Below are 144,179 nucleotides of genomic sequence, written 5' to 3'. Positions count from 1 at the left end.
CGCTAGCACCTCCACACCTCAGGCACTGACAGCATCAGTGGATGCACACTCCACTTCACCAAGCCAGTCAGGAACCTGGGCATCTTGTTCAACCCTTAACTGTCCTTTCTGCTCCATATCCATCCCATGACCCGTTCTGCCTTCCCCCACCTCCACAACATTGTCTGACTCTTCCACTGCCTCACCCCTCAGGCCGACGAAACCCTTATATGCAATCATCATCTCAAGGCTCGACTATGGAAACTCCCTCCTCGTCGGCCTCCCCAACTCTTCCCTCCACAAGCTGCAGATCAGCCAGAACTCTGCAGCTTATGTCCTCTCATGCACCAGGCTGAGATCTCATCACCCCCACCCCCCTCGCCCGGCTCCACTGGCTATCCATCACTCAAAGGATAGAATTCAAAATCCTTGTCCTCACTTTCAAGGTGCTCCACAGCCTTGTCCCCTCCTACCTCACTGACCTGCTGATCCCGTCAACCTGTCTGTTCCCTCCATTCAGCAGGCACCGGCCTGCTCCGTGTCTCCTGTCTGACGCCCTACCATCAGCAACCAGGCTTTCAGCCTGTCTGCCCCCACCCTTTTGAACGCTATCCCATAATCCCCGTCTTGCTCCCTCCCTTGCCTACTTCAAGGCATAACTCAAGACCCTCCTTTCCAACCGTGCCTTCAGCCACCCTCCTACCTCTCTGCCCTCCCTCATTCCCAAACCTGCCTGACACTCGGGTCCTGATCCCCCCACTGTTCAGTGCCTTGAGACATCCTCCTGATGTAATAGGCACTTTATAAATATAATTTTGTTGTTGTTAAAGGTGAGAGCAACAGAGCCTGAGGATACTGCCTGTTCATACTGAAATCACAGCAACTCACTGCCTAACATGCAATATAGATCAGTTTCCAGTAGAAAATGTTCCTCCTACACTACTGTGTATAAAAACCCTCTAGTGGTCATCTTAAGTTTTTTTTCCTTAATATTGTAATAGTCTTACTTGCTTATCTCAAAACCATTTGTCAGCAACCCGCTTATATCTACTAAAAAGTGAAGTCTCAGTCCCTTCTCCACACATTAAAACTAAAAACCTACTGTCTCCAGCACACCTCCATCAACAAATTGTTTTATTACCATTTACACCAATAGTGTATTCTTAAATTACTATTTTTTTACATGAATATGGCTTTATGTAAATAAGTTAATGAATTTTTAGTTAATAAGTAACAAAAAGTGTAAATAAATGTTTCAGGAATTTTAATTAAATGTATGTTTTTTTAAAAGAAATCAAAGTAAATACATTGTACAGAAATTGTAATCAAAGAATATCTATTTTCTGCTTGCGATCCCCTAGGTGAACAAACTGCATATGGCAAACATACGTGGGGACGACTTTACCAGTTCCAACCGAATATAGATTTGAGGAGCATCCATTTTCTTGGCAACCATTCAGTCATCAGGCATTCAATATCAATTTTAATCTTCAAAGGTCAGCTCGCTCCTCTACTTGCTTATTCCATACACATTTATATATACATATATATACACATACATACACACACACATTTATATATATATATATATTTCTCCCATCACTTTTTGGTCTGAATGGCCGGTTTCCATGCTGTAAAATTCTATGGAATATTCATGGTCAACTTCAATGAAATGTGCTTGGCAGTACATATGACCATCATCACCTGCTATGCTTCTGACTTACCTCAGTTGCTCTGTTGAAATCGGCTCAATAGAAAATAAAAAGTTTCTTCGTTGCATAATCACAATGACACATAACTGATAAACCTTACATTCTTACAATTCCAATTGTAACAGCATTTGTCATTGCCCAGATTGTAGTTCAATGTGTTGTCATTCCTGGAATAAATTATTATTAGGGTTTGATAAAATGGATCATTTATTGCTTTTACGATATTTCCAAATTGGTCTGTACAAAGTATAACCAATTTGGAGAATAAGTACGGAAGTACAGAGATAAGTGTTGCTGAAAATTCTACCTACAAAATGAACAGCAAATCAATGCGGGACAACTCCTAGCACAGGAGAAAGATCATGAATTGTCCAATAACAGATGTTTTGGCAGTTATCAATTGTGAAATACATTCAACTATTTATATTGTGCTATTAGAATCTTAACATGTAATTCACACCATTTACATCATCAAATGTTAGCGAAGCTGTGCATTATAAGATGGGCCAATAGAAAAGTGCTGACATATCTGCCCAAAACTGCGGAGCACTTGTGAAAATTGTGGGGGTTGCTAAATTTTGCGGGGGAATTGTGGGGGTTGATTGGTGCTATTGCGATACATTTTACTGCTACATTTTTCCTTATTGATAAAAACTAAACTTAAGGAAATAACAAACATTAAATTGTCGCAAGAACAATTATTAATTGCTTCTTTAAAAACTGGGTAGCTATTTTGTTTTTGGTGGGGGGTTGCGGGGGAACACCAGGGAGGCTACAGGAGCTCCTACCTCCTGCCTCTCAGGGCCGGCATTACACAGACCCAGGGAGACAGGCAGGAACACTCACAGACCCAGAGATGGACACGCACACTTAGACATAGAGCGAGGCACGCACTCACAGAGACACACACACATTCACAAACACAGAGACACTCAAGAGACACAGAGACCCACACCCATTGAGACAGAGACGCACCCAATGAGACACACCCACTGAGACAGAGACACACCCACTGAGACACACCCAATGAGACAGAACACATCCACTGAGAGACAGAGACATACCCACTGAGAGACAGAGACACACCCACTGAGACACACCCAATAAGACAGAACACATCCACTGAGAGACAGAGACATACCCACTGAGAGACATACCCACTGAGAGACACACCCACTGAGACAGAGACACACCCACTGAGACAGAGACACACCCACTGAGATAGAGACATACCCACTGAGTGACAGAGATACACACATTCACACAGAGACCCTCATAACACACACACACACATATATATATATATACATATATACACAGAAGACACAGACATTCAGACAATCATAGCAGCAGGGCAACCAAGTATAGCCCATTTGCTGCTTGCACTGCACCACGCATGCACGTCCGGAGCCGCTCCGCCCATAGTGACACCGGGTAAACAGCGCAAGCGGCCCGTGGGCCACAGGCTACATTTATGGCGAGTTTGTACCCGGCAGGGGTCATTGTGGCAGGAAAGGTGTGGCCGAACCTTTCTATTGGCCCATGTTATCAGCAAAGTTTAGAAAGACGTGACTAATTTTCACACATAGTGTGTATTTTTGACACTGGAAAATGAGCCCCAAAACCCACAGGTAGATTATATGAAAAAAATTACGTGTTGATTTCAAGTTACTTAAGAATACTACATTCAATGTTACCTGTACAGTAAGCACCTTTAATTTAAATCAGCACAATTCAAACAGGTGGATATGAATTATGACAATAGTGCAAGTACATAGCAAAGAAAAATAAGTTGTATTGTTCCCTTTTCTAAACCTGAACAGTGATGTACCTTATTCCAGAGAATGGCAGAAAGTTACTTTACACTTAACCCTGGTTTAAAGAATTCATTTGACAAACTGACCAGAATAAGACAATTTTCACTGAAATACACAATTTCACTCCAAGTACACCTCAAGCCATGTTAAGGTGCTTGAAACAAGCATGCAGTATGAAAATAAAGCTGTTTGATTAAGAGCAAGACACAAATCCAAGTTGATTCTGTTGGTGTCCAAAGGGCACAATATGATACTCAATGGGCTATATTACATATGCTTTCAAATTTTATAATGCAGTATCCAACGTATTTTTGTGTACATTGTATGACTGGTACATATACTAAACTTCGTATCATTACAGTATGCTTTAGGATTCCTGTGCAATTTGTATTCTGCGCTGCAATGCCACTCTTGGATATTACAATTCTATTGAACTGAATCGGTAACTACTCTTGGTAAATCCAACAGAAACAATAAAATGACACGTTAATGCTTAAATTATTATAATCTGACAAATTGACAGACTGAATATGTACAAGCCCAATGTAGTAATTCTCTGGCATTTATTTGTTTTGCTCATAAACATTGTAAGAATATACAGCACAAACCTATTTTAAGAAATTCATTGATTTCATTAGTAATATTTCAGTGTCTAGTAACAAAACAGAACTGGTGGCTAATTAGTAAAGCCACAAGCCAGTCAACCAACACTCCCCCTTTACCGTGAAACACACACTTTTATGCTGAGAATTCCAAATGAAAGATATTTTTACACGCAGCAGATAAATTATGTCCATCCAGCTACGCATATTCTTATACATAGCTGGGGAATCTGAATCATTCCATAGAATAATCTGGTTTGATGTTCAGGAATTTGTGCAGTAAGGAATCGCACTTGACAATGCACTGATGTGGAGGCTGAGAACAAAAAAAAATGTATATATACACTGTAAAAATCTTGTATTTTATCCCAGTGATTTCCAGTAATCCACGAAGATTCCCAAGCATCAAATGGAGACTCGAGTTAAAATACATGCTCAGTGGTGCAATGCACATCAGTAGTAACTACTTAGGAAAACATTGTTCACCAAAAGCAAGCTGATAACAGGCGACATTGCAGAACCGGATCTTGTTCACCTGCTTACAGCTGCAAGTCCAAACACTGAAGGTTATGAAAGTTTCACAGCAATTTTACTCTGTTCCTTTCTCAATAACCTTTGTGCATCCTTCTCCACCTTCTTCCTTTGCTGTTCAGCAGATCGCTTCTCCCGCTCTGCAAGCTTCTGCTGTCTGTGGGCAGGCAAAGAAAAGAAGAGGTAGATTCGTAAAAATTATAGCGTACCGGGACTCTGGGCCCATCAAACATCAGCCTCTGTGAATTCACCTAACGCCACCTCCCCGTACGTTGATCCCTTTGGGTTTAAAAAAAAATCTGACAGTCAAATATTACAATCTTGATATTATTTATTGCCTCTCTGATGAGCTCAGAATGAGAGATTCAGGTCTTTGTGTGCGTGCAAGTGCGAGGCTTCAAGTGGCTGAGCATTCCTTTCACAGGCTTCACCTCCAGTGTTGAATTTGCAACGGTTATCTCACCACTGCCCTGGTTCACAGTTTCAACACAAAACTCTATTTACTGGTATTTTCACCAACCATGGTAATAAACCATTTCCACCATATATAGACACAATTAGCGTTTATTTTCCAGCCTTCCTCATTTCTTGCACCGGTGTACAGACTATGGAGCTTCAACTCAAATAAAGGGAATAAGCAGCAAGGTTAATTAAATAAATACTTAGAATAAATGCTTTCATTTGCTCTGTCACGGCTCTGTCCTTGACTGGATCAGATCGTACCTCTCACACCGCCTCCACTGCATCTCCACAAAGTTTCTCTTCTAGCCCCTGCACCGTTTCGTGCGATGTTCCTCAGGACTCTGTCCTTGGTCTCCTCCTCTTCAATATCTATATACTCCCTCTTGGTGACATCATCTGCAGACATGAGGTCAACTTCCACATGTATGCGGATGACATTCAACTGTACCTCTCTGCCTCCACTCTTGACTCCAGGACCACTGCTGTCCTGACAGAATGTCTGTCAGATATCAAGTCCTGGATGAGAGATAACTTTCTTCAGTTGAACGTCAACAAGACCGAGGCTCTCCTGATTGGCTCCTGTCAGCGCCTCCTCACCTCAGGCACTGATAGCATCACCATCCATGGTTGCACACTCCACCTCACTGAGCCAGTCCAGAACCTTGGCGTCTTGTTTGACCCTCAACTATCCTTTCTACCCGACATCTGTGCCATGACCTGCTCTGCCTTTCCCCACCTCTTGCAACATCGCCCGGCTCCGCCACTATGTCACACCACAGGCCACCAAAATCCTCATACACGCTTTTATTACATCGAGACTTGACTATGCAAACTCCTTGATTGTCGGCCTCCCCAACTCCTCCCTCCATAGGCTGGAGATCATCCAGAACTTTGCAGCCTGTGTCCTCTCCAGCACCAGGCTCTGTGACCCTATCAACCCCATCCTCGCCCGACTCCACTGGCTTCTCATCACACAGAGGATACAATTCAAGATCCTGGTTCTCACCTTCAAAGCCCACCATGCTCTTGTTCAACAACAATTTGCATTTATATCACGTTCTTCACATAGTGTCTGAGTGTTTAGTTCATTGCAAAGTATAGTGACTGCATTTGTAAGTGAACACAGCAACAAGAAGGTGACCGAAAGAGTAGTCGAAAGCCCAGATCTTAAGGCGGTCTTGAAGGTGGGGAGGAAATAGACAAGACAGAGGGATGTAGTTCCAGCAAGTAAGGGTAGAATGACTGAAAGCTGGCCCACTGGGCTTTCTATTTTATCTATTTGTAGGGCTGCAGGTATACAAAGACTGAAGAGGAGCAGGGATATATCATTGTTGAAATCAAGTCAATTTTTCATACAAAAAGTAGGATAAAACAGAAAGTGGATATGAAGTAAATGAACAAACACAACAAACATTTTTACAAACTTTGCACAGTACCCTCCCTTCCTCCATCTCCATTAAGTAAACTCATCCAGTGCTGTAAGAGTTGGTAACGTCAGGTTATTGATCTAAATAATGTGAATCGTATGATAATTTTTTGCCTACTAAATTATACTGTTGATGGTTGTAGTGTGTTGAAGTAGATTTTGAACACAGCTTTATTTAATTGCAGCAATACTCAGTTTGCTGAATCCAAAGATTAATAACTGGATAGGCTCTTTGGCACTCTTAAATTAACATAAGATCAGCTGAATCCCAAAGAACATCAAAATAAAATCAAAGTCCCAAAAGTATCTGCTGGGCCCAAGTCAAATGAACCAATATGAAAAACCTGCATTTATAAAGCACCCTTATTTAATCAGACATCAGAAGTTTAAAAAAATCTGAATACAATGAAGACATGACTTATGACAAAGCAATCTTTGATTCTTAAGAGGGCAGTTATTAAAAAATGCTTTCCTTTACATGAGAGTACAATAGATAATGCTCAGATAAAAGATCTCACAGAAAAATTACATGGCAAGTCACCACACCTAAAATAGGGTTCCCGTTTTTCAAAATGCTCAGCATCCTTGAACAATTGTCCTTTGTCCTCTCACACCGCCTGCACTTCATCTCCATAAACGGCTTCTCCTCCAGCCCCCGGACCGTCTTGTGTGGCGTTCCTCAGGGCTCTATCCTTGGTTCCCTCCTCTTCATTATCTATATGCTCCCTCTTGGTGACATCATCCGAAGACATGGAGTCAACTTCCACATGTATGCGGATGACACCCAACTCTACCTCTCTGCCCCCACCCCTTGACTCCAGGACCACTGCTGTCCTGACCGAATATCTGTCAGACACCAAGTCCTGGATGAGAGATAACTTTCTTCAGTTGAACGTCAACAAAACCGAGGCTCTCCTGATTGGCTCCTGTCAGCGCCTTCTTACCTCAGGCACTGATAGCATCACCATCCATGGATGCACACTCCACCTCACTGAGCCAGTCCGGAACCTTGGCGTCTTGTTTGACCCTCAACTATCCTTTCTACCCCACATCTGTGCCATGACCCGCTCTGCCTTCCCCACCTCCGCAACATCGCCCGGATCGGCCACTGTCTCACACAGCAGGCTGCCGAAACCCTCATACATGCTTTCATTATATCGAGGCTCGACTATGCAAACTCACTGTTTGTCGGCCTCCCCAACTCCTCCCTCCACAGACTACAGATCATCCAGAACTCTGCAGCCCATGTCCTCTCCCGCACCAGGCTCTGTAACCCAATCACACCCATCCTTGCTCAACTCCACTGGCTTCCCATCACACAGAGGATCCTGGTCCTGTTTCAAGATCCTGGTCCTCACTTTCAAAGCCCTCCATGGTCTTGCTCCCCTCTACCTCTGCAAACTCCAAAGCCCCTATCATCCTGTTCGCTTCCTCCGCTTAACAGGCTCCAGTCTGCTTCACGTCCCCTGCCTTGCTCGCCCCACTATTGACAGGCGAGCTTTCTGCCACTCTGCCCCCACACTCTGGAATTCCATTCCGCAGAACCTCTGCCTCACCCCCTCCCTCGCCACCTTCAAGACCCATCTCAAGGACCCTCGTCTTTGACCATGCTTTCGATCTCCCTGCTTTTCCCCCTTGCCCTCCACCCTCCCCCATCCCCAGCTCAGGTCCGTAACTCTGTCCGTCCAGCGCCTTGGGGCGTTCTCCTGACATGAAAGGCGCTATACAAATGTAATTTTGTTGTTGCTGTTGTGATGCAAGGAATTTCTGATGATGTGGAAACTGAACAGATGAATGTGGTTTATGCATTTTGGTTGAGGCAATATTAAAAACAACAATAAAGATTAAATTACATTGTAAAATCAAAAAATCTACTCAAATCCTTGCAGTTATGCAAAATACTATGAATTCTGTCTCTGAAGGCAAGCCTGTCTCCAGTTACAATGAGCACAGTAAAATTCTATGTTTCTTTTATTTCAGTAGGTAGGAGCTTTGGCATGCTAATGAAAAGTTAAGACCCAGTGTGATTTGACCCAACAACATTTGATACATGTTGTGAACACACCTCAAACATCAACACTGCATTCACATCAAAATGTTTGTGAGTACACAAACCACAACTACAATGTTGTGATATTTCCACTAGCCAAATAAATGGCAAATAGAATTTTTTTTAAAAAGACACGAGCCAAATCAGGTACATCTCTCAACCTCCTATACCATTAATTGAGTAGCAAGAGATGGACCAAAAAAATGTTAAAGGTGGTTCACAAATGCGCAAACATCATTTGTTGCAATACTAGTTGCCTCTCCAAAGGTCATGTCAAATCACCAGCTCAGGTTTTGTGCCAGATTTTATAACTCTAGCACCTCAAGGCAAAAATGGTTATTAGTCTCCACATAAAATTAGTGACTGAGACTGCAATTTACAACTTGTTTCGTGAACAAAAATTAAATACCTAAGTACTTCCTCCGCCTCCCAGGTAGCATCTCCTTCTTCTTCCCATGCATTAGTATTTTCCTGCCAAGTATCCAGATCCCCCAGTTCTACCTGCAAGCAAACCATCAAAAGCAATTATCGTAAAACCAAGCCCTGTAATAAAACATACAACAAAACATACATCTTTCTATCATGGAATATCAAGTCGGCAGAATAAACTTTCCAACAATATTTAAACTCTGGCAATTTAGAGATTGAAACATGCAGCAATGGCGATGGAAAATTAGTTCTAAATCTCAGAATGACTTATGTCCATTGTCTTGCTCAAAATTGCTACTGATCTTAATTCTGCATTACAAGCTCAGTTGTGAGCAAATGCAAAGGACGGCCTATTGCTTGCCAGTTATTGTTTAGGGTGTCTTTGTTAGCATCAGTGGAAACAAAACTAAATGAAACAGGTAAAGGAATTGCTTACCGTTGGCTGATTGAAGGCAATGTCCTGCGTAGCTGCTAGCCTGCTGGAGTATCCCAAACTGCCATCTTGTATCCCAAAATTTATTGGTTCTTTCTTCTTAATAATAATCTGAGAAACACCACAACACTTAAGGTTAAATTATAAATGGGAACATTTTAAAAGCAAACTGACTGAAGTCAAATTAAGTCCTAAAATTCTTAAACATTGCACTGTTCTATTGAAAACTTACCCAAATCCTATCAACACTGAAATGCAAATTTATTTTTTAAACAAGTCCTCAGAGTGGAGAAGAAAAACCTCAATCTATGAAATTACAGGAATTAAAAGCATAATATTGATCCGAAGAAAAACAAATTTCATATAATTTAAACAACTATAAAACTACTTCTCCTTTAGATGAGACACTCAACCATTGGCTAAAATTTTAATAATATAATAATCCTTGTATTTGTTATTGCATTTCTCACATCTTCTAGACGTCGCAAAGCACTTCACAGAACAGACTGTAAAGTGAATTGATTGTATATTTGTGGGCGAAATGTGGCAGCCAATTGCGCACAGCAGTGTCCCACAAACAGTCTCTCGCTTACAAAGCGAGTGCTCTAACCACTGAGCTACAGGAATCCTTAACCCAAGGCCTCACCTATGTGTCCCCATGAACGTTAAGGATCCCCATGATACAATATGAAAATCAGAATGGAGTTTCTCTCAAACAACCCTCCAGATAACTTGGTAATTTGTCTGTGAAGCCCTTAAAATATTTCAATCAGAGGTCCTACATCATATGTAAGGATTATTATTTACAAACAAGTTTATTAAAAAAAAGCCATTTTTATTCAAGTAGTTCAGCATATATATTTTGCTGCCTGATTTTTGTCAAATTGCTCTATACATTTTTTGAAATGTAATTATTAGCTTTGGGCTATAAAAGTCTAATATCAAAACAGAACTCTCGCCCCATTTTAGGCATTGACTGAATGTTTATATTGTATTTGGAGAGTTAAAAAATAAATTAAAGTAAAAAGCACAATAGAAATTCCACTTTAAACAACAGTACACACCTTGTGAGGTTTTCTTATGGTTGGTGCCATGTCTTTAAAGTAGTCAGGCTCGTCAGATTCTCCAGTACCATTCTGCAGATTACCACTGCCTCCTTCAATCTTAATACTGGTTGGACCATCCTCATCCCAGGAACTCCATTCTTCTACCTCAACCTTGAAGAAAACAAAAAGTCTTGTTTGGATTTCATTTTAATTCACATAATATACCACTATAAATGCTGCATGTTTTGTACAAATTAAATATCTGTCTTAAGTCTTCTGAGAAAGCAGCACCTCTATTCCATTTACTGTCCTCACCACACAAATTGAAACAGTCATATTTTGCACAATTTCAGTACAATGTATGACCCACCAGTGTTAACACTACTGAATACCAGTAAAGCTATCAATCTAAATCTTGGCTCACCAAGTACATTGGTTAAAATCTTATGCCAATACTGTGCTCTTTACCCAATAGCTAATGAAAACACATCATGAATTGTCCAAAACTGTTCAAAATAGTGATACTGTACTATCTACAGTAACCGATAATGGCAGTAAAATTGGAAAACTATTTCTCACTATTCCTTTTTTTGAATAGAACAATCCAGCATAAAAGCAACACAGACCAAAGAGAGAAATGGTAATACAAAAATATACTTGCATCCCTCCACATCCAATACATTAGTTTTTCAATTCATACGATGAAAATACAACAAAAACAAGATTACATTTGTATAGCACCTTCCATGTCAGGAGGACGTCCCAAGGGGCTGGGAAATGGTTGATATATTACTTGTACTGAACAACTTCACTCGTCTGCCCATGTAAAACTGCTGTTTGAGTCTCCTTTTCCTTTTCCCTGCAGTCATCCTGGAGAAGCTAGTTATCCGTTGAAGCTGTATGACTGTATATATCACTAATGCTTCAGTTTCATCCATACAGGCAGGGGTGGGGAAAGTGTGAGGGGGAAGAGGGTTTAAGTGCTGCAGCTAATTTTGTCTACAAAAATAGTCACTACACAGTGAATAATGTGAATCACACTGTGAATTTTCCTGACATGAAAGGCTTTATATCAAATGAAGATTAATATTCTATAAGGATTATTATTGTGCTTCCTGGGTCTGAAATATCAATCTTCACTGAAATGAATGGAGACATTCTGGGCTGCAACTTCAGTAATGCACTGCAGTTTCTTTTACTTTGAATTAAGAAAAATCTTCCCAGTAAGTCAACATCGAATCCATTGGCTCACATCCTGAGATTGTGAAATAAATAAACCTCAAATGGAAAATAATTGCTCGTATTATGATCAGGATAGTGTTTTCAATACCTGTTTAGGAACGGACGTATAATCGACAGTTGTTGGCAAGGTTATTTGATCTCCACTCAACTTCCTACCTCTTCCAGACCTTCAGGAAAAACAACACAGGATTAATATACCAAAATGTTCAGTATTTATATAGTTAAGACATTTAAATTAACTCCTATTTAAAAATACACTATGCTTCTCCCAGAGGATTTTTCTTCAACCTTCAGGAACAATTAAACCACTGAAGAAAGGGAAGAGGGGAGAAGAAAAATTTTATTTGAGCATAAATTAGTCCAGTAACAAGTTGTTCACTCAGGTCTGGGTTACAGAATTCTGGGTTCACATTGGGACCTGAGCTCATAGACTCTAGTGCAGTGCTAAAAGAGCAGAGTATTAAATCACCTAATGGTTGTTTGTGGGTGTTGCATACAATTGCTGGCGTGTTCCCTCCAAACAAAAAAAGGCATTGATAGTAAATATATGAAGCACTTTAGAAAGCTTAATGTTACGTGTGCTATACAATTGCTAGCGTGTTCCCTTCAAACAAAAAAAGGCACTACATTGATAGTAAATATGTGAAGCACTTTAGAAAGCTTAATGTTACTTGTTCCTTCTTTTTCCTGATTAATTTGTTTAACCTGCTTTCAATTTCTTTAAGTGTTCAGCCTGACAACACATGCCTCGGGTTGGTAGTGTATTATGCATGTTGTACTGTCTCTGGCTAAGTAGCTCTTCCTTTCAGTGACAAGAGAAACTTGGATGTGTTCTGCATCCAATTTTCCTGAAGGTGAGCAACAGTTCATTACATTAATATCTGAGATGAAGGGCATAACCTCAGTAAGAGATGGGTAGACTTGGGTTATGTATATTCCTTAGAATTGAATTGAGAAGATTAAGGGGTTAACTGAAAGAGGTGTTTAAAATAATTAACGGAATTCTAAAGCTAGAGAACGAAGAGTAAAGGGGACATATGTAATCTCAAAATGAGTGCTAAACCGATCAGAAGTGAGAACAGGAACCATTTCTTCACACCAAGGATTGTGCATATGTGATATGTACCGCCTACTCCACAACCACATACAGGGCAAAGTAGACTGGAATACTGTAAGGGCATTAAGGGCATTGAGAAAAGTCAGGAAAATGAGATTCAAGGATTTGACATAACCAACAGGAAGAGCAATGTCAATGATCTGAATGATCTGTTTCTCATGGCGGCTGAGGAAGGAGATTCACTAACGAGAATGTCTTCAAACACTAAAATTTCTACATACTAATGTCATTATTGTTATGGGAAATCCCCCCCCCCCACACACACACTTCAGATAATATTTAATCCATATCTGCTAGCTGGTAAATGATCTCAAACGCCTGGAAGAGGATTATCAGAAGTGTGGAATAAAACACACATCTAACCTTTATCAAGATTAAATGAATTCTAGAGTTCTTCCAAAGACAAATTGAATAGGATTTTATTATTTATTGATATAAAAAAAATCGCTGTTTAGTCAGGAAAACATTACGGAGTTATACTGAAAGCAAATTTAATGACTTGGTTTGTGTGCACTTTCCTGTTAGAAGACAATACCAAAGTCGGTAAATGTACCACCAAATGAACAATATCCTTCCTCAATGTTGCACTCAACGGATCACACATTTTGTTTATTACCACAGAAAAATCCATGTTCATTATACAGTGGTCACAAAATGTCAACTATCAAATCTATTAACTTCAAAACAAAATATTTTCCATCATTTAGCTCTCCCCTGGCACCTCCACTCAATCCTTCTTTCTATATTGACACTAACCCTGGCCTTACTTGATTTCAAATGGAATATTCACATTTTCTCCATTGCTAAATAAACTCACCTTCCAATTTCATCCACATTAATATCCTACATTGCTGAAAGCTCTTCCAACACCACTCTTGCACACCAATTTCCTATACGCCTATGCCCAAGTCCAAATAAGTGGACTGATATTTACTGTTTGCACACCAATAATGAATCAAAAGAGAAATATTTTAGCAGTTACCAATTGTCATTAATTGAGCACACATTCACCAGGTACCACAAATTCAATTCCCATCAATACTATAGGACACATGTCATGCAAAGGCAGTGGCTCAATAGAGGCAATTGAAAAATGTGCAGACATGGAATTCTAGGGTTTCTATCTATAAAGGAATATATATTTACCCATTTACACCTATCAATGTGGTGAATAATGTTTTGTAGTCCCTAGTATAGCATCTACAGTAAACAATGAATAGTGGAGGATCAAGGTAGGGAGTTACGCAACCCCAAAATTCATTTCATCCCATCACACAATTACAGTTTCTTTGTATTTTGTAACTACCTGGTTGTATTATGAGTACAGATAACCCAGGGATTAAGCAAGGTGGCATAGATTCAAAATTACAAATGGGCACACATTATAATTTTATGCTATAAAATCAAAAATACAGCAAAAAACATATTGAGGAGCGGGGATTTTTCTCAATCTGCTCCTGTTAACACTGCTCCAATGGGTGGGTGATCCTAGCTGGACAAGTAGCAGATAGCTTGCCAGATCGGGCTCTCAATGGCAAGCTAAGCAAACTCTGGGGCCCCAGATTTTGGCTCTCACCAACCTGCAATTAATACCTCTGGAATTAGGTAAGCAGGGAGTTCCTCCAGGGAGAGAGTGCCCATTCCAACAAGGTGGAACATGAGTGGTAGAAGGGAGATGAATGAAGGCATGGCCAGAGATAAATCAGAACAAGTTATTCAAGATCTTCAAACGAGTGACACGTATTATTATTGTTCCCATCCAGGAAACAAGTACAACTATGAGCTTCTGTATTTAAACTGACACAAAACATCCTATACTTGCAGTAAAATACTTGCTCGTAATCTCTCATGGGCAAGTTTTATTCTATGTGTTCATGCCTCCATTGATTTGTTGCAAGCAATGACTATTAATGCGTTGACCCAATCTGTGTTGCTCTCCCTACATCTACGACCTCCTGACCCCCTACCAATCTGCCCTCTCACTCCGCTCAGCGGGCTCCAGCCAGTTTCACGCCCCCTGACTTGCCTACCCCACCATCGGTGGCCGAGCCTTCAGTTACTCTGCCCCCACCCTCTGGAACTCCATCCCGCAGTCCCTCCGCCTCGCCCCCTCCCTTGCCTCCTTCAAGACCCACCTCAGGATTCTCTTCGACCGTGCCTTCGGTCACCCTCCTTCCTCCTCTGCCCTCCACCCTTCCCGATCCCGATGCCCAGCTCAGCTTCAAAACACTGATTTCCAGCGCCTTGAGACATCCTCTCAACATGAAAGGTGCTATACAAATGTAATTTTTGCTCCTGTTTATGAAGCGCTCCAAGATGCTTAATTGCAGTTAAACTGCATATTGTATAGCCAGTATATTCACAAAGCGTGATAAACAATTGTAACTTGCTTTTACTTTAATAATGCTAAAGTAATACCTCCCAGTTGGATAACCACCTTCAATATTGCTGGAGCTCCAAAAAATAAGAGCTATTGTTCCTGTCTCATTTATTCTAGGATGCTATCAGCTATCCAATCTGATCTAGATATCTTGGGAATGTTCTGTTCTTAAATTTATTCAATCTTTGTACTGATCTCTCAAACACGTTAGATTTCTGAATTGATACGACTTCGTCTGCAATTCATTTAGCCATCTAGTACAACATGATTTCAGTTAGAAGTCCGACATGCCACTTCAGAAGTTGATTGGATCAACATGTTATTGGGTGAAACTGGAGTTAATAATCCCTACACTTGATATAGCTATCACCTTCCATATCTCATCGTGTCCCACTGAATTTATTTGAAGTGTAATGACTGTATATTTTGTAATCAACACAACAGCCAATTTGTGCAAAATCCCACAAACAGCCATGAAGGGAATGGCCAATTTTACCTGGTTTATTTTCAAAATGAAATAATGGCATGCTCATGACAGAAGTCATTTCCTACTCCTTCAGAAACTAATAGATCATTGCAATAAACTTACAGGTATGAGAAGCATTTGAATTTCTTAGAAAGGATTCTTGTTAAGAAATGCCTCAATTTTAATATAAAGAATTTTCATCTTTATAGGACCTCATTACAATTTCTCAAAATGGCTATATTTGTAGGCAAACCCAGTTGCCATCCTCACACAACAGCCTAAAGTAAAATCTGCCTCAATAATCATAACAGCCATGAGAGAAATGCCTAGTTAATCTGGAGGATTGAACTGAATCAATCTGGATGACTCTTCTGAATTAACCAGGATGTCACTGGAAATAAGTCTTTCTGAACAGGATCATGGGATCTTTGGCATCCACCGGAGGAAAAGGGTAGACTGGATTTGGATTTAAAATTTCATCTGAGGAACAATGTGGCATTCACCCATCAGTGTAGGCCAGACAACCAGCGCGAGTCCCAATGTAAACCTTGAACCCACAATATTTGAGGCAAGTATCCTACTGACTGAATCAAGATGACAGCTGCCCAACTTATGAAAGGAACCTATAGGTAATAATAATCCTACAATCCTTGTATTTAATATAGTGCCTATCATGTTAAAACAACAAGATTACATTTGTATGGCTCCTTTCACGTCGGGAGGACGTCCCAAAGCGCTGGACAGAGTACAGCATTTCAGACTCAAGCTGGGATTGGGGGTGTAAGGGAGAGGAGTGGAAGGGGGGTGACCGATGGCATGGTCAAAGAGGAGGGTCTTGAGATCGGACTTGAAGGAGGCTAAGGAGGGCGCGACGTGGAGTGACTGGGGGATGGAATTCCAGAGGTTGGGGGCAAAGTGGCTGAAGGCTCTCCCGCCAATGGTGGGGTGGGTGGGTCGGGGGACGTGGAGCAGGTCAGAGCCGGCTGAGTGGAGGGAACGGGCGGGTTGGTAGGGGGTTAGGAGGTCGCAGAGGTAGGGTAGGGCGAGACCATTGAGGGCTTTGTATATGAGGACCAGGATCTTGAACTGGATCCTCTGAAGGATAGGGAGCCAATGGAGTCGGGCAGAGTGGGGGAGATGGGGTCACGGAGTTTGGTGCGGGAGAAAACACGGGCTGCAGAGTTCTGGATTATCTGCAGACTGTGGAGGAAGGAGTTGGGAAGGCCGACAAGCAGGGCATTTGCATAGTCGAGCCTGGAGGCGATGAAGGCATGAACAACAGTTTCAGCACCTGAGGGGTGAGGTAATGGCGGAGTCAAGCGAAGTTACGGAGGTGAAGGAAGGCAAAGTGGGTCATGGCTTGAATGTGGGGGAGAAGACAGTTGAGGGTCGAACAAGACACCTAGGTTCCTGACTGGCTGGTGAGTTGTAGTGAGCAACCATGGAGGTTTATGCTGCCAAAGCCTGAGGTGCTGAGGCGCTCGCGCGAGCCAATCAGGAGGGCCTCAGTCTTGTTCACATTCAACTGTAGGAAATTTGCCCTCATCCAGGACTTGATGTCCGACAGGCAGTCTGTCAGGACAGCAGTGGTCCTGGAGTTGAGAAGAGGGCACCAGGAGAAAATCCCTTCTCTTAATTAATAATGTCATGTGGTATTTAACATCCACCTCATCACAGGACCTCAGCTTAAGGTCTCGTTCAAAGTCTAACTATGTAGTGTTCATAGCACTGTATTGCCAGCCTAAACTATGAACTCAAAGTTGCAATGTGGGTTTTAAACCCATAACTTTCTGACTCACCGAGTGAAAGTGTGATCAACTGAGCCAGGCAAACACCTAGTCCTCTAAATTACGAGGTCTGTCTGGATCTGGTGCAGGCGAAACACATTCTGCTTTAACTTTTCTAAAACTTACTTCAATTAAATTTAATTTCCTTACATTTTTAAAATATTTATGATCAGACTTTCACTTTTTTCGATTGCCTTATTCATCTATTATCGTTTGGTATCTTTCTTCTTTGTTGATGCATCCATCTCTTAAATGCTCTTAAAGCGATATGAAGTGTGAATTTTTTGTTTCCATTCTCAACTTAATTTTCCTGAATAATCACCTTAAAATTAATTTGTTCATTGAGACAAATTATGACTATTGAGGCAGATTTATTTTAGGCACCATAAGTTGTCATCAACTAATCTAAAGTGCAAACGGCTACCTCTACCCTGCTCAACAATGTGCCTTAAAAGGGATTCTTCTCACTTGACTCCTGGTAACCCTGAGGCCTGAATGATTAGGTTGGTCCGAGCTGGACAAGCAGCGGGAAGCTTGCCAGGCAGCGCTCAGGATGAATTCCTACCGGGAGAGAATGGCCATCCATTCCAGATACGCAGCAATTTCCATGTATAGGTATGGAACTCTCGGTTTTGTTTGGATATGCATAACAACAGATTTCTACACGTGTCAGAGACTCAGCTAACAAAATAAAACAAGATCAGTCCACATCACTTGGAAAATGTGATTTTTTTTTCATTTGCAGCACTGATCACCCTTAACAGTATCTCTCTGAGCAAGATTGCCAATTCGTGTCGAATCATACTGATTTCTGTAGCTGAGGAAACATTTTCCGTCAGGTAGATTTAAACCTAGTGCATCTGTTCTGGATCTTGGAAAATCCAACAACGGGAGGCGTTCAGTCAAAATTATCTGCCAAATATTTGCCAGTGCCGGAGCCAAGAGAGGGCAATCTCAAATTAAGGAAACCACTGAAATCGATCTTGCATCTCAGTATAGCCCACAAATAGAAAAAAGATGTCTGAGATGTCACTATATTCTTCCGCCTGGGTACCAAACACTCAACCCGGAGACCAAAAAAAAACTTTAAATGTTTTTCCCCCCCCCCCCCACCCCCCCTTGAGAGGTAAGCGAGGTGGCGGGGCCGGCTGAACGCTCGCTCGGCACGCGGTCGCGGTCGCGACCGTTTGAAATAAAAAAAGGGCACCGTGACATTGCTTTGGCGAGAGAGGTGGCGGCGGCAGCGCGCAAGGCTCGCTTTCGACAGCAGCTGTCTTGGGGAGAGCCGGGAGACATTTCAGGAGCAGGAGGGAGGAAGGAAGACCCATTCACTTACTCGCGGTTAAAACAAATAATGGAGGTGGGGTGAGGGGGTGGGGGACGACGACAACAACTTGCACTTATAAATAGCGCCCTCCGCACCGGGGTAGCGTCTCAGAGCGTCCGAACATGAGAGAGGGGGGAAAAATTTTTTTTTAAAAAAAACGGTAAGATCGTTGCAAGGCTCGCGGTTTTACACGGCGCGTCAATAACGGTAATGGGGCGGCGGGGAGGGGGGGGGGCTCGCCGCGACCACTTGCCTGCAGACGAGTCTCTTGATGAAGGAGAGCAGCCAGGCCAGGCAGGAGCACAGCTTGAACACTCGGAACTGGCTGATCGCCATGGTGACGGGCGCGAGGTGAGGAGAGGAGAGGGCAGGGGGGGGAGTGAGTGAGTGAGAGACACACACACACACACACACACACACACAGCGGCCTCCCTCCCTCCCTCCCTCCCTCCCTGACCTCCACAAACAGCCTCGGCCGCCGGCTACGCGGCCCGTTCCCTCTCGCGCTCCCCCCCGCAACGGGCGTCTCTCATGAGGCCGCGCGGCAGCGAACGGCCCAACCGCCGGCCGACATGATCTCCCAGCGCGCCTGCGCCTGAGTCCTGCCCCCACCCCCACCCCGCGCGAGAGAGCGAGTGACCCGGAAGCGGTCATTGTGACACGTGGCCCCGCCCACAACAGCACGACAGGTGGCGCATGCGCGAGATGACTCTTGCCGTGGCTGGTTCTGTTTATGTAATTACTAACATAACACTAACCATCACCAACACTAACAATAACGCCATCACTAACCATCACCAACACTAACAAAAACACCATCACACTAACAACAATAACCATTAATAATAATACTCATTGCTAACAATAAGAACAATAATAATCTTTGCATTTGATATAGCGCTTTTCACGCTTCAAGATGTCTGAAAGCGCTTCGCAGAATAGACTGTAAAGTGAATTGACTGCATATTTGTGTGTGAAACGTGGCAGCAGTTTGTCCACAAACAGTCGTCTTGGGACGTCCTCCCGACGTGAAAGGCGCTCAATAAATGGAATCTTGTTGTTGTTGTTGTCGTGGTTTGAAGTGACCAATTTATTGCTTTTTTTCATGAGGGAACAACAATAATAACAACAATAATAATAACAACTTGCGTTTATATTGCGGCCCTCACACAGGGCAGCGTCCCGGAGCGCTTGACACTGCGCCGAGGGAAAGGAGGAGGTGACCGAAGGCACGGTCTAAAAGTAAGGTCTTCAGGCGTGACCTGAAGATGGGGATGGAAGTGGCAATAATAACAGTAGTAATAATACTAACAATTAAAAATTAAGATTAAATCAAAAATTATGTAAAACAGTTAAATGACAGAAATAAAATATTTGCTATTATTGCAATTTCAATACTGGTAATAACCTACAGCTTTGGTATATTCTGTTAGATAATAATAATCCGGCGGCCATTCCCACTGCCATAGAGTGCGCCCACATTCCCCATCGCCGTGATTGGCTGCTTGCCAGATAGTGAGCTACGAGTCATTTCAAATGGGATTTGCCGTCTTCCCTGATCTCATGAGATCATCCACCTGCTAAATATTGAGAACCAGGACAGGATTTGGGGCCCTTCCCCTTTCAGCTCAGGATGAGGCATGTGATCGCTCACCTGCGGCACCTGCTCTGAGCAAACCCGAGCTGAAGCCCATTGAGAGCAGCAGATTCCTCACAGCAAAATTCCCTCTTACCCCAGTGAGAAACTCCTCTATGGCCTTCCCCTCCCCACCTACCTTTTCGATCTCCCGCCCTGGCCATTACCTTTATTCCAACAAAATAAGTAACTGGAGATCAACAAATCTACAAATTAAAGGCAGACAAATGTGGCAGTGTAAAACATGCATGGTATATTATCATCCATGCAACTCGGTCTGTGAATATCAGAAATTATCAGAAATGGATTGACAAGATACCTTGTGAACAAAATATCCGCCACCTACAATAAAGTGGCTATTTTCGGAAGTTCATACTAAGAAAAGTAACATCCATTATATGTAACATTGCCATGTTATTGGTCTGGCTGACCCATCACTAAAAAAACACTAAAGAAACTACCTTTCCTGAGTAATGTAAACTATGATAACATAGTAATAATAATTTCTCATATCAGGAGCACACGACTCAAAGAGCTTCACAGGGTTTTCTGTAAAGTATGGTGACTGTATTTTGTAGGTGAATACGGCAGATAATTAGCGCACAGCAATGTCTCAACAAACTTCTATGAAGTGAATGATCAATTTTATTTGGTGGATTGTTAGTTATGACACTCGGAGAAACTCCCTTCTCTTTTCGAATAGTGACATGGGATCCATCCACCTGAACAGTCAGACGGGAGCTTGATTAATGTCACATCTGACAAATACACCGTTTCACAGTACTGCAACAGAACGTCAGTCCACGCTATGTGTAAGCTGACTGACCCACAACCTTTTCTCCAGCTCGCAAGTAGCTGTTATCCACCTTATGATGGCTGAAGTCAGAGCTTGTCATATGTTAAATGACTAACTCATGACTCCTGCTTGCAGGAAGGTCTCCTGGTCCTCGGGGCTGAACTTGTTCAAATGTGTTATAGAGGTTCAGAATATATGCTCTACATTTGTTTATATAACATTTATGACACTTAATTTTAGGTGATTTTAGCTACAGTATTATAAATTTAGCTACAGTGGTGTCTAACACATGCAGAAACCCATCACCATGCTTAAGAGTATCCAAACCAAGCTGATATTTCCATGCAGCCCACCTACACATGGAAATCACAGAGATGGATTATTGGAATGGAATGTGTGCTGTCTCCCTGGAGGGATTCATCCAGCTAACCTAATTCCAGAAAGTATTAGGACCAGGTTGGCAAAAGCAAGGCTTGGGGACCCCAGAGTTCGTGTTGGGGTACTACTGGATTCTAACCACCTAAAACCACATAGTTTGCCATTGATATTGCAGCCCGACAAGCTTTCCCATCTGTTTTTTTTCCAGCTTTGACCACCCTATCCATTAGGGCTTTGGCTTGAAGGGTTAACGGGAGTTGGATGAGACGCCCCAGTGACTGGTCAGCCCTTCCAGATCCTGCTGATGAGCCAAATGAGAATGTCAGTCAAAGGTTGAGAATATTGATGCAGAATTTTTATTTACCACCTGGGGGCGATATTGCAAAATTGAAATTGTGGGCTCAGCAAGGCCACCAGGTGTTTACAAATCAGATATAAGGGAAAACCATTGGGTTCCAGGCTGTGGTGACATAAAAAAAACAGACAGTGCTATCAAAACCTAATGAATGCAGGGTAAAACATTCACCTTTCTGTGTAAGATTTCCATGAACTCAGGACACTTTATTTATAACAACTTGCATTTGTACATCGACCTTCCTGTAGGATAATGTCTCTGAGTGTTTCAAGGAGATGGTGTTGGGAACGCAGCAAGAGGGAAGGTGGATGTCGGTGCAGTTGACTAGGTTTTAGAACAGGACAAGACCAAGGAGTGGAGGGAGGAATTGAGGTGAAACAAACTGAAGACTTGAAGGCTTAGAAGCTAAAGTGGGGGTAGAGTTGGACATACAATTATTTAATGTGCGTGCCTTATTCCAAGATTAAAAAAATCATTGGTCAATTAAAACAGTATGGGTCAGAATGTAGTTTTTTAATGGTGTTTTTAATGCAGCATCAAATAGTTAACATAAATGCAGCTCAAGCTTAATATGTTTTATAACCCGGAATACATATTGAGGATTCTATTTTTATTATCAGAAGTAATAAGCATTCCATTTGATATAGTGCCTTGTCACGTCTTTGAGAGGCTTCAAAGCACTTCACAGCTGAGAATAGTCTCAGTAGTCTTATCATTGGCCAGGACCATGAGTACAAGGCCCTTCCCAATGACAATACAGCTGAGACTATTCTGAAGCGTGTTGTTCTCACTCGCAGGACATCATTCTGTCTGCAGCGTGATGACAATTATCCCTCAATACATAATCTCCCATTATTCTTCCATTCACTGGTGTATCTCCCACTACCTGGATGTGTGAACATTATAATCTTATTCCTGATTTTCACTTTGATATCATCTTGACCGCACTCTCGGCATTGTTTCACCCCTCACCCCCACTCCCTCAGCCCACATCCAGCTCGAATGCTAACCCTGGACTGTCAGGCGCCCTGGCAGGTCCTCCCAACATGAAAGGCACTGTAAAAATGTAAATTTGTTTAGTATTGATTTGATTGTTACATACTCTCTGTCGATCTGACATGTGATTGGCATCAGCAACTACAGTCTGAGATGAGCAGCCATAGCCATCCCCTATGTGAATCAGCCAAGATGATCCAACAACTGATGTTACTCTGAATGAGAATAATAATCAATAATAATACTTGCATTTGATATAGTGCCTTTCATGTCAGGAACTTGAGATGATTTACTGTGAAGCATTTCAAAAGATTTTTACTGTAGCTTTACTGTATTAGTTGTGAGTGAAAAACTCACACTAAACAGATATACTTAGGGAAAGCCTCCTCCGTATGCTATTTGTCTGGATTATCTTTTTTTCTTGCTTTCATTGGGGTGACAGTCCTTTGGGTGTGCTTCTTGAAATGCTCACCAAAAAAACTGCCCCACAAAGGAAATGTCTCAAAGCACTTTAACAAGAAGTAATGGAAGCAAAGCCTGGGTGGGAGATTGGGAAGAGGTGTAGGTATGTGCATTGGGGGGTGGGGTGCCTACAAATGCTGACAAAGAGAGAGGTTTTTAGATGGGGTTTGAAAGCAGAAAGTGAGGCAGCAAAGAAGAGTGGGTTAAGCCATTAATAATAATAATAATAATCCTTGCATTTGATATAGCGCTTTCCATGTCTTCCAGACGTTTCAAAGCACTTCACAGAATAGACTGTAAAGTGAATTACCGTATATTTGTGGGCAAAACACAGCAGCCAATTGCGCACAGCAGTGTCGTACAAACAGTCGTGGATTGAAAATGACCAATCTATTATTGTTTTGTTTTGAAGGGATAATTATTATTAGGTGTGTAGAGTAAGGAAACTTGTCCAAGGTTTCGCCCTGTGCCTGGAATTGAACTCAGATGTCTCGCTTGCAAAGCGAGTGGTCTAACCACTGAGCTACAGGACTTCACAGGTAATTGAGGACAAGGACAAGGATCTTAAAAGTTATTTCACTGGAAGATAGAGAACCAGGAGCCAGATGAGAATGAGGGTGATGTGCTCCTGGAGCATTGTGTGGGAAAGAATATGTGTCTAAATGGTCTAAATGTCTAAATGGAATGGAGCTTGAGGAAAGCAGAGCTGGGGAGGAAAGTCATCAAAGCAATGTAGGATAGAAAGGTATATCCAGATTTTTCACTTTGGTTATTCATTAGCATAGTTTGTCCAGAACCTTTGAATTGTGAGATATTCACATATCATATACAAATCTCCATTTTGTTATCTGCAAAACATTTAGTGGTTTTGTCTACATGGGACAATCTCAGAGCATAATTAAGCTTGACATTATTAATGCAGAATATGTAACATTATTGAATTTATCAATGCTGAATAGATTACCTTATTCCTGAATGACTTAAAGGCCCAGGTGTTGAAGGTAAATAATCCATAGATCTTACCACAGGCTTATTGAACAGTCTGATGAATCCAGATTGTCTCCTGCCTATAAAATGTACAGTGTAATTTAAAATTACAAATTGTTCTCATCGATGGAAAACTCGCTTGACCACAATGTTTAACGATGTGATCACATCACAGCTCACAATTTGCACTTTACAATTATTAATTTTCAGAACAAAACTTGCTTGGAAAGTGAGCATGTGACAATTTAATAATTACTTTAGTAATACATTTCGTAGTTGTAGTAGATTGAAGCAAACTTGGAAATATTTAAATATTCACCATTAGCAGCAACAAAGCACAGCACGAAAAGCAATATCAGCTGCATGGTCCTTTCACAGTAAGTGCCTGATGAGCAGGAAATAGCAACAACAAAATTACATTTATATAGTGTCTTTCATGTCGGGAGGACGTCCCAAGGCGCTGGAAACATAAACCAAATCTACCCAAATCTAACTTGACCCTTGATTCCAGTTCCACTGATGTTCTGAACACCTGCTGTCAAGTTCTGAATGGGCCTCAATTGTCTTCAGTTAAAGATAAACGAGGTGGAAGCCATCCTCCTTGGTGCCCTACAATGCTTCCTTGCTCTGACTTCCTCAACCTGCCTTGCTTTCTCTCCAACTCACTGAACCAGGTTGCGACCTTAGCATTCCATTTCACCCTCAGCTCTCTTTCCTCCTTTACATCTGGTCCCTAAACTAGACTGCTTTTCTTCACCACATTGTTAATGTCCATAACTATCTATTACTCAATGCTGCAGAAACCCTCATTAATTTTTCTTTGTCTCCTCCAGACTTGATTTTTCAAATGCGTTTCTCAACACAGACATTATTGGAGGGGTTGTCCTTCAAATGGTAAATCCAATGTGCTAGATACATTGGTTCTGACAAATGTTCCTGTGAAATAAACTAGATTTTCTGCAGGAAAGCTTTTTCTGATTTTAGCTCTGATCCAGGTTCTGCTCAGAGCAGAGGAGATGTAAGGCATAATGACTGATTTTTCTGACATGAGGTGCTAGTTTTACACATTTTTCACATTTACATTTTAAACTCAATATCTTGTAGTAACTAACACAAAGTCTCAAAAAAAGGTCAGGCAAGTGGACTTGAATATCAAACTTCATACCATTGTTATATTATTTATATTTTGAAATCTTCAATTAATAAATCGAACATCAAATAACAGCTTTGTATTTGAGAGATAGATTTGTACAAATTTCTTTATGGTCATTTTATGACTGAGTAAGTCTGCTGTAAGTGAAAACTGATAGGAATGAGTATTGGATCAAATCCCGAAAGTTAATTTGAAAGGATGACAATGGAAGAGGCCGAGGGGTTTAGGAGCGGTGAAGGTTTATTTGGATTACAAATAGCATTACGGATGAGCTGAGCCAAATGGGTGTTTCCTTCTACAAGTTATAGAATATTCAAAATTCTGCTGCTCATGTCCTCTTCTGTGCCAGGTTTGTGAGCCAATCAACCACCTTCACGCTCAACTACATTGGCTCCCCATACCCCAAAGGATCAAGTTCAATATCCTTGTCCTCACTTTTAAAGCTCATCACAGTCTTGCCCCAGCCTACCTCTGCAACCTATTATAACCTACCAACCTGCCCTTTCCCTCTGGGCTGCATGCTCTGCCCTTCACATCCCCCGTCCTGCCTGCCCTGTTATCGATGGTCGTGCTTTTAGCCTTTTAGCACCCACTCTTGACGCAAAAGTCAGAACAGTGTCAAAACAGCAGAGAGATCAAAGAGAACAAGAAGGCAAAAGGAGCTGTGGTCGCAGATATACAAGTTACATTTCTTCACAACTTTGTATCTTCTGCAAACCTCAGACAAGAAATTCTTCACAGAGCGGTAAGTTTGTTGGTGCCACCAGCAAGACTAAATGCCCTCAGCAGATTAAAACCTCAGCCGTTCTGGATACTTTATGCCTGGTCCTTCTGTCATATGATCATTCAAATGGTCACTTACATCTCTTATTTGACATATTTTAAAAACCTCAAAATTTTATCTTATTAAATAACTATTTTATTACCAATCTACATTTTATCCATATGATATCTCCACCTCCAGCTGCATAGGATTAGATATTGCAGTTTGAAGAGAGACCCATATGTCAGGAATAGTAAAGTGTCTTAACTAGACTTTTGAGAGCAGCAGGAATATTTTTGTATAACTGAACAGTGTACGTGTTATTGTTGAATCATTGCCATCACAGTGATGGTACATACAATTACATTGTGTGTGAGTGTGTGTGTTATTCCAAGCTTAATGAATTGGGTTTAAAACAATTTTGATCAATTAAAACAGTCGGATACTGTATGTGGCAGAGTGCAGTTTTAATGGTGTTTTTAAATTGGGAGCATACAGCAGTAAATAATCATTCAACAATATGCAGCTCAAGCATTAACATGCTTTATAGTCCAGAATATTTATTTTCAGACATATGCAGAGAATTTGGCAGTGGTGATGTCATGACCAGTAAAACCTGTAAACTCGATTGAATACTCATTTGAATGGAGACTCAGTGTCTGTTAGAATGTTGCCTTCATGTTTGCATAGTATTGTTTCGGTCATTTATACCCCACAGGTAACAGGAACTGTCTCACTGTCTCAGTTAAAGGATGTTGTCGTCTGAAGGGGGCCTGATTTGCATGAAAACTCATTGTCTGCAACAATGTGTATTTTGTGAGTGGTGGAGTACAAGGGGACAAGCGGATAACAACACTAGGTGTTTGAGCAGACAGGAGAGTTGTACTTTGGAGGGGCTTCTAACCAGAAGTGGATTAGCTCGCTCCCCTGCTTGAACTGTTAAGTGCTAGCATTTTGTGTATTACGACTTAATTTAAGGCTTTGGGGTGTCGTCAAATTATATGCTTGTGCCCATTAAATATTTTACATTTATTTTGAGAAATGCGTATCTTACATTTATCAATATAAACAGGATACTGGTTTTGTCCTCCCAACTCAAATCACTGAAGCATTGGGTGTAACATACCAAGCTCTATGACAGAATAGTCTCAGAGTCTTATCATTAGCTAGGACCATGAGTACAAGGTCCTTTCCAATGACAAGACTGTTGAGACTATTCTGAAGTCGGAGGTCACACTTTCAGCCACTACGCCCCAAAACTCTGGAACACTCTCCCTCCATCTCTCCACTTTTCCCCCTCTCTCCCTTCTTTCAAGTCCCACCTGAAAACTTTCCTCTTGAACCGTGCTTACGGCCACCTCCCACCTGCCCCCGGCTCGGAGTCAGGCTGTTAAACCCTCTGAGACTCAACCCTGCGTGGAGGGTGCTATATAAGTGTAAGTTGTTGTTGAAGCATGTTGCTCTTAATCGCAAGATATCATTCTGCCTGCAGCATGATGACAGTTGTCCGTCAATTCAGAATATCTTGAACCACCAACTCATGCAAAAAACTTCCACTGTTCTTCCATTCACTCCACCACCTGGAGAATAAAGAAAATTGTGAATATTATAATCTTATTCTTGATATTCACTTTGATTTGTTCTTAACTGCATTTTCAACATTGTTTCACCCATCCCACTCGCCCCCACACCCCAGCTCACGCCCAGCTCGGGTCCAAATTCTGGATTATCCAGCTCTTTGGCAGGTCCTTCTGACACGAAAGGTGCTATAAAATGTAAATTTGTTTTGTATTGATTTGATTGTCACATACCCTCCATCAATCTGACATGTGATCAGCATCAACAACTACAGTCTGAGATGAGTGACCATAGCCACATCCTTTGTGAATCAGCCAAGATGGTCCATCATCTGTTGTAACTCTGAAAGAAAATATTAATTAATAATAATATTGATGCATTTGATGCAGGGCCTTTCATGTTAGGAGGACGTCTCACTTGAGATAATTTACTGTAAAGCATTTCAAAATATTTTTATTGTAGCTTTACTAAATTAGTTGTGAGTGAAAATCTCACACTAAACAGATGTGCTTAGTTAAGGAAAGCCTCCTCTGTATGTTATTTGTCTGGATTATCTTTGCTTTCATTGGGCTGACAGCCCTACAGATTGTTCTTCTTGAAGTGATCACTAATGAAATTGCCCCACAGAAGAGTGAGAATATGAACTAAGTTACACTTACACAGCACTTTTACAAGGGCAACATCTCAAATACTTTACAAAGTCAGAACGTGACCAAAGATGGGAAGGCGATTGGGAAGAGTGGGGGATTGATGCCTATAAGCGTGGACAAGGAGAGAGGTTTTTAGATGGGGTTTGAAAGCAGAGAATGAGGCAGCAAAGTTGAGAGATTTCAACAGCATCTGTGCATTATGGGGCTGCACGTCTGTAGCTAAAAAATCTGTAACTATGTTACATTTTAAGTCAATGGTCTCAATAATAATAATAATAACAATAATAATCTGTTCACTTGATGTAGCGCCTTTCAAGTCAGTAGGACGTCCCAAAGCACTTCACAGGATTTACTGAAAAGTGGAGTGACTGTGTTTTGGAGGCAAACGTGGCAGACCCATAATTGACTACCTCGTTTCGCCCACAAATATATAGTCAATTCACTTTACAGTATATTCTGTGAAGCGCTTTGAGATGTCTAGAAGACATGAAAGAAAATATGGCATTAATGAGTAGGGGAAATAGTAAAAAGTCAAAATTAAAGGCGCTGTATCTGAATCCATGAAGCATTCGTAACAAGATTAATTGCATAAATAGAGATAAACAAGTACGATCTAGTAGCCATTACAGAGACGTGGTTACAGGGAGACCAAGCTTGGGAGCTAAACATTCCAGGTACCTGACATATAAGAAACATAGGCAATATGGAAAACGAGGGAGGTGTAGCCCTGTAAATAAAGGATGAGATAAAAACAGTAGAGAGGAAGGATCTTTAGTCAAAAAATCAGGATGTAGAATCAGTAAGGGTGGAGCTAAGAAACAACAAGGGTCAGAAAACACAAGTGGGAGTAGTTTATAGACCCCCAAACAGCAGTTATAGTATTGCACAGATTATTAATCAGGAAATTAGAGGAGCATGTAACAAGGGTAATACATTACGAGTGGGTGATTTTAATCTTCATATAAGGTGGGAAAACCAAATTGGCAAAAGTAAATTAGAGGAGGAGTTTATGGAATGCATTAGAGATTGTTTTCTAGTACAGTACGCTGAGGAACCAACCAGGGAACAGGCGATCCTAGATCTTGTGTAATGAAGCAGGTCTAATCAGTAATCTTGAAGTTAAGACAGAGTGACCATAATATGATGGAATTTAATATTAAGTTTGAGAGTGATGTAGTTAGGTCCGAAACAAGATCCTTAAACTTAAATAAAGCCAGCTTTGCAAGTATGAGGGACAATTCAACTAAAATAGACTGGGAAAGTAAATCAACAGATATGATGGTAGACAAGCAATGGAAAACGTTCAGAGATCTATTAGATAATTTCCAGCGAATGCCTATTCCCTTGAGAAATAAAAATTCCCCAGAAAAGTGGTTCAACCATGGCTAACTAGAGAAGTTAAGGAAAGTATAATATTAAAAGAATAGGCCTATAATATTGTCAAAAAGAGCTGTAAACCTGAGGATTGGGAGGGCTTTAGAGATCAGCAAAGGTTAACCCAAGAAACTGATTAAGAGGGAGAAAATGGAATATGAGAGTAAACTAGCTGGAGTTATAAAGACAGATAGTAAGAGCTTTTACAAGTATATAAAGAGGAAGAGATTAACAAAAGTAAACGTGGGTCCCTTACAGGCAGAGATAGGAGAAATTATAATGGGGAATAAAGAAACGGCAGAGTCATTAAACAAATACTTTGCTTCTGTCTTCACGTTGGAAGATACTAAAAGCTTACCAAAAATAGTGGGGAACCAAGAGATTAATGTTAGTGAGGAACTTAAAGAAATTAATACCAGAAAAGTAATAGTACCAGAGAAATTGATGGGACTAAAAACTGATAAATCCCCTGGACCTGATGGCCTGCATCCAAGGGTTTTAAAAGAGGTGGCTGCAGAGATAGTGGATGCATTGTTTTTGATTCTCCGGATTCTGAAACGGTTCCCATTGATTGGAAGATCGCAAACGTAACATCGTTATTTAAGAAGGGTGGGAGAGAAGAAATGGAGAACTATAGACCAATTAGCCTGACATCGGTGGTGGGGAAAATTCTAGAGACTATAATTAGGGACATTGTCACTTAGAAAGTCATAATATGATTAGGCAGAGTCAACACGGTTTTATGAAAAGGAAATTGTGTTTAACAAATCTTTTAGAGTTTTTTGAAGATGTAACGAGCAGGTTAGATGGGGGAAGCAGTGGATATAGTGTACTTGAATTTTCAGAAGGCATTCGACAAGGTGCCACATAAAAGGTTGTTACATAAGATTAGGGCTCATGGAATAAAGGGTAATATATTAGCATGGATTGAAGAGTGGTTAACAGGCAGAAAACAGAGAGTACGGATAAACGGGTCCTTCTCAGATTGGCAGGTTGTGACTAGTGGAGTGCCACAAGGATCAGAGCTTGGGCCTCAACTGTTTACAGTCTACATCAATGATTTAGATGAGGAAATAGAGCTTAATGTATCTAAATTCGTGGACAATACAAAGCTAGGTGGGAAAGTAAGCTGTGCGGAGGACACATGGAGGATGCAAAGGGATATAAGCAGGTTAAATGAGTGGGCAAGAAGGTGGCAGATGGAGTATAATGTGGGGAAGTGTGAAGTTATTCACTTAGGTAGAAAGAATAGAAAAGCAGATTATTTTCCAGAGAGGGAGAGACTAGATAGTGTTAGTGTTCAGAGGGATTTAGGTGTCCTTGTACACTAATCACAGAAAGTTAGTATATAGGTATAGCAAGCAATTAGGAAGGCTAATACCGTTTATTGCAAAGAGGTTAGAGTACAACAGTAGGGAAGTCTTGCTGCAATTGTATAGGGCCTTGGTTAGACAGCACCTGGAATATTGTGTGCAGTTTTGTTCTCTTATCTAAGAAAGGACATACTCGCCTTAGAGGGGGTGCAACGTAAGTTCACTAGGTTGGTTCCTGGAATGAGGGGGTTGACCTACGAGAAAAGGTTGCGTAAACTAGGCCTATATTCTCTAGAATGTAGAAGAATTAAAGGTGATCTTATAGAAACGTATAAGACTCTTAAGGGTCTTGATAGGGTAGATAGTGTGAGACAGTTTCCCCTGGTTGGAGAATCTAAAACTAGGGGTCATAGCCTCAGGATTAAACGTCAGCCCTTTAGAACTGAGTTGAGAAAACATTTCTTCACTCAGAGGGTAGTGAATTTATGGAATTCTCTACCCCAGAAGGCAGTGGCTGCTCAGTCATTGAACATATTCAAGAGTGAGATTGATAGATTTTTAAAAACTAAAGAGTTTAAGGGATATGGGGATAGGGCTGGTAAATGGAATTAGGTTAGTAGATCAGCCATGATCTTGTTAAATGGTGGGGCAGGCTCGAGGGGCTGAATGGCCTACTCCTGCCCCTATTTCTTATGTTCTTATGAAACGCTCTATATCAAATGCAAGATTTATTATTATTAATATTATTCATATTCATATTATTGTTATACAAAGCCATGTCCCACAAAGAACCATGAAATGAACAACCAGGTGGATCTGGGGGACTGTTGTCAAGGACATTACGAGAAACTCCTTTCTCTGCTCGGGAGAAACTTAAAACAAAGGCCGAAGCTCTGCCTTCTTCAAGTTCAAAATAAAGGGATTCTTTCACTGATATTATTTCATTTTTTGATCTCATCTTTTTAGAACACACACCATACCAACCCTCCGATCACATCACAGCATCAAGCTGTTTTTTAAATGTGTCAAGCAACCTGGCTTTAACCACTCTTTCTGGTAACATGTTGCAGTAGTTAATTATTGTCAGGGTTATGAAATACATCCTGGTGTCTGTCCTGAAATTGCACTTGGCAACTCAAAACCTGTGTCCTCTTGTTCTGTTTACTTATCTAGATGTTCAAGTCAGGTGTTCTTTTCTGATCTCTAATACCTGACTGACCTTATCTAAGATATTCATCTGTTGAAACATTATTTGATGTTAATTTCCTGTAAATAAAACTGGCATTTACCAAAAAGTCAGAAGGTTCAGCTTTGTAAGGCAATACTCAAGAGGGATGAAGGACAACGCATCAGGTTTGGGAATTAACAGATTTACTGAAAGCCTTTTACTCAACTTTTATTATGGTAAAATCCAGCATATTTGAACAAGGAACTTGACCTGAACCCCGATGTGACCAATGCAACAATGGTTAACCTTCAGAGGACAGCTGTCATGTGTTTACATTTGGTGCAGTAGCTATACCTGTATGTATATTCCTGTATATGGCCTAACCTATTATAATTTCTGTATCCCAGCTGGACCTATAACACAACAAGTTTTGAGACTTGTCTTGAAAGAGATGAGGAAGGGAATCAGTCAGAAGGTCGCTGGGATGAAGTTCCAAAAGAAGTGCCAGAATGGCTGAAAGCCCGATCATTGATGATGCAATGGATATGGCAGGGATATGAAGCAAGCGTGTGAATAGGTGGCCGGGATAGTTTGGTTAAGACATTTGGTGAGGTAGTGTACAGCGAGACCGTGGAGGGATTGAAAAGTGTGAATGAGAATCTTGAACTCAATCTGATAGGGGATAGGGAGCCAGTGAAGCCGGGTGAGGATGGGGGTGACAAATATGGATGTGATAAAAGCGTGGATTCAGATCATGGCTGCTCGATGGGAGAGGTAGTTGCAGAGACAGGCAATGTTTCAGTGAGACGGACACCTCTTCCCCAGCTTTGAGTCTTTTATCAATACTTGGTGAAGCCCAGCTGTGTAAAAAAAAAAAAAAAAAATTTAGAAGGGGAGAGACTAGATAGTGTTAGCGTTCAGAGGGACTTGTGTGTCCTTGTACACCAGTCACAAAAAGTTAGTTTGCAGGTACAGCAAGCAATTAGGAAGGCTAACGGTATGTTGGCATTTGTTACAAAAGGGTTAGAATATAAGAGTAGGGAAATCTTGCTGCAACTGTATAGGGCCCTGGTGAGACCGTACCGAGAGTATTGTGTGCAGTTTTGGTCTCCTTATTTAAGAAAGAATGTACTCGCCTTGGAGGGTGTACAACGTAGATTCACTGGGTTGGTACCTGTGATGAGGAGGATGAGTTATGAGGATAGGTTGAGCAATTTAGGCCTATATTCTCTGCAATATAGAAGAATTAGAGGTGATCTTATAGAAACCTATAGGATTATAAAGGGGCACGACAGAATAGATAGTGGGAGACTTTTTCCCCTGGTTGGAGAAACTATAACCAGAGGTCACAGTCTTAAAATTAGGGGTAAGCCCTTTTGCACTGAGCTGAGGAAAATCTTCTTCACTCAGAGAGAATTTATGGAATTCTCTACCCCAAAGGGCTGTAGATGCTCAGTCCTTGAACATATTCAAGACTGAGATTGATAGATTTCTTGTGGATAAAGGGATTAAGGGATATGGGGCTAAGGCGGGTAGGTGGAGTTAGAATAGATCAGCCATGATCTTATTGAATGGCGGGGCAGGCTCGAGGGGCCGAATCTCCTGTTCCTAATTCTTGTGTTCTTATGAATGAGTGTTGGATCAAATCCCAAAAGTTAATTTGAAAGCGAGCTTCAGATTTCAGATGAATGCAAATAAAAGTGCAATAACTTTCACATGCACCTTACTTCCATATGTCATTAGTTTGCTACATTCTAGTTAATATCAATGAAAGAAGCCCTTTGTTTTGGATTTGAAGAAGGCAGAGCTTCAGTCATGATTTAAGTTTCTCCCAAGCAGAGAAAGGAGGTTCTCGTAGTGTTCTGGCCAATAGTCCTCCAAATACATTGGTCATTTGTTTCATCGTTCTTTGTGAGACATTACTATGAATTATGGAGCTGCTACAATTGCCTACAAATACACAGTCACTCCACTTCACAATAAACCCTGTGAAGTGCTTTGGGACATCCTCCTGACTTCAAAGGTGATATATCAAATTAAAAGTTTATGAAAAATAAGACCACTGAATTAAAATCTAACACGATTCAGAATTTTGGAAAAGCCTCAAATTCACACTTAATTTAGAAACCAGTTTTTCTCTTATCCTCTTAATAACCACAGGCTACATTTAAGACTAAATGTATCTGCCAATATTCTGCATGATCTTACTTTTTAAGGCAATTGTCTTCAAACCAAGACCAGGTGGTGTTTCAGGCCCTCGGATCACCACAAGTGATTCAGCTGAATTTACTGACACAACCATAGTGGAACATACTTCAATTGAGAAAATCCAAGAAGATCTTATCATCCTTGGACTTGATATAATTCTTCATCATGTCAACAAGATATCTCAAAGGACTTCACAGGATTTATTGTAAAGTACAGTGACTGCAGGAGAACAGGGCATCCAATTTGCACAAAGCAATGTACCACAAACAGGCATAGAGTGAGTGAACAATTTTATTTGGGGATTGTTGTCCAGAATACAGGGAGAAACTTCCTTTTCTTTTCAAATAGTGCCATGGGATCTTTAAAGTCTACCTGAACTGTCAGACAGGACCTTGGTTGAATGCCTCTCCCACAGCAATGCATTGGAGTTATAGATTTTATAAAGTTTTCATAGAAGGTTGAAAGGAGTAATAGATTTTTTTTCCTATAAACTTGTAGATTTTTTTTATGTCCAAAGCAGGTCTGAGGAAAAGAAAAATGAAGTAGGTTTGGGATAATGTTACAAAATTATATGAATTTCTCCTGCTTCCAATTAGGTTATGACACACTTTTGGTGAAGTTTTCATTTAACTTTTTCTCACAACTCTCGTAAACAGAGCAGTCTCGATATGTTTACTGTGCATTATCTCTTGGGTAACACAAATTTTATTATTCATAAATTTACTTTAGGATTATCAATTCAGCATGGACTAACTACTAAAATACAGTGTCCATCTTCTCCATAGAACGATAAACAATACTTCAGTGACTTGAGTCTAAAACAATTGAACCAGGTATTTTCTTAATTAGCCAAGACAGAATCAAATAATTTTCATCAAGAATATACATGAGCTACAGCAGTAAATTACCAACAGTGACAGTAAAACAGATTACATCTTCAATTCTAAATATATCTAAACGCTATAAGGGCTGACCTAAAGGGATTACAAAACAGATTTTTTTATATAACAGGAACAAGGTCAATGCTTGCAATGCTATGGAGCAAGTTTTGAAAGGTTTTGTCAACACAGCACTACTTACCAGAAACTTTTTTGTGTTTATTCACAATGTTGTACTTCTCGGTCTTTACATAAATCATCATAGTTACACCCATTAGTCATGATGTAAGTGAAGCTCTAAAAGCTCTATAAATCCAGGCATATAGAGCAACAGTGAGAACCAGGAGGTTGGCAAGAGAGTAAGAGAGAAAACAGAGAAAAAAGTGACAGGAAAACAAGCTGCTTCTTTTCTTTTCATTATCCTCAGGTAAGCCATTGGCTTGCTGCTCCATTGCAAGGCACTGAGCCTCGGTAATGCTTCTTATCATAAAGCTGATGATGCTTCAAAATTTGCTCTTTTACTCCTGTTTTAATCTTTGATATTGATTGTTCTGTAACTTGCTAACTGTTAGAACTTGAGCAGAAAGCCCAGCAACATGAGGAAGGAACTGAGTGAAGGGGAACAGAGTGAGAAATCTGTTAAGGAATTTGGTGAGAGTGGGAATTCTTCACTAAGAGAGATGCCAGAGACCAAGAGAGAACTCTTTCATTCAGCAGATGAGTGGGAAATCTTTCTCAACGTAGAGGCAACCATATATGTAAGCAGGCAAACAAGTCGATTAGCAGTTAACCACAGATCAGGTGTTGGGATTAATAAATTTGCTGACTAGTCAAAACTGGGTGTTTTTGTTTGAGTCCTATATAAAGCAGAGGACTTGCAAGAGCCTCACTTGAGCAAAGAGCCCAGCAGTACAGTAAAGGGAACTGATTGAGGTAGAGCAGAGTGATAATTCTGTTAAGGAATTTGGTTAGAGTGGGAAAGAGTGCATATTTATAAAATATGTAAAAGTTATATTAAAATAATATAAAACATATCTGGAAATATGGCAGGGCAGCTGAGATTGGCTGCATGCACAATGTGTGCCATGTGGAACTCCAGGACGCTTTGTGTGCCCTGGATAAACATGTGTAGGAAGTGCCTCTGGCTGCTTGAGCTCAGGGTTTCTGAGCTTGAAGAGAGGCTGGTACGAGTGGGAAAGAGGTGCATAATTATAAAATATGTAAGTCTCTCCTCAAGCTCAAGAACCCTGAGCTGCATAGCATACGGTAGGCAGAAGAGTTCATGGATTGAATGTTTCAGGAGGTGGTCACCCCACAGTCATAGAAGGTTCAGAAGGAGAGTGGGTGGGTGACCACCTGGCTTGGTAGGAAATGCAGAAATCCCCTGAGTGTGTGGCATTCACAAACAGGTTCTCTGTACTGAATATCAGTGAGGGTGATGACACTGTTGGGGAAAGGAGTCAAAAGCAAATGGATGCACAGGGGGACACAGGGAAGAGTATCAATGCAATTGTCATTGGGAACACAATGGTGAAAGGAGTAGACAGATGTTTCTGCAACCAAAGACGTGACACTCGCATGGTATGTTGCCTCCTTGGTACCAGGGTTGAAGACATCATGGAATAGGTACTAAACATCCCACAGGGGGAAGAGAAACATCCAGAAGTTGTTGTCCATGTTGAGATCCATGATGTCAGGGAAAAAAGGGCTGAGATCCTACAGGGAGAATATCAGAAGCAATGGAAAAAGATAAAGAATAGGACCTCAAAGGTGGTGATCTCTGAATTGCTCCCATTGTTTCGTGCAAGTGATTATCAAAACAGCAGGATCAAGCACATGAATACACGGCTGGATAAATGGTGCAGAAAGGAGGGCTTCAGGTTCCTGGAACATTGGGACCAGTTCTGGGGCAGGTGGAACCTGAACATGGTGAAGGGGTTACACCAAAACAGGACTGGGATCAATGTCCTCACAGGAAGGTTAACTAGCGCTATGGGCAAAGTTTTAAACTAATTTCGAGGGGGGAAGGGAATCAGGATATAGCATCAAGGAGGGGAAGCAAGTTACATAGAGGACTGGGAGAGATGAATAATAATAATAATAATCCTTGCATTTGATATAGCGCTTTTCACGTCAGGAGGACCTCCCAAAGCGCTTCACAGAACACACTGTAAAGTGAATTGACTGTATATTTGTGGGTGAACGCGGCAGCCAATTGCGCACAGCAATGTCCCACAAACAGGCGTAGATTGAAAATGACCAATTTATTATTGTTTTGGGTTTTGGAGGGATTATTATTCGACGTGTGGAGTAAGGAAACTTGCCCAAGGTTTCGCCCTGCCTGGAATTGAACTCAGGTCTCTCACTTGCAAAATGAGAGCTCTAACCACTGAGCTACAGGACTCCACGAATAGCAATGTAATAAGGACTAGTCCAATAAAGGAGGGATTAGACAGGGGAAAAATGCAGAGAAGACTCAATCGGTCTTGTAGTGCAAGTGTGTAAATGCACGGAGTGTGACAAATAAGATTGATGAGCAGCAGGCTCAAGTTGCCACATGGGCTTATGATGCAGTAGCAATAATGGAGATCTGGCTCAAACAAGGGCAGGAATGGGAATATTTGTGGCTACAATATATTCAGGAGGGATAGGGAGGTAAAAAATGGAGTGGGGTGTGACAATATTGTTTAAAGACATGGATACGGCCCAGGAAAGGGACCAAAAACAGAGGCAATGGTCTGAAACAGAACCTATTTGGTTAAGGTTAAGGAGCAGAAAAGGAGCTGCACTCTGTTAAGTATATATTACAGACCACCAAATAGTGGGAAGGAGATAGATCAGCAAATCTGCAAGCAGATTTCAGAAAGATGCAAAACCAATAGAGTAGTGGTAATGGGGGACTTCAGTTATCCTAACACAGACTGACAAAATAACAGTGTAAAGGGCAAGGAGGGGGAAGGATTCCTGAAATGTGTGCAGGATAACTTTCTGGATCAGTATGTTTCCAGCCCAATGAGGAAGGAAGCTGTGCTGGATCTAGTTCTGGGGAATGAAGTGGAGCAGGTTTCAGTAGGAGAGCATCTGGACAACAGTGATCACAACATCAATAGGTTTAGAGTACTTATGGAAAGGAACAAGGAACAATCAAAGGTGAAGATACTCAACTGGAAGAGGGCCAATTTCAGTGAGTTAAAAAACGACCTAGTCAAGGTGGACTGGAAAGAAAGATTGTCAGGTAAAACAGCTAATGAGCAATGGAAACCTTCAAGCAGGAAATAGTTCAGGGACAGAACAAATACATTCCCACAAAGGGGAAAGGCAGGACATCCAAAACTCCCTGGATGACTAAGGAAATTGGGATTAAAGTAAAACATAAAAAGGAGGCTTATGATAAATGGCAGGTGCAAAATACAGAAGATAATCAAATAGAATATAGAAAGTACAGAGGAGAACTGAAAAAGAAAATAAGAGGGGCAAAGAGATTGTATGAGAAAAGATTAGCAGATAACATAAAAGGGAACCCTATGGTATTTTATAAGCATATAAAGAATAAAGGGTTAGTCAAAGGTAGGGTGGGTCCAATTAGTGACCAAAGAGGAAATCTTCTTGTGGAGGCAGAGGGCATGGCTGACATACTGAATGAATACTTTGTATCTGTCTTCACAGAAGAAGAAAATGTAATCAATACCACAGTATCAGAGGAGAGGGTAGAGATATTGGATAAGATAAGAAAAAACCGAGAGGAGGCACTAAAATGGTTGTCGGTGTTTAAGGTAGATAAGTCACCCGGTCCGGAAGGGATGCATCCTAGGTTACTGAGGGAAGTAAAGATGGAAATAACGGAGGCTCTGACCACAATCTTTCAATCCTCCTTGGACACTGGGGTGGTGTCAGAGGACTGGAGGGTTACAAATGTTACTCCCCTGTACAAAAAGGGGCAGAAGGATAAATCGGAGAACTACAGGCCAGTCATCCTAACATCAGTAGTGGGAAAACTTCTAGCGACTATAATCCAGGACAAAATAATTTTTTCCTGAGAAAAATATGGGTTAATAAAGAACAGCCAACCCAGATTTGTTAAAGGCAAATCATGTCTAACAAACCTGATAGAGTTTTTTTGATGAAGTAACAGAGAGGGTGGATGAAGGTAGTGCAGTTGATGTAGTTTATATGGATTTTCAAAAGGCGTTTGATAAAGTGCCACATAAGAGACTTGTAAGCAAAATAAAAGCCACGGTATTAAAGGGACAGTGGCAGCATGGATATAGAACTGGCTGGGAGACAGAAAGCAGAGAATGGTGGTGAATGCAAAAGGGGCCTAGAATGCAAAAGTCAGGAAGTTATGATGAACCTTTATATAACACTGGTTAGACCTTAGCTAGAATATTATGCTTAGTGCTGGGCACTTTAGGAAAGATGTCAAGGCATTGGAGAGGGTAAAAAGGAGATTTACCAGGATGGTACCAGGGTTGAGGAACTTCAGTTATCAGGAGAGGCTAGAGAAGCTACGATTATTCTCCTTGGAGCAGAGAAAGTTAAGAGGAGACTTAATCGAAGTTTTCAAAATTATGAGGGGATTTGATAGGGTGAACAAGGAGAAATTATTTCCACTGGCAGTGGGTCGGTAACCTGAGGACACTGTTTTAAAATAGTTGTTGAAAGAAACAGAGTGGAGGTGAGAAGAAATTTTTTCACACAGCGAGTTGTTCAGATCTGGAATGCATTGCCTGAAAGGGCGGTGGAAGCCGATTCGATAACAGCTTTTAATAGAGAAGTAGATAATTATTTGGGAAGGACAAGTTTACAGGGTTATGGGAAGAGAGCGGGGGAATGGGTTTGATTTGGTAACTCTTTTCAAACAGCTGGCACGACACGATGGTCCAAATGGCCTCCTTTTGTGCTGTATAATTCTATGATTCTAATGCAATACACATCCAGTGTTTCAGCAAATAGAGGATTTTCTATGATGTATATGGAGAAAGAATTTGCATTTGTTAATATTGCCTCATTGAGTAGAAACATCTTAAATCTATTACAGACACAGTATTATTGCCAGGTTACAGAGATTTATTTGTAGGCAAACATGGCAGGTATATTTCACACAGCAAAGTCTCACAAACAACGATGAGATGTTTGATTCATTAATTTACCTGGAGGACTGTTGACCAGCACAGCAGGACAGACTGCCATTTTTAAAATCCTGTCATGAGTTCTTTAATGTCCACCTGAAGAACAGACCGACAGTTTGTTGGCTTCATGTCTCACCTGAAGGACAGCACCTTCAATAATATCTGTGTTGAGAAAGGCATTCAAAAAATCAAGTCTTGAGGAGACAAAGTCATGAATGAGTGTTTCCGCAGCATTGAATATGGGATAAAAACAGACACGAACCATTTGGTGGAGATACAGAAAAGCAGTCTAGTTTAGGGACCAGATGTAAGGGAGGAAAGGAGCTGAGCTTCAAATGAAATACCAATGTTGCAACCTGGTTCAGTGAGTTGGAGAGAAAGGCAAGGCAGGTTGAGGAAGTTAGAGCAAGGAACCATTGGAAGGCCCCAAGGTGGATGGCTTCCATCTCATTCATCTTTGGATAAAGACATTTGAGGCTCATTCAGAACTTGATAGTAGGTGGTCAGAACATCAGTGGAATCAAGGGTCAAATTAGATTTGGGTAGATTTGGTTGTGTTTGTTTAACTATGTTTCCTGCTCATTAGGCACTTACTGTGAGAGGACCATGCAGCTGATATTGCTTTTCGTGCTGTGCTTTGTTGCTGCTAATGCATCTTCTAGTGAGTATTTCAATATTTCCAATTTGCTTCAATCTACTACAACAACAAAATTTATTACTGACATGATTGTTAAATTGCCACATGCTCACTTTTCAAGCAAGCTTTGTTCTGAAAATAAATAATTGTAAAGTGAAAATTGCAAGCTGTGATGTGATCCCATTGTCAAACATTATGGTTGAGCGAGTTTTGCATTAATGAGAACAATTCATAATTCTGAATTAAACTCTATATTTTATAGGCCAAAGACAAACAGAGGCATTTCCCCATGACATAACACGCCAATCTGAACTCACCAGGCTGTATAATACACCTGTGGTGAGAGCTGAGAGTCTCAGGAGACCTTTGGGTTCTTTATCTTGGATGCTTGGACCTTTTAGTCATTCAGGAGTAAGGTAAGCTAATTCAAGTAGATATTCTGCATTGATAATGTTAGCTCAATTATGCTCTGAGATTATCCCACACAAGCAAAACCACTATATGTTTTGCAGATAACAGAATGGAGATTTGTATATAATATGTGAATGTCCCACAATTAAGATTCTGGATAAACTATGCCAATGAATAACCTAAGTGAAAAATCTGGATATACCTTCCTGTCCTACACTGCTCTGATCACTGGCCTCCCCAGCTCTGCCTTCCTCAAGCTCCATTTCATCTAGACTTCCTCTGCCCATGTTCTCTCCCACACAAAGCCCATTACACCCTTTCTCACCTGCCTCCACTGTTTCTCTATCTCCCCTTGAAATCAATTTAAGATCCTTGTCCCTACCTGCAAATGCCTAATGGCTTAACCCCACTCTTCCTCTACAATCTTCTGTGGTCTTATTCCCCAACCACTACTCTCCACTGTGCCATGCCTGTTTCATGCCACTCTCCAACCCGACTATCATCAGTGAACAAACACACTTCTTGGCCCTGCTCTTGAACTCTTTCGAAATCTTTCAACTTTGCTACCTCACTCTCTGCTTTCAAAGCCCAACTAAAAACCTCTCTCTTTGTCCGCACATATAGACATCAAACCCCAGCCCCACCCACATCACCACACACACATACACTTTGCTACCCTGCTTTGCTTCCATTATATTTTTGTAAAGTGCTTTGAGACATTTTTGTTGTCAAAGTTGCTGTGTAAGTGTAACTTATTTCATATTCTCACTCTTTTGTGGGACAATTTTATTGGTGAGCATTTCAAGATAAACCAGTAGAGCTGTCACCCCAATTAAAGAAAAAAAGGAGATAGTCCAGACAAATAACATACAGAAGAGGCTTTCACTAAGTACAGGTGTTTGGTGTGAGTTTTTTTTACTCACAACTGCAGTAAAGCTACAGTAAAAATTTTTTTGAAATGGTTCTAAGGCCTAATTTTGCTTAGGATTGGCAGCAAGCATTTATATGATTTGATCCAAATTCACAGTCACTACACTTTAAAGTAAATCATCTCAAACACTGTGAGTCGTCCTCCTAAAGTGAAAGGTGCTACATCAAATGCAATGATTAATATTACTATTAATTATTTTTCTCTTTCAGAGTAACAACAGATACTGGAGAATCTTGGCTGATTCACAAAGGAGATGGCTTTGGCCGCACATCTCAGACTGTAGTTACTGATGCCAATCACATGTCAGATCGATGGAGGGTATGTGACAATTAAATCAATACCAAACAAATTTACATTTTTACAGTGCCTTTCATGTTGGCAGGACCTGCCAGGGTGCTTGACAGTCCAGGGATAGCACTCGAGCTGGATGTGGGCTGAGGGAGTAAGGGCAAGGGGGTGAAACAATGCCGAGAGCGCGGTCAAGATTGTATCAAAGTGAAAATCAGGATAAAGATTATAATATTCACACTTACCTTAATTTTTCAGGTAGTGGAAGATACACCAGTGCATGGAAGAACAGTGGGAGATTTTGTACGAGCTGGTGGTTCAACATATTCTCTATTGAGGGACAATTGTCATCACGCTGCAGACAGAATGATGTCCTGCGAGTGAGAACAACATGCTCCAGAATAGTCTCAGCTGTATTGTCATTGGAAAGGGCCTTGTACTCATGGTCCTGGCCAATGACAAGACTACTGAGACTATTCTCAGCTGTTTATGTCTGATAATAAAAATACCAAAATCTACCATATATATTCTGGGCTATAAAGTATGTTAATGCTTGAGCTGCATTTTGTTGATTAATTGTTGCTCCATTAAAAACACCATTAAAACTACATTATCACACATACAATATCTGACTGTTTTAATTGACCAAAATAGTTTTAAACCCAATTCATTAAGCTTGGAATAACACATGCACACACGCACGCTTCCTTATTCCACATGCCTCTGTTTACCTAGCAGTAAGTAAGAACCCAGTTGTTAGTAGATTGGCAGATCGCTTTTCCGGGGATAAAAATCCCTAAATAAAAATAATAATAATTTGCTCACTCAATGCCCAACTGTTTATGGGACAATGCTGTGTCCAATCGGCTGCAATGTTTCGCCCACAAAATATTCAGTCAAGCTACTTTACAGTATATTCTGTGAAATGCTTTGAGATGTCTCAAAGACATGATAAATCACTATATCAAATGCAAGGATTATTATTATTATTACTCTCATATGTCTAGGTAAGGCATTTTACTATTCCTGACATATGGGTCTCTTCAAACTGAAATATCTAGTCCTATGCAGCTGGAGATACCACATGAATAAAAATGTGGATCGGTTATAAAATAGTTTTTTAATAAGTTGTGGATTGAGTGCCCAATTTTTTTTAATGAAACAAAGGTATAAGGAAGGGATGAGCTTTTAATCTGCTGAGGGTATTTAGTCTTGCTGGTGGCACTGACAAATTTATTGCTCTGTGAGGAACTTCTTGTCTGAGGTTTGCAGAAGATACAAAGTTGTGATGAAACGTAACTTGTGCATCTGCGACCACAGCTCTCTATGCCTTCTTGTTCTCTTTGATCTCTCTGCTGTTTTGACACTGTTCTGACTTCTGAGTTTGACTTCTGAAACTCACTCCTCTCTGGTCTCCCTTGTTTCACCAGCCATAAGCTCCAGCTCATACAAAACTCCAGCTCCTGCTTCCTCACCTGCACCAAACTCCAATCTCCCGAGTTCTTGTCAGGCTCCACTGACATCCCAGCAATCTAGAAATGACCTGGACTTGGGCATAGGGAGTACAATTTCCAATTGTACAAGTTTGCAGATGATACTAAGCGAGCAAAAGTAGTAAACAGTGAGGAGGATAGTAGCGACTGCAAATGGACATAGATAGACTGGTAAAATGGGCGGACACGCGGCAGATGAAGTTTAATGTGAAGAAATGCGAAGTGATGCATTTTGGGATGAAGAATGAGGAGAGGCAATATAAGCTGATGGTACAATCTTAAGGAGGTGAAGGAACAGAGAGACCGGGGGGTTCATATAAGTAAATCTTTGAAGGTGGCGGGACAGGTAGATAAAGCTGTTAAAAAAGCAGACTAGAGAAGCTAGGATTATTCTCCTTGGAGCAGAGGAGGTTAAGAGGAGACTTAATAGAAGTTTTCAAAATTATGAGTGGATTCGAAAGGGTGAACAAGGAGAAACTATTTCTACTTGGGGGGGGGGGGGTGCGGTAACCCGAGGGCACCGATTTAAAATAGTTGTTACAAACAGAGGGGAAGTAAGGAGACATTTTTTCACCCCGCGCTCTGAGACGCCGTCCAGTATGGAGGGCGCTATATAAATCCAAGTTGTTGTTGTTGGATCCAATGCATTGCCTGAAAGGGTCATTCTATAACCACTTTTAAGAGAGAAGTAGATAATTATTTGGGGACGACACGTTTGTAGGGCTATGGGGAGAGGGTGGGGGAGTGAGATTGAATTGGATAGCTCTTTTCAAAGAGCCAGCACAGACACGATGGGCCGAAGGCCACCTTCTGTGCTGTAAAATTCTATGGTTCTCTGACAAGGATGTCAAACTTACCTATAAATCCCTCCATGGCTGAGCACCTCCTTACCTGTGTGATCTTCTATTCTAATCTGCTCGCTTGCTATGGGCATGTTGTGTGTGTCCCATCTGCTTCAGTGCCCACACCCACCCACCCACATCCCCCAACATCTGTAGCCAATCTTCAGCTTCTATTATCCCCCCAATTATCCTTCTATTATCCCCCCAACCCCCAATTATCCTTCCTCCCCCACATCTGATCCCTCAACCTCACTGCTTTCTTCCACCTCTGACACATCGCCCGTCTCCCCCAACACTTCTCCCCAAAAGCCACTGAAACCCTGGTCCATGCCTTTGTCACCTCTTGGCTGGACTATTCAAACACTCTCCTCGTCGGTCTCCTCTCCACTACCATCCAAAAAATCCAAATCATTCAAAACTCTGCTGCCAGCATTCTCACCCACACGAAACTCCGCTCCCCGATCACCCCAGTCCTTGCCAGACTGCACTGGCTGCCTATCCCAGAGAGAATCGATTTCAAGATCCTCACCCTCGTATTCAAGTCCCTGCACTCCTCTGCACCCCCCTACCTTCAGACCTCTCTCCTCAAAACAGTGCCTGTTGCCTTTGTTCCTCCGGGTCTGGGCTCCTCCTCGTCCCCCAAGTCCTCCGCTCCACCCTCGGCAGTCGTGCCTTCAGCCACTATGCCCCGAGGCTCTGGAACTGCCTTCCTCACTCCCTTCATCTCACTCTCTCCCTTTTTTCAGGTTTCTGCTGAAGACCTTTCTTTTTGACTGTGCCTTTGGTCACCTTCCCCTTCCTCCCCCTGGCTCGGTCCCATGATCCGTTACTGTGAAGCGCTCTGAGACGTCGTCTGGCGTGGAGGGCGCTATATAATTCCAAGTTGTTGTTGTTCTAACTTTCAAGAACTCCCTCCCTCCATTCCTTTGTCTCGCCCCACACTAAAACCTATGTAGGTATCTTGGCAAAAGCTGCAATACAAATTCATGAGACCATAAGTACAAAAATGTTAATGAACCTGCTCCTGTCTTACTAATACAATACAAAACATAATTGCATTTGTAAAGTTCCTTTCACATCGGGAGGATGTCCCAAGGCTCTGAGTAGTCAGGGATTAGGTCCTGAACGGCAGGGTGGGATCAGGAAGGGTGGAGGGCAAAGAGGATAGGAGGGTGCCGAAGGCACGGTTGAAGAGGAGGATCTTGAGGCATGCCATGAAGGAGGAGGGAGTGGGGCTAAGGGAATGTGGGATGGTGTTCCAGAGGGTGGGAGCAGTGAGGCTGAAGGTTTCACTGCCGATGGTGGGGCGGGCCGATTGGGAGAAATGGAGCAGGCCGGAACATGCTGAGCAGAGGGAGCAAACAGATTGATTAGGGGTTGGTAGGTAATAATAATTAAGAGAGGTAGGAGGGGTCAAGGCCATGGAGGGCCTGGAAGGTGAGGATGAGATAAAGGACATTACGAGAAACTCCTTTCTCTGCTCGGGAGAAACTTAAAACAAAGGCCGAAGCTCTGCCTTCTTCAAGTTCAAAATAAAGGGATTCTTTCACTGATATTATTTCATTTTTTGATCTCATCTTTTTAGAACACACACCATACCAACCCTCCGATCACATCACAGCATCAAGCTGTTTTTTAAATGTGTCAAGCAACCTGGCTTTAACCACTCTTTCTGGTAACATGTTGCAGTAGTTAATTATTGTCAGGGTTATGAAATACATCCTGGTGTCTGTCCTGAAATTGCACTTGGCAACTCAAAACCTGTGTCCTCTTGTTCTGTTTACTTATCTAGATGTTCAAGTCAGGTGTTCTTTTCTGATCTCTAATACCTGACTGACCTTATCTAAGATATTCATCTGTTGAAACATTATTTGATGTTAATTTCCTGTAAATAAAACTGGCATTTACCAAAAAGTCAGAAGGTTCAGCTTTGTAAGGCAATACTCAAGAGGGATAAAGGACAACGCATCAGGTTTGGGAATTAACAGATTTACTGAAAGCCTTTTACTCAACTTTTATTATGGTAAAATCCAGCATATTTGAACAAGGAACTTGACCTGAACCCCGATGTGACCAATGCAACAATGGTTAACCTTCAGAGGACCGCTGTCATGTGTTTACATTTGGTGCAGTAGCTATACCTGTATGTATATTCCTGTATATGGCTTAACCTATTATAATTTCTGTATCCCAGCTGGACCTATAACACTACAAGTTTTGAGACTTGTCTTGAAAGAGATGAGGAAGGGAATCAGTCAGAAGGTCTCTGGGATGAAGTTCCAAAAGAAGTGCCAGAATGGCTGAAAGCCCGATCATTGATGATGCAATGGATATGGCAGGGATATGAAGCAAGCGTGTGAATAGGTGGCCGGGATAGTTTGGTTAAGACATTTGGTGAGGTAGTGTACAGCGAGACCGTGGAGGGATTGAAAAGTGTGAATGAGAATCTTGAACTCAATCTGATAGGGGATAGGGAGCCAGTGAAGCCGGGTGAGGATGGGGGTGACAAATATGGATGTGATAAAAGCGTGGATTCAGATCATGGCTGCTCGATGGGAGAGGTAGTTGCAGAGACAGGCAATGTTTCAGTGAGACGGACACCTCTTCCCCAGCTTTGAGTCTTTTATCAATAATTGGTGAAGCACAGCTGTGTAAAAAAAAAAAAAAAATGTTTTAGAAGGGGAGAGACTAGATAGTGTTAGCGTTCAGAGGGACTTGTGTGTCCTTGTACACCAGTCACAAAAAGTTAGTTTGCAGGTACAGCAACCAATTAGGAAGGCTAACGGTATGTTGGCATTTATTACAAAAGGGTTAGAATATAAGAGTAGGGAAATCTTGCTGCAACTGTATAGGGCCCTGGTGAGACCGTACCTAGAGTATTGTATGCAGTTTTGGTCTCCTTATTTAAGAAAGGATGTACTCGCCTTGGAGGGTGTACAACGTAGATTCACTGGGTTGGTACCTGTGATGAGGGGGATGAGTTATGAGGATAGGTTGAGCAATTTAGGCCTATATTCTCGACAATATAGAAGAATTAGAGGTGATCTTATAGAAACCTATAGGATTATAAAGGGGCACGACAGAATAGATAGTGGGAGACTTTTTCCCCTGGTTGGAGAAACTATAACCAGAGGTCACAGTCTTAGAATTACGGGTAAGCCCTTTCGCACTGAGCTGAGGAAAAACTTCTTCACTCAGAGAAAATTTATGGAATTCTCTACCTCAAAGGGCTGTAGATGCTCAGTCCTTGAACATATTCAAGACTGAGATTGATAGATTTCTTGTGGATAAAGGGATTAAGGGATATGGGGCTAAGGCGGGTAGGTGGAGTTAGAATAGATCAGCCATGATCTTATTGAATGGCGGGGCAGGCTCGAGGGGCCGAATCTCCTGTTCCTAATTCTTGTGTTCTTATGAATGAGTTTTGGATCAAATCCCAAAAGTTAATTTGAAAGCGAGCTTCAGATTTCAGATGAATGCAAATAAAAGTGCAATAACTTTCACATGCACCTTACTTCCATATGTCATTAGTTTTCTACATTCTAGTTAATATCAATGAAAGAAGCCCTTAGTTTTGGATTTGAAGAAGGCAGAGCTTCAGTCATTGATTTAAGTTTCTCCCAAGCAGAGAAAGGAGGTTCTCGTAGTGTTCTGGCCAATAGTCCTCCAAATACATTGGTCATTTGTTTCATCGTTCTTTGTGAGACATTAATATGAATTATGGAGCTGCTACATTTGCCTACAAATACACAGTCACTCCACTTCACAATAAACCCTGTGAAGTGCTTTGGGACATCCTCCTGACTTCAAAGGTGATATATCAAATTAAAATTTTATGAAAAATAAGACCACTGAATTAAAATCTAACACGATTCAGAATTTTGGAAAAGCCTCAAATTCACACTTAATTTAGAAACCAGTTTTTCTCTTATCCTCTTAATAACCACAGACTACATTTAAGACTAAATGTATCTGCCAATATTCTGCATGATCTTACTTTTTAAGGCAATTGTCTTCAAACCAAGACCAGGTGGTGTTTCAGGCCCTCAGATCACCACAAGTGATTCAGCTGAATTTACTGACACAACCATAGCGGAACATACTTCAATTGAGAAAATCCAAGAAGATCTTATCATCCTTGGACTTGATATAATTCTTCATCATGTCAACAAGATATCTCAAAGGACTTCACAGGATTTATTGTAAAGTACAGTGACTGCAGGAGAACAGGGCATCCAATTTGCACAAAGCAATGTACCACAAACAGGCATAGAGTGAGTGAACAATTTTATTTGGGGATTGTTGTCCAGAATACAGGGAGAAACTTCCTTTTCTTTTCAAATAGTGCCATGGGATCTTTAAAGTCTACCTGAACTGTCAGACAGGACCTTGGTTGAATGCCTCTCCCACAGCAATGCATTGGAGTTATAGATTTTATAAAGTTTTCATAGAAGGTTGAAAGGAGTTATAGATTTTTTTGCTATAAACTTGTAGATTTTTTTTATGTCCAAAGCAGGTCTGAGGAAAAGAAAAATGAAGTAGGTTTGGGATAATGTTACAAAATTATATGAATTTCTCCTGCTTCCAATTAAGTTATGACACACTTTTGGTGAAGTTTTCATTTAACTTTTTCTCACAACTCTCGTAAACAGAGCAGTCTCGATATGTTTACTGTGCATTATCTCTTGGGTAACACAAATTTTATTATTCATAAATTTACTTTAGGATTATCAATTCAGCATGGACTAACGACGAAAATACAGTGTCCATCTTCTCCATAGAACGATAAACAATACTTCAGTGACTTGAGTCTAAAACAATTGAACCGGGTATTTTCTTAATTAGCCAAGACAGAATCAAATAATTTTCATCAAGAATATACATGAGCTACAGCAGTAAATTACCAACAGTGACAGTAAAACAGATTACATTTTCAATTCTAAATATATCTAAACACTGTAAGGGCTGACCTAAAGGGATTACAAAACAGATTTTTTTATATAACAGGAACAAGGTCAATGCTTGCAATGCTATGGAGCAAGTTTTGAAAGGTTTTGTCAACACAGCACTACTTGCCAGAAACTTTTTGTGTTTATTCACAATGTTGTACTTCTTGGTCTTTACATAAATCAACATAGTTACACCCATTAGTCATGATGTAAGTGAAGCTCAAAAAGCTCTATAAATCCAGGCATATAGAGCAACAGTGAGAACCAGGAGGTTGGCAAGAGAGTAAGAGAGAAAACAGAGAAAAAGGAAGTGACAGCAAAACAAGCTGCTTCTTTTCTTTTCATTATCCTCAGGTAAGCCATTGGCTTGCTGCTCCATTGCAAGGCACTGAGCCTCGGTAATTCTTCTTATCATAAAGCTGATGATGCTTCAAAAATTTGCTCTTCTCTTACTCCTGTTTTAATCTTTGATATTGATTGTTCTGTAACTTCCTAACTGTTAGAACTTCAGCAGAAAGCCCAGCAACATGAGGAGGGAACTGAGTGAAGGGGAACAGAGTGAGAAATCTGTTAAGGAATTTGGTGAGAGTGGGAATTCTTCACTAAGAGAGATGCCAGAGACCAAGAGAGAACTCTTTCATTCAGCAGATGAGTGGGAAATCTTTCTCAACGTAGAGGCAACCATATATGTAAGCAGGCAAACAAGTCAATTAGCAGTTAACCACAGATCAGGTGTTGGGATTAATAAATTTGCTGACCAGTCAAAACTGGGTGTTTTTGTTTGAGTCCTATATAAAGCAGAGGACTTGCAAGAGCCTCACTTGAGCAAAGAGCCCAGTAGCATGGTAAAGGGAACTGATTGAGGTAGAGCAGAGTGATAATTCTGTTAAGGAATTTGGTTAGAGTGGGAAAGAGTGCATATTTATAAAATATGTAAAAGTTATATTAAAATAATATAAAACATATCTGGAAATATGGCAGGGCAGCTGAGATTGGCTGCATGCACAATGTGTGCCATGTGGAACTCCAGGACGCTTTGTGTGCCCTGGATAAACATGTGTAGGAAGTGCCTCTGGCTGCTTGAGCTCAGGGTTTCTGAGCTTGAAGAGAGGCTGGTATGAGTGGGAAAGAGGTGCATAATTATAAAATATGTAAGTCTCTCCTCAAGCTCAAAAACCCTGAGCTACATAGCATACGGTAGGCAGAAGAGTTCATGGATTGAATGTTTCAGGAGGTGGTCACCCCACAGTCATAGAAGGTTCAGAAGGAGAGTGGGTGGGTGACCACCTGGCTTGGTAGGAAATGCAGAAATCCCCTGAGTGTGTGGCATTCACAAACAGGTTCTCTGTACTGAATATCAGTGAGGGTGATGACACTGTTGGGGAAAGGAGTCAAAAGCAAATGGATGCACAGGGGGACACAGGGAAGAGTATCAATGCAATTGTCATTGGGAACACAATGGTGAAAGGAGTAGACAGATGTTTCTGCAACCAAAGACGTGACACTCGCATGGTATGTTGCCTCCTTGGTGCCAGGGTTGAAGACATCATGGAATAGGTACTAAACATCACACAGGGGGAAGAGAAACATCCAGAAGTTGTTGTCCATGTTGAGATCCATGATGTCAGGGAAAAAAGGGCTGAGATCCTACAGGGAGAATATCAGAAGCAATGGAAAAAGATAAAGAATAGGACCTCAAAGGTGGTGATCTCTGAATTGCTCCCATTGTTTCGTGCAAGTGATTATCAAAACAGCAGGATCAAGCACACGAATACATGGCTGGATAAATGGTGCAGAAAGGAGGGCTTCAGGTTCCTGGAACATTGGGACCAGTTCTGGGGCAGGTGGAACCGCAACATGGTGAAGGGGTTACACCTAAACAGGACTGGGATCAATGTCCTCACAGGAAGGTTAACTAGCGCTGTGGGCAAAGTTTTAAACTAATTTCGAGGGGGGAAGGGAATCAGGATACAGCATCAAGGAGGGGAAGCAAGTTACATAGAGGACTGGGAGAGATGAATAATAATAATAATAATCCTTGCATTTGATATAGCGCTTTTCACATCAGGAGGACCTCCCAAAGCGCTTCACAGAACACACTGTAAAGTGAATTGACTGTATATTTGTAGGTGAACGTGGCAGCCAATTGCGTACAGCAATGTCCCACAAACAGGCGTAGATTGAAAATGACCAATTTATTATTGTTTTGGGTTTTGGAGGGATTATTATTCGGTGTGTGGAGTAAGGAAACTTGCCCAAGGTTTTGCCCTGCCTGGAATTGAACTCAGGTCTCTCACTTGCAAAATGAGTGCTCTAACCATTGAGCTACAGGACTCCACGAAAAGCAATGTAATAAGGACTAGTCCAATAAAGGAGGGATTAGACAGGGGAAAAATGCAGAGAAGACACAATCAGTCTTGGAGTGCATGTGTGTAAATGCACGGAGTGTGACAAATAAGATTGATGAGCCGCAGGCTCAAGTTGCCACATGGGCTTATGATGCAGTAGCAATAATGGAGATCTGGCTCAAACAAGGGCAGGAATGGGAATATTTGTGGCTACAATATATTCAGGAGGGATAGGGAGGTAAAAAATGGAGTGGGGTGTGACAATATTGTTTAAAGACATGGATACGGCCCAGGAAAGGGACCAAAAACAGAGGCAATGGTCTGAAACAGAACCTATTTGGTTAAGGTTAAGGAGCAGAAAAGGAGCTGCACTCTGTTAAGTATATATTACAGACCACCAAATAGTGGGAAGGAGATAGATCAGCAAATCTGCAAGCAGATTTCAGAAAGATGCAAAACCAATAGAGTAGTGGTAATGGGGGACTTCAGTTATCCTAACACAGACTGACAAAATAACAGTGTAAAGGGCAAGGAGGGGGAAGGATTCCTGAAATGTGTGCAGGATAACTTTCTGGATCAGTATGTTTCCAGCCCAATGAGGAAGGAAGCTGTGCTGGATCTAGTTCTGGGGAATGAAGTGGAGCAGGTTTCAGTAGGAGAGCATCTGGACAACAGTGATCACAACATCAATAGGTTTAGAGTACTTATGGAAAGGAACAAGGAACAATCAAAGGTGAAGATACTCAACTGGAAGAGGGCCAATTTCAGTGAGTTAAAAAGCGACCTAGTCAAGGTGGACTGGAAAGAAAGATTGGCAGGTAAAACAGCTAATGAGCAATGGGAACCTTCACGCAGGAAATAGTTCAGGGACAGAACAAATACATTCCCACAAAGGGGAAAGGCAGGACATCCAAAACTCCCTGGATGACTAAGGAAATTGGGATTAAAGTAAAACATAAAAAGGAGGCTTATGATAAATGGCAGGTGCAAAATACAGAAGATAATCAAATAGAATATAGAAAGTACAGAGGAGAACTGAAAAAGAAAATAAGAGGGGCAAAGAGATTGTATGAGAAAAGATTAGCAGATAACATAAAAGGGAACCCTATGGTATTTTATAAGCATATAAAGAATAAAGGGTTAGTCAAAGGTAGGGTGGGTCCAATTAGTGACCAAAGAGGAAATCTTCTTGTGGAGGCAGAGGGCATGGCTGACATACGGAATGAATACTTTGCATCTGTCTTCACAGAAGAAGAAAATGTAACCAATACCACAGTATCAGAGGAGAAGGTAGAGATATTGGATAAGATAAGAAAAAACCGAGAGGAGGCACTAAAATGGTTGTCGGTGTTTAAGGTAGATAAGTCACCCGGTCCGGAAGGGATGCATCCTAGGTTACTGAGGGAAGTAAAGATGGAAATAACGGAGGCTCTGACCACAATCTTTCAATCCTCCTTGGACACTGGGGTGGTGTCAGAGGACTGGAGGGTTACAAATGTTACTCCCCTGTACAAAAAGGGGCAGAAGGATAAATCGGAGAACTACAGGCCAGTCATCCTAACATCAGTAGTGGGAAAACTTCTAGCGACTATAATCCTGGACAAAATAATTTTTTCCTGAGAAAAATATGGGTTAATAAAGGACAGCCAACCCAGATTTGTTAAAGGCAAATCATGTCTAACAAACCTGATAGAGTTTTTTTGATGAAGTAACAGAGAGGGTGGATGAAGGTAGTGCAGTTGATGTAGTTTATATGGATTTTCAAAAGGCGTTTGATAAAGTGCCACATAAGAGACTTGTAAGCAAAATAAAAGCCACGGTATTAAAGGGACAGTGGCAGCATGGATATAGAACTGGCTGGGAGACAGAAAGCAGAGAATGGTGGTGAATGCAAAAGGGGCCTAGAATGCAAAAGTCAGGAAGTTATGATGAACCTTTATATAACACTGGTTAGACCTCAGCTAGAATATTATGCTTAGTGCTGGGCACTTTAGGAAAGATGTCAAAGCATTGGAGAGGGTAAAAAGGAGATTTACCAGGATGGTACCAGGGTTGAGGAACTTCAGTTATCAGGAGAGGCAAGAGAAGCTACGATTATTCTCCTTGGAGCAGAGAAGGTTAAGAGGAGACTTAATCAAAGTTTTCAAAATTATGAGGGGATTTGATAGGGTGAACAAGGAGAAATTATTTCCACTGGCAGTGGGTCGGTAACCTGAGGACACTGTTTTAAAATAATTGTTAAAAGAAACAGAGTGGAGGTGAGAAGAAATTTTTTCACACAGCGAGTTGTTCAGATCTGGAATGCATTGCCTGAAAGGGCGGTGGAAGCCGATTCGATAACAGCTTTTAATAGAGAAGTAGATAATTATTTGGGAAGGACAAGTTTACAGGGTTATGGGAAGAGAGCGGGGGAATGGGTTTGATTTGGTAACTCTTTTCAAACAGCTGTCACGACACGATGGTCCAAATGGCCTCCTTTTGTGCTGTATAATTCTATGATTCTATTGCAATACACATTCAGTGTTTCAGCAAATAGAGGATTTTCTATGATGTATATGGAGAAAGAATTTGCATTTGTTAATATTGCCTCATTGAGTAGAAACATCTTAAATCTATTACAGATACAGTATTATTGCCAGGTTACAGAGATTTATTTGTAGGCAAACATGGCAGGTATATTTCACACAGCAAAGTCTCACAAACAACGATGAGATGTTTGATTCATTCATTTACCTGGAGGACTGTTGACCAGCACAGCAGGACAGACTGCCATTTTTAAAATCCTGTCATGAGTTCTTTAATGTCCACCTGAAGAACAGACCGACAGTTTGTTGGCTTCATGTCTCACCTGAAGGACAGCACCTTCAATAATATCTGTGTTGAGAAAGGCATTCAAAAAATCAAGTCTTGAGGAGACAAAGTCATGAATGAGTGTTTCCGCAGCATTGAATATGGGATAAAAACAGACACGAACCATTTGGTGGAGATACAGAAAAGCAGTCTAGTTTAGGGACCAGATGTAAGGGAGGAAAGGAGCTGAGCTTCAAATGAAATACCAATGTTGCAACCTGGTTCAGTGAGTTGGAGAGAAAGGCAAGGCAGGTTGAGGAAGTTAGAGCAAGGAACCATTGGAAGGCCCCAAGGTGGATGGCTTCCATCTCATTCATCTTTGGATAAAGACATTTGAGGCTCATTCAGAACTTGATAGTAGGTGGTCAGAACATCAGTGGAATCAAGGGTCAAATTAGATTTGGGTAGATTTGGTTGTGTTTGTTTAACTATGTTTCCTGCTCATTAGGCACTTACTGTGAGAGGACCATGCAGCTGATATTGCTTTTCGTGCTGTGCTTTGTTGCTGCTAATGCATCTTCTAGTGAGTATTTCAATATTTCCAATTTGCTTCAATCTACTACAACAACAAAATTTATTACTGACATGATTGTTAAATTGCCACATGCTCACTTTTCAAGCAAGCTTTGTTCTGAAAATAAATAATTGTAAAGTGAAAATTGCAAGCTGTGATGTGATCCCATTGTCAAACATTATGGTTGAGCGAGTTTTGCATTAATGAGAACAATTCATAATTCTGAATTAAACTATATATTTTATAGGCCAAAGACAAACAGAGGCATTTCCCCATGACATAACACGCCAATCTGAACTCACCAGGCTGTATAATACACCTGTGGTGAAAATTGAGAAGGTCGTGAGACCTTACGGTTCTTTTCGTTTGAAGATTGGACGTATTAGTCATTCAGGAGTAAGGTAAACCAATTCAAGTAGATATTCTGCATTGATAATGTTAGCTCAATTATGCTCTGAGATTATCCCACACAAGCAAAACCACTATATGTTTTGCAGATAACAGAATGGAGATTTGTATATAATATGTGAATGTCCCACAATTAAGATTCTGGATAAACTATGCCAATGAATAACCTAAGTGAAAAATCTGGATATACCTTCCTGTCCTACACTGCTCTGATCACTGGCCTCCCCAGCTCTGCCTTCCTCAAGCTCCATTTCATCTAGACTTCCTCTGCCCATGTTCTCTCCCACACAAAGCCCATTACACCCTTTCTCACCTGCCTCCACTGTTTCTCTATCTCCCCTTGAAATCAATTTAAGATCCTTGTCCCTACCTGCAAATGCCTAATGGCTTAACCCCACTCTTCCTCTACAATCTTCTGTGGTCTTATTCCCCAACCACTACTCTCCACTGTGCCATGCCTGTTTCATGCCACTCTCCAACCCGACTATCATCAGTGAACAAACACACTTCTTGGCCCTGCTCTTGAACTCTTTCGAAATCTTTCAACTTTGCTACCTCACTCTCTGCTTTCAAAGCCCAACTAAAAACCTCTCTCTTTGTCCGCACATATAGACATCAAACCCCAGCCCCACCCACATCACCACACACACATACACTTTGCTACCCTGCTTTGCTTCCATTATATTTTTGTAAAGTGCTTTGAGACATTTTCGTTGTCAAAGTTGCTGTGTAAGTGTAACTTATTTCATATTCTCACTCTTTTGTGGGACAATTTTATTGGTGAGCATTTCAAGATAAACCAGTAGAGCTGTCACCCCAATTAAAGAAAAAAAGGAGATAGTCCAGACAAATAACATACAGAAGAGGCTTTCACTAAGTACAGGTGTTTGGTGTGAGTTTTTTTTACTCACAACTGCAGTAAAGCTACAGTAAAAAATTTTTTGAAATGGTTCTAAGGCCTAATTTTGCTTAGGATTGGCAGCAAGCATTTATATGATTTGATCCAAATTCACAGTCACTACACTTTAAAGTAAATCATCTCAAACACTGTGAGTCGTCCTCCTAAAGTGAAAGGTGCTACATCAAATGCAATGATTAATATTACTATTAATTATTTTTCTCTTTCAGAGTAACAACAGATACTGGAGAATCTTGGCTGATTCACAAAGGAGATGGCTTTGGCCGCACATCTCAGACTGTAGTTACTGATGCCAATCACATGTCAGATCGATGGAGGGTATGTGACAATTAAATCAATACCAAACAAATTTACATTTTTACAGTGCCTTTCATGTTGGCAAGACCTGCCAGGGTGCTTGACAGTCCAGGGATAGCACTCGAGCTGGATGTGGGCTGAGGGAGTAAGGGCAAGGGGGTGAAACAATGCCGAGAGCGCGGTCAAGATTGTATCAAAGTGAAAATCAGGATAAAGATTATAATATTCACACTTACCTTAATTTTTCAGGTAGTGGAAGATACACCAGTGCATGGAAGAACAGTGGGAGATTTTGTACGAGCTGGTGGTTCAACATATTCTCTATTGAGGGACAATTGTCATCACGCTGCAGACAGAATGATGTCCTGCGAGTGAGAACAACATGCTCCAGAATAGTCTCAGCTGTATTGTCATTGGAAAGGGCCTTGTACTCATGGTCCTGGCCAATGACAAGACTACTGAGACTATTCTCAGCTGTTTATGTCTGATAATAAAAATACCAAAATCTACCATATATATTCTGGGCTATAAAGTATGTTAATGCTTGAGCTGCATTTTGTTGATTAATTGTTGCTCCATTAAAAACACCATTAAAACTACATTATCACACATACAATATCTGACTGTTTTAATTGACCAAAATAGTTTTAAACCCAATTCATTAAGCTTGGAATAACACATGCACACACGCATGTTTCCTTATTCCACATGCCTCTGTTTACCTAGCAGTAAGTAAGAACCCAGTTGTTAGTAGATTGGCAGATCGCTTTTCCGGGGATAAAAATCCCTAAATAAAAATAATAATAATTTGCTCACTCAATGCCCAACTGTTTATGGGACAATGCTGTGTCCAATCGGCTGCAATGTTTCGCCCACAAAATATTCAGTCAAGCTACTTTACAGTATATTCTGTGAAATGCTTTGAGATGTCTCAAAGACATGATAAATCACTATATCAAATGCAAGGATTATTATTATTATTACTCTCATATGTCTAGGTAAGGCATTTTACTATTCCTGACATATGGGTCTCTTCAAACTGAAATATCTAGTCCTATGCAGCTGGAGATACCACATGAATAAAAATGTGGATCGGTTATAAAATAGTTTTTTAATAAGTTGTGGATTGAGTGCCCAATTTTTTTTAATGAAACAAAGGTAGAAGGAAGGGATGAGCTTTTAATCTGCTGAGGGTATTTAGTCTTGCTGGTGGCACTGACAAATTTATTGCTCTGTGAGGAACTTCTTGTCTGAGGTTTGCAGAAGATACAAAGTTGTGATGAAATGTAACTTGTGCATCTGCGACCACAGCTCTCTATGCCTTCTTGTTCTCTTTGATCTCTCTGCTGTTTTGACACTGTTCTGACTTCTGAGTTTGACTTCTGAAACTCACTCCTCTCTGGTCTCCCTTGTTTCACCAGCCATAAGCTCCAGCTCATACAAAACTCCAGCTCCTGCTTCCTCACCTGCACCAAACTCCAATCTCCCGAGTTCTTGTCAGGCTCCACTGACATCCCAGCAATCTAGAAATGACCTGGACTTGGGCATAGGGAGTACAATTTCCAATTGTACAAGTTTGCAGATGATACTAAGCGAGCAAAAGTAGTAAACAGTGAGGAGGATAGTAGCGACTGCAAATGGACATAGATAGACTGGTAAAATGGGCGGACACGCGGCAGATGAAGTTTAATGTGAAGAAATGCGAAGTGATGCATTTTGGGATGAAGAATGAGGAGAGGCAATATAAGCTGATGGTACAATCTTAAAGAGGGTGAAGGAACAGAGAGACCGGGGGGTTCATATAAGTAAATCTTTGAAGGTGGCGGGACAGGTAGATAAAGCTGTTAAAAAAGCATACGAAATACTAGGCTTTATAAATAGGGGCATAGAATACAAAAGTCAGGAAGTTATGATGAACCTTTATAAAACGCTGGTTTGACCTCCGCGAGAGTCCTGTGTTCAGTTCTGGGCACCACACTTTAGGAAGGAAGTCAAAGCATTGGAGAGAGTGGGCAAAGGAGATTTACCAGGATGGTACCAAGGTTGAGGGAATTCAGTTATCAGGAGAGACTAGAGAAGCTAGGATAATTCTCCTTGGAGCAGAGAAGGTTAAGAGGAGACTTAATAGAAGTTTTCAAAATTATGAGTGGATTCGAAAGGGTGAACAAGGAGAAACTATTTCTACTTGGGGGGGGGGGGGTCGGTAACCCGAGGGCACCGATTTAAAATAGTTGTTACAAACAGAGGGGAAGTAAGGAGACATTTTTTCACCCCGCGCTCTGAGACGCCGTCCAGTATGGAGGGCGCTATATAAATCCAAGTTGTTGTTGTTGGATCCAATGCATTGCCTGAAAGGGTCATTCTATAACCATTTTTAAGAGAGAAGTAGATAATTATTTGGGGACGACACGTTTGTAGGGCTATGGGGAGAGGGTGGGGGGAGTGAGATTGAATTGGATAGCTCTTTTCAAAGAGCCAGCACAGACACGATGGGCCGAAGGCCACCTTCTGTGCTGTAAAATTCTATGGTTCTATGACAAGGATGTCAAACTCACCTATAAATCCCTTCATGGCTGAACACCTCCTTACCTGTGTGATCTTCTATTCTAATCTGCTCGCTTGCTATGGGCATGTTGTGTGTGTCCCATCTGCTTCAATGCCCACACCCACCCACCCACATCCCACAACATCTGTAGCCAAGTCTTCAGCTTCTATTATCCCACCAATTATCCTTCTATTATCCCCCCAACCACCAATTATCCTTCCTCCCCCACATCAGATTCCTCACCCTCACTGCTTTCTTCCACCTCTGACACATCGCCCGTCTCCCCCAACACTTCTCTCCAAAGCCGCTGAAACCCTGGTCCATGCCTTTGTCACCTCTTGGCTGGACTATTCAAACACTCTCCTCGTCGGTCTCCTCTCCACTACCATCCAAAAAATCCAAATTATTCAAAACTCTGCTGCCAGCATTCTCACCCACACGAAACTCCGCTCCCCGATCACCCCAGTCCTTGCCAGACTGCACTGGCTGCCTATCCCAGAGAGAATCGATTTCAAGATCCTCACCTTCGTATTCAAGTCCCTGCACTCCTCTGCACCCCCCTACCTTCAGACCTCTCTCCTCAAAACAGTGCCTGTTGCCTTTGTTCCTCCGGGTCTGGGCTCCTCCTCGTCCCCCAAGTCCTCCGCTCCACCCTCGGCAGTCGTGCCTTCAGCCACTATGCCCCGAGGCTCTGGAACTGCCTTCCTCACTCCCTTCGTCTCACTCTCTCCCTTCCCATTTTCAGGTCTCTGCTGAAGACCTTTCTTTTTGACTGTGCCTTTGGTCACCTTCCCCTTCCTCCCCCTGGCTCGGTCCCAGGATCCGTTACTGTGAAGCGCTCTGAGACGTCGTCTGGCATGGAGGGCACTATATAAATCCAAGTTGTTGTTGTTCTAACTTTCAAGAACTCCCTCCCTCCATTCCTTTGTCTCGCCCTACACTAAAACCTATATAGATATCTTGGCAAAAGCTGCAATACAAATTCATTAGACCATAAGTACAATAATGTTAATGAACCTGCTCCTGTCTTACTAATACAATACAAAACATAATTGCATTTGTAAAGTTCCTTTCACGTCGGGAGGATGTCCCAAGACTCTGAGTAGTCAAGGATTAGGTCCTGAACGGCGGGGTGGGATCAGGAAGGGTGGAGGGCAAAGAGGATAGGAGGGTGCCGAAGGCACGGTTGAAGAGGAGGATATTGAGGCATGCCATGAAGGAGGCAAGGGGAGGGAGTGGGACTAAGGGAATGTGGAATGGTGTTCCAGAGGGTGGGAGCAGAGAGGCTGAAGGTTTGACTGCCGATGGTGGGGCGGGCCGATTGGGAGAAATGGAGCAGGCCGGAACATGCTGAGCAGAGGGAGCAAACAGATTGATTAGGGGTTGGTAGGTAATAATAATAATTAAGAGAGGTAGGAGGGGTCAAGGCCATGGAGGGCCTTGAAGGTGAGGATGAGAATTTTTAACTTGATCCTCTGAGCAATGGGGAGCCAGTGGAGCTGGGCGAGAGTGGGTGTGATGGGGTCACAGAGCCTGGGGCGGGAGAGGACACAAGCTGCAGAGTTCTGAATGATCTGCAGCTTATGGACGGAAGATTTGGGAAGGCCGACAAAGATATACAGGGAGTTGGCATGGTCGAGCCTGGTAGTAATGAAGGCATGTATGAGGGTTTCAGCGGCCTGAGGGGTGAGGCAGTGGCGGAGGTGGGAAATGTTCCAATGGTGGGGAAAGGGAAAGCGGGTTAAGGCACGGATGTGGGGGAGAAAGGACAGTTGAGGGTCGAACAAGATGCCTAGCTTCCTGACTGGCTTGGTGAGGTGAAGTGTGCATCCATGGATGCTGATGCTGCCAGTGCCTGAGGTGCGGAGGCACTGGCGCGAGTTAATCAGGAGAGCCCTGACGTTCAACTGTAGAAATTTAACTCACATCCAGGACTTGATGCCTGACAGGCAATCTGTCAGGACATCAGTGGTTGAGGGTGGAGGCAGAGAGATAGAGTTGGGTGTCATCTGAGTATATGTGGATGATGCCCCCATGTCTGCGGATGATGTCACCATGTGCAGGTTGAAGAGGAGGGGACCGATGACACAGCCCTGAGGAACACCACATGAGATGGTGCGGGAGCTGGAGGAGAAGCGATTTGTGGAGACAAAGTGGAGCCGGTATGGGAGATAGGATCTGAACCATTCAAAGACAGAACCCTGAAGGTTAAGGTGAGAGGAGAGGCAGTGGAGGAGGATAGAGTGGTCCACAGTATTAAAGGCAGCAGTGAGGAAGAGGAGCCAGAGGGAGGCTTGGTCATAGATGGACAGGATGTCTTGACCAGGGCTGTTTCCGTGCTGCCCACAGCACTTCCTAATTGGAAGGGTTCATAAAGGTAGGAGAGGAAGGAGAGAAGCTGGGAAGCAACAACTTTTTCAAGGACCTTGGAAATGAAAGGAAGATTGGAGACAGGGTAGTAGTTAGTGAGCAGGGATGGGTTTGAAGGAAGGTTTTTTTAGGATAGGGGTGATGACAGCTGTTTTAACTGAGGTGGGGAACAGTGCCAGTTGACAGGGAGATGTTAATAAGGTCTGAGAATAAATGGGCGAGAAGGTGGAGCTGGGAGGTAAGGAGAAGGGTACGGATGAGGTTGAGGGAGCAGATGGTGAGCTTCATGTGGGCTCTAGTGGTGGTGAGAGAGGAGGGAGAGTCAGATTTGAATGTGTGGAGGGATGGATGAATAGGATCTGGAGTGTGAGGGAGAGATGGGGAGGTGGTGGCGGTTGGGAGGGCAGAGGCGGCTGAACGGATCCCCATGATTTTGGTCTCCAGGAAATCCAGCATCACCTCGTAGCTAGAGTTGGAGGAGAGGATGGGCGAGGCGTGAGACGGAGGAGCCATTTGGTAATGGAGAAGAGAAGCCTGGGGTTGTCCTTGGCCTCCAAGATTACCTTGGAATAGAGGGACAATTTAGCGGTGGCGAGGGCGGACCAGTAAGTTTTTATGTGGTCCAGCCAGGTCTGCCAGTGGACCGTTAAATCAGATTTGAGCAAGGTGTATTCGGCAGCACGCACCTGACCTTTGAGTGAGCGGAGGTGGCTGGTGTACCAGGGTGAGTTGCATGAGTAGGAGGTGGTTTGGGAGGTGAGGGGAGCCAGGTCATCGAGAATGGTGGAGAGGGAGTTGTGGAGGAGAGTGACCGAGGAGGAAAACTCTGTGCAGGAAGTAGGCCGGAGTGGGAGAAGTTCAGATGACTCCAGGGCAGCGGAGAGGGAGTGCGGGGATATTCTTTTCCAGGAGCGGTAGGAGATGGGTGGCAGTGGGGAGAGGGATTCAGGAGTTATGAGAGATGAAATGGTGATCCGAGATGGCTCTTGTTGGTGATTGTGACACTGAGACCCCGCCCGGGTAATCAACAGGTCGAGTGGGTGGCCATGAATGTGGGTGGCAGAGTGGATGTGGAAGGAAAGTTTGTAAGTTGAAAGGAGAAGTAGGTGGAGGTAGAGCAAGGAAAAGTGCATGTTAAAGTTGCCTGGGATAGGGAGGCGTTCAGAACAGCGGGAAGGTAGAAGGGCGGAGATGTCAGCTAAAGGTGGGGGAGGGTTTGTGGGGACAATAAATCAGGAGAATTTTGAGGGAAAGATTGAAGAAATGGTAGAGGGTAAGGTGCTCGAAGGAAGGGAATGAGCTGGAGGAGTAGGGGGATAGAGTAAGTGAGCATCTGGAGATGAAAGCCACACCAGGACGTGGTTAGGACATGGTGTATAGTGGGAGGTATAGCCGGGTGGTGTGACCTCAATCTGGGAGAAGGTGTCACCTGGGGTGATCCAGGTTTCAATGAGGGCCAGGATATCAATGTTTTCATCAACGATGATGTCGTTGATGGCGAGAGCCTTGTTAGAAAGAGAGTGGACATATTTGTAGGTCGGTGCGGAGGGGATAATTGGCAGAGGAATGTGTGAGACGGAAGGAGTAGTGGGAGGATTGGCAGGGAGTGTGGGAATGTGGATGAGGGAGGAGAGGTTAGCCCCCGAAGTCTAGATCTGGCGGGCTTGCAGTGATAATGGTGAGAGGGGAATGGGGCAGTCAGTGTGGCTGCTGCCGGACAGCCAAAGCCAAGTTGAAAAGAAAGTCTTCAGCAGAGACCTGAAAATAGGAAGAGAGGGAGCGAGGCGAAGGGAATGAGGAAGGGAGTTCCAGGGCCTCAGGGCATAGTGGCTGAAGGCACGGCCACCGAGGGTGGAGCGGAGGATTCGGGAGACAAGGAGGCCAGATCCAGAGGAACGAAGGCAACAGGCACTGTTTTGAGGAGAGAGGAGGTCAGAGAGGTAGGGGGGTGCAAGGAGTGGAGGGATTTGTAGACGAGGGTGAGGATCTTGAAGTTAATCCTCTCTGGGACAGGCAGCCAGTGCAGTCTGGCAAGGACTGGGGTGATCGGGGAGTTTCGTGCGGGTGAGAATGCGGGCGGCAGAGTTTTCAATAATCTGGATTTTATGGATGGTAGTGGAGGCGATACCGGCAAGGAGGGCGTTAGAGTAGTCCAGCCGAGAGGTGACAAACGCATGGACCAGGGTTTCAGTGGCTCTCAGAGAGAGGTATTGGTGGAGACGGGCGATGCGTTGGAGGTGGAAGAAAGCGGTGCTGGTGAGGGACTGGATGTGGGGGAGGAAGGAAAATTGGGGGTCGAATCTGACGCCTAGGTTGCGTACGGGTTTGGAGAGTTTTAGGGGGAGTTCGGGTAGGTGGAGGAGGTGAGAACCATGAGATTTTAGACATTGACGAGAGCCAAAGAGTATGGCTTTGTCTTGTCAACCTTCAGCTGAAGGAAATTTGCGCTCATCCAGCCCCTGAGGTGGTCACTCTGTATTTTCTCATTGGTAATCATCACCCACTCCAGTGTTTTCTCTAACAGTGCATCTTGATAAAATTCTCTCAACATTTACAACACCATTGACATTTATAAGCGGCTTCAAGTCGGGAGAATGTCTCAAAGTGTATTCACAGTGTTGGATGGGCAACCGAGCCGAATGATTGAGGAGGGAAAGATAACCACAAGCGTACTCATAGAGGTGAATTGAAAGAGTAAAAGGAAGGAGTAAGCCAGAGGGACTCTCTGATGGAGCTCCTAGTCATGGCTGAAACACACCCTCCAACGATGTCTAACCAAGCAGGAGGAAGCGGCTGGGACAACGTGTTTGAAGGAGGACACAGAGGTATTGCGAGGTGAGACCTTGGAGGGATTTTAACGTGAGAATGAGGATCTTGAACTTGGTCCACTGGAGGATACAACAACAACAAAATTACATTTATAGAGCGCCTTTCACATCGGGAGGATGTCCCAAAGCACTGAACAGTCAGGTGTCGGGGCCCGAGCGTGGGGGAGGGGTGGTGTAGGGGTGAGGGAAGACAGAGAGGTGGGAGGGAGACCAAAGGCACGATCAAAGAAAAGGGTCTTGAGACCGGCCTTGAAGGAGGCAAGGGAGGAAGTGAGGCGAAGGGACCGTGGGATGGAATTCCTGTGTGTGTGGGGGCAGAGAGGCTGAAAGCCCGGCCACCGATGATAGGGCGGGTTGGGCGTGAGACATGGAGCAGACCGGAGCCCGCTGAACGGAGGGAGCGGGCAGGTTGGTAGGGAGTCAACAGGTCAGAGAGATAGGAGGGGGCGAGGCCATGGATGGCCTTAAAGGTGAGGACGAGGATCTTGAACTCGATCCTCTGGGGGATGGGGAGCCAGTGGAGTCGGGCGAGGGTGGGAGTGATGGGGTCCCGGAGCCTGGTGCTTGAGAGTACACGAGCTGCAGAGTTTTGGATGATCTGCAGCTTGTGAAGGAAAGAGTTGGTAAGGCCGATGAGGAGGGAGTTTCCGTAATCGAGCCTTGATATGACAAATGCGTGGGTGAGGGTTTCAGCAGCCTGAGGGTGAGGCAGTGGCGGAGTATGGCAATGTTGCAGAGGTGGTGGTAGGCAGTGCCGGTGATGGCACAGATGTGGGGGAAAAAGAACAGTTCAAGGTCAAACAAGACACCCACGATGGGAGCAAGTAGATCCGAGTAAGGATTTAAGGTGATTTGCTCATGGAACCCATAACCTACTGACTCAGAGGCGAGAGTTCTACCAGTTGAACCAGGCTCAACTCAAATACAGTATATATTTGATACCATAATTTACAATGTTCAAAAGCTTTTTTTTTTGTAAATCTATCTTGCTGTGGAGTCCATAACCAGGGGACTCAAGAATATATTATCAACTGGGAGGGGAGGGGGGTCAAAAAGATAATTCAGGGGCAACTTCTTCATGCAGAGATTATTGAGAATGTGAAACTTGCATGCAAGAGGAATTTGGATGTACTCATGAAGAAGGGAGTAGAAGGGTATGGGAGGGAATAAGGAGTGTGTGTGACTCATGCAGACTTTCATCACTAATTGGGGCAAAGAGCTTGTTTCCATGCTGTGCTGTCTATGGAAATCTAAATAATAATAATAATAATCCTTGCATTTGATATAGCGCTTTTCACGTCGGGAGGACGTCCCAAAGAATGTCTGATGACTGCTCTATGTTTGAAAATTATGGCATCCTTAAAGTAAATTCTTGCAGTTGTGTAGATGCTGCGCTATCACTCATATCTCCAATGAAAACTATTGATGTGCAATAGATAACAAGAGACTGAATACTCCATATAGCTGTTAGTTATTCTCACTAATATTACCCCTTTTCCTAAAATGCTCCCTGTTTCAAGAGACTGAACTACTCAGGGACATTTGGATTTTGGATTTCCCAATGCCTCATAACTTGGGATTGAGAAGATGATGGCGCCAGGTACGCCTTTTTGTAGCTGAATCCAGTTTGTTCTAATACATATGATATTACCTTCACCTGGTTTAATGTATTAGCCTATTGTAAAACATTATCTATTTGGGTAATCCTCACTGAGCTGGATTCTGTTGATAGCAACAATATAATAATTGCGTTTGATATAGCACCTTGTCACATCTCAAAGCGCTTCACAGAATATACTGTAAATTGACTGTATAGTTTGTGGGCGACAACAACAACGTGCATTTACATAGCGCCACCAAGAGGGACAGTTATATAAATGCATGTACTGTGGATTGCTGTTTTATCAGAGATACTGTCCTTTGGATAAGACTTTAAACCAAGGACCTGTCTGCCTGTTCTTCAAGAAGGTATTTTCTCCCAGTATCCTAGCTAACAATTTTCCAGATGAATCAGTCTTTTTCTTCAAGTGTTTCTGGGACCGTTCTACTTGTAAAATGTTTTCTAGGTGTGCTACATGTTGTTACTTTGAACTTTAGATATGAAAACAATCAAAACTGAAGTTCTTACTGTCACTTTAATTTTCCTCCACTGGTACAGGTTTAATTCTTTTGTAACGTTTGTATTTAATCTATTCTCAGTATGATGCTGTTGGAATTAATTTGGTATTTGGGGTTTGACAGAGTTGTCTCTGAGTAATTCACTGCTTGCATATTGTGTGCCTTGACCAAACATTAGTCAGCACCTGAGCTTTTAGAAGAAAGACATTTCCTTTATTAATCTAGTACAAATTTATCAAACAATAAGCACTAACATCTTATTCAATCGATAACAATGAAACTTTCAAGCTATATTAAACATTTCAATTGTAGAAAGGTTTACATATTTAATTGCATTATTATCCAGTGCAACAAAGAACACCATACCTTAAGTAGGGTGTGCAAATTTTCAAAGTTTTAACAATAATATGCAGATGAAAGACAAAATACATATAATTTAAATAACAATCAAAGAAATCTTAGAACTAACAAACTGCTATAAAAGTCAGGTCAGAGTCTCTTACATTCTGCAAAACATCAGGCAAATTGTGATTTTCAGAATGTGCATCTGCATGGACCTCTCTCATTGCTGCTGTCTGTTATGCAAGTGACTAGCTGGCATTTGGTTCTTTGCTTTTTGGTGAAAATGTGGGATTGTACGGACGTCTGCGTCTTGGGCGCTGGCATGGTGTGTTCTCTTCTTTAATATAACCTGAGAAAGCAACAGATCCTTGTTCAGCAATCAAAAAGCCCACAGCAGTTTGTACACTTTAGAATGCGATTTTCAAGCTGTTATTTAATTACCAGGCCACTAGAGGGTGCAGTTTTGGTCCTCAAGGAACAAATGAGCGCAACAGAGCCTCTGATCAGAGAAGATTTTGTTTAGGACCAATGTAATCCATCCAAACAGTCCTTAAATGTGTTTTTAATATAATAAATGTACGCTAAATTAATAGTCTATCACCGCTTTCTCTCTCAAACTCCCCAATCCTCAAACTTCATCAAATAGCCAACGGGCAGTTGAAGAGGTTTAATCACTGCGCATTAGGAAAACCAGTCAAAAAGCTTGTTTGGTTTTAACCTGCCATCTTTGGCTGATGCCAAACAGCACACTACCTCTAGAACGCTTGTCGGTCACTAGCTCTACATTGCTTGATGGTTCAAGCATTCATATGATTTACTATATAGTCTAGTTACCCTTTATTTCATAGGCTAACGTGGCAGCCCATTTGAGCACATCAACAACAACAAGATTCCATTTATTGAGCGCCTTTCACGTCGGGAGGACGTCCCAAGGCGCTGTACAGTTGGGTCAGGACCCGAGCAGGGGGGAAATGGTCAGGGTGAGGGGAGGGAAGGGAGGGAGCGAGGAGGGGGTAGAGAGTCGAGAGGGGAGCTGAAGGCACGGTCAAAGAGAAAGGTCTTGAGACCGGCCTTGAAGGAGGAAAGGGAGGAGGCGGCGAAGGCACTGGGGGATAGAGTTCCAGAGCCTCGGGGCTGAGAGGCTGTATTCCACATCAATATTCCACAAAGAGCAATGTCCCACAAATTGAGTGAATGATCAATTTGTTAGCTACTACACCGGAAGAAAATGACAGCATGTTCAGTCTAACATCAATCCCCTTGTTGATGAAAGCAAAATGGATTTTACGTAACCTTTCACCAACAAAAATAAGAGAATAAACAGTTCGCTCTTTCTCACCTCGATCAACACATGTCTGTGTGGAGGGGAAACCCACCTCCCAGAAGTTCTCGGGCGTATCTGGGGGAATATACCGGAACCTGTGCCTCGAGCAATTCGCCAGCTTTTTCAGTCTCTCCTCTTCTGGGAGGTCTGCATAATACTTAGATAACAGTACATCAATGTTAATGTGTACAAGCATCTTAATTCATCAACATATTTCTTAATAGACCTGTAAAATAACCTTCCAGATCGCCAATAATATTCTGATATGATCTCAATAACAACTTGCATTTATACACGGCCCTTCACGCATGTTGGCGTCTTGGGTGGGCTTAGGCATCTCAGGGATCTTTTGAGCTCTTCATGTTCACCTTTGGGAGGAGGAAGAGGAGAGAAAAATGTCCTGTCGATGGATTTCCCAGGGGTCTGTTCTGGTTCTCCTGCTATTCACTCGACACTACGGATTGTAGTTTGAATCTCAGCAACTAACCTCCGGAACTCCCTGCATCTCTCTCCATCATTGAGTCTCATTTTAAAACCTATTTGTTTTACAGCGCCTACGGTAAACTCCTCCTCCCCTCAGAACTCGGAGCTCGCCCCCGTGTTTGGAAAGCATTCATACTACTATGTGAAGGGCGCTGTTGCAGTAGTACCTTATTAACTTTACACCATCTAACTTTACAGGAGAGTAAACTTTAGGATTAATCCATGAATTTCAAATATAACTGGCAGTGCAAACACAGATTTGGAGAGCTTGGGTTCAGAATTAACAAGCATTAAGCAAAGCTAGATATTGGAGAAAGGGGAGTGGGGGCAGAATCTCTACATGATTGCACATGTGAAACAAACTACAGGCAAATACTGGTAATGCTGCATCCATTAACTGATAATAATAATGCTCGCATTTGATATAAGGCCTTATTACCTCTTCAAGACATCTCAAAGTGCTTCACAGAATATATTGTAAAGTGAATCAAACCCAGGTCTTCTCACTTGTGAGGCTCTAACCACTATGCTACATGACTCGTGTCCTTATAATGAAGTTTATAAGGACAAGTCATAACATGGTTAAATACTCCATGTAATACTATGGTTCCTTTGCCAAGTTTTATTGTGCTTTTTTGGGGTCAGGGACAAACCACCTGCTCTTGCTAGCCTGAATGGAGCCACAAACCATAATATGCTGCTTCCTCTAACATAAATTATCAGAATAGCCTGTGATCTGAGGACAAGTCGCTTGGCTGTGCAAAAAGCAAGGATTCCTTAATAATAATCCTTGCATTTGATATAGCACCTTATCACGTCTTTGAGACGTCTCAAAGCGCTTAACAGTAAAGTAAATTGACTGTACATTTTGTGGGTAAAATGCGGCGGCCAATTGCTACAGCAGTGTCTCACAAACAGTCATGGATTAAGCAACCAAAGTATTATTTTTTTTGAAGGTATTATTACCCCCTGAAAAGCGATCTGTCAATCAACTAATAACCAGATTCCTACTTACTGCTAGGTAAACAGGGGTAGGAGGAGTAAGGAAACTTGCCTAAGGTTTCGCCCTGCCCAGGTATCAAACCATGTCCTCTCGCCTGCGAGGCAAGTGCTCTAACCAATATGCTACAGGAATCCACAATGTAAAATGAATGTAAAAGATATTTTCAAATTATATTTTCTCCCTCTACATCTAGTACTTTGTTCTATTCCTTAAGCGTTTTGAGATGTTCTCCCAATGCAGAAGGCGCTCTATAAATGCATGCTGTTTGTGCAAAAAGAATTCCTGTCTTTTCCTTTCACATGTATCAGTGACTTACTTTCTTTAAACCCAAACCATATTTTAACAAATAATTCTTTCTTGTATTCGAAGAAGCTCCTGTTGTGTTTCAACACATTTAATTCTTGAACTGATCTTGCAGACTAATTTCCTTATCCTGTGATGACTGGTATGTGGTTTGAACCAAACAGTCCAACACTGCTTCAATTAGGTGATGAGATTAAATCTACGACTTCGCCCAGGAACAGCTGCACTTCCAACACTATTCAGCATTCTTTTCAAAGAAGGAAACTAAGGGGCTCACCTCTGTGATTGAATTTACTGGCCGTGGAAAATAAGATCTTCTATTCCAGAAGATGTGAATTTGCAATAATAAGTTTCACACTTACTCACATCTTACATATTCAGTTTCTTTCAGCACAAACAAGATTATTTTACTGATAGTTTAATTGAACAGGAAACGCTCTCTTTTGGGAAGGGCAATTATCCTACAATATTCTCGCCATATTCTCTCTGCTCGAGATAGTTTCTGGCCTCATCATTATCTGCAGCTGAGAGTGGGCAGATGTTGTCATGCTTCAAGCCTTAAACCAGCCCCGGGAGATGTGAACTCGTTCTGAGGACAACTCTCGATTCAAACTGACAAAACAAAACAGTGAACAAGAATTTCTGCACATGAAAATGAATGACCTTTTTAAGCCTGAGGGTAAAGGTGTTGAAAGTGAAGAAAAATGGGGTAATGTTGGAACAGGTCTGAGAATATGCTCAGTTCATACTTACCACTTCACATTCCTTGCATGTATGCCCATGCATTTTTCTTCGCTCCTCTTTGTTGCGGACTACCTCAACATGAGGGAAGTTTAAACCAGCATTTTTCCTAATACAAAAACATTTGTGAAATGGCGTTCTTGACCAGCTATTCTGACCAATATACAATCATCACACAACATAGCCCTGAGTGCAATCATACATAGTTGATCAATTCACTCCTCTGCTACAGAAGAGTTTGAGGTATAACCAGGGCCACTTTAAGCATCGGAAACAAAATAAAAGCTTCGGTAATTGCACAGGTTCAATCAATAAAATATAAAGGTCTTATAAAGTGCGCCCCAAAATCATCTCAAAGCTCTTCATAGGTAATCATGGACAATTGTAATTTCTGAAAGCTGATGCTGCAGCCATTATGCGCACAGCAAAATCTCATCAACAATCCCTCTTCTGACCCAAAGTGTTACTAGCTAAGCCAAATGGAAACCTAACATGAATACAGCTTGAACAGGACTACATCCCAAGCATGGGTTGGAAGATAGGAAATATGTTCTCTGCAAAACTTCTACACAGTTTTATGCTCTATAAAAATAAAACTTCAGACCATAGTCGTCCAGACTAGCAGGCAGCATTTTCATTGCTCTAATAAGAGTCTGTCTCATTTAGGGAATTGGAACTCAGAGTCGATGCTGACACTGCGATGCAGTGCTGGGATTTGCTTTATTATTGGCGGAGCTGTTCTTCAGATGAGACATTAAATTGCAGTCCCAACAGCCTGTTAAAGATCCTATGGCACTATTTGAAAAGAGAGGGAGTTTCCCCTGGTGTCCTGGGCCAACAATACCACAAACAAAATTGGTTAATCACTTCATGGCTGCATGTGGGACACTGCTTTGTGCAAATCGGCTGCCACATTTGCCTACAAAGTAGTCAGTACATTTCACAACAACAACAACAAGATTCCATTTATAGAGCGCCTTTCACGTCGGGAGGACGTTCCAAGGCGCTGTACAGTTGGGTCAGGACCCGAGTAGGGGGGAAATGGTCAGGGTGAGCGGAGGGAAGGGAGGGAGCGAGGAGGGGGTTGAGAGTCGAGAGGGGAGCTGAAGGCACGGTCAAAGTAAATTTTTTACAGTAAACCACAGTAGTACACTACATCCTGTAAAGCACTTTTGAGATGTACTGCCGACAGGAAAGATGCTATATCAAATGCTATAAGAATTATTACTATTAATAAGATCAGATTTTTTCAAAAGAAAAAAAAATCAAGTGATACCATGAATTGAAAAAATTCTGGGGGCTTCCCTAACTCCACAGTATTAACTTGACCTTCTATGCATTTCCAGGATTTTCTGTCCAACACTTTTCCGCCCTCATTTATCAAGCCTTGTAAACAATGTTACCTTTGTTCACAGTTGAAATAAGGCTGTGCAATCGCTTCAGTTTGTGTCTTTTCTGGCCCTTCTTCAAACTCTAAAAAAACACAATGTCAAGTGCTTTTAAAAAAATGTCAACAAAGATATTGATATCATTAAATCATTTATATCAGTAGTGATGTGATCAAAAGAACATTTTGTTATTTTAATAGTAGTTGGTGAAAGTGAAATCACCTGGGCATAGACCCAATAGCACAGACTAGAATGAGTTCATGCTTAAACTAACTTATGTACATCCACACATTAAAAACGTGAATCTAAACTGAAGCCTACGTATAGACTGAAATGATGATCTGGCACCTGTGAGGTTACTACTGTACTAGATAAGGCTTACCACTGTCATATACTTTAGGAGGACTCTTTTCTTGGGGACACGACTCATATTCACCATATGCTGTGCGGTCAAATATCTCAGCAAGGGTCTCATCTTGCTCAGATCTGTCTCCTGCACCAAAAAAAGATGAATAACAATAATACTTGCATTTCATTTAGTGCTTTATCACATCGTCGAACCATCTCAAAACACTTTATAAATTTATTGTGCATCTTATAGGCAAATACGGCAGTCAATTTTGCGCTCAGCAATGTCCCACAAACAGCCATGAATTGAATGACCAATTTTATCTGGGGGATTATATGACAGGACACCAGGAGAAATTCCCATCTCTTTCTAAACAGTACCACGCAATCATTAATATCCACCTGAACAGGAGACAGGTTGAGCGACTCATCCAGAGGACAATATAACCAATCCCTCAGCACTGTATGGGGGTCAGCCTCGACTGAGTTGAAAGCCTAGACTGAGTTTAAATCTGCAATGTTTTGACTCAGGGATGAGAGCGCTACCATCTTAGCCAGGCTGAAATGTCTTGAATTACTTAATCCATAGATATAGATTAGTATGAGGTAAACAATTGGTTCAAATTCATTACTTACCACAATTTAACTTGTCTAGCCTTTTTCTCTTGGATTTCAACAGCATACTTTGGCTCACATAAGTGCAGTCCATGTCTGGAGTATCTATTTCATGCTGCTCAATGGGCTGCTAGAAGGAAAATGGAAGCAATCAAATTTCTACAGGAAAATCAAAAAAAACTTGTTCAAAATGCATTCCAATGGTGTTATCATGCTACATTGAAATTCTAGTTTCACTGCATTAATAGACACATGATAATGTCTCCCCGGCTCAGACTAATTTGGGCTCAATTCCTTAGAGCTGAGTAGGTTAAGGGGTGAGCTAATTGAAACATTTAAAAGAATGAGGAATCATCAAGCAAGATAGGGGAGGAATCTTTACTCTCGTAGGGTTGTATAATTCTTAAAATTAGAGCTAAGACATAACAACAACTTGCATTTATATTGTGCCCTTCGCGCAGGGCAGCATCTTGGAGGGCATCAACGGATGTGGAGAGATTACATATTGGAGATGGGCCCTTAAATTTGTTCTTCTGCAATTGTGGGACTGTCCTATTGTAAGTCGCTCTGAAATTGCTCCAGACTGAAACTTGACATGTCTGATAGTTACCTTGGAGGCCACTTGCACAGGGTCAGTCTTATACTTGGAGAGGTCTGCTTCTGGATCTATGCTCCACTGAAGATTTTCCGATTTTCTCCCTGAAATTATCAACATTTCTGAGCAGAATCAGAATAACTGCTAGAGAATCGATTGTTTTCCTGTGTTCCTGAGGTTATGACTTGGAGAGTAAAGGAACGGTTCGGAAGATACACACTAGAATTAATTTGTCTGGAGTTTAGTATCTGCATGACTGACATGAACTGAAAGAAACATTATTTGAACAAATGGGGGTTCATTCAAAATAATGAATTACTTTCCTGAAAGTACATCAACCAGAAACTGTTCCTCATTTTGTAACACACCATATAGCAATTTGAAATAACATCTTTTCAAGTTAACTGAACACTTTACCCACAAACCAATCATTCAGAGAAGAAATATGTTGCTTCACAGAATTTCAACTTTGATATTTTTAATAAGTAAATCGATTTCTTTACCATCTTCCTCATGGATGTGCCTTTTTGCAGTGGTTGCACAAGGATTTAGTTGAAGTACTGAGGTGGGTTCAGACTCTTTGGGTGTTGTTCTCGTGTTTTTCTCAGCTGGGTCTTGAGTTTCAAGCTCCTGGGACTAAAAATATAGTATGTTGTTAACAAAGTGAATGAAACGAACGAACGCTGCAAAAGGAAATGTGAATGTAGTTCACGATGTAGGGAGTGTTCATTTGTCTATCATTGGGTATTTGTATTTAGTTTGGAAGAATATGTTCACCTGATGAATAAAAACATAGAATTTTATAGTACAGAAGAAGTACTACCTTGTCTGTGCTGGCTCTTTTAACAGCAATCCTCTTAGTCCCATTAATTGACAGCTAATGTGCAAAATCAAAAATGAATGTTGAAAATTCCTATCAATTTTAATCCTGATTACCTATACAGATCTTGTGCATAAAACAGCTATAAATTTAACCCTTGGAATAAGCAAACAAAAACACAATTTACTCCATGCAACATAATGTAAGTAGTCATGTGTCTATTAATTACACCAATGCAAGGATTATCAATATGTACATGCAATGCAGTAAGTTGTTACCCCTTATTCTCTACACATTTATTCTCAATTTCCATTCTAAACATTCCACTTTCAACCTTTTTTTTCCCCTTTGAATGATTATTGAATGCAATACACAGCAAACTATGGTGCCCACGCTCGTGACACGTGCATCTTAGTTTGTTCTTCTGCAATTGTGGGGACTGTCCCACCGAGAGTCACTCTGAAACTGCTCCAGACTGAAACTTGATTAAGTCATGGTAATTCTGCTTTCCGAAGCAAAATACTATACCTTGGTCTCATTTGAGGGCTGCTCCGTCTCTTGAAAGTTGCTGCGTTGTGGACTGAGATATCTGCAACTAGATGAAAGATCATTCTCTCCCTTTCCCTCAGATTTCACATCAACACCCGGAAAGATTTCCCCACGTGATCTGCTTACAGCCTCTTGAAGATAAGGGTCATCCTGGGAGTCCTTAGCAATGAGGCAGCCACCATTATAGATTCTTCTCAAATTTACAGAAGTCTTCATACTTGGCTTCAGGGTTTCTAACAGGGTGGCTTGAATTAGTTTATTGTTCCCTGTATTTTTTCCTTGGCTTCTGTCTCCTGACCGAGAATTAGAAACATGATCAGATAAGTCCAAAGGTTTGTCAGGACTGCCATCATCTAAAGAAGCAGCTTTCCCCAATATTGACCAGAGATTTTCTTTGTTAGTTGAAGGTTTGCCGCAACCAGTGATAGAATCCTGGGCATCTTCAGTTTTCTTTCTTTTTGCCAATCTGTTTGATGAAGGTAGGCAGTCGCCACTTACAGCTGCGTCACTTTTGTCTTCCACGTGCTTTTTTGAAACCCTTCGTTCTCCCAATTTGGACTGCTCAAGGAAATGGTTCATTCGGATTTGCTGGTCTACTGGTAAAAGAGCAACCTCCTCGCCATCTGTCTTCAACTTGTGAGCTTTCCCATGCACGTCCAACCCCTGAATGCAAATCCTATGACCGAATAAAGATGGCGATGCACATATGTCTGAATTAGGGGAACCTTTGGCAGTGTGTGCAGAGACTCCAAATACAGGAGAAGTGCACTGAGGAACCCATGTTCCATTTTTTTCATTGGTTTGCAATACACAAGGAAATCTAAAAAGAAATTATTAGTTATTTATAAATCAATGAATGTAAAACGTGCAAACTTAAAAAAGTAATGCACAACAGTTCACTCAGTGCCAGAAAGAAAAGGAAAAGGTGAATATTTTGGGTGTAACTACCCTCTTGACATGCATTTCTGATGATTTTAGATGTTTTGCATCTAAAACATTAATGTAACCTGAACCCTGTGTGACCAATTTTATCGAGGGGATTGTCAGTCAGAACATTGGGAGAAATTTTGTTTCCAAATAGTGCCATGAGATCTAGAAAGTCCACCTGGCCAGGCAGATGGGACCTTGGTTCAACGTCTCATCCAAAGACTGAACCAATGACAATACGGTGCTTTCCAAGCACTAAACTGGAGCGTCACTCTACACCACGAGCACAAACTGAGCCAGGAAGGTTGTGGATTCAAGCCGCAATTCAATACACAATCTAGATGGTCACTCCAGTGCTTTAATGGGGAAGAGCTGCATTATCCAATGTTGAGATATTAAAACCAATACTCGATATGCTGGTTCAGATAGACATAGAAGATCCCAAACACTAGTTGGAAAAACAAGGGAGTTTTTTTCCTGTGTCCTGACCAACAATCCCTCAAATAAAATTGCTCATTTACTTCATGGATGCTTGTGAGACATTCCTGTGCATAAATTGACAGCTGTGCTTTTCTAGAGAAACTACCGTGAAGCACTTTCAGACATTTTGATATGATGTAAAACTATATAAAAAATTTAACATACCTGCAGCCATTTTCCTTTAACTCTTCAGCTTTTACTGGCAGTTTGGCATCTTTTTCCAAAATATTATGCCTTGTATGTGTTGGCACAGTGCTGTCTCTGTAGGAATTTAGGCGACTTTGGAAATCCTGTGGGAGACAAAGAACTTTATTCAAAACAAAACAATGTAAACATGGTTAGAAGGGAAAACTGAATCAAAAAACAATTTAAAGAAAATACAGTACAGCTCTTTTAACAACAATAACAAATTGCATTTATATAGTGCCTTTCACATCGGGAGGATGTCCCAAGCCACCGGACTGTCCAGGACTTGCAACCGAGCTGGGGTTTGGACAGGTGGGGGGGTGGTAGATGAACAAAGGCACAGTCAAACAGGAAGGTCTTAAGAAGGACCTTGAAGGAGGAGAGGGAAGGAGTGGGCGAAGTGACTCGGAAGGAGTTCCAGAGAATGGGAGCAGAAATGCTGAAAGCCCACCACTGATGGAAGGGTGCGGAGGACGGGGGATGTGAAGCAGGCCAGGAAGCTGGCAATTTTATGGACCCAATTGCCAAGTAACAAGGCTTCCCCTCATTATTTTAGCTGACCTTAGGGATGGCTGACAAATGTTTTCGCCTTCTCCCCTGATTCTTTTGCTGGGATACAGTTCCACAAGCTGCCCCTCCAACATCTCACCCATATGGCCATTCTACATTAAAGGTATCTTGACAGTAAATATCAATTGGCTGTTCAACTGTGGGGGTATGAGTGGCAAGCTTAATGTCCTGCTTGCCTGACGTCTAAACAAATGGATGTTCAAGCATCAGGTTCAGGAAAGTTTTCAAATATATATATATATTAAAAAGATGAAAATATCTTTTTTTCTTTTACTGTCCAATTATTTTTCTAATTTCTCCCCTGATTCCTCCACTCCTGGCCCTCAATCTGCAATACCACAGACGTTGGTCACTTGAACACCCAAGTGTTCAAGTGAGAGCTGCAGAGAGTGTCAGCAGGCTGTAGAAAGCGTAGCTGCCAAGCCTGACCATTCCCCACCCGGCTGCTACACATGTGCTTAGGATCAGTAAACATGGGTTGATTTTATCATCCAGAACTCCCGTTGAAGGCCAGAGCCAGTTTAGCCTCCATAATGCAGCCCCGGCTGAGACCAGTTAACTCCCACTCCATAAACTGCAGCATCATCCACTAGACTATCAGGGCTGCCGTTCTCTGGAAAGCTACCAAAAACAGGAATCTCTAGCCTTGGGATATTCAGGTCAATTGTAGCACCAGCTGAAAATAGCACAGATCAGGATTCAAGACAACAACTTCATGGTCTGCAAGGTTAGTGCGACAGTGCAATGTCAATACCCACCCAAAAACCAACAGGCTATCAGGAGTGCCTGGCCATTTGCTTTTTAGCAGCAAATGCAATATGAAAGTACTTACATGTTCTTCAATAATTCCAAGTCCCAACGTTTCTGCTACAACAGCAGCTAGATTAAAACTGGAGTTCGCTGCCTGAAGATTTCCTGTTACTGGCCGTTTGTCTGAAGATGAAAAGAAAAAAAAAGTACAAACGAGGCTTGTGGACACTGATTCTTGACAGACGTACAAATAAAGGCACCTGACAAAATTTTTTGCCTTGCTTACCATCTTGCAGATTTTACAAGCACCACAACCAGCTAAGGATATTTATGTCAGGTTCAAAGCACCTCATTTAGTGCAACATGCTGTGGAAGTCTAGAATTTAATGTTTAATTCCCAAAATGGGCCCCCATCAAAGAGAGAATAGAACTTAGGAAAATTTGCAAAGAAATAAGCCCCTATGAGAATATACGTATTATACCCAATTGCAGAAACATAGCAGAGCTGTCAGGCCCAAGAGTAAGTGAGGAGGAGAGCATCAAGAATTATCCCTACTGTTAAGAGGAATGAGCGACAATAAGATAAGGCAAAAACTAGGGCTTTTCAGTCTTGAAAAGAGAAGTCTCAGAGGGAACCTTGTAGAGGTGTAATAATAGTAACATAATAATCCTTGCATTTAATACAGCGCCTCATCATGTCTTTGAGATGTCTCAAAGCGCTTCACAGAATATACTGTAAAGTTGTAGTGATGGTATATTTTGTGAGCGAACCATGGCAGCCAATTGTGCACAGCAGTGTCCCACAAACAGTCTTGGATTGAGTAACCAAATTATTATTATCCTTATTGGACAAACTCCAGAAAAATGATTATCTAAATGATATTTGTTTGAAACAAAGTTTTGTTACGTTCTATATTTGAAGCTTCACCACCTTGTTTAATCTCTACACCATTATGTTGCGGGCAACAATTCAAAACAACAGAGATTCAAGCCTGGCAAACCTGCAGTGGTACCACTAATACAAATTGTTTCCACCCCAGAGGAATTCAGGTAAAAGAGAGCTCTATGCTCAGTAACATGCAAACGAAAAAGTGTTGGAAGTTATAATTTTGCAACAAATTCACTTCAAATGGACAATTATTTGGGAAGGACAAGTTTGCAGGGCTATGGGAAGAGCTTGGGAGTGGGATTGATTTGGACAGCTCTTTTCAAAGAGTCAGTACAGACGCAATGGGCTGAATGGCTTCCTTCTGTGCTGTATAATTCTATATTAATTCTATGATTAATTTCACAGTCACTCCACTTTACAGAAAAACCACGTGAAATGTTTTGAGACAGTTCAAACTTGATAAGGGTCCATTTAAAATGCAAGGATTACTTTATTTATCATCATTTACTTCACAGAAAGTCAAACTTACTTTTCACTGGGGACAGTCCAGGATCATAGGTGTCTGCTGCAAGGGTTTCCTCTCTCTGAGAAGGCTGGGTTACTGCAGTGAAGCAGGTTGAAGCCATTTTATAGGTCTCTATGTAAAATAAAAAGGCAGTTACAACACACACATTTTCAGCCTCATTGTACACAATAGATATAAGAAAACAATACAAGACATTACAATTATTTAGTTATTGAAGTGTGTTTTCTTTGAATATGCTTGAGGTTAGCAAAGATGCAACTTTAGTCAGATGTTAAAGATAAAGATTCTCAAATGCTAAATACCAATCCCTAATGTTTAACATCTAAAAGGGCTTCCGAAATGTTCCATTCATGGTATTGTGGTGATTATGATATTATGAGTATAGAGATGAAAGAAAAGATAAAAGTTATTAAAAAAATGTGACAAACTTTTGACACAGATATCAAACACATTTATTTTTAAAAATAACTTGAAATATAAATGTATCTGTTTCAATGCAATTGTGCTTTATCACTGCAAATTATTGCCACTGGTTCTGTAGGCCAACAAGCAGCCAATTGAACCAGCAAGATCTTAAAACAGCCATGACGTGAATCACCAATTCATCTGGAGGCCTGTTGCCAGATACCAGTAAAGACCTCCTACTCACTGAATAGTGTCATGGAATCTTTCTTTCATGCTTACCTGAAGAGGATTTTGGTACACCGTCTCATCTGGAAAAATACACCCCTCTAACACTCCCCTAATATTGAATTGGAATGTCAACCTAGACGACAAGCTCTGAAGTCTCGACACGTGGCTTGAATCACATCATGTATTAATACCTCTTCAACCTGCTCACATCCCAATCCTCTACTCACCCCATTCGTTAAGCTACCTTGGGCCTTCTGTGTATTTTATGACCCCTCCACTCCACTCGTGGCAATTGCATTTTCAGCCAATATGCCTCGAACCTCTGGAACTCTTTGCCTCAATCCTTCTGCTTTGCCCCCTCTTTTCCAATTTTCAGATCACATTGCAAGACTTTTCTATGTGACCATGCCTCCAGTCACCACCCCTTCCTCCCTGGCTCAACATTAAGGTCGCTACTGTTCAGAGTTTGAGACCCTACCCTGCTTGAATGGCTATAGAAATGCAAGTTGTTACTGTTGTACCTACAATCATCTGACCCAGGAATGAGAGTCCTACCAACTGAAACAGGCCAGTTCTTCCATTAAGCTAAAACTTAACAAACCTTAGGCTAGCAGTAATTTATTATTGAAGGTTTAACTATCTCAGGAATAAATCTGGAATAGTGTTACTGAGCAATGCATCACAAAACCAGTCTTCCGAGTGCCAAGTATTTACCATCATTAGACTGAGGCAGAGTGAGTTCTCCCCGAGAATGCTCTGAATAGCGGATATGGCGGTTTTCCTTTCTTCTTCGCATTCTGCTCAGCATAGAGATAGACACCGGAGAATCGGGTATTACTCCTTCATCCGCGTCAATTGCTTCTCCTCCATCAGCCTGTTGCTCTCTGACACCACGAGTAGAAAAAAAACAGATAAGTGATTCCCAAATAGGTCCGTAAGTACAGGTGGCAGAGCAGCAGTGGATGAGCAAGACTTACTTCAGATGATGTTGCTGCGATTCTAGCTTTTCATTGAGCTTTTTATTTTCGTCCTGAAGGCTGTTCTTTTCATTGACTATCAATTAAAGACAAGAGTGGGGAAATGTTAGAAAAAAAACGTGTTCTTACTATATTAGAAAAATGACCAAAAGGTAAGTATTGTGCTTAATGTCCCAATTACTCACTGAGCTCAGTAATCAGTTTCAGATTCTGCTGCCGAATATTTTCAAACTCAAGTTGCTTCTTCCTCATGTGCTCCTCAGTTACTGCACACCTGTCACATAAACCTGCCCTCAACCTGAAAGAAACATTTATCAAGACATTTGCATGACTGTTTCTCTAAAATGAAAGCATACTTTTACTTTGTTTGATATTTTTTATGGTCAGCCAGCTGCCTGCCACGTGCAAAGCCTGCGGAATGCGTTTTCAAGAGAATTTAAACATTTTGTTAATTTACTTGCTTACTGTATATTGTACATACACAATCTTTTGGGGGGGAAGCAAAATCTGTTCACTCCAGGAGTTTGGTGCCATGTAATGAGATGAAATTTAGCTAAGATCAACAAGTTTCATTTCAATGTCAATAATTGCACTCCGAGATGCTATTTTGTTTGAGGAGCACTATATAAATGCAAATTGTTGTTGTTCAAATTTGGGAGGAATGAATTCTTGAATCCTTTATTGAAAGCACAAATAAAATGCAGATTTAGTACATGAAAGGTGCTATAAAAATGTAGTTTTGTTGTTGTTATGAATTCTAATAGGGAGAAATTCCACTTAAGTCTAGATTTACTCTTATTGACTTTTATTTAAGCGTGTTGGGACAAAATGAAAGGTGTTATGTAAATGTAAATTTGCATTCTAACATAGAATTCGAAAGCATCCAGAATTTGGTAATATGTTGAATTCGGTCTTAACTTTGAAGCTGATTAGTCATCTGTATTCTTAATTGAAACTTACAGAAAAAAACTTCAAAATTAATACTCCATTTAAGAATTTGCCAAATTCTGAAATGTTACATAAACAGAGTAAATCTAGGCCCAGGTGGCATTTCCCCCCCAAAATATTCAGGAGAAAAAAATAGTATAGTATATTCACCTACAAATACACAATAAAATCCCCAAAAGCATTCAAGAGACATTGACAATGTCATGAAGTGCTGCAAGGATTATTATTACTACAGTGTAGCGGTATTGCTTCCCTGTAGTAAGTAATCTTTACTTTATCATAGTACCTAGAAACCACCTCTTCCTACCTTAGCCTATATATCGTAAGCTACGGAAAGGACCAAGAATCATCTCGCTAAACTTAATGTAAAATTGTGCAAATGAACACAAGATGTTGTGACTTGAAACTCACACAAGGCTCCTTCTCTTCTTACTCTAGCAGTAGAGGAAAGAATGATTACTTCAAAATACTTTTACAGGAATAAGTGCGCAACCTCTGAACATTAGCAACACAATGCTGAGTCAAGAAACATTGTGCTTGGGAAACAAGTTAGTAAAGTTGATTCTAGGGCTCTTAACGTTTCTTTCATTTAAATTTACATAATTTACTATTAAAACACATTAAATGTATAGTGCCACGGTTAACTATATAAAGCCTTGGACAGACCCCATCTGAAGTATTGCGTTCAGTTTTGGGCACTGCACCTCAGGAAGGCTATACTGGCTCTGGAGGGGATGCAACGCAGATTCACCAGAATGATACCAGGCCTTAAAAGGTTAAATTATGAGGACAGGTTGCATAAACTTGGTCTGTATTCCCTCTAGTTTAGAAGGTTGGGGTGAACTAGTTTGGCTTTTTAAAATAATAAAGGGATTCGATACAGGGTAGATACAGAGAAACTATTTCCTCCGGTGGGGGACTACGAAACAAGGGGGCATAATCTTAAACTTAGAGCTAGGCTATTTAGGAGTGAAATTAGCAGGCAATATTTCATCCAAAGGGTAGTGGAAATCTGGAATTCTCCCCAAATGGCTGTGGATCCTGGATCTATTCAAATTTTCAAGACTGAGGTTTCAGATAGTTGCTAAGTAAGGGTATCAAGGGATATGGGGCAAGGGGGATAATTAGAGTTGAGGTACAGAGCCGCCATGATCTTATAATAATAATCCTTGCATTTGATATAATGCTTTATCACGTCTTTGATACGTCTCAAAGAGCTCCACAGAGTACACTTTAAAGTGGAGTGTCTGTGTATTTTGTGGGCGAAACGCAACAATCAATTGCGAACAGCAGTGTCCATAAACAGTCGTAGATTGCATGACCACATTATTAATTTTTTTTAAGGGATTATTATCCCCGGAAAAGTGATCCAACAATCGACTAACAACCGGGTTCCTACTTACTGATAGGTAAACAGAGGTATGTGGAGTAAGGAAACTTGCTCAACGTTTCGCCCTTATATAATATCACATAATGGCAGAACAGGCTTGAGGGGATGTATGTCCTGTTCCTATGTTCCTATAAATGCAGAAATTAGGTTAAGGATGTTCTGCAAAAAAATCTCAAGTTTCCTAACACAAGAGCATAGATTTCAGTGGCAAATGGAAAAGGCTAACTTTCTGGGTGATCAAAATCTAGATGGCATTCAGTGGAATAGAAACTTTGTACAAAGCAGAGGGAAGCGAAAATTAAGAGGATTGTGTTAAGAGCTGAAGTCAATATAGTTTCCATCGCCCCACACACATACGCACAAACACTTTATACGAGTTGTTGAAATACACCCACAAAATGTTACAATGAAACAGTAAGATCACTAGATGGTGCACTCTGGTTTTTAAGTCTAAAATTACCCTCAGGTAATAAAAGGTCCAACAAAAAAGCCAATCTGTGAAATGGGAAACTTCCAGTCTACAAAACCATTGCAGGATTGATTACATGGATAATGGGGAATTTTAATTGAAAGTGCTGGCAGGAGATTGAAGTTAATTGCGACAAGTGACTTGCGGTCACTGTCATTTATTCACATGCACAAACATTTCGTAAAACCTGCTGATCCAGCATTTACCGCCTACAAAATAAAACCAATGCTGTAACTTCAAAACTAAAATTGCATTCTCCTCGTCTGTATGCTGGTCGGCTCAGCCCTGTCAACATCTCTCTCCTCGTTGAGACAAGCAGATCCAAAGGATGTTGCAGAACAGAAACATTGTAAATTGCAGCCAGTTTTCTGCCCTCCTCTGTTGAAATGAATGCTCTTGGTAAATGTATCACTCAGCCCACCCAAATCTGCATTGATGTATCTCTCCATATACGATCCAATGTAATTCACTCTCTTGCTCGCTCTCCACACCTTGTAATACTCCTCCTCCTCCTCCAGGTTCCATCCAATTCCGCTTTAAAGGAATCTATCGACTGTCTCAACTGCTTCAGTTTGTGGTAGAGAATTTCACACTGCTAACAGGCAAACGATCCAGTCCCTTTTTCCAACTATAGTTGAGAATGTCTCAAATATTTTATTCTTGTGTAACTGTACTCTGTGATATGTCGGTTGTGCCAACAATTTAATTAATAGCAGTATAGAATAGAAAACAAAAATCTCACCTGTCTTCTAAGATTTTAATGTTATCGTGGAGTCCTTTCTGTTGTTCCCTTAGCTGCTGGTTCTTGTTGTAGTATTCATCAACTCTTCGAGCATCTCTGAGAAAATAAACATTTACATAGGATATGATCAAAAAACACAACTTATTCAGGAATTATTTAAACCCCTAATACATTCTGCATATCAGATTGATGCAATATATGTATTATATAGCAAACCCATAAATTTGCAGCACTCAATCAGCTTGCTGAATGTCAGATACAATATATGAAACATGTCACTTCAGCACTGAGGTCCAGTCTTGCATTCTGATATTGTGGAGTAGAAACGAAAATGTTTTCCTGTCAGATCGCTCCTCTGACATTGTAAATTATCACCAGTTTCTTTTGCCCTCATATGTTCTTTGTGAATGGACATAAAAATACTGAATTTTTAAGAAATTTGTCTGAAAATCTGAGGTTTATTGTAAAGTGTGCTAATAATAATAGAATGTGGCAGCCCAGGAATGTCCCACAAAACAGCCACAAAGTGAATGACCAATTTCATCTGGAACATTGTTAGCCAGATCACTGGGAGAAATTCCCTTCTCGTTTTTGAATAGTGCCACAGGATCTTTAACATCCAAGTAGACGTGACCTTGGGTTTAACTACTCATCCGAAGGACAATCCAGTATTTTAAGAGAAGCGTGCCATTGAGTTGCAAGATATTCTATGGCTAAAGCAGACAACCCTAGAAATTTTCAAGCTGGAACTTGTGTAACCCTTTCAGTTAGCAAAACCTTGACAAGCATGTTTAAACCAATTCCTTCATTGTTTAAGCAGTGACTTCCGTCTCTCCCGATCACACTATTCAGAAACCCTCCAAAGTTTTAATAATAAAACATTTCTGTGCAATTATGATAAAGAACTTAATCATTACTGAGAAACAAATTGATATCAAGTCTAGTTTTGAAAGCTACAAGTGGAGAAAAAGAGGGGGGGGGGGCAATTGTAGTTGGTGGTCATGGTAGTGGGGGTTGATGAGCTAACAAGTCCAGACGTTTGAATGGCCTTTGACCCAGTATCCAGAGAATTGTTAGCTGTAATGTTCAGCCAAGTCCTTTAATAAGAGCCCTATTGTCCTGGTGGTTATCTGCACTGAAATATAAAACGTAAGGTATTTGGGGAGGAGGAAGGGGTCAGTGAGAAACAGTGACTCTTGTTAAAGTCTATTGTACCTACAATGAGATACTTGTGTAATGACTCCAGCAAAAGATAATTAAACCATTTTGGAAGGTATGTGGACAGTCACAGACCATTGGATTCTTCCAGTTGTGAGCCATGTTGAAAAGGGTTAAGGAAGTGCACCCTCAATTTGCTTTGAGTTTGTAAAAAAAAGTATGCAAATGTCACCTTTTTATGTATGCATAATATGCAATAAATATTCATAATGATTCATCATTATTAAGTATAACATTCCCTTAATGGACTTTTATTATCCAGCCATGTAATATAAGGTGCCAGCCTTGTTCAGGTGATAGCACTCTTGCCTCTGAGTCATAAGGATGTGAGTTCAAGCCCACAATCCAGGGAGAGAAGCCTGCAATTTCAGATTAAACCAAATAACATCTTGAAAGAGAGGCTCCATCTGCCTGTTCAGGTGGACATCAAACGACACTATTCAAAAAGAGAAAGGAGTTTTTTTCCTGTATCTTTGCCAACAATCCTCTAATTAAACTGGGCATTCACCTTAGGGTTGTTTACAAGTCTGCTGCCATAAATGGCAGTCGTGCTTGCCTACAAAATACAGTCACTACATTTGGCAGTATTATTCTTGCAAAGCACTTTGAGATGTAATGATGTGATAAGGCACTATTAAAAATGTAAGTACTCTTCCTCCCACGCCACTTGTAATCAGGTCACATGGAGTGAGATGCAATTGTGAATCACTGTTCCAACTACAATGCACAGCAAAAAGTAATAAATATGAGAATTTTTTTTAGTAAAGTTGAAATACTTACAAACATCTGTCATTCTTTAACTTGCTTATTTTCAGCTGCAACACTGAATTTAAAAATAAAAGGTGTGTTTAAGCAGTGCACAGCATCAAATTTGCAATCCTGGTCAAATACCGAGGAATGTAATAAGAAGCAAAATTCTTCTAATCACCGACTATGAACTGAATTTCTTATGAAAATATACAGTTAATTCACTTTATAGTATATTCTGTGAAGCACTTTGAGATGTCTCGAAGACATGATAAGGCGCTATATCAAATGCAAGGATTATTATTTCTATACATAAGGGTATCCATTGAAGCAATTCCACAGCATTGCAATTTAACACCAAGCTCCCTACTTATGTCTTCTTTTACACCAAATAATCCCTCCCCTTCTTACTACCCCTTGTGTGATGGGGCACTTTACTAGTATATAGGCGTTCTATTTTATATATGTGATGCACACTCTTAAGGCCATCGGGTTAGTAAATTGGGTCAGTGCATTTGAGAATTATTGCTGCAAATGTACTTTGTGAGTCGGACGTGCCTCTGCCCCCACAGAATTTCAAGTGAGAGAAAGAATTCTGACTCCTGCACATCCGGTATATTCAATCTGATAGATATTGAATGCTCCACCAAACTAACCTCAACAGCTTTTACTTTTGGCAAACTGCAGCAAGGTTGAGGTACCGAGCAATCTGTGCCAGAATCTGTATTCAGCACCCACCGCAATAAAGAGGAACATCCATTATCAGGCTGATCCTATTTCAATAAGAAGCTATTGTTGGTCAACACTTGGAGATCAACTTAGTCATATTTGCTCCGTCATAGCTGGGCTCCTTTTCCTGGCTGAACAAGACCCAACCCTTTACTGAAAGCTAATGTGATTACTGAAGGCCAGTACCAGCAGGAAAGTAATCAAATTTCAGACTTTAGAATTGCAGCGTTTTCCATGACTAAATACAGAACTTAATTTCCTCCCCCACCCCACTACACGCAAGGTATCAATGCATCTTACGTACACTTTATTATATGAAGCAAGCGATTGTCTAGTTTAGATCACATATTTGCAGTGTGCTGCCTGCCCATCAAGTGCCAAGTGGATGTTTTGCATCAGTGACATGTTCAGGCCATCGTCTCATCCACCTGTGGCTGACAGCAGACTTCCTCTTCCAGATGTAACTAGGCCTCCATACAAAAGCCTGACTTAGTTAATGCACATCACAGGAGTTGGAGTTCAGCCCCCCTCGCTCTCCTCCTCGTACTGTCCAGTGAATAAAAATAAGGAATTGCTACCAGAAAACAGGACCCGCAGATTCTCCTCTTCCTCCAAAGTGGGAGTCTTTGAACTTCACCTGTCAATTGTCTTGTCGAGTCGAATTCCTTTGCCCAGGACTCACTTGCTGACTATGTACTATATGTCAAGTACAGTACATGGTCAGTATCCATGCCTTACCTCTCTGTGGTGTGTTGTGCTACAGAAACCCTAGGAGTGGCCTCCCAAGTGAGACGATGTGCAGATTGTGTAAAATCTTATGTAAAAGTCAGTGAAAGGCTTTATCATGTATTTCTGGTGTGTGCGAGCTGGATATTTACAACTGTCCCTTTGCTTTAAATGCTGCGATGCCAATGCAAACGAAAACATTAGCAAGTTGGCAATCAGCCAAGCTGAAATCTTAACATCAATCTTACTGCATTCCACAAGGTGATATGACTTAATGGTTTCAGTAGCTGCTGTGAGGGAAAATATAGGAAATACCTTCCACAAAAACTCAAAAAAGAAAAGAACTATTCCTCAGTAGGAATGAAAGGCCAGGAATGTCTCAGGCTCAATTCCCAGTAGGTGCTGAGTTAGCTGACCTCAATCAGTGTCCCATCCCTGGCCACTATCCAGGAATTACTGCAGGGAAATAACCATCAAATATGGTCAATAACTGGCTCAAGTGTGTTGCATTGGTGCAATGTCTCCTCTGAGTTCCCCTGATCCCAACAGCATAGGCCAGTTCCCCTGGATTGAAATGTCTTCCTATGTCAGATTTCCGAAGTGCATTGTGTACCTAGGTTCACATCCGAACAGCCCCTTAAGTGAGGTTCCAGCAACGACCCAATTCCTTTGCAACAGCTCTAGTAAGGCTCTGTTTTTAAAGTCTATAAATTATGTTTTTAACCATGCAATGATGATAGCAAAACAAACTCCAGGATAGGGTCAAATACCTCAGAAAATCCAGAAGACAAACCTTTCAATCATAAATTGCTTCTTCAGAAACATGATTATAGGAAGGATTACTGAAGAAAGCAAGTGTGTGCATAATTATTGTTCCACAATTGGAAAAAAACAAGAAAAGAAACACAACGATTACCAGACAGCATTTCTTTTTCTAAATTACTTTGAAACATCTTAGGATACTGTGGGATGTGCAAGTTCTATTAAGTGGACCAGAAGCGAAATGGAAGGGGAAAGAAAAAACCTTTTCTATTCCTCCAAGTCAAATTGGTTACTGCAATTAAAACCATATAAAGTGCACTTTAATCCCGATCCACACCCATTCAAAGGTATGAGACTGCCCAACAATACGGCTCCTGTATGAACAGGTATTCTGTTCAACAAAGCATTCCGAATTGTAACAACCGCAACCTGAGCCACTGACAAGAGAAGCAGTAACTAAAGCAGCCAAGTCTGTACTGTCTGTAATCCAAACCCTGAAATCTACCAGGTCGCACAAACCAAACAGCTGCCGACCAACTAGACACATTTTAATGCAGCTAGATTCTCACCATTCTACAGATCTGGGAAATTCAAATCCTGGAATTTGCATGGTTTCTGGTCAGTTTTTTAATTGTTTTTACATCTCAATTCAAAACTTCAGGCACCTTTGTAACAGAGATTTAAATTTTTCTCAATTATTTCCACGTGTTACCCAATTTGTAGCTTGCACCGCACGAGTCTCTACAAGATTGTATTTTTCATCTCGTGCACTGCTCGAACTCTCTTTGTGGACTTCATCCTGTTCAGACGCTTTGGTTACTGTTTTATGCCTCAATTACTCCTCAAATCAGGGCAGCGCTTAGAGCAGACCAGCCAGCTTGGCTGGTCAGCAGGGCTCGGATGGTTTGGCAGGTAACTAAGAGCAGGGATTCTTCCCACTTGGCTAACACTGTAATCGAAAGCCCTACCACCCTATCAGGTAGAGTGGTCCTACCTGGACAACAGCAGGAAGCTTGCCAGACAGTTTTCTCGATGACAAGCTACGTGGTTTACATGGTTGAACCAGCAAAACCCCAACGCACACCGTGGGGTCCTTGAGCCTTGGATCAGGAATTTTTCTCAGTTTAGTTTAGATACACTTAACAACAACAAGATTCCATTTATAGAGCGCCTTTCACGTCGGGAGGCCGTCCCAAGGTGCTTAAGCACGATAATGAGTATTCAGAAGGTAATTAACCACAGGAACAGGTTGACAGGAAGTTGATTGAGGTTAGGAGACTGGACTCATTAAAAAGCAGCTTCATGTTGGGGATGGGGGGGGGGTTGGGGTGGTGTTCTGGAAGGGTGAGATCAAATGAGCTGAAGGGCTTTCTTCATCTAGACCAATCTTATGATGTGTCAGACCCCCGTTTGACCAAAAATAGTCTGGTGCCAAGGACGCAATATAAGAAAAAAAATGCTAAATACTGCAGATGCTGGAAATGTGAAAACGAAAACAGAAGTCGCTGGGAACACTCAGCAGATCAGGCAGCATCTATGGAGAAAGGAAAGTGAGTCAATGTTTCAGGTCCACGACGCTTCGTCAAAACGTTGACTTCCTTTCCTTTCTCCATAGACAACGCAATATAAGAAGTCTAGTGACATGAGCAAGACCCCTGTGTGATAATTTAGTACTGCTGGAGATAATGTCTGTATTTTTTATAGAAAAGTATTTTTTATAGAAAAACATTAATGATTGCAGAGATACCTTGCAGTGTAAAAGTACATTTATGTATTCTAGCAGGGTCACCGTTGACAGAAAAGGCACCCAAGATGTATAAACAGTATTTTTTCCTGGGAAATTTTTATCAATTGATTAAACTTAAGGAAGGACCTGAGCCTTCTGATGGCAGAGAGAGAGAGAGAGAGAGACACCGGCAGCTAGAGAGCAGTAAGAGAAAGAGAGCAAGAGTAAGATGGAGAGCGAGAGACTGCAGGCCGTACAAGAGAAAACAAAATGCTGGTGTCAAGAAAATTCAGGAAAAGTTTATGATTTTACTTAATTAAAATAAAGAGCAGACATTTGCCAACGCTTTCAATTGTAAACATCTGCACAAACACCGTGATGTAATTGGCTGTAACAAACGTCATAGAGCAAGAAATGAAAGACTCCAGTACAAGCACAAGTCTTGTTTGTCTTTTCCTTCTGCAGCTGTCTCAGCTATACTTGCATGCAACGGGTGTAGTAGGAAAATAGTTAGTTTATCTAAACAGTTCAATGACAGCTCAATCTGAAAATGTCTGCCCAGGGGGTGATCACGACAACTCCACCCAATAAATCCACACCCTGGTAACATACACTTGATGAATGGAAAAGGATTTTAAACAGACGCCTAGACATTTATTTTAATACAATAGCAGGAACACTTGAAAGCCTTGCACCAGTTCTGCAAAACTGTCATTTCTTCCTCGCTCTTCCACCAAGCTTCATAAATTCTGAATTAATTTGAATCCCCCCATCCTCTATTTTCTAACAACCCTAGGTCCCATGAAAATAGACATTCAAATTTTGTTTTGATTTTCACACCTTTCCCGTTGGATCATATCCAAGGAGACGAGTAACAGCTTGTTTATGCTCCAGAGACACATTTCAAAGCAGACTAGCAACATTTAGAATCACATCCTTCTGCTGGTCAAATCGCCTGGTTATACATTTCAAGGTAACAAAGTAAAAAGTAAGGTAGTCCCCGAAGCAAAAAAAAATTAGTCAGATCCCAGTCCAACTCGCAAGCAAACTTGAAGGGCAAAGTATCACACAACACACCCAATGCCTGTACTATCAAGGATAGCCACCCAGCTTGGCCCGTCGGCATGATATGGAAGGGCAGACCAATCACTAAGAGCAGGGATTCTACCTGCCCAGCTTCTGCTAACCATGCAAGCCAAAACCCTAACAGGTAGGGTGGCCTAGCTGGACAAGCAGTGGAGAGCTTGCTAGACAGTGCTCACATGGGTTTAGCTGGTTGAACTCCAGCAGGAACAACACAATCTGGGGTTCCCAAGCTTTGACTTTCGCCAATTTATTCCCAATATATTCTCGAATAAGGTATGCAGGGTGAGTCCCTCCAGGAAGAGTGTGTGCATTCCATCCTGGACGCAGGGAAATTTCCATGTTTAAGAGGCATGCATATGTGAAACTGTAGGTCTGGTTTCGATACACTTGAACATGGTGATCGGTTTCCACATGTGTCGAGACACCTGGCTGACCAAAACAATGCCTGCACACAACCTATTTGCAAAAAGCATGGGTTTGTTTTCATGCTATTTCCTCTCCTTACAGGTATAAAACAGTTCATTTTGGTCTTTTTGTTGGCTCGCTTTCAGATCACAACTGTCAACCAGATGCAGGACAAAACATAATTTGCCTCACTGCTAAATTGATGTTGTGCACAAGACAATTTAATGGTGTATCGAACGATCGACTCTGGAAAGACACTTACAGTAGGTGCCAAATCAAACCCATTCTTACATTTACAGCCCACATTTGTCCCATTAAATTTTGAGTTGATCCGATGTGAAGTGATCATTACATACCTTGCACTTCTTTGTCATGACATTCCTTCAGTTTGCTCCACATCTCCTTGAATGGATCTGCTTCCGAAGTGCCACCAGTGACTGGGCTACCGCAGCTACCACTGGAGTTGTTCATGGTGCTATGCGGATCTTCAATGTTACATACTGCACTTACCAAATCCTCTTCAATAAACAGTCCTCACCTGCAGCAAACAGATTAGGTCTTCAGATCAGAAGAATCAGTCTCGATACATTAGGCACACAAAATTGATTTTCTCTCTTTTCTCCCCAGACTATTTCTCTAGTCTCTCCTAGACACCTAGTCTCTCTCTCTCCTTTCCTCTGATGGTGGTGACACATGCTGGGATACCATTCCATTCATACCACCAACTTTCCATTATCTTACCTAAGCAGCTATTTTTCTCACATGAGTCTGATTATAGTGATTATTGTAGGTTGAGGCATTGTATCCTTTCTCCACCCAACTTCTCACCTATTCCCAGACACATACATAAGCACACAAAAGCAATTTGCATTTATGTATTAAATCAGGAGTATATCCCAAGGTATATCCCATAAGCATGTGCACATACACACGTACACATTTTCCAGTAAGGGTAATTGAATATTGGTCAGAAACCTGAAATTACACTTAAGCTTAGTCTGAATCCTTTTTTTCTCAAAATATAAGATTACACAAAATTTAGTCTTAGTTTTCTGCAGTTCTTAAAAAAGTTTGAAATAGAATATTTTTGTGAAGTCTGGTCCCGAGTATTTCTCTCCTTGCATTCAGCAACCTTAACCACTAAGTCACATAATTTTGTATTGTACACGTGACCAACCTACTTCATGGCAATTAATAGCCAATACCTGAAAATTTGTAGGTTTAAGTCCACTGAACTGAAATATTAGTAATTTGTAAGGGTAAGAGAAAAAGAGGCAAATGGATTATTCTTTCAAAAAGCCAGCACAGATATAATGGGCTCAACGGATTACTGTTAATTTCTACATTTCTCTTGATACTTGAGGGAGAATGCAATACAGGAGTATGAGAAGAGATTAGGAGGTGCATGTATAGTATAAATTATTATTTTATTATTATAACATTTGTTGGGGAGGGATTAACAGTCTGCACCAGTTGCTCATGCAATATTAATTCATTGCTTCCGAGAAAATGCACAAATATTACTCTGATGTTAGTGATAGGCCAAGTCAGGTCACCAAGTCATAAGACAACTACCCGTCCAGCATATTAGACTGTCTATCAGCAAGCCATTCACTGTGAATCATCTTCCTATCTAGACATGGCAGCTGATCTCAGCCCTCCAAAGTGCCCTTTTACAGAAGGTTTAAATCGATTTATGCATCTAGGAGCAGCACCCAAGTCTGGTTAGTCACCAAGCCACTATCCCACACTTTCTATTGGTAAAGCAGTGCTTTAGTCTACTTTACCCCTCCCACCAGAAATGCTTTCACAAAGACTGAGTGACTAAGTAGACTTCTAGTGTTGCAGTTTGTAATCTGACTCATATTTTGATAGCTTGGGGCACTGAAGATTCAGTCCCTGCTTTGGGAGATTTTGTCATACTCGCATTGTTCGACGTGTGAATTGGCACTGAGCCATACAGACCAGGAAGGTTCCAGGCTGTTCCCTGGCCTATTGTGGGTAAACTGGTCTGAGCGAGGGTTGTGATAGAAAGTCCATTTCTAGGCCAGAGACTAATAAAATTGGCCACACCAACTGCTCTTAAAAAGCCACCTAGTGACATGTCTGGAGTGGGTTCTCCTCCCTTCTCAGCAAAGACGGGTGTGGAAAAAGAACTCTCACACAATGAAGATATTGTAAATAATGGTTAGAACCGTGAAAATAATCTTTGCATTTCACGTGGAGGATATTATGTTCAAACATCTAAACTGCTTCATAGGACATACTATAAATTGTAGTGACTGTATTTGTAGGCGAATACAACAAGTAATTTGCGCACATCAACATCCTGCAGGAGGTGACTAATTTAACTGGAGAAGAAACTTCCTTCTCCTTTTGATTAGTGCCAAGGGATTGTTAATATCCTGAAGACATAAACTGGCCTTGGTTTCATGTCTCAACCAAAGGATGGTACCTCCCAGTGATGCAGACCATCCCTTGCACTGTACTGGAGTCTCAGCCTAGACTGCACCAGAAGCTCAAAGTGCCCTCACGGGTTTTTAACCCACATACAAATCTTTAGCAAGATGTTGGACGTATATACTTGATTGCGATCAAGTATTTTATACCAGCGTTCTTTACATAATGTTCTTTACATAAAGAAAACTGAAATTTTACCTGGAATAATAATAATAATAATCCTTGCATTTGATATAGCGCTTTTCACGTCTTCTAGACGTCCCAAAGCGCTTCACAGAATAATAATAATAATAATCCTTGCATTTGATATAGCGCTTTTCACGTCGGGAGGACGTCCCAAAGCGCTTCACAGAACACACTGTAAAGTGAATTGACTGTATATTTGTGGGCGAACGCGGCAGCCAATTGCGCACAGCAATGTCCCACAAACAGTCGTAGTTTGAAAATGACCAATTTATTGTTTTGTTTTTAGTTTTTGGAGGGATTATTATTAGGCGTGTGGAGTAAGGAAATTCAGTACCTGAATCCTGCATCATTCATATCTGTGTTGCATTATACGTTTATTATTATATTTTGCGGATTAATTTGTCTGTTGTGTGCACTTTCAACAACAAGAACTTGTATTTGCCCCTCACACAGGGTAGCGACCAGAGCATTTAAACAAAAGCAACAAAAAGGAAAGGACATTGAAGCATTTTAATGAAGAATTTCATTTACCCAGAACAACAGAAGGTCAGAGTTCCATCACAGACTGGTATCGTCAAAAAAGCAAAATCTGTGCAAAATAACTAACTTTAAGGTTGTTTGGGCAGATGAGTTTACAAGTCAAACAGGATTGCACAGCAAAGCACAGTGCGGAGTAAACATCCTCACTGCCAACAGAACTTAAAATTCAACCCAATCAATTCTACCACACGAGAACAATTCCAACAAACCAGATTCCAGAGATAGCAGTTACACTGAAGTTATATAATCCCAAATTCTATGAAGGAGCTTCTCACTCAGTATTTTACACAAGGCAACCTTTGATATCTGTGGAAAGCATTGGTTTGAACACACCAAGGCCACAGACCTTGTCAAAAGTACGTACTTCAATGTTGATACTCAAAATGAGGTATTCAATGCCAAACTGTAATTGAACCATATAAACGTTTCTAATAAATCCATTTTCTTTTCAGCGCTCCGAGACACCAACCAATGTGAAGGGTGCTATATAAATGCAAGTTATTGTTGTTATTTTAAAGACCTCTGTTTTTGACTTTTTTCTTTGTCCACTTCCCACTGTTTCCTCTCATCCAAACCCCAGCTTAGGCTCCCACGCCATCTATATAAATGTTTAAAGCACTCCGAGATCTTACCCTATATATATGTGTGAAAGTCACTGTATAAATCAAGTTGTTAGTCTAACGTGCTTTGAAATATTCTCCCTACATGGACTGTGCAAGTTCAAATTGTTATATTTTAAAGCGAATTATGGTTACGAGGTTTTGACTTTGTTAAAACTACAGTGTTAAGTGGTTGAAATCGATCGGTGCCTATTGCAAAATGTCAATGGCTGTATTGTCAGTTCATAACAAAGAATGCCAACAATAACGAAAGTAAATTATAATAATTAAAACAAGAAACCAATAGTCTGATTAATATGTACAAATCATTTACATTTGGGTTGGTAATGCTTCTCTTCAATATGTTTATTTATGCATCTTTGTTTTTCTGTAGTCCATTTTACTTTCCAGCAAATGGGGTAAAAACATACAAATTCTTAAAACCTGTATTAACTGCACTGATAAACTAATGTTTCTGTCCCACCCTTCTAAATAGACTACTTAAAGATTAGTCAGAGAAGGTGCGGAATGCCTTTACGTCACTGCCTTCTGACCCTGCTGACTGGAACACACTTGTACATCTTACCATTGTCACCAATGGTCACCCAACGCTGCCACAGACCGGTCATTGCAACTATCTGGACATACTGCACTGAAAGAGCTACTGCACCACGAAAGTTGCCTATGTAATTTACAACTTGAAGAGCTTAATTTCCCAAATGCATCAGGATCCGAGTTCAATGGCCAGGATGAAAGGCATAATTTCCCTCAAAGCTAGATGTCTGCAGTATTGTCAGGCATGACAACACATGCCCTCATTCCTTTCTATTCAGCTTCTCACCTACTACTGGACTAGTTAATCAGTTATCAAACGGAAGGCAGAAAAATTCCAGTTTCTGTGTTTGCAACTTTATGTACCACAATTGCTCAATCTAAATGTCAGCACTTTTCTGAACAGTAGACTAACATAATGGATACAACTAACAAAATCAATTGTTTCCCACTTTGACATTAATTTACTTATTTACAAAAGTTTCAGAGAGAAATTCTCTAAGTGCTTCACAAGCCACATTTGTCAAAGCCACCTTAATAACAATATAAGCATTTACATTTAAAATCTTAGCTTAAGCAAAGATCCAGAGGGATTCAGTGCTACGTACCTTTGAAGTTTAAACTGTGAGAAAACTTGTCATTAGCGAACTTTTAGTCTTGGCATTCCCTGAAGCTATGATCCTCACACACATGTTAAGAGGAGGGAGGCAGACACCTGGACCACACTGAGAAAGCCGCTGCTCTGCTCGAGCTCCTTGCTTCTGCTGGGGTATATATATAATGCACAATGGATAACCCAATATGCCTTTCATGTAACTGGTTGAGCAGGTTTGTACATTCTCTGGGACTGGGACTAGAATTTGTTGGCATAACAGGCCAGTCAAACTGGTTTTTAACTTAACCAGGAACTGGCCCAACCAGTCTGCATCAAAGGAAAGTTCAACCTACAGTGGTGATGCAGAAATAAGCTTTATACCACCAAACACACCACATTGCTGTCAACTCCCTATAAAAGTTTACAACAGCAATCTTCAGCAAACCTGTATACTTGCTAAACAACAGATTAAGCGTTCAATAGTAGGAATGGACAAACACGACTGCTTACTGCTGCTACAAAGGCAGATTTTTTTGCAAAAAGCAAAAATGATTAATGTATGATACTGTTTATGTAAGGTTAAAAGGTTTTGCATAATTATCACTCTACACATCAATTATACATTGTCCCCATTGTTTACCCAGTTTGGAGATAACCCGATTGTGCATTCATTCATCTTGTAACTTGTACTTACAAAGCAAATACTCTAATTTGAACTTAGGGAAGTTGCTGCGTTTATAAAAATAATAATAATAATACTCTTTACATTTGATAAAGCTCCTTTCACAGTGGAAGGCTATTTCAAAGCATTTCACAAGAATTACTGTAAAGTGTAGTAATTGTGCAATTTGCATACAACAAAGCCCCACAAATGGCCACGAAATGAACGATCAATTTTATCTGGTTTATTTTTGAAGAGTGAAATATTGATCTGCTCATGTATTTAACCTCAAGTCATTGTTTACTACCTCAGAAATACTAACTCAATCTTTTCCAAGTTAAAGAATAACCAGATAATTTTTCACTTTTTAAAAAAAATGTGATTTGTCTTTAAAACACAACTGAAGCTTTGTAAGGAAGGTGATGCAAGCACAGGCTTGCTTGTGCAGCAGATGTACACAAGTCGAAATATCTTTCTGCAAGTATTCATAACAGAAATTCACAAGCATAGCTCATCCCTCTCTGGTATCATGCAAAAATGTTAATAGATGTACAGGGTGTGTTTAAACATGCCCATTAGATTTTTTTTGTCATTAGTATATTCTCAGAAGGCAGGGATCACAAAACATGTGTCAATTTTACTGCTGTACATGGAGCTAGTGTATCATTCACTCTCAAAACACACAGGCATTCCACGTTAGCGTACCCTGTGAAGTGCTTTGACACGTCCTTCCAACGTGAAAGGTGCTATATCAAATGTAAGGACTTATTATTTATTGTTACTGTAAATTTTATAAGAATTATTATTGTTACTACTACAAGAAAAAACCCAATGTTCACTGGAGCTGCTTTGAATCGGCATAAGGCCAATAAAATGTATAAAATCATCCTCACTCTTTCCCTAGGATATTACACAAAATACTTAAAATGGAATTTTGAAAGGGTTGACTGATGTTCAATACTGACATTATAAATGAGTGTGGGGGGCGAAAAAAGTCATAATTTTATAGTATAAAAGCAGCACAAATACTTACGTCTTCCTCAAGTTCTTTCCCCAAACCAGCCAGTTTCAGCATATCACAAAATCGGTTCAGATGAAGACTCTTTGGCCCATTTGATCTTATCCTTCCAGATAATAATAATAATAATCCTTGCATTTGATATAGCGCTTTTCATGTCTTCTCGACGTTTCACAGCACTTCACAAAATAGACTGTAAAGTGAATTGACCGTATATTTGTGGGCGAAACACAGCAGCCATTCGAGCACAGCAGTGTCCCACAAACAGTCGTGTATTGAAAATGACCGATTTATTATTGTTTTGCTTTGGAGGATTATTATTAGGCGTGTGGAGTAAGGAAACTTGCCCAAGGTTCCACCCCGGCCTGGAATTGAACCCAGGTGTCTCGCTTGCAAGGCGAGTGCTCTAACCACTGAGCTACAGGACTCACTGTCCCTTCCATCTTTCCATCACAGCATCAAACTATTTTTTAAATGAATCTAGTGTCCCAGACTCAACTAGCCTTTCTGGTAACCCGTTCTAAATAAAGAAACATTTCCTGGTATCTCTCCTGAAATTGCTCAAAACGTGCAGATACCCATCATTATGCTTAGGAGATCCAAACCAGCCTGAATTCCATGTGCACTGCATAATGTATAAATGGCCAAACCCAAAAATAAATAAAATGTCACTGATGTCTTTGGAACTATGCCTGCGAAATGCTTCACCTCTGGGGAAGCTTCAATAGAAATCAATTGGGACAGTGGATAGCACCAAACAACATGATCAACACAAGAACAACTTCCACTTCCACAATAGCGCTTTTCACACTTTCGAGGCAAGCTCCCGAATGCAGCATACATGAAAGCATTTAGTTTGTCTAACAGTTTCTTCGGTTTAGTTTAGAGATTACTTGAGAACTGGCTGCAATAGCTTGAGGTGAAAAGCACCTAGAATCTACCTCAATTTATTTGCAAAGTGGAAACCAAGGCATCAGTAACAATGATGTGAAAACAAACTCTTGCCTGTCTACTCATTTCTAAAAATTAAGATTTATGTTAGCACTGAGATCACATAGATGGTTCTGAAGATCTGGGACACTCTGTCTCAGAGAGTTGTGGAAGCAGAATCGATTGGGATGTTCAGAGAAAAAGACAAATACTTGTCTTTGCTGGGGCACAAGATTGCAGAGCTATGGGCAGAGAGTGGGGAGTGGGATTGATTTGGACAGATCTTTACAAAGAGTCGGTACAGCCACGATGGGCCGAGTGGCCTTTTTCTGTGCTGTATAACTCGATGATTCTATGAGTTGGATAGAAGAGATATTAAGAGGGAATGGTGAAAGGGCAGGCAATAAAGAATCACCAGCAGCCAATAATCTGGTGGAACAGGCTCAATGGGCTGAACGGTCTCCTCCTGTTCCTATTTTACTATATTATATTCCTTTAACTCCAAACATTATTTTCCTCCAGACAAATAATGTCCCTGATTGCCAATAAAGGCCCACAAAACATAGTAGTGGCAAAACGTAGTGGAGTCCTGGAGTTTAGTGGTTAGAGCACTCGCCTCGCAAGCGAGAGGACCTGGGTTTGATTCCCGGCAGGGCGAAATGTTGGGCAAGTTTCCTTACTCCACGCGCCTCTGTTTACCTAGCAGTAAGTAGGAACCTGGATGTTAGTCGATTGGCAGATCACTTTTCCAGGAGTAATAATCCCTTCAAAACAAAAATATCCACAACTGTTTGTGGGACACTGCTATGCACAGTTGGCTGCCGTGTTTTGCCCGCAAAATAAACACTCAATTCACTTTACAGTATATTCTGTGAAGCACTTCGAGGCGTCTCAATGATGCGATAAGGCGCTTTTTCAAATGCAAGGATCATCGTCACTCGTTGTTGGTGGAACCTGTTGGCCAGGACAAGAGAGAACCTCTCTTATCTTTTTGAATAGTAACATAGTGACCATTAATGTCCACCTAAACAAGCAGACAGTTTAACCTCTCATCAACACCTCTTGACAGTGCAGCGCACATCCAACTCTGCATCAGAGCATCAGCCTAGAACTATGAGCTCAAGTTTATTTCAGAACTGGCAAGTTGAAGAAACGTTTTGTTTGAACTACGGTTAGATTTGCCTTGTATACCGGCACTACCCTTAGTTTATCCTAAAGGTAATTTGTTAATAAATCATATCTGCAGTACCAAGACATTGAAGTTGTCACAGATCAGTGAACGATATGGATTAAGTTACCTCATAGTATTCAATCTGCTGCAGCTGTTCCACTCACTGTATATGAAGTTCAGAGAAAATATAGTAACGAGAGATACACCTCTTTTGTGCTCCTTAAGCCTATTACACAATGTGAGTGACATCAGTAATCATGTTATGAAAAAAGTAATGTTACACCCATATTTACTGGATTATTTCAAGTCAGCAGCTGGAGTCTTACCATTACATGTTAAGATTTTTTTTCATATACACAATTAAAGACATGTGTAACTTGTACATTTGTTGACTATTTATTAAGACAAAAACGTCTCTGTCTGTGGAACTAAAAAATATAAAGGAATATTTAATAATAATCCCTGCATTTGATGTAACGCCACCACGTCTTCGAGACTTCTCAAAGCGCTTCACAGAATAATAAACCTTGCATTTTATATAATAATAATCCTTGCATTTGATATAGCGCTTTTCATGTCGGGAGGACGTCCCAAAGCGCTTCACAGAACACACTGTAAAGTGAATTGACTGTACATTTGTGGGCGAACGCGGCAGCCAATTGCGCACAGCAATGTCCCACAAACAGTCGTAGTTGAAAATGACCAATTTATTATTGTTTTTGGTTTTGGAGGGATTATTATTAGGCGTGTGGAGTAAGGAAACTTGCCCAAGGTTTAGCCCTGCTTGGAATTGAACTCAGGTCTCTCGCTTGCAAAGCGAGTGCTCTAACCACTGAGCTACAGGACTCCACATATAAGGCTATATAGCACCTTATCACTTCTTCGCGATGTCTCAAAGCACTTCACAGAATATGCTGTAGTGAATTGACTGTATATTTTGTGGATGAAATGTGGCAGCTAGTTGCGCACAGCAGTGTCCCACAAACAGTCGCGGATTGAAGCGACCAATTTTTTTNAAGGAAATAATACTTCCAGAAAATCAATCCGCCAATCGACTTACAATAGGGTTCTTACTTACTGCTAGGTAAACAGAGTAAAGAAACTTGTCCAACATTTCGCTGTGCCGAGAATCAAACCCAGGTCTCTCACTTGAGAGGCGAGTGCTTTAACCAGAACTATAAGTCTGCACTGTCCAATTTACTGTAAAGTGAATTGATTGTAAATTTTGGGGTGAAATATACAGTCAATGTTTGATGAAAAAATAACAGGTAAATTTGATCACTGTTTTTAATGTCCACAAAGAGCCATGAAGTGAACGATCAGTTTTATCTGGAGACCTGTTGTCCTGGATATTGGGAGAAACTCCCATTTCTTTTCAAGTATCCTATGGGATCTTTGTACCTTCTTGATCAGGCAGAAGAGATCTCGGTTAACCATCTCTTCTGAAGGATGACATCTCCAACAATATAGCTCTTCCCCGTAGCAGAGTGCAGACACCATGAATTTTAGGCATGGTAAAGTGTTTACACAGAGCTGAAAATGTTTCCAGTAAGGGTGGAAGAGGCAAGGATACTGGACTCACTGAAGATAGCACTCAAATCAGTCATGGGAAGATGGAAGGATGGGTATTCTGGAAGTAGGCATTCAATGGGGCTGAAACATTTTTTGAGATTCTGTGACTTGCCTTGAGACAGGATCAGTATCAACAAGATACATGTCAGAGAAAGAAGCTCCATCACTGGCAAAGTAGTGTTTAGAATCAAAGCTTCAAGTGGTATAATATTGCCTCTTAATGCAGAGGTCAAGATGGTCTTCGCCAAAGCTCCCTTTGAAGATAATCAATCTTTATTAACACTGTCCAAATCGGTGAAATAAATTGTGCTCCCCTACCAGACAACCGCTGAGCCAGCCAGTAAGTTAAGTTGAGAGTTACAGTTTGTGTAAGTCACAGATAATCCTAATGCCTTCTGCAGCCTGAGGAGTCCACACAATGCATCTTGGCCAGCAGTTTTGGCAAAGACTTCGTGAGCGATACTTGATACTCTACACACTCTTTGCATTTTCTTTTGCTGCTGCTGTACAAGAATTAGACTGGAAGATTAGACTGTAAAGCCTCACTGATAAATGGAGTATATAATAATATCCCTTGTATTTAGCACTATTGAAATGTATCCTAGTGCTTCACAGCAAATATCTGTAAAGTGTAGTGGTATATATAAAATGAAGCTCCCTCTCTCTGCTTCCTTGTCCTCCTCGATCTCTCTGCTGTCTTTGACACTGTTGACCATTCTATCCTCCTCCACCACCTCTCTTCTCAGCTTCACGGACCTGCCCTTGCCGGGTTCAAATCCTATCTCTCCCACTGTCTCCAATAGCATCTTCTCCTTCAGTCCCCGCACCATCACTGTGGCATCCCTCAGGGCTCTGTCCTTGGTTCCCTCATTTTCAACATCTACATGCTCCCCTTTCGTGACATCATCTGTAGTAGACAATTTCCACATGTATGCGGATAATACCCAACTGCCTCCACCCTCGACTCCAGGACCACTGCTGTCCATACAGATTGCCTGTCGGACATCAAGTCCGGGATGAGAGCTAACTTTATCCAGTTGAATGTCAACAAGCCCTCCTGCTTGGCTCCCATCATCGCCTCCACACATCAGGCGCTGACAGCATCACCTTTCATGGATGCATTCTACACCTCACAGAGCCAATACGGAACCTCAGCATCCTGTTCGACCCTCAATTGTCCTTCATGCCCCACATCCATGCCAAGTCCCGCTCCGCCTTTCCCCACCTCCGCAACATCGCCCTGCTCTGCCACTGACTCCCACCACAGGCCACCAAGACCATCATCCACCCATTCATCACATCCAGGCTCGACTACACAAACTCCCTGCTTGTCAGCCTCTCCAACTCTCCCTCCATAGGCTGCAGATAATCCAGAAGTCTGCAGCCCATGTCTTCTCCCACTCTAGGCTCCATGATCCTATCACCCCCATCCTACCCCGACTCCCCATCACTCAGAGGATACAGTTCAAGATCCTGGTCCTCACCTTCAAAGCCCTCCACAGCCATACTCCTCCCTACTACTGTGACCTCCTAACCCTCTACCAACCTGTCCGTTCCCTCTACTCAGTGGGCTCCGGCCTGCTTCACACCCCCAGTCTTGCCCACCCCACCATCGGCAGTCAGGCCTTCAGCCACTCTGCCCCCACTCTCTGGAACTCCAGTCCCTCCGCCTCACCCACTCCCTTGCCTCCTTCAAAACCTGTCTCAAGACCCTCCTCTTCGATCTTCGGTCATCCTCCTAACTGTACCCTCCCCACCCACCAGGGTTCCTGATCCCAACCACCAGCTCGGGTATGGATCCCTGACTGTCCAGTGCCTTGGGATGTCCTCCTGATGTGAAAGGCGCTATACAAATGTAATTTGTTGATGTTGTTTTAGGCAAACACCGCAGCTAATGTGCGGACAACATTGCCCCATAAACAACCTTGAGGTCTCTTGGCCAAGTCAGCAGAAGAAACTCCCTTCTCTTTTTAAACAGTGTCACGGGATCTTTAACTTCCATGTACCTGTGCTTTGTGTCAAATTTGTACCTCTGACAATATAGCAGTCAGGCTTGGACTTGCAATTTTCTGACCTGTGGGTGAGAGAGCTACCTGAGCTTGGCCAGGTATGGAGCAATACCATCCATTCCTCCACAATTACATTCCAGAATTTCAAGTAGTTACACCAAAACCTGATGGGAGAGCTTGACGCACATTGTGTACTTGAGAAAGCTGAGCCTCCCAATATCACAATGTAGCCACTGGTCACCAAAGATGGATGGGCAAAAGCAAGTCCTATGAATGGGAGTATTGTTTTGAAAATAAATGATTTGAACACAGCTTGTGCTTACTTTCTTAAAGTTGGAATTTCATTCTTTGTTAAAAACAGATTGTACAGATTTTGATTACACACAAGAGTATATTTTTTATAATGTCATTTAAAAAATCTAAAGATTTAAATATCACTATCATAAACTAATAATAATATAGTATAATAATAATCCTTGCATTTGATGCAAGGATTTAATACAAAGCTCAGCTCTGCGAAGTTAAAGATGACAGTCATGTTGTCTTATCAATGATATAACACCCTTCGTTTAGCATAGTGCCTAAGAGTGCTTGTCATTGAGTCAATCATATCGTTAAGACATTTCAAAGCACTACACATAATATACTGTAAAGTGGTGTTACTGTGTGTATTTTGTGGCCAAGAATAATTACCGATATTGCAATACTCTGTCTTCAAATCTTGCCTCAGAAATTGCAGGGTGAAAAGTATACTGTAACTAAGGCAAGAGAATCTTTTATCTTTTTGAGCTTTTAAATGCGGCTCATGTTTCGTGGAAAGACTTACCTTTAAAGTCATGGGAGTTACAGCGGAGATGTACACTACTGGATCTTTGGTTCATCTATTCAAGCAGTTAAGAGATGCCTGAATGTTCCTTTGAATACTGATTGCTTGACTCTGCACTACAAACAGCTGATTGATTTGTTCCCATTGTCCATTAATAGCCCTGGGGTAGACAGAAGTTCCACTTTAAACATCTTTTTATAAAAATCACTATATTGTTCCTAAGTTAGAGCTCATTTTCCAACATGTGGATTCACTTCAAAGAACATCTTATCAATATGATCCCAACCTTTAGACTTTTGCCTGGGGCCTTAGGTTCATTTTGTGATTCTTGAATATATTTAAGCAGATGATTACATGGCTGTGTATTCATCCAAAGTTCACTGCTCTGTCTCTCTCTGTCACTCCCCAAGAAAACTCAAACTTCTTCCCACCTTCCACCTGCATGCCACCGGATGTTGCAATAAAGATTCTCTTTTCCAAGTGCTGGAGGAATCTGGCAGATCTTACATTAATTTAATTCTCTGTTGTGACCTGACCTGGTATTTCTAGGTGGGTGGGTGGGGTGAGGGGGTGTCACCTTGTATAAATACGACGCTATTCCCACCTCCAGAGACACTTATCACCACATCCCCAGGTGGCTTTCTTTCCTCTGGAGCAGCACCCGGGTCAGCAAATTCTCTTCAAGCGCGTCTATAGTCACCATCCCCCTTCCTTGCCTCGGTGTCCGAACCCATCATTGTGAAGCGTTCTCTGAGTCGTTATCCTCAATGAAGACTATTATATGCAGTTAAACTCGTATAAATCGTATCAGTCAGAACTATAACAGTCAATATGACTTACAAGAAGTCTGAGTTACCGACAAACTCACATGAGTCACATTGAATGACATAATACGATTCACGCAAAGTTTTGTTTGTCGTTTGTGACAGCGTGATGCCCCAAGACCGCGTTTCCCGCACTTGTTTCAAACGCAGCACTAAGTGTGCAAGCGGTGTTTCATCAATGCAGCTAGCAGTTCGGCAATGTGAATTAGGAATTGATTTGCATTAGGATTTAGAATTATTTGGGATTATTTGAGACCAAGAGACTGTTACAATTTATGAAGAAACCAAATTTTTTTTGGTTAGAAAATGAATGGGACTCGGGTGCATGTATGATTTAGGCAATTATATGATCTGGAACAAGATAACTTATGCGTATTTACCTGTAAACGCAAGTTGTTGGTGATGTAAAGTAACCAACCTGTCGATGCACACTACTGGATTTGGAATTGAACAATCTTACTCACCATCTACATAAACTGATCTGCCACACTGATATTAAGTTTTTTGGACTGGGAGGCGGAAAATAAATCAGAGACTACTTCTCTTCATTTAATCCCTATTTAAGAATGTCTGAAAAATCTTCGAACTTCATCTGACCTTGATTAGCGAGCCCTCGGTAAGGAAGCCAGGTGCAGAGGAGCAAATCTCTCGTTCCACAACATGTACAAAGTTCATGCATACTCAAGTACAAATTATGACAATGACACACAAATAGGATTCAACCCTTCTACTTCTGCATAAATTTTCAGTTCAAACTCTCCTACAGTTTTGTAGTAGTAAAATACATTTGCAATGTAAACAATTCCCTTTTTTTACACATACGTAAGCAACCACTAAAAACATAATGTGTATATCTGTATGCAATGTGTTGCCTAACATGTGCTCTGTGTACAATAGCACCAACACCTGAGAAAGCTTCTCTACGATGTCATTGAAGAAAAATACATTCCTTTTCTAACTCTCAAAACTCTATTGTAAATCCTCCTTTTCTAAGCATAATCCTCATTCTTTACAGGTAACCCTGCAAAGTGACTCCAATATTGTTAACAGCTGTTACGACAAACAAGTAATAGCTTGTAACAAATAATACAGCACATCAGCCATTGTGCATGGCGTGCCTGGACCAGTCCACCACATACCTCAACACTAACCTAAGTATGGAAAGCAAATCCTGTCTCCCACATGTATCCTAAACAATGAGATTCCAGTCTAAGACAAAAATTAAGATTGGAATGAGGCATTTGGCTCATGGCCACAATAACTATCTAAAGTATCCAAATCTCATGACCAGAGTCGCAGCGCAATCTACCAGGTGGAACTTCTTCCCACCACATTTGAGAAAAAAAACTGGAAGCCTGTTTTCCCTAAAAAACATGATAATGAGGCTGGTATTTACAAAACATATAATGTGCAAGATTATTCAAACTTTGCTTACATTATTTCCGGTAGCTCAGGTTTTTAATGACAAGGGATAATTCAACGCACAACAAACAGTGGAAACAGAGAAACCAGAAAGTACCAGTTATCTACGGATATCATAACCAATGCTTTCACAGCGAGGTCAAATAAAAATATTATGAAGAAAGCGAGTTAACCATCAGAGAAATCAGAGACACTAAACAACCAGACGAGAAAACAGGCAAAAGTGAAATACTGCAATGCTGGAAATCTGAAAAAAAAGGATTGTTTTGTTAGTACAAAACAAAGGGGGGGGGGGGAGAAATAACACCCCCTTTTCCCTGTTTTGTTGCAATACCCCCTGTGTTTTGCATCATTAACACTTCTTTAACCCACCATCCCCCATCCTTTACCCCATTTTCTTCCTTGCCCTGCCTCCCCCCTCTCTGTTAGCCCTCAAAAGCCTCTCCCTCCCAACATGCCCCAGTTCTGACGAAGGGTCGTGGACTCGAAACATTCACTCACTTTCCTTTCTCCATAGATGCTGCCTGACCAAGAGAGCAACAACAACAAGAAGATTCCATTTATAGAGCGCCTTTCACGTCGGGAGGACGTCCCAAGGCGCTGTACAGTTGGGTCAGGACCCGAGTAGGGGGGAAATGGTCAGGGTGAAGGGGGGGAAAGGAGGGAGCGAGGAGGGGGTTAGAGCGTCGAGTGGGGAGCTGAAGGCTCGGTCAAAGAGAAAGGTCTTGAGACCGGCCTTGAAGGAGGAAAGGGAGGAAGCGGCAAAGGCACTGGGGGATAGAGTTCCAAGGCCCGGCCACCGATGGTAGGGCGGTTGGGGCGGGGGATGTGGAGCAGACCGGAGCCAGAGGAACGGAGGGTACGGGCAGGTAAGTAGGGGGATAGCAGGTCAGAGAGGTAGGAGGGAGCAGGCGAGGATGAGGATCTTGAATTCGAACAACATATCTGCTCATTCTGGACTGATCTTAGCTTTTCCAGCAATAATGTGGGTGGATCCGGTCATTTCAATATGGCATTAATAAAGCAAAGAGAGGCCATTTGGCCTAATTAGTCTGTGCTGGTGCTTATACTCCACACGAGTCTCCACCCTTCTTAATCCCCCTCCTATACCCTTATATCCCCTTCTCCCTCATGTATGCCTCACAAGCATACATGAGGGAGAAAGGAGAAAAGGGAATTAGGAGGGGTGGAAGCTCGTGTGGAGTATAAACACCGGCACAGGCTTGTGGGAGCGAATGACCTGTTTATCTTCTATGTACTTCGGATGAGAGATTACACCAAGACCCTATTTGGCACTATTCGAAAGGAGAAGGGAGTTTTTCCCAATGTCCTGGCCAACAATCCCCCAAATAAAATTGGTCACTCACTCCATGGCTGTTTGTAGGACATTGTGTGAGCATCTAGTTGCCGCGTTTCATCCACAAAATATACAGTCAATCCACTTTACAGTATATCCTGTGAAGTGCTTTGAGAGATCTCGATGATGTGATAAGGCGCTATACCAAATGCACAGATTATTATTATTCTATGTGACATGTACTGTTGTGCTGATGTTCAAAAAGCATGATAAGAAATCCAGGGTGTTATTAGCTTGAAATAATTACATGTTAACAGAAAATCCTAAACACGAGACAGTGGAACTTCACTCATTGTAACCTATTGACTGTAAATACCTGGGCTCCGCTGTATCACAACACAAGATGCAAAAATATCTGAAAAACAGGTTTAGCTGAAACTGGAGGATGACCATAAACCTGCTGTAGGCTGGCGGTTACACCAGCTTTGTTTTCAAAAGAGCAATTGCTGGAGTGGTCAGACCAGGATGGAGAATTTAACTTTCCTGATCAGCGATCACCGATCTATAGGTCAGGTCGATAAGTGAAAAGGTGATGGGTGGGAGCAAACTGCGGCATCTTGACATTATCGTGCAAACGTCGCAGTAACATGAAGATGTTCGCACACACCATCGTTAGAATGTTTAATGATCTCTGCTTGTCAAAGATCAATAGCACAACTACATAAAGACCTTGTGCAAACATTTCAGCTCATTTCAGTCCCATCTGCCAGCCTCTACTAATCATTATTTGCTTTGCAGTGATCACAAAAATAACATTGTTGGCTTGTCTTGTGCATTTAATGGCTTATGCATTATGCTCTTGTGTGCATTATTTGCCCTGATGTCACTACAATCTTTATGAATTATGTTAAATACTAATACTTCTATTTGATATAGTGCTTTATCACATCATCCCAAAGTGCTTTACAGGATTTACTATAAAGTGTAGTGACTGTGTATTTGTTGACAAGCGTACATTAACAACAATTTACATTAATATAGTACCCTTCTGTAGTAGTAGAATCTTGTAACGCTTAGGTGTATATAGGATGTCATTGGCCACAGATGGTCTCCAGAAGCATTGTAAAAAGAGCATCTCCTGTTTCACATCAGATCTTGGGACTCCAGAACCATAAAATAAAAGTAATGCTGATAATAATAATACTCCTTGAATTTCATATAGCACCTTGGCACATAGAAAGTACAAAGCACTGAACAAGATTCTAATGTAAAGTGCAGCGATTGCATATTTTTGTAAGCAAGCAAAGTAGACAATTTGCGCACAGCAATGTCCCACAAACAGCCAAAGTGAGTGAGCATTATTATCTGGGGACTAGTTCGCCAAGACACAGGGAGCAACTCCCTTGTAATTTGGAATACTGCCATGCAACCTTTAACATCCACACTAATAGGTAAAACAGTCTCATTTAATGGGGGCATCTTCAACAATTCAGCACTTCCCCAGCACCACAAGCTTAAAATGGTGCCACCTCTCTTTTTGATTGCGAGTTCAAAGTCCCAATTTGGGGCGTGAACACACAACCTTCTGATTACATAATCAAAGTGCTACCAACTGAGCTAGGCTGACACCTAAAGTTAGATTTCTTTCAGCATAAAATACCAGTTTTAAAGCTTGCCTCTCTGACCCCTTTAGGTCATCACTTGCACTTCATCTCCACAAACGGTTTCTCCTCGAGCCTCCAGACTGTCTCGTGCGGCATTCCTCAGGGCTCTATCCTTGGTCCCCTCCTCTTCAATGTCTATATGCTCCCTCTTGGTGACATCATCTGCAGACATGGGGTCAACTTCCACATGTATGCGGATGACACCCAACTCTACATCTCTGCCTCCACCCTTGACTCTAAGACCACTGCTGTCCTGACTGAATGTCTGTCGGACATCAAGTCCTGGATGAGACCTAACTTCTCCAGTTGAATGTCAACAAGACCGAGGTTCTCCTGATTGGCTCCTCACCTCAGGCGCTGACAGCATCACCATCCGTGGTTGCACACTCCATCTTGCTAAGTCAGTCCGGAACCTTGGGGTCTTGTTTGACCCTCAACTATTTTTTCTACCCCACATCTGCACCATGACCCGCTCTGCCTTCCCCCATCTCCACAACATCGCCCAGCTCCACCGCTGTCTCACACCGCAGGCCGCTGAAACCTTCATACACGCATTCATTACATCGAGGCTCGACTAAGCAAACTCATTGCTTGTCAGCCTCCCCAACTCCTCCATCCACAGGCTGTAGATCATCCAGAACTCTGCAGCCCACGGTCCTATCACCCCCATCCTTACCCAACTCCATTGGTTTCCCATCACACAAAGGATACAGTTCAAGATCCTGGTCCTCACCTTCAAAGCCCTCCACGGTCTTGCTCCCCCCTATCTCTGTGACCTCCCAACCCACCATCCTGTTCGCTCCCTCAGCTCAGCGGGTTCTGGCCTGCTTCATGTCCCCTGCTTCGCTCGCCCCACCATTGGCTGGCGGGCTTCCGCTAATCTGCCCCCACCCGCTGAAACACCATCCCGCAATCCCTCCACCTCGCCCCCTCCGATGTCATTTTCAAGACCCATCTCAAGACCCTCCTCTTCGACCGTGCTTTCGATCTCCCTGCTTCCCCCCCTGCCCTCCACCCTCCTCCAGCCCAACCCCCAGCTCGGGTCCGTAACTCTGTCTGTCTAGCGCCTTGGAACGTCCTCCTGACGTGAAAGGCGTTTTACTAATGTCATTTTGGTGGTGGTGGTGTTATTTCCCCCACCCCAGATCGGGTGCCCAGCCTGCAGTGTAAGGCGGTTTCAGACATCCTACCAACATCAAAGACACTATGTAAATGTAACTCATAATAAATATTGTCCACTTCCTTCACCTCGTCATTTCATGTCAACTCCAGGCAGCAAGGTTCAAACGTGGATCTTATTTTCTCCAGGCAATTTGAAGCAGACTCCAATATTCCCAGCTGCTGTGATGAGGATGGAGTTGTGGCAGCTCTTAACAAGCACCCTCCATTGTGCTTCTACTGGGGATTCCTTGAATTACTAGCCCACCCTTGACCAGGATGCATAGGATCGACTGTTCCAAACTGTGTGCCAGAGGAAAGAAAATATAAAACATGTTAGAAGTGTGGAGGGGAGAAAAAAATGTTGACATCGGGGTATCGAGGCACAAACCTTGCTAGAAGTGACTTCCGCAATTTATATTCTTCTCTCAAAAGAGAGACAAACCATATGATTGAGACATCGAAAATGAAGACAGTGCAAACAGAAAGCTTAATGAAGCATTTACAATGAACTACCACAATCGTGCCATCCATCAGGAGATGACCCAGGTTATTGAAGCCATTTTCCTGACTAGCTTTCTTTGGGATTTTATGTCCATCGAGTTTGAAATATACCAGCTACACATGGCATTCCCACTGATAAGAGAGTGAGCTTACAGCCATTCTACCCCCGTTCTCTGGAACTCTATCCTGAAGTGCCTTCATCTTGCCCCTCCGCACCAGCTTCAAAAGCCACCGTTAACTTCCTTTCTGAGCATGGTTTGGGACACCTTTCCTCTCAACTCTGCCCGTTTCCTTAGCTCCTCCCCCAGTTCGGGGTCCCAATTGTGAAGTACTTTGAGACATCTTCCTGACGTGAAAGGCACTATGTAAAGGTAAACTGACGTTATAGCTGTACATAAAACTGTCACAAGATAAAGATACAGCTTTTGAACACCAGCCACAGACGGATAAGCTCACCAACAAGTCTCTCGGAAGATTTGAGTTTCTGGGCACTCCCAGATCACATGCAGTAGGTATTCCTTTCCTTTTTCTTAAAAAGAACACATACACTGAAACAATGTTTCCCTCACATACACAAAAATACGTAGCATCGGTCAATAGATTGACAAATCTACAATAGCACAACCAACTATAACATAATAATAATCCTTGCATTTGATATAGCGACTCATCATGTCTTCAAGACGTCTCAAAAGCACTTCACAGAATATGCTGTAAAGTGAATTGACTGTATACTTTGTAGGTGACATCACCAAAATTTTCTTTCTGAGAGTTGTCGGCAAACAAAGAAAATGCGTTGTTCAAAATGTTTAATCTACAAACATTGAACAGTGAGGAAGGGGTAGAGAGTCGAGAGGGGAGCTGAAGGCACGGTCAAAGAGAAAGGTCTTGAGACCGGCCTTGAAGGAGGAAAGGGAGGAGGCGGCGAAGGCACTGGGGGATGGAGTTCCAGAGCCTCGGGGCTGAGAGGCTGAAGGCCCGACCACCAATGGTAGGGCGGTTGGGGCGGGGGATGTGGAGCAGACCGGAGACAGAGGAACGGAGGGTACGGGCAGGTAAGTAGGGGATAGTAGGTCGGAGAGGTAGGAGGGAGCAAGGCCGTGAATGGCCTTGTAGGTGAGGATGAGGATCTTGAATTCGATCCTCTGGGGGATGGGGAGCCAGTGGAGGCGAGCGAGGGTGGGAGTGATGTGGTCCCGAAGCCTGGTGCGGGACAGTACACGAGCTCTGAATGACCTGCAGCTTGTGGAGGGAGGTGTCGGGAAGGCCGGCGAGGAGAGAGTACCCATAGTCCAGCCTTGAGGTGATAAAGGTGTGTACCAGTGTTGCAGTAGCGTGAGGGGTGAGGTCGTGCCGTAGTCTGGCGATGTTTCGGAGGTGATGGAAGGCGGTGCCACCAATCTAGAGAAATGTTGGGGATGATGGATGATTATGTTCTCTTTCACATTGGGAGGATATCTCAAAGTGCTTCACAGGATATCCTGTAAAGTTCAATGACTGTGTAACTTGTTGGCGAACCGTGGCAGCCAACTTACACACAGCAATGTTCGACAAACTGCCTTGAAGTAAATGACAAATTTTATTTGGTGGGTTATCAGCCAGGCCACTGGGAGAAATTCTCTATTTTTGAATAGTGCTACAGGATCTTTAACATCCATCTACACAGGCAGACAGGACTTCGGTTTAACATCTCATCCGAAGGAGAGCACCTCCAAGAGCGCAGCCCACTCCGGCACTACATTGGAGCGGCATCTAGATTATGTGAGTTCAAAGGCCTGACATGGTGCCTGAATTCACCAACATCTGACTCCGAAGAGAGAATGCTACCAACTGAGCCAGGTTGATACATCAAACTGTAATAGATGTCAACAATTTATGTGATAAGTTACTAAGTTCTGAATGACTGGGGTACTGAGATACAAAGTTAGTTGCGAAAAAATTCCAATTTTCTGCTTTTCTGAGAAAACACAATCCTGACCGCAAACCAGACCACCTTCTGGTGAATTTCATATTTTAGTGAATTCAATTACAATGTTGCATTTTTTACATAAATGCTCAAGTTCTGGGTAAAGACTCTTGAGGCAATTTTGTCAAAATCGGTCATCTTTTTTTTAAAAAAAGCTTAACGGTTGGTGAACAACTTTCACGCTTGGAGGACATCACAAAACACTTCACAGGATACACTGTAAAGTGCAATGACTGTGTTTTTCACACCAGACAGACATCTCAAGGCACTCACTTTAAAGTGTAGTGACAGCATTTTGTAGGCAAAGGCAACAGCCATGAATTAACCACTACTTCACCTTACAAAAAAAAAGCCACAATCCCTTTTTTAATTATTATTTCTAATCCTACTATTACTGAACTTGGTGACATGATGCAAAATCCCACCCATTTTTGCCAGTTTTGAACAGTAAAGGGGTGAGCTAACTTGTTCGAACACTAGTCCTGTTGCACAGTGCCATCTTCTGGTTTCTAGGTGCATTTTTAAGATAACAATTTCAATAACATAATTCTTGCATTTGATATGGCACTTATAAGATCAGCACCACTTCACACACAATTATCTGGAAGATTGTTGGCCAGATGCCTGGAAGAATTCCCTATTCCGTGCGAATATCGGCCTGGGATTGATAAACATCCACCTGAACAGGTTTGATAAGCAGGATCTCCTAGGAGCTGAGCTGATTCCCAGGAGACGTTCTTAGCAACAGAATGCCGTAATCGAGTCAACCATATATGGCACTCTTAGTTGTCCAGTTCCTGAGCCACAGTACTTAGAGAAGACGAATCACTGGAATAGGGATTCTTCCCACTGAACTCCTGTTAACCCTGCAAGCCAAACCCATAACAGGTAGGGCGGTCCTAGCTGGCAACACGGTAGGCAGCTTGGCACAGTACTTCCAATAATAATAATTCCTACATTTGGTATAGCACCTTTCACTTTCGGAAGACATCTCAAAATGCTTCACACACTGCTCTTTTCGAATAGTACAATAGGATCTTTAACTCCCTCTTTAAATGTGCGTCTCTCTCTCTCTCCGTGTTGTTATGAGGATATAATATAAAATGAAGAAACTGTGGTTTGTGGGTGGGACACACCCCATTTCTTCTTTGCATAGTACGCATCCTGTTTACCTAATTTCAGAGAGTATTAGATGTAGGTTGGCAAGAGCTTGCCATTCAAAACACTGTCTGACAAGCTTCTTCAACAATATAACGCCCCTCACGCAGGGCAGATTCCTGCTGCTTGTCCAGATTGGATCCCATTCCTTTCTTCCTGTCTGTATTACTCTCTCTCGTCTGTGTTCTGCTTATGTGTCTGTGTGTTTGTGTGTGTGTGTGGGGGGGGGACGGTCGATATTTCGACACTTTTTACATCTCTCTGCCTCTGCTCTGATCGCCTCATCATCCTGGGCAACTTTAACCGGCACTTCACCCCCTCCTGCTCAATCTCCTCAGATTTCTCTTCCCTGCTCTCCTCGCTCAACCTCTCCCTCCACATCAACTCCCCCACTCACAGTCACGGCCACCCACTCGACTTGGTGATCACCCGGGGCCTCAGTGTCTCGGATGCCACTATCACCGACAAGGCCATCTCTGACCACCACTTCATCTCCTTCACCACCTCCAACCCCCTCCCCACCTCCACCAGACCCACCACCACGTCTACCGCCCCTGGAAGAAGTTACCCCCACAATCCCTAACCGCTGCCTTGGAGTCCTCTGAACTCCTCTCCCTCTGGCCTTCATCCCTCACTGACCCCACTTCTCCTCTCACCTTCCTCCACAACACCCTCTCCTCCACACTCGACACTCTTGCCCCCATCACCTCCCGTACTGTCTCCTACTCTCGCTCCTTCCCCTGGTTCACCACCCACCTCCGCTCACTGAAGAGCCAGGTGCGGGCCGCTGAATGTACCTGCGTCAAATCTGGCCTCACGGTCCAGCGACAAATCTGGCTGGACCTCCTCAAAATCTACCGCTCCACTCCAGCCTCGGCCAAGTCGTCCTTCTACTCCAGGATAATCCTGGAGGCGAAGAACAACCCCAGGCTACTGTTTTCTACCACATCCCGACTCCTCCGTGCCCCCCGCCACCCCGCGCTGGTCATCTCCTCCAACCTTCACTGTGAGGAGATGCTGGATTTCCTTGAATCCAAAATCAAGGGAATCCGCTCCGCGGTCACTTCCCCTCCAACATCCACTCACCCCCCACCCCCTCCCTCCCACACTCCGACTCCTACCCATCCTCCCCTACACACTTTCGTACCCGTTTCCCCACCTTCTGTCACCAAACTCATCCTATCACTGAAACCCACCACCTGCTCCCTTGACCCCATCCCCACTCCACTCCTTATCTCCCAGCTCCACCTCCTTGCCCCACATATCACAAACATCATCAACCTGTCCCTCACCTCTGGCTCTGTTCCCATTCCCTTAAAAACTGCCACCATAATAATAATAATAATAATCCTTGCATTTGATATAGCGCTTTTCACGTCGGGAGGACGTCCCAAAGCGCTTCACAGAACACACTGTAAAGTGAAGTGACTGTATATTTGTGGGCGAATGCGGCAGCCAATTGCGCACAGCAATGTCCCACAAACAGTCGTGGATTGAAAATGACCAATTTATTATTGTTTTATTTTGGAGGGATTATTATTAGGTGTGTGGAGTAAGGAAACTTGCCCAAGGTTTAGCCCTGCCTGGAATTGAACCCAGGTGTCTCGCTTGCAAAGCGAGTGCTCTAACCACTGAGCTACAGGACTCCCACCTTGAAAAAAACACCCTCCCTTGATGCGTCTCAGCTATCAAGCTACCGGCCCATCTCCAACCTCCCCTTCCTGTCCAAGGTCCTGGAACGAGTTGTCGCCTCCCAGCTGCGCTCTTTCCTCTCCACCCATTCATTATTCGAACCCCTTCAATCGGGTTTCCGTGCTGCCCATAGCACAGAAACCGCCCTGGTCAAGGTCACCAATGACATCCTGACCATCTGTGACCAGGGCTCCCTCTGCCTCCTCGTCCTCCTCGACCTATCAGAGGCATTCGATACAGTCGACCACGCTATCCTCCTCCACCGCTTGTCCTCCCACCTCAACCTTCAAGGCCCTGTCCTTGAGTGGTTTAGGTCGTACCTCTCCCACCATCTTCACTTTGCTTCCACGAATGGCTTTTCCTCCAGCCCCCGCACTGTCTCGTGCGGTGACCCTCAGGGCTCTGTCCTCGGTCCCCTCCTCTTCACCCTCTATATGCTCCCCCTTGGTGACATAATCCGCAGACATGGGGTTAACTTCCACATGTATGCGGATGACACCCAACTCTACCTTTCCTCCTCTACCCTCAACTCCACGACCACCGATGTCCTGACAGCCTGCCTGTCCGACATCGAGTCCTGGACGAGAGACAACTTTCTTCAGCTCAACGTGCGCAAGACTGAGGCCCTCCTCATTGGCTCACGTCAGCGCCTCCACACCTCAGGCGCTGACAGCATCAGCATCCAAGGCTGCACTCTCCACCTCTCAAAGCCAGTCAGGAACCTCGGCGTTCTGTTCGACAACTGGCACCGCCTTCCATCACCTCCGGAACATCGCCAGACTGCGGCACTACCTCACCCCTCACGCTGCTGAAACCCTGGTTCACGCCTTTATCACCTCAAGGCTGGACTATGGGAACTCTCTCCTCGCCGGCCTTCCCGCCACCTCCCTCCACAAGCTGCAGGTCATTCAGAACTCTGCAGCTCGTGTACTGTCCCGCACCAGGCTTCGGGACCACATCACTCCCACCCTCGCTCACCTCCACTGGCTCCCCATCCCCCAGAGGATCGAATTCAAGATCCTCATCCTCACCTACAAGGCCATTCACGGCCTTGCTCCCTCCTACCTCTCTGACCTACTATCCCCTACCTACCTGCCCGTACCCTCCGTTCCTCTGGCTCCGGTCTGCTCCACATCCCCCGCCCCAACCGCCCTACCATCGGTGGCCGGGCCTTCAGCCTCTCAGCCCCGAGGCTCTGGAACTCTATCCCCCAGTGCCTTCGCCTTGCTTCCTCCCTTTCCTCCTTCAAGGCCGGTCTCAAGACCTTTCTCTTTGACCGTACCTTCAGCTCCCCTCTCGACTCTCTACCCCCTCCTCGCTCCCTCCCTTCCCTCCCCTCCCCCTGACCATTTCCCCTCTGCTCGGGTCCTGACCCAACTGTACAGCGCCTTGGGACGTCCTCCCGACGTGAAAGGCGCTCAATAAATGGAATCTTGTTGTTGTTGTTGTGTGCGTGTCGGTGTGTGCGTCTGTGTCCGTGCGTGTCTGTGTGTTTGTGTCTGTCTGTGTGTGTGTCTGTCTGTGTCTCTGTGTGTGTGTGTGTCTCTCTCTCCCTGTGTATCTGTGTGTCTCTGTCTGTCTCTCTCTGTCTATATGTCTCTGTCTGTGTGTTTGTGTGTGTCTATCTCTCTCTGTCTGTGTCTCTCTCTGTCTGTCTGTGTGTGTGTGTGTCTGTCTGTGTGTGTCTCTGTTTGTGTGTGTCTGTTTTTGTGTGCGTGTCTCTCTCTCTGTCTGTCCGTGTATGTCTGTGTGTGTCTGCCTGTGTGTGTGTCTGTGTGTGTCTGTCTGTCCGTGTATGTCTGTGTGTGTGTGTTTTTCTGTGTCTGTGTGTGTGTCTGTCTCTGTCTGCTTGTGTGTGTGTCTCTCCCTCTCTCTCTGTCTCTGTGTGACTGTGGGGGGGTGTCACTGTGTGTGGGTGGGAGGGCCACGGTGTGTGTGTAGGGGTGTGTGGTCATGGCGTGTGTGGGGGGGCTGTCACTGTGGGGGGGGGGTCACTGCGGGTGGGTGTCACTGTGGGGGTGGTCACTGTGTGGGGTCACTGTGTGGGGTCACTGTGTGGGGTCACTGTGTGGGGTCACTGTGTGGGGTCACTGTGTGGGGGTCACTGTGGGGGGGGTCACTGCGGGTGGGTGTCACTGTGGGGGTGGTCACTGTGGGGGGGGTCACTGTGGGGGGGGTCACTGTGGGGGTTCACTGTGTGGGGGTCACTGTGTGGGGGTCACTGTGTGGGGGGGGTCACTGTGTGGGGTTCACTGTGGGAGGTCACTGTGTGGGGATCACTGTGTGGAGGGGGTCACTGTGTGGGGGTCACTGTGTGGGGTCACTGTGGGGGGGTCACTGTGGGGGGGGTCACTGTGTGGGGTCACTGTGGGGGGGGTCACTGTGGGGGGGGGTCACTGTGTGGGGTCACTGTGTGGGGGTCACTGTGGGGGGTCACTGTGTGGGGGGGTCACTGTGTGGGGGTCACTGTGTGGGGGTCACTGTGGGGGGTCACTGTGTGGGGTGGTCACTGTGTGGGGGGGTCACTGTGGGGGGGGGGGGGGTCACTGTGGGGGGGGGGGGGGGTCACTGTGTGGGGGGTCACTGTGTGTGGGTCACTGTGTGGGGGGGTCACTGTGGGGGGGGTCACTGTGGGGGGGTCACTGTGGGGGGGGGTCACTGTGTGGGGTCACTGTGTGGGGGGTGTGGTCATGGCGTGTGTGGGGTCACTGTGGGGGGGTCACTGTGGGGGGGTCACTGGGGGGGGTCACTGTGTGGGGGTCACTGTGTGGGGGGTCACTGTGTGGGGTCACTGTGTGGGGGTCACTGTGTGGGGGTCACTGTGTGGGGGTCACTGTGTGGGGGTCACTGTGTGGGGGTCACTGTGTGGGGTCACTGTGTGGGGGTCACTGTGTGGGGTCACTGTGGGGGGTCACTGTGGGGGGGGTCACTGTGGGGGGGTCACTGTGGGGGGTCACTGTGGGGGGGTCACTGTGGGGGGGTCACTGTGGGGGGGTCACTGTGGGGGGTCACTGTGGGGGGTCACTGTGGGGGGTCACTGTGGGGGGGGTCACTGTGGGGGGGTCACTGTGTGGGGGGTCACTGTGTGGGGGTCACTGTGGGGGGTCACTGTGTGGGGTCACTGTGTGGGGTCACTGTGTGGGGGGTCACTGTGTGGGGGTCACTGTGTGGGGGGTCACTGTGGGGGGTCACTGTGGGGGGTCACTGTGGGGGGGTCACTGTGGGGGGGGTCACTGTGGGGGGGGGGGGGGGTCACTGTGGGGGGGGTCACTGTGGGGGGGGGTCACTGTGGGGGGGTCACTGTGGGGGAGGTCACGGTCTGTGTCTCCGCTGATGGCGTCACTCACCTCTCTCCGAGTTCTATTTGCGCGCTCTGTGTCGCGAGGTGCTGTGGGTAACGGAGCCGCGGCTGCGCAGTGAGAGAGAGAGAGAGAGACAGTCTGGGTCCGTGAGCGGCATAGGGCGCTTTCAGCCGCGCCCGGCATCCTGGGTAACCGCACCGCCATTGTGGAGCCTGAAATGCATTGGCTGGAGAATGAGGACCATTGTGTGGTTTGTGAGAGGGAGAGAGGGGAGAGAGGAAAGTGCACACAAATGACATGTGAGGCACCAGAGTTTCTTCCCGCTGTTTTATTCACACAAAGTACACTGTCGATTCACTTGACAGTACATATCCCGTGAAGTGCTGTGAGACGTCTCAACGACTTAATAAAGCGCTCTATCAAATGCGACAATTGTTATTAATATGTCCAACCCAATAAACCTCCACCACATGAAATTGGTCATTCAACAACAACAACTCGCATTCACGCAGAGCCCTTCACGCGGCCGGGGCAGTGTCTCTCGAGAGCTTAACAGTGCTCCGAGCCGGGCGTAAGTGATGGTAAGCACGGTCGAAGTGGAAGGACTTCGGGTGTGATTCTGAAAATGGGGAAGGAGGGGGGGGGGCCATGGCGGAGGGATTGAGGAAGAGAGTCCCATAGTTTCGGTGCATAGTGGCTGAAAGCATAGCTGTCGATGGGGGAACGGAGAGGACAAGGGACAAGCAGGAGACCTGAGCCGGCCGAGAGGAGGTGGGTGGTGGAGTAGGTTGTAAGCAAGTCAGAAGGTAGGGAGGTGCCAGGCATGAAGAGATTTGTAGATGTAGGAGAGGAGTACAAAAATACTCTTAAGGTGTGAGTGGTGGGGGAGAGAAAAGTAGTAATAATGCTTGCATTTGATATAGGACCAGCGCCTTGGGACGTCCTCCCGACGTGAAAGGCATACAAATGAAATTCTGTTGTTGTTGTTGGGCCTTATCACGTCTTCGAGACGTCTCAAAACGCTTCACAAAATATACTGTCAAGTGAATTGACTGTATATTTTGCGGGTGAAGAGAAAAGACAAGTGAAAAACAAGAGTTTCTTTACGACATCCTAGCCAGTAAGCCTCCATCACGTAAAATTGTTCATTCATTTCATGGCTGTTTGTTGAACATTACTGTGCACAAATTGGCAGCCAGGTTCGTACTCAATTCAAGTAACCAGTCATTAACCTTCACATTATGAAGTGTTTTGAGATGTTTCAATGATGTGATAAGGTGGTATATTTATCAAGTTTCAGGATTATATTTTATTATGAGTCGGAAAAAACAAAATGTTGTAGAAAAATCATAGAAAAGAGATCAAGGAAAAAATAAAGCAAAGCAATTTTAATAATAATTTATGATACACAGGTACAGTTTGTGTTCATTCTCCACAATTATGCCAACAGATTCCATGTTGTCCCATTCACTGCCATTGTGATTATTATGTACTTGCCAGGAGATGCGACGTAGTCTGTGGTACTGGAGTCACCACATCAACAGTTGTAATATTGTCAATTGGGATTAAGATGTTTGATAACCATGTTACTGCTAGAAAATGTAACTGTGGGAATTGGGTTTTGCTTTGAATCAGTTTCTACTTTGACACCCATCCACCACTGAATTTGTTAGGTCAGGGTATTAAGGGATCAGGAGCAAGGGCGGGTAACTGGACTTGAGGTACAGATCAGCCATTATCTTATAAAATGAAGGAACAGGATCAAGGGGCTGAATATCCTGCTCCTGTTTCTATGCTTCTATTAGACTGGGATTTGGATAAGAGACCTGAGCTTATTGGCACCCTTGGAACTAACTCTGTGAGGAAAGGAAGAAAATTGCAGAAATTCAAATTTGTGTCAAAATATGAGTTCCACATACATGCATTCATCAGTTGCCTCAATGTATATGCATAAATATGTATGTGTATCTGAGTCCCAAAGCTATTTTGAGGTGCTTTACACAATTGAATTAATTAGGAATTAAGTGAATGTTAATAATAATAATAATAATGATAATAATAATAATAAGCCTTACATTTGGTATAGTGCCTTGCACATCAACAACAACAACTTGGATTTATATAGCGCCCTGCACGCCAGACAGCATCTCAGAACGCTTCACAGTAACGGATCATGGGGCCGAGCCAAGGGGAGGGGGAAGAAGGTGACCAAAGGCGCAGTCGAAAAGAAAGGTCTTCAGCTGAGACCTGAAAATAGGAAGAGAGGGGCGAGGCAAAGGGAGTGAGGAAGGGAATTCCAGAACCTCGGGGTATAGTGGCTGAAGGCACGGCTGCCGATGGTGGAGCGGAGGATTCAGGGGACAAGGAGAAGGCCAGACCCGGTGGAATGAAGGCAATGGGCACTGTTGTGAGGAGAGAGGAGGTCAGAGAGGTAGGGGGGTGCAGAGGAGTGGTGGGATTTGAAGACAAGGGTGAGGATCTTGAAGTTAATAAGAATGCGGGCAGCAGAGTTTTGGACGACCTGGATTTTATGAATGGTAGTGGACGGGAGACCGGCAAGGAGGGCATTTGAATAGTCCAGCTTAAAGGTGACATCAGGAGGGCTTCCCATAGCACTTCACAGGATATACTGCAAAGTGCATTGTGTGTTTTGAAGAACATAATGTAGCAGCTAATTTGTATAACAACATCCCACAAATAGCAATTTGATGAATAGGTGATTTATTTGAATTTTTGGAGTGAATTGAATTGGAGTGAGCAGAGAACCCAGCAGCGTGAGGAGGGAACTGAGTGAGGTAGAACAGAGTAAGAATTCTGTTAAGGAATTTGGTGAGAGTGGGAATTCTTCAGCAAGGGAGATACCAGAGAGCAAGAGAGAACAGCAGATGAGTGGGAAATCTTTCTTGAGGGAGAAGCAATGTTATATGTAAGCAGGCAAACAAGTCAATTAGCAGTTAATCATAGACCCAGTTTGGGGATTAATAAATTTGCTGACCAGTCAAAACTGATTTGAGCCCTATGTAAAGGGGAAGACTTGCAAGAGCCTCACTTGAGCAGAGAGTCCAGCAGCGTGAGGAGGGAACTGGAATTTGGTGAGAGTGGGAATTTGGTGCAGAAGGGGAAAGAGGTGCATAATTATAACATATATAACAGTTATATTAAAATGATACAAAAAATATGTCTGGGAATATGGCAGGGCAGCTGAAACCGGTTGCATGCACAATGTGTGCTATGTGGGAACTCAAGGATGCTTTGTGTGCCCTGGACAAACGTATGTGTAGGAAGTGCCTCCGGCTGCTAGAGCTTGAACTCAAGGCTTGTGACGTAGTCCTGACATAAAAGGCGCTATACAAATGTAATTTTGTTGTTGTTTCTGAGATCGAGGAGAGTCTAATGTCACTACATAGCATACGGGAGACTGAAGAGTTCATGGATCGAATCTTTCAGGAGATGGTCACCCCACAGCCACAGAGGGTTCAGAAGGAGAGTGAGTGGGTGACCACCTGGCATAGTAGGAAGAGGGGATGGGCAATGCAGAAATCCCCTGAGAGTGCGGCACTCACAAACAGGTTCTCTGTACTGAATACCGGTGAGGGTGATGATACCTCTGGGAAGGGAAGTCAAAAGCAAATGGATGCACAGAGGGACACAAGGAAGAGTGTCAATGCAATTGTCATTGGGGACACAACAGTGAAAGGAGCAGACAGATGTTTCTGCATCCAAAAACGTGACTTTTGCATGGTATTTGCCTCCCTTGTGCCAGGGATGAAGACATCACGGAACGGGTGCAAAACATTCTACAGGGGGAAGGGGAACATCCAGGAGTCGTGGTGTATGTTGGGATCCATGACATAAGGGAAAAAAAGGGCGGAGATCCTACAGGGAGAGTATCAGAAGCAAGGGAAAAAGATAAAGAGTAGGGCCTCAAGTGAGTATCAAAACACGATCAATTCATGTATTTGATCCTCCAAAACAGAAGGATCAAATACATGAATGTATGGGTAGAGAAATGTTGCAAAAAGGAGGGCTTCAGGTTCCTGGAACATTGGGACCACTTGTGGGGCAGGTGGGACCTGAACAAGGTGGCTGGGTTACAACTAACAGGGCTGGGACCAATGTCCTCACAGGGAGGTTAACTAGAGCTGTGCGGAAATGTTTAAACTAATTTCATGGGGGAAAGGGAATCAGGATGTAGCATCAGGGAGGAGAAACAAGTTACATAGAGGGCTGGGAGAGACAAATCGCAATGTAATAAGGAGTAGTTCAGAAAAAGGAGGGATTAGACGGGGGAGAAATGCAGAGCAGACTCAGTCGGAGTGTGACAAATAAGCTTGGTGAGCTGCAGTCTCAAGTTGCCACATGGGGTTATGATATATTAGCAATAATGGAGACCTGGCTCAAACAAGGGCAGGAATGGGAGCTAAATATTTCTGGCTACAATGTATTCAGGAGGAATAGGGAAGGGAAGAAAGGAGGGAAGTGGCAATATTGATCAAAGACGAATACGGCTCATGAAAGGGATGATGCGCGAGAGGGTCCAAAAACACAACCTATTTGGTTAGAGTTAAGGAGCAAAATAGGAGCTGCACTATGTTAGGTGTATATTACAGATCACCAAATGTGGGAAGGAGATAGATGAGCAAATCTGCAAGCAGATTTCAGAAAGATGCAAAACCAATAGAGTAGTGGTAATGAGGGACTTCAGTTATCTTCACACAGACTAACAAAATAACAGTGTAAAGGGCAAGGAGGGGGAAGGATTCCTGAAATGTGTGCAGGATAACTTTCTGGATCAGTATGTTTCCAGTCCAATGAGGAAGGAAGCGGTGCTGGATCTCATTCTGGGGAATGAAGTGGAGCAGGTTTCAGTAGGAGAGCATCTGGACAACAGTGATCACAACATCAACAGGTTTAGAGTACTTATGGAAAGGGACAAGGAACAATCAAAGGTGAAGATACTCAACTGGAAGAGGACTAATTTCAGTGAGTTAAAAAGGGACCTAGTCAAGGTGGACTGGAAAGAAAGATTGTCAGGTAAAACAGCCAATGAGCAATGGGAAGCCTTCAAGGAGGAGATGGTTTGAGGACAGAACAAATAAATTCCCACAAAGGGGAAAGGTAGGGAATCCAAACCTCCCTGAATGACTAAGAAAATTGGGATTAAAATAAAACAGAAAATGGAGGCTTATTATAAATGTCATTTCCAAAATACAGAAGATAAACAAATGGAATATAGAAAGTAAAAAAGAACTGAAAAAGGAAATAAGAGGGGTAGAGATTATATGAGAAAAGATTAGCAGGTAACATAAAAGGGAACCCTAAGGTATTTTAAGCATTTTATTCTTTATATAAGCATATAAAGAATAAAAGGTTAGTCAAAGGTAGGGTAGGTCCAATTAGGGACCAAAGAGGAAATCTTCTTGTGGAGGCAGAGGGCATGGCTGATGTACTGAATGAGTACTTTGCATCTGTCTTCACAAAAGAAGAGATGCAACCAATGCCACAGTATCGGAGGAGAGGGTAGAGAAATTGGATAAGATAAGAATAAACCGAGAGGAGATACTAAAAAGGTTGACGGTGCTCAAGGTAAATAAGTCACTCGGACTAGACAGGATGCATCCTAGGTTACTGAGGGAAGTAAGGGTGGAAATAATGGTGGCTCTGGCCACAATCGTTCAATCCTCCTTGGACACCGGGGTGGTGCCAGAGGACTGGAGGGTTGCAAATGTTACTTCCTGTACAAAAAGGGCAGAAGAATAAACCCGAGAACTACTGGCCAGTCAGCCTAACGTCAGTAGTGGGGAATCTTCTAGCAACTCTAATCCGGGACAAAATAAATTTTCCCATAGAAAAATATGGATTAATGAAGGGCAGGAAACATTGGTTGGTTAAAGACAAATCATGTCTAACTGATCGAGTTTTTTGATGAAGTAATAAAGAGGGTGGATAAAGGTGGTGAAGTTGATGTAGTTTATATGGATTTTCAAAAGGCATTTGATAAAGTGCCACATAAGAAGCAAAATAGAAGCCCACGGTATTAACGGAACAGTGGCAGCATGGATACAGAACCGGCTGGAAGATAGAAAGCAGAGAGTGGTGGTGAATGGTTGTTTTTCTGACTGGAGGGAAGTGTGCAGTGGTGTTCCCAGGGGTCAGTATTGGGACCATAGTTGTTTAAATCTATATAAATGCCCTGGACTTGGATATAGGGAGTACAATTTCCAAGGTTGCAGATGATGCTAAGCTAGCAAAAGTAATAAGCAGTGCAAGAGGACATAGATAGATTGGTAAATTGGGCAGACATGTGGAAGATGAAGTTTAATGTGGAGAATGCAAAGTGATGTATTTTGGGAGGAAAAATGAGGAGAAGCAATATAAGCTGATGGTAGAATCTTAAAGGGGGTTAAGGAATAGAGAGACTTGGTGGTTCATATAAGTAAATCTTTGAAGGTAGCAGGAAAGGTAGATACAGCTGTTTTTTTAAAAAAAGCATATGGGATACTAGGCTTTATGAATAGGGGCATAGAATACAAAAGTTAGGAAATTATGAAGAACCTTTATAAAACACTGGTTAGGCCTCAGCTAGAGTACTGTGTTCAATTCTGGGCACCACAGTTTAGGGAGGATGCCAAGGCATTGGAGAGAGGTGCAAAGGAGATTTACAAGGATGGTACCAGGAATAGATTATTGCTGGTATTATTCTCCTTGGAGCAGAGAAGGTTAAGAGGAAACTTAATAGAAATTTTCAAAATTATGAGGGGATTCGATGGGGTGAACAAGGAGAAACTACTTCCACTAGCGGGTGGGTCAGTAACCCGAGGACACCGATTTAAAATAATTGTTAAAAGAAACAGAGAGGATTTTTTTCACACAGCAAATTGTGTGGATCTGAATTGCCTGAAAGTATGGTGGAAGCCGATTCGATAACAACTTTTAAGAAAGAAGTAGATAATTATTTGGGGAGGACAAGTCTGCAGGGCTTTGGAGAGAGCGCCTGAGAATGGGATTGATTTGGGTAGCTCTTTTCAAAGAGCCAGCATAGACATGATGGGCCGAATGGCCTCCTTCTGTACTGTATAATTCTATGATTCTATGAATTTGGAAGGAATATAAGTCAGGATAATTGTGGGAAAAAATCCTCTTTTCTTTGAAATAGCAACGGCGGGGAGGGGAAGGACTGACTCTTATCAACAACAACAACAAAATTACATTCATAGAGCACCTTTCATGTCAGGAGGACATTCCAAAGGGCTGAACAATCAGGGGTCAGGACCCGAGCATGGGGGAGGGGGGGGTAGGGTTGAGGGAAGGCAGAGAGGTGGGAAGGTGACTGAAGGCACGATCGAAGAGGAGGGTCTTGAGACCGGCCTTGAAGGAGGCAAAGAAGGAAGTGAGGTGAAGGGACTGTGGGGTGGAGTTCCAGAGTGTGGGGGCAGAGAGGCTGAAAGCCTGGCCGCCGATGGTAGGGCAGGTCGGGTGGGAGACATGGAGCTTTGGAGTTTTGGATGATCTGCAGCTTGTGAAGGGAAGAATTAGGAATAAATAAATGATAGTACCAGCAACAAGCATTTATATAGTGGCCTTCACATGTTTTGGAGCGCTTCACAAGGTCAAAGTCGGACATTGAAGACGAGGAAGTGGGAGGGACCATTGGGACGGACAGTCAAAGAGGTCGATTTGTAAGTGGGATTTGAAGACAGAGAGAGGGCATGGTAGAAGGAAAGTTGCAGCAGTTAGGGGTATAATTGCTGAAGGCTTGGCCATTGATGGTGGCACAGAGGGGGTAGAGCTGCACAGCAGTTAGCCGAGCCGAGGTGGCGAGCTGTAGAGTGGGGTAACAGAGATCACAGAGACAGGGAGGTACTAGGGTGTTAAGAGTTTTATAGGTGTGAGCCTTGAAGTCGATCAATTGGGAACCAGTAGATCCTGGGGAGGACTGGGGTGATCGGCATCCAAGTAAACTTAGACTTAATATAAATTATTGGTACATTGGAAAACACAACAGCCTATCTGTGCCAATAACCCTGCAAGAGTGAGATGAATATCCAAATTAATTTGGATTTTTTTCAGGTGAATTTGGATAAAGAAGACTGCCAAAAGAAGATTAGATCATTTTTAATATTGTGTAATGTTTACTCTTGGGTGCAGTATTCTAACCTCTTAAACACTGGTAGGTAGGTATGCAATCAGGAATTTTCAGGATGATAGTGAACCTTATTCTTTCCTCCAAAGTTAACAGGGTAATTTTATTTGTTTCTTACTGGATTTAATCTCTTATTTTGTTGTAACTATATATTCAATCTATAATATTAATGCAATATATGTAAATGGAGTTTGCTTAGTATAAGGCCCAGTAAATACACTTGAGATTAAAATACGTTGCTATGGTTCTATTTGCATCATTGCAGTAATGATCTCAGAAAGTTCTGGAAAACAGGATCTGAGCAACCGGACGCAACTGTAGAGTAACATGCCCATGTCGACTCAAATTATTGTTCACGGGACTGAATCACATGATGCTGCTTTATTGAATCTGTCGCTACTTTATTATTAGAATTTAATTTTTTTTAATAGTCCATACAAATTGATTCTATGAAAAGCTCAGGTTCACACCCACAGACCCTGATTGTTTGGATTCCTACATTCTAACTTGTTGTCTGCGATTATTTTCTAATTCTATTTCTGGGGATAGTAATTTATTCAAAAAATAATAATAATTTGGTCATTGAATCCACGACTGTTTGTGGGACTCTGCTGTGCGCAATTGGCTGCCGCGTTCGCCCACAAATATACAGTCAATTCACTTTACAGTGTGTTCTGTGAAGCGCTTTGGGACGTCTTCAAGACGTGAAAGCGCTATATCAAATGCAAGGATTATTATTATTATTATTATTATTATAACCTGAAGAAAAGTCAATCTGCTCTGCTGCATTACATCGCAGTCAGTTACAAGGTCAAACTATGTTTTTTTGAGTGTGCTGGCTCTGGTGCCACCAAGTTGGTGTCATTTGTATCGTACAACTGCTGTTCTACTGTTTCACCTGCTTTATTTTGCATTATAAATAGCCCTTTTTGTGCTTTCGAGCAAATATTCAGCTTCAAACTTTTTTTTTTGTTTGATTTGTTTTACCATTGGTTCCAGAGAATCAGAATAAAATAACATTACATAACACTATAAAATTTGCATTTATTTAGTATCAAAATATTGCAACACTGAAGAGGGAAAATAAAGAATATTTCAAACTTCAGTAACCTTGACAGAAAAATTCTCATATGGATCCCAGAAAAGCATTGGGGATATTTAACATGTTACTGATGCTTTTGAGATCAAGCTTCATAAGCAACAAAATAAATAACAACTTTTAATATTTGTATTTAGGATTTTATCATATGAAATAATGATCCTTGCATTTGACATAGCGCTTTAACGCTTCATCAAGACATCTCAAAGTACGTCACAAGATATACTGTATTCCGGTGTGATATCAGCAAATATGCAAAGAAAAAAGGAGACACTGGATTCTATCATGTGTTAATTCCAAAAGCATTTTTATAGTGCTTTACAAAGTCAAGACGTCTCAACTTGCTTTACAGGTAATTTATGGCAAATACAGTCACTGGGTAGCAATCATTATTAGGAACCCTGGTTGATTTCTTCCCTTCTCCAGCCCAGAGCAACTAGGCCAAGTGTAATGTCTCTCCTGTCTCTCTGGATAAGATCATCAAATGCAGAGCAACAAAGGGAACTAAACCTGCTTTATGTGCTTCTTATAGTCACCATCCTTCCCTGGGTTCCGGTTTGATACCATTGCTGACTTATTTCATCTGTTGTGTAAAATTATCAAAACTTTTCAGAAACAATTACTACACAATTACTACTTACACGGGGAGTCCTATAGCTTAGTGGTTAGAGCCAATTGCACACACCAGTGTCCAACAATCAGTTGTGGATTGAATAACCAATTTATTTATTTATTATTTTTTTTTGAAGAAATTATTAATCCAGCATTTCAGACAGACTAGTATTTGACAATTCCTAAAATAGAGCTTAATATTGAATCAGGTGAAAACACACTTCAAAGTTCAGACTGAATTCAACAATATGCCAAATTCTGGCTCCTCTGAAATGCTATGTTAATACAGTAAATCTGGATTCGGGTAGAATTTTACCACCATTTTTCTGTTGCCAATTAATCATAGTAATCTTATCCATTAAAAAGCATTGCCATTAAGAAATCAATGTTAAATAAACTTAAAATTTAAAATGCCTGGCATGCTAGTGTAGGCAGGAATACAAAGCACAACAAGAAAACAATTAAAATGGCGAGTGAGTGGCTTACTATGTCAAAACAGTAATTTTGAACTATGTTGCAATCTAATTTCAACAATAAAAATAATTATTATGTAACAATTCTTGCTGTGAAATAAATGATAAGAGAATGTTACAAGATGGAAACAGGCCATTCACCTTAATTAATGAGGTGTTTATACAATATTCCACATGAACCTTCACCCCTCTTGATCCCTTCAATCATAGCCCACTCACTATTCGCTTCTCCTTCACGTGTGAATTATGAATAAATCATCATAAGTACTACATAAATAGAGCAAATCTGGACCCAGGTGGGATTTCTTTAAGCCGACGTGATCTTTTAGTATTTGTGGTTACATTCTGAAGGTTCCCTAGTTTCTACCATCTCACTATTCTGGCATTATTCCATGTAACAAAAACCTGCTTCCCCTCTGATACCCTCAGAACCGCTCTGGATTCCAACTCCAGGAATTTGTCAACAGCTCAAACCTGAGTTATTCAGTGGCTATACCCTGACTCACAAGTCAGGCAAATAACAGAGTCTAGGGCCAAGATCGCAATGAATTTGCCAAACATTATGTGTTAGTCATTCAGTGCACAAATTACCTTGTGGCCAATGTAATGCAGTGAATTGTCCCAAAGCACAAATACAAATGGAAATGTTTTGAAGTTCTTGGCACTGATTATGTGCTTTAATGTACAGGGCAAGAGTTTGAATGCAGAATGGAAGTTGTCCTTGAATGGCAGACATTCCTTGAACAATTATAGCTAGGATTACTCCCCCATGGTCATCTGTTAGGCAATTCCCAGCATTCTTTTCCATTGAAGAACTGCTAGTTCTTATTAAGTATAAAAAAAAGATACAGTCACACAAAACCCTACATTTTTCATGTATCTTAAAGCACAGTAAATTTGCTTAGAGGGTTTTGTTTTGCTACATTATACAATATATCTTCTGTCTGTGAAATTCAATTAAACAAAAATAGAAACAGAAAAGGGAGAGAAGTAGTTTTGGATGGAGAGACTTGCAAAGATCATCATGACCTAACCAATGTTACACTACAACTACAGTATGTCCTTTCCCCAACTCAACTAACCAACCCAAAGGGGGGGGGGTCAGGAATGGCTACACATTGTAATATTTGTTACATATCACACCCCATTTGCTGTATACTTGAGTTCACTGTCTAGGCTAAAACCCCAAAGTAATATTGTGAGTGTGCTGCATTGTAGTTGCTGCCCTTTGAATGGGATGTGACGCTGCCTAAAAAGAGAAGGGATTTTCTCCATGTTTCCTGGCCAACAGCCCATTGGTTAAATACAATACAAAATTACATTTGTATAGTGCCTTTCATATCGGGAGGACATCCCAAGGTGCCTCCCAGTCAGGGATTTAGACCCTAGTTGGGGGTTGGGATTGGGTAGGGTGGATGGCGGGGGGGAGAAGTGGGGGTGACCAAAGGCATGGTGGTAGAGGAGAGATTTGAGACATGCCTTGAAGAAGGCAAGGGAGGGAGCGAGGTGAAGGGAATGTGGTATGGTGTTCCAAAGGATGGGAGCAGAAAGGATGAAGGCCCGAGCGTCGATGGTGGGGCAGGGCCGGTCGGGGGACGTGGAGCAGGCCAGGGCGCCTCTGTTTAAAATACTCCCCTTTTCTGACTTCTGAATAACGGTGGTATTCAAACATGACTGAAAAGCCATGTGCGCTGTCTTGTTCCGTTCCTATTTAGCGCAATTATTTTCGAAAATATTACATTTTGTACAAACCATACAACTTACAAGTGAAAATCAGCAAATAAGTATTTTTTAAAAAAAACCTCAACAACAACTTGCATTTATATAGCACCCTTCACACAGGGTAATGTCTGCTTACACTGATCACAAACATCAGGTCATGTAAAGTAACAATTCAAGTGTTTAACCTTTGTAATAAATTTATGCATGATATGAGTCACATAATTGAATGGATACTATCATGATTGTTAATGGATAATACAGGTAAGGGGAATGGATACAGATAAGGGGAAAGAAAGTAAAAGGGAGGGGTGGCAATGAAAATCAAGCACTAAGATATACAGTATAATTAAAAGTTAGGAATGTTCTTCCTCTTCCCTTTTCTGTCTACATAATGTGGAAATTTAGTAATATTCACAAGTACTATTTTTACTGCTGTGTGTGGAGCTAGACAGTAACTACCTGTGAAGCACTGTGAGACATATCAGTGTTATAGCTGCTATGTCAAATAATAGTAATATAAGAATCTTTGCATTTGATATAACTGACATTAAATCCCAGCTTACTCCTCAGCCAAGCAAAACTGTGAACAGAAACCCAGATATATATGGAAGAACAAGCCTGCCAGAGGTGAAGTGAAAGTGGTTGTAAATGGCAGGAGACACTTAACTGATACTACTGGTATAGGCAATTATTGCAGAGAGGCAATTTGATGTTCTGTACACGCAATCTACATGAAACATGCTGACTTCAGTCTATTCATAGTACTAACACCTGGTTCAAGGATGAATTGTAAAGTAACCAACATTCATTTCTCATAAAGTATTAGGACTGAAATGATCTTTGCATTTGATATAGAGCCTTATCACATTGCCAAATGTCTTAAAGAGCTTTGCAGAATTTAATGCACAACAACAACAAAATTACATTTATAGAGCGACTTTCACGTCAAGAGGACATCCCAAAGCGCTGAACAGTCAGGGGTCGGGGCCCGAGCATGGGGGAGGGGGGGAAGGCAGAGAGGTGGGAGGGCGACCAAAGGCACAATCGAAAAGAAGGGCCTTGAGACCGGCCTTGAAGGAGGCAAGGGAGGAAGCGAGGCAAAGGGACTGTGATATGGCATTCCAGAGTATGGGGGCAGAGAAGCTGAAAGCCCGGCCACCGAAGGTAGGGCGAGTCGGGTGGGAGACATGGAGCAGACCGGAGCCCGCTGAACGGAGGGAGCGGGCAGGTTGGTAGGGAGTCGTAGGTCAGAGAGGTAGGAGGGGGCAAGGCCATGGATGGCCTTGAAAGTGAGGACGAGGATCTTGAACTCGATCCTCTGGGGGATGGGGAGCCAGTGGAGTCAGGTGAGGGTGGGAGTGATGGGGTCACGGAGCCTGGTGCGTGAGAGTACACAAGCTGCAGAGTTTTGGATGATCTGCAGCTTGTGAAGGGAAGAGTTGGGAGGGCCGATGAGGAGGGAGTGTCCGTAATCGAGCCTTGAAGTGATGAATGCGTGGGTGAGGGTTTCGGAAGCCTGAGGGGTGAGGCAGTGGCGGAGTCAGGCAATGTTGTGGGGGTGGTGGTAGGCAGTGCTGGTCATGGCGCGGTGTGGGGGAGAAAGGACAGTTCAGGATCAAACAAGATACCCAGGTTCCTGACTGGCTTAGTGAGGTTGAGTGTGCAGCCGTGGAGGCTGATGCTACCAGTGCCTGAGGTGGGGAGATGCTGGCGTGAGCCAATCAGGAGGGCCTCGTTCTTGCTGATGTTGAGTTGGAGAAAGTTGTCCCTCGTCCAAGACTTGATGTCGGACAGGCAGTCGGTCAGGACGCCAGTAGTCCTGGAGTTGAGGATGGAGGCAGAGAGATAGAGTTGGGTGTCATCCGCATACATGTGGAAATTTACCCCATGTCTGCTGATGATGTCACCAAGGAGGTGAAGAGGAGGGGACCGAGGACAGAGCCCTGAGGAATGCCGCACGAGAAGGTGCGGGGGCTGGAGGAGAAGCTGTTTGCTGTGCCGAAGTGGAGGCGGTGTGAAAGTGTACTGATTGTCTATTTGTAGCCAAAAGTGGCAGTCAATTTATGTACAGCAAACAGCATGAAAATAACAAACAGCATGAAATAAATTTTATCTGGAGAAATGTTGACCAAGACACCGGGAGAATATCCTTTCTCTTTTCGAATATTGCCATGGAATCTTTACGGTCTACCTGAGCAGGCAGATGGGGTTGGTTTAATAATATCTCATTCATGGGACGGTTTCTCCAACGATAACAGCAACTGACATTTATATAGCGCACTTCACGTGGGGCAGCGTTGTGGAGCGCAACACCATCTCACTGTAGTATCAGCCAAGACTGTGTGAGTTTCACGTCCTAACACGGGGATGGTTAGAGCACTCTTAGTGGTTAGAGCACTCGCCTCACACGTGAGAAGACCTGGGTTTGATTCCCGAGCAGGGCGAAACATTGGGCAAATTTCCTTACTCCACACGTCTCTATTTACCAGCAGTAAATAGGAACCTGTTAGTCGATTGGCGGATCGCTTTACCGGAGGTAATAATCCCTTCAAAAAATAATAATTTGGTCACTCAATCCACAACTGTTTGTGGGACACTGCTGTGTGCAATTGGCTGCCATGTTTCACTCACAAAATGAACAGTCAATTCACTTTACAGTATGTTTTGGGAAGCGCTTTGAGACGTCTTGAAGGCATGATAATAATAATAATAATAATAATAATAATCCTTGCATTTGATATAGCGCTTTTCACGTCGGGAGGACATCCCAAAGCGCTAAGTCTCTATATGAAATGCAAAGATTATTATATTATTATTGAGCCATTGACTCGGTAGGCAAAAGTACTACCAACTGAGCCAGGCTGTCACTCATATATGACATATCACTTTTGAGATGTTTTGATGTGATGAGGCACTATAAAATTACAACTTGGTTTTTAAAGGTACACATAATATTCAAACTTTCATATGTAATGTTGTGTGTATCCAGCAGAGGGAGACAGTCATATAATTAATGCTGTTACTCATTCCGTAAAGAACTGAAATTGGAGGTATATGGTCATTATGATGGAGAACAACTGATGACACAGAAGGAAAGAAGTACAGAAACCGATTGTATACTTTGTTTTAAAATGTTATAAATGAGAAATATTAGGTTAAATTTGCAATATTTGATGTGCTAATTAGCATTTGCAGTGTTAATGCATTGATGAAATTAGCGACCTAATGTTAACTAACGATGACTGGTTCCTGTATGTGTTAAAGGCAGTTGTGTCATGTGTTGGGATACCCGGATGACCACAAATAAATCTGTACACATGTTCCACATCACAAGATCACACCAGAGAGGCTAAGGTGGAGGAGACCTTTTGGCCTATCTGATCTCATGCTTCCAGAAAACCGACCTTACCATTCTGCCATCACAACACGCTTTTTAAAAAGTGAGTCTATCATGCTGGCTTCAACCACCCTTCCTGGCAATTTCTTCCAATCTTTACCTTACGGGTAAAGAAATAGTGGTTTAACACAACTCAAATAATACATTTTATGAATAATACATTTGTGTTTATATTTCATTTATAAAGTACAAAGTTGGTCCAATTTACAATAAATCCTGTGAAGCATTTGAGAAGTCCTCCTGACATGAAAGGTGCTGATCAAATGCAAGGAGAAATATTATTATATTTAGTTTAGAAACAAACATAATAGCAAACCAGTAGCAAACCACAATCTGCTTCACTTCACAAATTGAATTCACTGCACATGCACTTCGCAAAAAGGAACCTCATTTTCAGCCTTATCCAATTTAGTTGGGAGATTTCCGAGTATAGAAACAGATGGCAGATACCAAAGTATATGAATGGAACCAGATAAAGAGCTATCTTAATCTCATCAATCAAAAACTATTTTATAAACTTCATGATTTGAAACTTCATCTAGCCAATTTAAAGCAAGTTTTATTTATTGACTATATCCGGTACTGCCATCAACATAAATGTTATTTTACAGTATTTCTGTGTGCAGTTTAAAGTGCCTTCCAAAAGCAATAGCTATCGAGAATACTGGAAAGATAAATGTTTTTATCTGGAAACTCAAGTGGATAGTACTTATCAACTCTGTACTTATCAGTCACTTATCTCTTCTGTTTTTAAATTTAATACAATCCATTGCAGAAAGACCTAATTGTAAGCTGCGAAACATACTAAATGGAAGCCTCTTATTGTTGTCCTTAATTTTGGTTCAAATTTATTATTATAAAGGCTATGATGTCAAGTGGCCTCAAGATAAGTAGGAAAAGGTTAGGAGCAGAATTAAATACATTTTAACAAGGAGCAATGTGGAATTCAACAGAGAAAGGGGGAGGTGTAAACATTTCTTTCATAGGGAAAAAATATGAAAAGGTAAATAAAATTTTTGCAGAGGCTGTAATAAACTAATAATAATGAATAATTCTTGCTTCTCATATAGTGCCTTTCCAGTCGGGAGGATGTATCAAATCGCTTCACAATTACTATAAATAATAATAATCCTTGCATTTGATATGGCACTTTTCACCTCGGGAGGACGTCCCAAAGCGCTTCACAGAACACACTGTAAAGTGAATTGACTGTATATTTGTGGGCGAACGCAGCAGCCAATTGCGCACAGCAATGTTCCACAAACAGTCGTGGATTGAAAATGACCAATTTATTATTGTTTTGTTTTTTGGAGGGATTATTATTAGACGTGTGGAGTAAGGAAACTTGCCCAAGGTTTCGCCCGGCCTGGAATTGAACTCAGGTCTCTCGCTTGCAAAGCGAGTGCTCTAACCACTGAGCTACTGGACTCCACAAAGGGTAGTGGATTTTATAAAAAATAGAGAGCAGAATCGTTGTTAGGGTGTAATAATTTAAACAGATTACATCAGTTATTTGAATTTTGGCACAATCTTGTGGAGGTCACAATACTACAGTTACTGGGGCTGAACAATTGAATAATTCACACCTAAGTTCAGAATGGAACCTGTGCTCTCATATCAGTTGCGGTTCACTGACCATTTGTAAATAGGCACTAGATAAAACATTCATATACTTCTATCATGCGTGACGGTAGGGTTTTTAGATAATCGCTAAACTAGTGTTCCTTTCAAGCCATTTTAAACAAGTAAACACAAATTATTGTTACTTTTATCAATCAATGTGCGATTTTGTATAGATGTCTGACATATGTGTAAACCCATCACTGGTTTGAAGAGTATCCAAACTAGAATCAAAGTTATGCACATGAATGCCATCAATAGTCTGGAATATGTCTGGAATATAATGTACACTCTCTCCCTGGGGGGGAAGCACCCTGTTCTAGAAAAATAATTGATGCAGATTTGCAGGAGTCAGGGCACGGAGATCCCACCCAACATGTGTACTGAGGTACTCGTGTAGCTTAAGCAGCTAAAACCACATAGCTTGCCAGTGAGAGCACTGACAGGCAAGTTTCTCTATGCTTGGCCATCTAAGACCAGCCTACTCATTATGGCTTTGGTCTGTAGGGTTAACATGAGCCATGTGGGAAGAATCCCGACCCTCTCCCCCCATGAGCTGATCTGCCCCTTAGAGTTCTGCTCATGAGGCAGGCTGCCTTGGTATCATGAACAGTGCTTTACCTTCTCACCCCCTCCAGAGGACAGTCACTCACTGGTCATTCAACTATATCAATGAGTGAGTGATAAATTCCAATATGAATATTGAGAGTGAGCAGTCAAAAACATGCGCTATGTTTTTCCTTTGATGTAATGACTTTTATTGGTTGATTTATTGCCGTAAACCATTCTGTGCTTCCCTGCTCCTGATTCCATTTTGGGTGGATATGATGTGCCGTTTTTAACATGCCTGTCCATGTTTAAACACTCAAGCCCGGTTACCTGGCTACAAGTGCTTATTATTTGGCACGGCTCACCCTCCTCCCACTCCAAAAGTTCTTGGGAGTGTTTATCAGGTTCACTTGTTTACTGGAAGTGGCCTTGCGTTGTACTGACTCAGTATGCAGAGGAGTGAGGAAATTTGCTGACTCAGTCTCAACACTTGGCTGCTCAGTTCTGCCTAACCTGACTACACTGCACCAGATGACTCCAGTGACTTCAAACCAGTCTAGAATTTAATCTAGAGCTCCCCAAAACAGTTTGGAGCTCCGAGAACCCACTAAGACATTGCAGATCCTGTCAAAATCTTCCACCTTCACAACTTTTAAAATATTATTAAACAGTCAGTGAATTCAACTGACTCTTTCATAAAGACTCTTACAAGAGTTTCAATTGAGTGCCCCAAAACATAAACTTACTTTATTTTTCAAATTTAAAAAGAACAGTAACCTCCAGTCATGCTTCTGGATAAATAAAAGCTTGTATTTATGTAGCGCCCTTCACGTGGGGTAGATTCTCAGAGCACTGAACTAATGGCATAGCTTGATGCTGAGCAGGGGAGATAGGAGAGGTGACTATAGACATGGATGAGAAGAAAGTGTTTAGGTGTGATCCGAAGACAAGTAAAGTGGGGGCATGATAGAGGGATTGAGGCAAGTTTCAGAGATTTGGAGCGTAGTGGCTGAAGGCATAGCCGCCAATGGTGGAGCGGAAGAGTCAAGGGACACACAGAAGATCTGAAATTCAGGAATATCCTTCCTCCATCCCACCGGATTGCCCTTTCCTTCCCCATCTTCAGGTTGCACTTGAAGACCTTCCCCTTCGAGCTTGCCTATGGTCACCTCCCACTCCCCCCAGCTGGATATCTGAGTATTGAGCCATCTGATGCCCATACTGGAGCTAAACTAGATGTTTCATTTTATGAGTCAGAAGTCATATGTTAAAGCCTTACATCAGGAGTTTGGACTCACATAGTCTAGGCTGACTCTCCAGTGTAGTACTGGAGATCTGCTACATTGTTGGAGGTACAGTCCTTCAGGTGGACATTAAAGATTCCATGGTACTTTGTGAAAAGAGAAGAGAGTTTCTCCCAGATTCCTGGCCGACAATCCCCAAGATAAAATTGTTCATTCAGTTCATAGCTGTTTATGGGACAACAACAACAACTTTTAACAGCATTTATATAGCACTCCTCACATAGCGTGGCATCCTAGAGCGCTTGAAAGTGACAAAGCACAACGCTGAGCTGGGGGGAGGAGAGGTGACCGTAGGCACGGTCAAAGGGGAAGGTCTTCAAGCGCGACTTGAAGATGGGAAAGGAAGGGACAAGACGGAGGGATGGAGGAAGAGTGTTCCAGAATTTCGGGGCATAGTGGCTGAAAGTGCAGCCGCTGATGATGGAATGGAGGCACGAGGGACATGCAGAAAGCAGGAGCCAGTTGAGGTGGGCAGTGGGTTGCAGGTTGAGGGATAAGTAGGTCGGAGAGGTAGGGATTTGTAAACAAGTTTGGGGATCTTGAAATCAATTCGTTCGGCGACAGGGAGCCAGTGAAGCCTAGCCAGAACTGGTGTAATGGGGGTACGGAGTTTAGTACGGGTGAGACAGGGGGAGTTTTGGATCAGCTGGATTTTGTACATGGTGGAGCTGGGGAAACCGGCGAGGAGGGCATTTGAAAAGTCAAGTCGGGAGGTGCCAAAAGCATGGACAAAAGTTTTTCGGCTGCATCTGTGGTAAGGTACGGTCAGGGGCAGGCAATGTGGTGGAAGTGAAGGAAGGCGGTCCTGGTCAGGGCCCAGATGTGGGGAAGGAAGGACAGCTGTGGGTTGAACCTGATGCCTAGGTTGCACACCGGTTCGGTGAGTCTGAGGAATAGGCCATAGAGGTTGAGGAGATCAGAGCTGCAGAACAGAAGACAGTGACATTATTGTAAGCAAATTGGCTATTGAGTTTCACCCACAAAATACACAGTCACACCACTTAACCATATAGCCTATGAAGCACATTCAGACATCTCGATGATGTGATAAGGCGTTCGATCAATCACAAGGATTAGTGTAATTCCACCTCGCCTTAGCCTGTAAGACTAATTTACCTAAAAAAAATTAGACTGTGTCGAATTGTGAACAATTCTTAAAATTTGACCTTTTTTTAAAGAAATGTCAGGACTGGTACAGTGAGAATTTCCTTCTTAGGATTGACCTCGTTTGAAGTGATAAGGTTTTTAAATCAACATAATTTATGAACGTAGACATGGTTATGTCAGTGTAATTTTTTTAACAATCCCAAACAAACTGAAAACTACATTTTTCAGCGTTGATGTTTGTGATTCACTTTGTTGCTTTATGTCAGTTCCCTCTAGGTTTTCCTTTACCCGATGACTGATTAATGGGCAATTCCTGGTCAGATGTTCATATTCAGTTCTGTTTCCTTTTTACTCACGTACAGTATCCAGTGGACAGAACGTAGAACATGGTTATGTCAATGTAATTGTTTTTAATAACCCCGGACAAATTGAAAACAACATTTTTCAGTGTTGATATGCTTGTAATTCCCTTTGTTGCTTTAATTTGTTCTGCTGCAGTGACGTTTTTTTAAAAGATGTGAACCGTAGCTTAGGGCAAGAGTAAACCACAAAGAACACAACAGAAGGGAGACCAGAGGTCTTTTCCCAGGTTTTATCTGTCTTCGGCATCAGTGCTGAGAGTGAAATACTTTAAGCTCTAATTTTGCTTGTGAAATGTTCGACTTCCTCTCTTTGTGGGAAACTTCCTATGAGTTGAGTTACTGGGCACGACTGTGTCTAACATACAGTGACGTGTCACAGCAGACTGAACCACGCAGCTGAGGGTTGCTGCAACTCTCAATTCATTTAAAAATAAATTCTTCAAATAAAAAAAAACGTTTAAAATAAAATTGATATTTTCTAGCAGCAGAGCTCTTATATATTCCTGGCTCAGGGTCAGACTCCACCGCTGTCAGGCGCTCCGCGATGCTACCCCGCGTGAAGGATGCTATATAAATGCACGTCCTCCCGACATGAAAGGTGCTATACAAATGTAATTTTGTATTGTATAATGCTTACATTTAATATAGCACCTTTCATGTTAGGAGGACTTTTCAAAAGCTTTACTGTGAAGAGCAGTGACTATTTTGTAGACAAGTGCAGCAGCCAATTTACACACAACAATGTCCCACAAAGAGCTTTGAAGTGAACAACTAATTTTATCTGGGACATCGTTCACCAGCATAATGAACAAACTCCCTTCTCTTTTCAAATTTTCCCATAGGATCTTTAACATCCACCTGAATAGGCAGATGTGACCTTGGTTTAACATTTCATCCGAAGAACGACATTGCTGACAATGCAGGACAACTCCTGCACTGCACATGAGTCTCAGCCTAAACTATGCAAGTTCAAAAAAGTGCTGACATGGGGTTTGAATGCACAACCTTCTGACTCAGAGGCAAGAGTGCTACCAACTGACATAGAAACAAATAAATATTTCACATATCTGCACATTGTCTGAATTTTATTGTATGCTCCCACATCTCTTATATGTCAATGAAGCGCTAATATTTTGGAAGCTTGTCTGTATGGGTCGAACTACAGGATGTAACATAACAGATTTTATAGTTTTCTAGCACGTTACCATGTCTGTTATGAAATGCCATATTTTTCTGCGTATTTCTAAAGATGAGCAATGGGACTGATCAAACCTTGTCCCCTGACTTCAGCGCAATGATAATGCCGAAAGACTTATTTGCTCCATAACTGTTCCCAATAACAGATATCACAGTTTTAGAACTGCTAAAAATGGGATATCTACTTAACTCAATCGGCATCCAACAACACTGACTCTAAGAGCTGTAAAATCAAGACACATTGTACTGTCTTAGGATAAATATTAATCCTTGCATTCCATATAGCACCTTATCATGTTGTTGAAAATGTCTCAAAAGACTTCACAAGATTCACTGTGTATATGGTCTCCCATCTTTGGGTTGGAGTATAATCTAAGCTCAAAACTTTGACTCGGCTTGAACACACAACTTTTTGATTCAGAGGTAGGAGTGTTCCCAAGTGAATCAGTTTATTGGGGTCTAGTTTAGAATATTCTCAAAAGGGATTGAAAGAGATTAATTTGACTCTGCATGGTTGACCTAAGCAGTCAAATTGAAGTCAGTGATTTCTGAAAGTTGCCAAAGTGCAAACAAAAAACTGAAAAGCGAGTCAGTTTGCTTTGTAGTGACATAATTTTACTGTCCAGATTTTTGTTTGCATTTTGGCAACTTCCAGATCCCACATTAGCACTTCCCATTCCTTGTGCCATCATTGTAATTTAGACCCCATTGTTTCCCAGGCCCTCAAGAAGAGATATTATAGGGGTTGTCTGTGCTCTTGATGTCACAGAAGATGTGAGGAATTGTTATAGCAGAAAAAAATTGAATTGCAAGAACTCTTATATCTGGTTCGTGATTTTAGCTGATTAAACTCCAGCAGTATGCACACTCAGGGGTTCCCAAGCATTAGCCAATCCTCTCTAGAATTAGGTAAGTAGGGTGCATCCAACCATCGAGAGAATGAACGTTCCATTCCAGACACCGGGAAATTTTCATAACAGACATATGTGGAACTCTCAGTCCAGTTTTGATACTGTTAAATACTCTTAAGTATGGCGATGGGTTTCACTGTGAGTATATTCTGTGAAGTGCTTTGAGGCGTCTACAAGACGTGATAAGGCGCTATATCAAATGCAAGGATCGGTATTATATTATTATTTACAGTGTGGTTGCTGTGAAATATTTGTTCTCCATCCCTATCTTTGCAGCTAAAGGGAAGAAGATAAAATTAAAGTGTTCTGCAATACCCGTATTTGGAATTGGAATAATTCTGTAAAAAATCTCCTGATTGTTACAGGCAGATTAGCAGTTACAAAATAAGCAATAATGTGAAAATAGTACCATTGAATGTTAATTCTGGAAACGATGTGCCAGGGAAAATATGGCTTTATATTTCACTGATGTAACATTATCATCTGTGCAGTAAATCTGATACTTTACTGCATTCTCTTTCCAAATAAAGACTGACTATGAAAAATAAATATGAACTTTGTAAGACATTTTTATGTAGTTTCCAACAGAGAAAACGTCCTTTGAATTGCAGTGTTTCAGGATGGGGTACATTAAGAGGTTTCTTAAGAAATTTGTTGTGTTATTGAATCTATTAAGAAATGGCACATTTTATACAGTCAAACCTGTTCAAGTAACCACTTCCATTCAGCAACGAGCCTCTATTAACAACCATCCTGGGACAGACCAGACATACTTTGCATAATAAATCATCTTTATTCAGCA

General features: G+C 42.3%; 3 protein-coding genes and 1 long non-coding RNA gene across 10 annotated transcripts; 2 read left to right on the top strand and 2 right to left on the bottom strand.

Moving 5' to 3' along the window:
• Positions 1 to 3,384: 3,384 nt before the first annotated feature.
• On the bottom strand, positions 3,385 to 19,199 carry ebag9 (estrogen receptor binding site associated antigen 9). The gene is made up of 6 exons (XM_042332198.1): positions 19,060 to 19,199; positions 11,818 to 11,896; positions 10,506 to 10,658; positions 9,445 to 9,552; positions 8,989 to 9,080; positions 3,385 to 4,798 (listed from the first exon to the last, which is right to left on the bottom strand). Exons 1-6 carry the CDS (start codon positions 19,140 to 19,142, stop codon positions 4,678 to 4,680), a joined length of 636 nt encoding a protein of 211 aa, XP_042188132.1. The 5' UTR covers positions 19,143 to 19,199; the 3' UTR covers positions 3,385 to 4,677.
• Positions 19,200 to 35,786: 16,587 nt separating this feature from the next.
• On the top strand, positions 35,787 to 43,517 carry LOC121848131. The gene is made up of 5 exons (XM_042332273.1): positions 35,787 to 35,928; positions 41,217 to 41,291; positions 41,530 to 41,683; positions 42,819 to 42,927; positions 43,156 to 43,517. The coding sequence occupies exons 2-5, from the start codon at positions 41,237 to 41,239 to the stop codon at positions 43,279 to 43,281; spliced, it is 444 nt and encodes a 147-aa protein (XP_042188207.1). The 5' UTR covers positions 35,787 to 35,928; positions 41,217 to 41,236; the 3' UTR covers positions 43,282 to 43,517.
• A 12,280-nt stretch (positions 43,518 to 55,797) lies between these two features.
• On the top strand, positions 55,798 to 58,128 carry LOC121848117. Its single transcript, XR_006084848.1, has 3 exons — positions 55,798 to 55,902; positions 57,430 to 57,538; positions 57,767 to 58,128. It is a non-coding gene; the product is annotated as an uncharacterized LOC121848117 (long non-coding RNA).
• A 9,249-nt stretch (positions 58,129 to 67,377) lies between these two features.
• rbbp8 (retinoblastoma binding protein 8) lies at positions 67,378 to 120,971 on the bottom strand. Of its 7 annotated transcripts, XM_007901647.2 has the most exons (21): positions 120,927 to 120,971; positions 112,350 to 112,562; positions 105,895 to 106,054; positions 93,132 to 93,313; positions 87,375 to 87,417; positions 85,377 to 85,472; positions 82,013 to 82,125; positions 81,828 to 81,903; positions 81,565 to 81,734; positions 80,221 to 80,328; positions 78,885 to 78,985; positions 77,462 to 77,586; positions 75,869 to 76,709; positions 75,024 to 75,156; positions 74,536 to 74,642; positions 73,947 to 74,055; positions 73,345 to 73,455; positions 72,978 to 73,047; positions 71,587 to 71,683; positions 69,060 to 69,201; positions 67,413 to 68,069 (listed from the first exon to the last, which is right to left on the bottom strand). In XM_007901647.2, exons 4-21 carry the CDS (start codon positions 93,244 to 93,246, stop codon positions 67,969 to 67,971), a joined length of 2,658 nt encoding a protein of 885 aa, XP_007899838.2. In that variant the 5' UTR covers positions 93,247 to 93,313; positions 105,895 to 106,054; positions 112,350 to 112,562; positions 120,927 to 120,971; the 3' UTR covers positions 67,413 to 67,968. The 7 variants fall into 7 exon arrangements, with proteins under 7 accessions (XP_007899837.2, XP_007899838.2, XP_007899841.2 ...); XM_007901646.2 differs by lacking the exon at positions 105,895 to 106,054 and having other exon boundaries at positions 67,378 to 68,069; XM_007901650.2 differs by lacking the exon at positions 105,895 to 106,054 and having other exon boundaries at positions 73,947 to 74,052.
• Positions 120,972 to 144,179: the final 23,208 nt, after the last annotated feature.

This window comes from Callorhinchus milii, unplaced genomic scaffold (assembly GCF_018977255.1).
Source record: "Callorhinchus milii isolate IMCB2004 unplaced genomic scaffold, IMCB_Cmil_1.0 Scaffold2, whole genome shotgun sequence".
In the NCBI taxonomy this organism is placed as follows: Eukaryota; Metazoa; Chordata; class Chondrichthyes; order Chimaeriformes; family Callorhinchidae; genus Callorhinchus; species Callorhinchus milii.
This window is presented reverse-complemented; position numbering and strand designations above follow the sequence as displayed.

What these genes read in the sequence shown, in the direction of transcription:
- LOC121848131 (XM_042332273.1), top strand. Translation starts at nt 41,237, where the DNA reads ATGCAGCTGATATTGCTTTTCGTGCTGTGCTTTGTTGCTGCTAATGCA. An exon ending in TGCTGCTAATGCATCTTCTA is followed by an intron (nt 41,292 to 41,529) that starts GTGAGTATTTCA and finishes TATATTTTATAG; the next exon opens with GCCAAAGACAAACAGAGGCA. An exon ending in ACATGTCAGATCGATGGAGG is followed by an intron (nt 42,928 to 43,155) that starts GTATGTGACAAT and finishes TTAATTTTTCAG; the next exon opens with GTAGTGGAAGATACACCAGT.
- ebag9 (XM_042332198.1), bottom strand. Translation starts at nt 19,142, where the DNA reads ATGGCGATCAGCCAGTTCCGAGTGTTCAAGCTGTGCTCCTGCCTGGCC. An exon ending in ATACGTCCGTTCCTAAACAG is followed by an intron (nt 10,659 to 11,817) that starts GTATTGAAAACA and finishes GTTTTCTTCAAG; the next exon opens with GTTGAGGTAGAAGAATGGAG. An exon ending in GAGGCGGAGGAAGTACTTAG is followed by an intron (nt 4,799 to 8,988) that starts GTATTTAATTTT and finishes GCCTGCCCACAG; the next exon opens with ACAGCAGAAGCTTGCAGAGC.
- rbbp8 (XM_007901646.2), bottom strand. Translation starts at nt 93,246, where the DNA reads ATGAACAACTCCAGTGGTAGCTGCGGTAGCCCAGTCACTGGTGGCACT. An exon ending in TTAAAGAATGACAGATGTTT is followed by an intron (nt 85,473 to 87,374) that starts GTAAGTATTTCA and finishes TTATTTTCTCAG; the next exon opens with AGATGCTCGAAGAGTTGATG. An exon ending in GCACATCCATGAGGAAGATG is followed by an intron (nt 74,643 to 75,023) that starts GTAAAGAAATCG and finishes GATTCTGCTCAG; the next exon opens with AAATGTTGATAATTTCAGGG.